We start from the raw sequence: 144,179 nt of genomic DNA, 5'->3' as shown, positions 1-144,179 counted from the left end.
AACTCTGTGACTTTGGATCAATTAACTGCTCTGGGCCTCAGTGTGCATGAGGAGAGAGTGATTTTCATCTTCTCTTCTCTCTCTTCTTTTTCTTATTCTAGCAATAGAGCATTTTGTTAAATGGAGTCTTACCACGGAACACCAATATATAAAACACATATATGCAGAACTGTTCTGTTCAGGTGGTGGGTGGGAAAACCTGGAGCCCTCTGCAGATTTGTTTATGCTATTTTTTGCTGTATAAAAGTTTCAAAAAAAGTTTGATGACTTTGCTTTTTCTTCTGGGTTGTACACAATCAGACTTCACAGCATAAACATTTGTAAACAATCATATCTTCCTTCTTTAAGGAAGACTTTGCATTTAAATCCTTGATCTACCTGGGGGCACCTGGGTGGCTCAGTCAGTTGAGCGTCTGACTCTTGGTTTTGGTGCAGTTTGTGATCTCATGGGTCTTGAGATCAAGCCCCACGTCAGGTTCCACACTCAGTGGGGAGTCTGCTTGAAGATTCTCTCCCTCTACCCCTCTTGTGCTCTCTCTCTCTCAAATAAATAAATAAAATAAATAAGTAAATAAACAAACAAATCCTTGATCTATCTGGATTTTCTTTTTCTTTTTAAGATTTTATTTATTTATTTATTTATTTGACAGAGAGAGACACAGTGAGAGAGGGAACACAAGCAGGGGAAGCGGGAGATGGAGAAGCAGGCTTCCCACTGAGCAGGGAGCCTGATGCGGGGCTCAATCCCAGGACTCTGGGATCATGAAGTGAGCTGAAAGCAGATGCTCAACGACTGAGCCACCCAGGCGCCCCTGGATTTTATTTTTCTGTAAGGAGTAAGGTAAGTCTCCAAAATCATATCTCTCAAGATTACTATCTAATTGTTCCTATGTTTATTAAGTAATTTATCTTTATCTTACTGATTTGCAATGTCACCCTCTCCTGTAATAAATTCTCACATTTATCCTCACATTGAATTCATTTCTAGTTACTGGTACTTTAGTTTTAGGGATGCTTCTATCTCTTCTCATCCTTCACTGATTGCCAAGAAGAAATATTATATTCCAGTCCTGCCATTTTTTTTAAGTTATGAAGACTCGGTCTTCATAATGCTAACAGCATTTTGTATATATTTTCATACCACATTTATTATTGTTGTGTAAAAAATATTGACATCTATTGCAATTGTGATCAAACTAAGATATATAAAAACATTAGCAGAGTGGCTAAGAGCATGAATTCTGGAGCCAGAATAGGGATAATTATGCTACTTACTTCAATAAGATTGTTGTGAGGATTAAATGACTTAATATTTATAAAGCACTTAGTAGATGTTATGTGTTATTTATTATAATTATTGCATATAAGCTAGAAATCAATTGATTTAGTTTGTATATTATACATTTCATCTTTTAAAAAATTGCTACCCTGATATTTACATGAATATTAACTTACCAATGTCTAAATTTAGTCAATATCTCATTTCTCTCAAACCACAGATCTTATGATGCTTGAACGCCAGTAAATTCCTCTTCTGTCTACCATGTTATTTATTGTTCAGTTCCATCTTGCTTTTGGAATTCCCACAATTAATCATTATACTTATTTTTTTTTCAATTCAATGTTAGGTTCACCCATGTGGTTATTAATTACTTTTGCTTGTGGGTTTATTGCCTTCTTATGGGAATACATCTTTTAATACTTTTTTATTATTTCTTTCAGTAAAAGTCTGAGCAATAAACACTCTGACTTTGAAAGTATATTTTGCTCTCACTCTTGAATAACAATTTAGCTAGTTATTATATTGTGTATTATCAGTTATTTTTCCTCAGAATATTAAAAAGTATTCTATGATCTGGTTGTTTATTTTTGCTGTCTTTTCTGGGTTCTGTGTATTTTGGTTGTTACTATTTTGGTTTGGGTTGGCTTGGTTTTGCTTTCACTTTTAAGATTCTCTCCGTGAGCTTAGTCTTTGGAATTACATTTTGCTATCTCTACTAATGGATTCATTTTTATCTTCAGGTCTCAGTGCCCTTCTTCAATATGAAGGCTCAAGGTATAATTCTTAGCCCTTTTCTTTTCCTTGCCTTTCCCCCACTTCTCTCCAATCCTTTCATCTTGGAACTTCTATTGGTTGTGTGCTGTATTTCTCATTTATTCTCAAATCTCTTAATCTATTTTTTATGTTTTCCATGTTTTTATCCCTCTGTGCTGGATTCTAGCTCATTTTCTCATACCTATATTTCAGTACACTAATTTACTCTTCAGAGTCTAATCTTTTTTTCTTAAGATTTCATTTATTACTTATTTGAGAGAGAGAGTGCGTGTGGGAGGAGGGGCAAGGGTAGAGAGAGAATCTCAAACAGACTTCCCGCTGAGTGTGGAGCCCCACACGGGGCTCCATCTCATTACCCTGAGATCAGGACCTGAGCCGAAATCAAGAGGGGGTCGCTCAACTGATTGAGCCACCAAGATGCCTTCAGAGTCTGTTAGTTTTTTTCTTCACAGTAACTGGCACTATTCCAGCTGCATGCATTTGAGCTCTATGACTGTGCATGGTTCGGGGGCAGACAGCAATTCTGGTTCGCTGCTGCAAATCATGGTTTCAGTTCTTGCTCTTCTCTTAACGGGAGCTCAGGACCAAGTCTCTCATTCCCACCTGGGAGTGAGATTCCTATTTCCTGTCCAATTTGATCCATATCCATGTCTGATAACCTCCTCGGTTGCCTTGGCACCTGTATTAGTCTCCCATTGCTACTGTGACAAATTACCCCAAATCCAGTGGTTTGAAACACACATTAATTCTCTTACAGTTCTGGAGGTGAGCTTTATGGGCTAAAATTAAGGGCAGTTTCCTCCTGGAGGCTCCAAGAGAAAATCTGTTCCTTGCTTCTTCTAGCTTCTAGAGGTGGCCAGCATTCACTAGCTGTGGTGAATCTCTCCAATCTCCTTCTTCATCTCATCACTTTCTGCTCTCTGTCTGACCTTCCTCTCTCTTACAAGAACCATGTGATTACATTGGGCCTACCCAGATAATCCAGCATCATCTCCTCATCTCCAGATCCTGAATGTAATCACATCTGCCAAATCCCTTCTACGATGTAAGGTAACATATTCACAGATTCTGGAGAATAGGGCTCAGACATCTTTGGGGGCCCATTATTCAGCCAAACCACAGCGTTTGTTCATAGGCTTACTGCTATGGCTGGGAGTTCTCTCTTTATTTCTAGTACCTCTGGATCCTCCCTTTTTTCTTTCAAGCACGGTTATGTATTCAAAAAACATTTTCCTTATATTTAATTAGAAATTTTTTTTAAATTATTTTTAAAGATTTTTATTTATTTATTTGACAGAGAGAGACACAGCGAGAGAGGGAACACAAGCAGGGGGAGTGGGAGAGGGAGAAGCTTCCCGCCTAACAGGGAGACTGATGCGGGGCTCGATCCCAGGACCCTGGGATCATGACCTGAGCTGAAGGCAGACGCTCAACTGACTGAGCCACCCAGGTGCCCCTAATTAGAAATTTCTATGTACTTATATTGTAGATGGTATGAGGAGTGAGGGACGGGTCTTTGTTAGCTAAAATAACATGTTGTCAGAATAAAGTATTATAAACAACCATAAATAAATAGCCATAAATAAAATTACCATTTTTAAATACAGGGATTTAAAATACCTCAGGGTTGTGAAAAGTAAATGAAATATATACAGGCTTTTAAATGCCAGAATAGTCCACTTATAAATCGAGAGAGACCAAAATACTTGTCCATCAGTGACTGCTTCCTTTCCCCACCTTTAGGTTTCAGTGCTACTTGCCCATTGGTGGTAATGGTTGTGCAACTTTAGGTCAATAATGTCTAATTTTATTTGTTTGTGACTATTCTAATTCTTTTTTTCTAATTCTAATTCTAATTCTAATTCTTCACCCCATTTCCAAACACTGTGCAAAATATTTCCAGGGGGCCCTGACCTTTGACTTTCTCATGTGCAGCTATCCTGCTGAAAAAAGAGAATCCTAAAAAGGCAGAGGGTTTAAGGATAGAGCCACATCATCTGTTCTTGGCAGGGTGCGAAACAGTGAGACACACACGAGATTACCTAGAACTCTTAATGGTGAAGTTTCATCAATGACATTATTCAGAATAAGCAGTTCTTTGTGGTTCTAGGGTTCTTTCCCTGACACCAAACGCATGGTGTCTTTTCCAACACCACTCTTCAACTCTATGATTCTCTCACACCATCTGGGTGTCCTACAATTCAATCTTATCATACTAACTACCCAGAGTGAGTGTCAGACTCCACAGGCTCACAGAAAACCACACTTCCCAGCCCTCAGGAGTTGGCCAGGGCCATATGATATTTCCAGTCAATAGACTGTGAGAGGAAATGATATGTGGCTGAGGCAGTAAAAAGCCACCATGCAATCTCCCAGGTTCCTTTTCCTCTACAGCAGCAAATGGGGATGTCTCATGGTAAGAAGTTGGAGGCGGAAGATCAAAGTAGACCTGATTGTTAAGTGACACCTGAGTGACAGCAGCCCTGGACAACCGCATCAATTATAGCAATTCTTGAGTGACAGAGGAATAATTTTTTATGTTTTAAACCACTAAGATTTCAGTGTTTTTTTTACTACATCATAAAACTAGCTAGCCTCTTCTGCCTATGTCTCTCCTGCTTGGTATATATATTTCTTTTCTACAATTTTCTTGCTGGAATTCTGACTAGAAGGCTTCTGTCAGTCAGAATCCCAGCAGGAAAGAGAAACACATTCAAAAGATGTCATCAAAAGACAGTTTAATGAGGACCTTCATTAAGACACATGGGCAACTTTAAAGGAATTCAACTGAAGCACCTGCCAACAGGAAGCCATTCCTATCCCTAGATTTTAAGGGGGGAGGGGAAGAAGTAGTTACCAGAACCTGAGATGAGATCTGTAGCTATGGGGGATGGGCCATCTGATGGAACTGTGGCCTTAGTGGAATTCAGACATTCTCAAACTGAGACTGGCTTCCAGATGACTCAGTCCTTAGGGGCTAGTCTCCCAGGGCAGAGAGCAGGGTAAAGAGCCAGCAAAGCCTCAAGTCCTGGCATATCCTACTCTAGAATAAGGACTCAAAAAATGATATCTAAGGAGAAATTTCATGGCCAAAGCACATCTCGACAATCACCTTGAAAGTGATAAGAAAATCAGGATAAATGCACTGGCATCAGGGGATCACCCTGGGATATTCAACCAAAAAAGCCACGTGCACTTTATTAGCCCATGATTAGTGCATGTGAATCTGAAAATTAAAACTTAAGAAATAAAAACATGAAATGGATATATTTACATATAAGTGAATAAAATTCCCCAAGAAAACAATCAATGTACTTCCTCGTAGAAATCACCTTCCTACTAACACCACAAGCTGTCATTTTGGATACCAAGCAAACTATTCACCCTAGTTATTTTGAGCTCCTTCAGTACAGGGGCCTAATCTTATCACTCTTTAGAACCTGAATGTTTAGCACATTTTTCAGGAAGTAGAATGAATGAATGAATAACTGCTAAGTACAAAACACTACGAAGGATGGATAGTGGAGGGGACTTGTTTCATGTATTGCTCGGACAGTTTATACCTGTGCTCAACAATGCCAGCTCTATCCTCAAGGGTGTAGATAATTCATGGGAATGGGAACAGAAGTTTATTCTAGCTCTTGCTTTGCTTTTAAGAATAATCTGTGAATTCATCCCATGTCCGTGAGGTGGGGGGCAGGAGGAGGTGGGAACCTCTGGGCACATGTGGGGTGAAAAAAAAGAGAATTATCTGTGAATTCAAGTGAGTGAGTTATGTCATTATAGAGATAAATATGAACGTGCTATAACTTTACAAAAGTAAATTATTTGTCAATTTTGCTGCTTTATTTTTTATCAGTAACACATATTACTTTTGGCAAATCTCACAATTCACTGTGGCACACAAACCAATGGACCTCAACATGGAGGTTAAGAAGCACACTCTGGATTAGGGTGCCTGGCTGGCCCAGTTGGTAGAGCATCTGACCCTTGATCTCAGGGTTGTGAGCGCAAGCCCTATTTTGGGAGTAGAGATTACTCAAAAACAAAACAAACAAACAAAAAACAACCATGCTCTGGGGCGCAAATAATTTTGCTAATTATTTATTTTGTTTGAAAAACTGAATTGTGCAGTTTGCAAACATAAGAATCCATGCACTGAGTTTACAAGAGGTAGGAAAAGATTATGGGTTATCCATTATGTCTATGTTCTGCTGAAGACAAACTATAATCTAACACTCCTTGACAAGATCTACAGTGGTTTATAATAATTAAGAATCAATTTATAAAACATTATCAAAAATAGCTTTTTTCTTATATTTATTTTTCTAAGACAAGTCACATTCAAGTAGAATGACTTTGAAGAATTTTAAGATGATAGGTATCATTTATATATATAAATTTTAATAGAGTTTAGAAAGGTATAGATGGATTCATGGTTTTGACAGCTTAGGAAGATTAGCATATTAGGTAAATTGTTTCCAGATATCGGAAATAAAGCTGAAGAAGTTCTTACTTTTTTCCCTAAGAGTTTCAACATAGCTGTTCATCAAAACTAAAATGTAATTATGCCTTGGATTTTTTTTACAATCAAGAAAAAAAGAAAGGAAGAAAGAAAGAAAGGAAAGGAACAAGGGAGGGAGGGAGAAAGAAGGAAGGAAAGAAAGGAAAAAGAAAGAGAAGGAAAATGTCATGATTGTATGTTGAGTACTATGGACACCTAGGGGGAAAAACGGTTCTAGAAAATTTTTAAAAGATTTTCCTTCAAGGTTTCTGACCATATCCAGACAGGTAAGTAACTGATCCTCTCACTTTTTTCCTTCCTTAGAAAGACTCACAAATAAATCACTGTGCATTTAGATTGAGTCAATTTAATAGTAAAATAAGGTGATAAGTCAGCTACTTGAATGATGTATTTCAGTATTTTGCAAGAAAATATCATGGCTCCCTATTGCCTAACATAAAATAATTCTTTAAACGATAATTCCTTGCATGACCCTCATCATTCTTGTGTTATGCCTTTTTACTTTCCATATTGACCTTTATATCAATACAGCATGTTAATTTCCATTTTTATGCTCCTAGCTTCTATGCCTTTTAGTTCCCTCTTTGTCATTGTTTTTCTAAGTAGGCTCCATACCCAGCACAGAGCCCAATGTGGGGCTTGAAATCAAGACCTGAGCTGAGATCAAGAGTCAGATGCTTAACTGACTGAGCCACCCACTTGTCCCCCAATTTTTTTAAGTAAGCTCCATGCACCCAGATGTCCCTCTTCTTTGTCATTTTATACCTATCACTCTGTTCTAGATCTGACTCAAAACATCTTAAATCCTTCCTTGTCTAATCATACCCCATATAAAATATTACCCTTCAGTACTTGCTCAGTTTTTCCTATCAATTAGACTTACTCATCTATATTAATGAAAGGGTCAGAAGATTAGGAACTAAATATCTACCATAGCCAGGCAATGTCACATATGGTTTCACATAACGGGCATTACTAATTCTTTATCGATGAGAATGTTGTGGCTCTGAGAGTTTGAATACTTTGCAAACAGTCTTAAAACTAAAAACTAGCAGAACTGGGATTCAAACCCAGGACCATGTATCTCCAAACCCTATCTACTCTCCATCCAAAGAGTGCCTCCTAATCCAAAATGGTGGCTGATTCAAAAAGAATTCCTATTTAACTTTGGAAAAAGTTGATTTTGTATTTACATTTGAATATAGCAGTGTCAGAAATTATAGAAAGAAACATGTCAAACCAAATTATGAGCACACACGATAAACTTTTAATAGAGATGCACAAAGCAGCAGGATAAGCAGAACACCCTTTCTTGAGCTTTGGATTGGGCAGTGGTCTTAGGTTTGGAATGACTTTTATTTTCCCTACTAAATATTTTCTCTTGTAAGTAATCTGTTGTCATATCAGCTGCATTTTGTTCGATTATAAACAGAAACTATGTATTTTTTCAATATTATTCATTCCCTTGAACTTGTTTAGTTATGAAGAGTACTTATTTAATAATTATTTGTTGGTAAACGATAATTAATCAGAAAACTCCCATTTCCTCACAACTGGCTAATGTTTGAATGTATAATAATGTTGCCTATAACTACCATCATCAGAGAAGAGAGAATTCCACCATACATTCATGTTTTTAAACAGGGCTCTGAATGTAAAAACAAAACAAAGCAAAACATTCCCCATAAAAATGTATATATATAGTAAATAATATATCTATGACCAACTTCAATAAAGTTTTTTCTTAAACCCTATTTGTATTGATTTTCCCTTTTATACTTCCCATATCTCTACTATTTATGTTGACACTACTTTCATCATCTTCAACTTCTGCCTCACTTTGTGATCTTCATTAGCCTTAGTTCTTTTGAAATTTAATGAATAATTTTCATTTTAGGGGCGCCTGGCTGGCTCAGTCAGTTAAATGTCTGCCTTCGGCTCAGGTCATGATCCCAGGGTCCTGGGATCGAGCCCCACATCGGGCTCCCTGCTCGGCGGGAAGCCTGCTTCTCCCTCTCCCACTCCCCCGGCTTGTGTTCCCTCTCTCGCTGTGTCTCTCTCTGTCAAATAAATAAATAAAACCTTTAAAAAATAATTTTCATTTTAATCTGTACAATTTAAAATAAACATTTTTAAAATGATTTTTAAAACATTTTAAACTAAACCTCTGGATGTAGCCAGTTCCATACTGTCCTAGTCCGGTGACTAAACAATTACCCTGAAACTATCACTTTTTGCCAGTAGATGGCGCCTATGCCTAAATAACACAATCTCTATTTTTTTTTTTTTTTTTTAAGTTAAACTATTTGGAAAAATCCTTGTCTTCCTTTGAGGTAAATCCCACTAGTGAATTTTCATGATAGGTACAATTCATCTCTAAGATTTAAAGAATTGCTAATTCTAAACAATCTGGATTAAAACCTTCTAAATGGGCTATATACATTTGTCTTCCTTAAGCTAGAGCATATAAGCCTGTTTCCTGATGATTGATAATCACCACCATATATATCAATTACAGTACTACATAAGCATATACACATTATTCTAGTGTTTGATCGTATGTTAAATGGCCCCAGATAACAATGCTTTTTGAATTTACCCTTTACAGTATTTTAGTTCAGTCTAGTATTTGGGGGCTTGTTTTTTAATAAGCATTTTTTCTCTTTTTTCCAGGTATTACTTCTTAAAAGTAAATGCTAACAGCAAATGTCTTCTTTCCCCAAACTTTGTTTCAAAATATTACTACCTCTAATGTATTATAATCAAATACACCAGATAAATGAAGTTATTAGAATTGGCTCAAATACAAATATCATTGTTGAATTACATAGATGTTAGTATGTTTTATGGCATCTGTTTTGAGTGCTGAGACACTTTGATAGTTCTATTTGCTTAATAAGTGATCTATTTTAATATATTGATTATAATTAATAATTGAGTTCTAGAACATTCAAAATGTGAATCCTATTTACTATACCTTTTTGATTTCCTTCTCTTTTTAATTTTAGTATTAATAATATTATTGATCCCATTAAGATGACTTCAGGTCTGAGAACTTATTTATTATGGGAAATTTCAGGGCTATTTTTTACACTTTGCAGAAATATTTTCATATGTCTACTGAAAAATATTTTTGTTTATAAAAGGAAATATCTGAAGAAATTTGTGACAAGCATGGATATTAATCAATAAAGTCATCTGAAACTTTAACATGTATCAGAATCAAGTAAAGATTTTGTTACAATTGCATACACATTCTAGGGCCTCACTTCCAGAGACTGTATTTCAATTGGTATGATGTAGAGACCAGGACTCTGTATTTTAAATAAACATCCCTAGTGATTCTTTTACCTCTTTGTACTTCTCAGAGTTCTTAGCTGACACTAAAGAAGAAATTCTCATTTGAATGAATGTAAAGTTGAATGCTTTATTTTGGATTCAAATGAAGGTGTGTAAAATTTTGAAAAGAAAAAGAAAGAGGGAAAGAAAGAAAGAAAGAAAGAAAGAAGAAAGAAAGAAAGAAAGAAAGAAAGAAAGAAAGAAAGAAAGAAAGAAAGAAAGAAAGAAAGAAAGAAAGAAAAGAAAAAGAGAAAAAGGGGTGCCTGTCTGGCTCAGTCAGTAGAACATGTGACTCTTGGTCTCTGGGTTGTAAGTTCCAACCCCATGTTGGGTGTAGAGATTACTAAAAAATAGAATTTTAAAACAAAACAAAACAAAAACCAACCCCGCCCCCCAAAATTAAGGTGTGTTACACAATTATAACTTACATGAAAGAAATTAGTTTTCATATCAAACCCTCTTCCAAAGTAAGGCAATACCAAACATTCCACTTCATACTTATTTTCTCGATAATATTTGCAGACATCTCTTCATAATCCAAGTCACATTTAAAGATGGTAAACTGAAATTCCTTCAGGTTATTATTTATTAGTAAGATTTTCCAATATGCAATTTTAAGAAATTAATTAAAATTAAGATAACCATCTCAGTTTTTAAAATACTGATCCTGACTTTAAAAAAAAAAATGCTCTTTCTAAAAATCAACTTTTGCCCTCCTTACCTTGTAGTAACAGTTTTCCACGCCTTTTAAGTGACCCTGTTTTGAGCAGTGTTAACACTTCAGAAAAATCTCCAGATATGTGTCATGTATCTTTTGGTCTACTTTAATAACAAAACACAGTCTCCTTGTTATCCTCACTTGCTCAACCAATGTATATTCTTGCCCCTGTGTTTATACAGTACATTCATTAGTGGTTTTTACTTGTCTAGTCTTTTGGGCCATAAAACTAGAGTTTATTATCCTCCAGGTGATGAATCTTATTTACAAATTAATTGCAGATCATGTGTGGGCAGCATGATTGCTGATCCTGCCTAACGAATACATTTAGTGTTTAATTTTTTTTTTCTGTTGCTATTTTCTAATTTGAAGTGGGTAGACCAAAACCAATTAATTCTATTCCAGTTTTTCAGTACTTTGCTGCATGCTTCTTCTGTCACTACAGATGCTTATGATTCTTAATGTATGGCTTTAAATAACATCGATATTAGAGATGTGCTGGTATTAAGCTACATGCTCCTGATAACTGCCGTTTTCAGGTAAACCAGAGCTGCTAATTACCTTAAGACATTTTAGGTCACATACTCATAATTTGAATTAACTTATCTTGAACAAAACTGTTTATATTCAGATCGCTTTAATAATAATCCTAACCATAGAACTAGACATCCTTAAAAACATTAAAAAAAATAGCTTAGAGACTATCATACCTAGTTGAATGTGATTTTTCCCAGAGGGAAGTTTTGTGGGTTTTTTTCTTAATATTTGAATATAAAATTAAGAACTAGACATGTGGGATATTTTAGATGTGGAAATTAGTAGGTTTTGTACTCCTCAGCATCTAGTCAATCAAGAGGTATGAATAAAGTGGAAGAGTGACTTAGCACACGTGAAGACAAGCATTTACTGAGGCTATCGTAAGATTCCAAAATTTCTGGTGATTTTTACAGTTTGTGGCCAAGATTTTAGCAATAGAGAGTGAGTAGAAACGTGCATTAAATGACAGGTTAATATTTATGTTAACTATATCATGACACAGGCAAAACCCTAAGACTACAAGAATCTAATTTATAATAGAAGTATCTTTATTTTTTCAAGTTAAAAAATTGTGAACTGGTTCTACTTCATAATATTAAACTAATGACACTCCAGCAACTCTTACCTTCACGTAATAACTGACAACAAGGTACCAAAAAACTGTGTGACGTTAACGAGCACTAGACACTTGAAACATAAGGAGTAATGAACATGATATAAATGGATTTAAATATAACTATTGTTTAGTAGGCATTATATTTCTAACACTGTGCTAGCCATGACTACATGGGTTATTTCATTGAGTCCTCAATTTTATAGATATTCTGCAGATGAATGGATAGTAATTTATTCCTGGTTTATTAGTTTTCCGGTTCTTAATTACATATGCTCCAGCAGAAGTAAGCATTACCATCACTAGAATTATTCACCTTAAGGCCGTGTGAGTACTTGAAGAGATCCAAGCAGCACATGGGTGCTTGAACTGGATGAAGTTAAAATTCATCCAACCCTAAGACTCCCTAAATTTATGTAACACTGCTCTGTTTTAGATTGTGGAGAAGCCTTAAAAACCATACGGCTAGGGCACAAACCCAGCAGGATAATATAGATATGAGGCAGAAACCATGTTCTGGTGCTCCTAGATAGGGCACATTCATGGCAATCTGTCCAAAAGAGTTTGGAGTTGGTTATATACAAGATTAATTGTTTGTCCTGAATTGTCCACATCATAGTAAAAATAATCACCTAATACATAAAACACACAAAAAAAAATTGGCTAAAAAGCACTCTCCCTCTCCAATTTTTTTAAGCAGTCAGCTTTATACTCTCACCTACAGAATGAGCAGAGGTTAGAACATTCTAATTCTATTTCTCTGTAGGACACCAAAAATAGAAGCAGCATTGAAATAGTGCTGTGACTAAGCCTAGCCTCACTGTTGCCTGTTACTAATTGCATGCACTTCAAGGTTTGAGTTTTTTTAGAAAGCTATTAAAAAGTAGGAAAGTAGGCCCTACAGTATGACTTAGAGTTTACTTTTCAAAAATTCAACTACTTAAAATTCATTAGTATTTAAGGCAGTGTTATTTTTCACTTCTTTTTACTTTATTCCTTTTCAATTTTATAAATAGTCACACAGACAAGTTATATGCTCATGTGCATGGGCTTTAAAAAAATAATAAACCAGAAAAAAAGATGGCCATTTGGAAAAAATATAGAGGAGAGACCAAAAAATATGTAATAAACTTTGTTTTCCTTTAATATTATCTTTCAACTATGTTAACATGATAATCTGTGTCTGAATAAATTCCAACAGCAAAGAATTCTTAAGTGTGTGCTCCAGAGAACTGGGAAGAAAGTTCGGTTTGCCTGCTTAATCTCTCACATGCCTTTGCATCCTTTCGGTTGTACAATTGCTTTTTTGTGGGGCAAGTAGGTTCTTGAAGTCAGTCCCTAATTTCTCACTCAAGTTCATCTTAACCTCTGTTTTTTTTTTTATTGTGGTAAAATTTACATAAAATTTACCATTTTCACCAGTGATAAGTGTACAGCTCCATGGCATTAAGCACATTCACACTGTACAATCACCCCACCGCCATTCATTTCTATCCATCTATTTTTTTTAACAAATAGTTGTTGTTGCTAGAAATGTAGAATGCGGCATTGTTGCAGCTTTTTGGAGCCCTGCTTAGCTGGTTTCCATAAGATAAATTTGCCAAAGACCTCCTAATCTAAAAGTCCACATTTGTTTATCTGTATTTGCTACCAACACATACTAACAGCATGAGGGAGATAAGAAGTGATGACATTAGAAAGTGGATGAGCCAAAGCAAATTATGGGAGTAATAAGGATGTGTGCAGGCTCAAAGTTGCTTTGAACTTTCTGTAAAATTACAGTCACATTTTTGAAATGAAGAGTTAAAAATAAAATCTCTAAAACTAAAAGTTAAAGCTTAAAGCTATGAAATACTGCAGCATGGAATTCTTTCCTTCAGAATATGAAATATGGCACACAAGATATGATTTTATATGATATTGGAGATAAAACTTGTGAAAATGTCAATTCTTTGTACGTTAATTATTTGTAGAACTGAACATATTACCATAGATATTGAATCTCCCAAAATAGCCTCATTCACTTTGTTCTCAAAATGTGTGTATAAGATAAGGCCAAACTCACTCTTCCAGTAAATACGCATTCCATAATTAGTTTTCAATGGAGCCTGAACATATATCAGGTGAAAATAAGATGATCCAGATCTGTCGGTATTGACGTACATGTAGGTGGTTCTTTTATTACAATTTGTGAAATGCTAGCAAGCTGCCTTGGTGAGGGATCTCACATGGAGAGAGATAATCGAGGTACAAGATGGCAAAAGTAAGTTAAGTTGTGCAGTTTCGTGAAGTGACCAAATATAATATATTTTAAATAAACAAGGCAACTTGTTGGCTTATTCAAAGGCGAGGTGCAAGAACACAGCATTTTAGTGCAAATTATTTGATATCTTAAAAGCTATTTCTTATTATTTCTTTTCAGTCTAAAGTGACTGGCAACACTTCTGAAATCACTTGCTCCCATTTGAGTGGCATTTCATTAAAAAATCCCAAGCTAGGACCCCTCCTATTCCATTATTAAGTACTGCAGTCTACATCAAAACTGTCTACAGCCATGAGTTGTTGGTGTTCATGTCTTTACATTAACTGCTTTCCAATTGTATTGAGAAAATTTACTTTTGGTTTTCAATTACTTATTGGATTCTAAGAGAAACAGTTGTCAGAAATAAGTTTACAGTGGAGAATGGCTGCCTCAGTAGGTGTAAAATCAATTTGTAATTTTTATTTAAGAAAAGGGATATGCCAACTACCCACTGTTCCTTTAGTTACTGACTTTTGGTAGTGCTGGTATACCTAATTCCAAAGAGAAAATCTTGTTTTTAAAAAAAACAAGACCATGTACTTTATAATGAAGTCAAGCATATCATGAGTTATGCTGACATTTTTTAGGCAAGAATTTTTTTTCAACCTTCCCGCTTTATATGTCTTAAGTTTCTTCCTCAAATGATAGGATCATTTCTTCATTCTACAAGTAAATCTTTATCAGAATCAAAGTTCACAGTGGAGAACCAACGAATGAGCGTATTTAGCGTTACAATGGAAAAATAACAAAGACTGCAGAGAAAACTGAAGGACCAACCCTGAAAGTAGACGTTATGCTAAAATAGAGGTGATAATTTTAGTTTTTTTACCCTTTACATTTCTCTTGAGGTCAATTTCTGTGCTTCAAAATCAATGAGTAAAATAGCACAAGCAAGAACAGTAGGTAGGTATGTTGTCTAATACGGTTATATTGATGCCAATCCTCATTTGAGGTAAAGGAACTAGTGCTAATTTGCAAACACTAAAACAAGGCCACATAAGGCAGTTAGGTTCCTGCTTAAACACATCAAACGTTGCAATGAATTTGCCACGTGACGATTTTGATTCAACTAACTGGAAAAGTATAGTGCTTGCAAATACTGAAAAATATTTTAATTTTTACCAAAGGCACAGTATTAACGGCCTGCATTTGAAAACAAAACTGTTGGGTTGAAGTGTAGCCAACTAAGCAAAAACAAATGGTTGCGGGGGACGCCCGTCAAGAGGGTAAGTTATTCTGGGTCTACCTGAGGAGGGACAAAGATGAGAGAAGCCGTTTAAGAGCAGTTCTGCTTTCTGCCTCTTTTGTTCTTGCCAGGGTGCCCATTTTTAAAGTATTCAAACAAAGAACCACAGACCGCCAGTCACACCATAATACCAGCTTGTGTTTACATTTTCAGCTCTCCGGATCGTGATCCTATTCAGTGCACACAGAGCGAGTGCTCGTGTACACGCGCCCGTCCGCCATCAGGAGGACTGAAACTGTAAACACAAGCTGGTATTTTGGTGTGATCACGCTAATATGGCGGTTTGTGAGGTCGAGGGGTGGAAGGTGAATTATGGATCCAGAATTTCCTTGCTTTTGTCAGTTTAAGTCAGGCTGCTTACGCAGTAGCTGCTTTTCAAACTTGAATAACTCAGCTATTTTAAAGAAATGAAGACCTACCTTAAATAATTAGAGGGACTACACTGGAGAATTGTCTTCCCGGGAAAGTAGGGGAAGTTCCGTTTTTCGGAACCTACAAAGTTAGACCACGAAAGGCATGTTAACAGTCGAGTTTAGAACATAACCACGTGTTGATGTCAACAAGTAGGGGCGCCTGGGTGGCTCAGTCCTTAAGCATCTGCCTTTGGCTCAGGTCATGATCCCAGGGTCCTGGGATAGAGCCCCTCATCGGCTCCCTGCTCGGCGGGGAAGCCTGCTTCTCCTTCTCTCACTCCACCTGCTTGTGTTCCCTCTCTCACTGTGTCTCTCTCTGTTAAATAAATAAATAAATAGATAGATAGATATCTTTAAAAAAAAAAAAAGTGTTGGGTAAAATAACCCAATGCCTCTACAGGACTTCTCCTTTCAAAGGAAAACCATTTAGGTGGCTTATTTTACTATTAAAAGTCCATTTAACCAAGAAAATCGGGAAAAAATTGTTTCATTGTACAGTGCACTATAAAGAGAAATGCACCGAGTTTGAGAAGTAACTCAGAATACTTTCCCCGTTTTGTTGTTGAAGTTGTGCTAGATGAGAGCTTCAAGATTATCTGGATTTTGAGGTACTATAAAGTATCCTCAGCACAAAAAATATCAGAAATGGTAACCCAACTCTCCCCAAGGACAAGAAAAAGCTCATTAGAAGCAGACTTATTAGAGCTCAATTCCTATTGAAACATAGGCCAGCAAATAAATAGATAAAATTAGTTTTATAGTCTCATTTATACATTCATGCAGATATAGGTAAATATAATCCTTTTAGTCTGTTAATTTAAATAATAAGTATAATCTTACTAAAATTATCAACGTTAGAAAAATAAATGGTGATTTCAGTATATGGGATACACTTACCTTGCTCTTGGCTCTTTTGAGTGAAAGTTACATGAGGGCTGGTATGTTTCTAGTCAAGTAATTTAAATTTTCCATTTTGCTGACAACACGGACATTTCTTTCAATGTGTATTCTTTAAATTTGTGTGAAAAATAGTCCTAAATAAAAACTGGTTTTCAAACTATGTTTGTTGTGTTTGTTGTTCTGTGTACAGAGATGGAAAACAAAAAGGAAATTTTCTTCATATATTGTTATTTTCAGTTCATCAGAATTCAGTTTGAAACAAAGCTCAAAGAAAGTAGGTTTTTCATTTTGAGGCAGACAGGCCAATAATAGTTGTTCATAATAATATAAATATGTCTGTATATTTAGTTATCCCATAGACAACAATTTTTCCTGTGACAACACTACAATTTTTAGAGTAAAAAGTTCAGGTAAGTCCTTTGGTCCATTATCATCTTCAAGCTGACTCCAAGCATGGAATTATCAGCCATCCATATGGTGAGATATGTGGAGTCCCCTTCTCTCAGAAGTCTTCTTTCATTAATACAGAGCAATCGACCACTTTGTCCCCTATATGTGCATGTGTTCACATGCAAGAATATATTCAATGAATGCATATAAATATCTATATAATAGTCAAACCTACAAATACATAACAAGAGTAAATAACCCATATTAGCTTATTTTCAGTGAATTCATTTCAGGCTAATCTTGTCTCTCCTATTAGACCATCAGCTATTTAAAAATGTGAACTATATTTAAATGAAAGTTTGAGTTCCCGCTACATCATTTATTCTGCTTGTCTTAGTAATTAATGATGGCAGTAATGATTAAAAATCGAGGTGAGAAAATGGAACGTGAGGAGAGGCCAAAAGCCTGAACAACTGTTACGACCTCAGTAGGATTTTCCACATTTTGACCAAGCATTAACACATCTTCCCTTACCTGGCCTGCAACAATGTCATTTTCCATTGACTTTAGAAATACAACTCTTTTAGAAGGAAGAGGAAGTATATTTAAAGAATAAAGAAAATAATATGAATGATTAAAAACAAACAAAAAAACCCCACATTATTTCTTGCTATATTTTCCTGCTTTAAGGTCTTACCTGCCTCTTTTTTTTTCCCTTGGAATGCTATAATAGAAAAATATATGAAAGTAGCTTTATTTTCTACTTGTTTAGTTAAAAATTTTCCTCTCTTGGGAAAATGGGTGGCTACTTCCGAATTTGAAAAGAGCAGAAGGGGTTGGCTATCATTAGATTTTGTTTCATCTTATTAGCTTAATGCTTTTTCATTTAGAAAGTAGCAATATGTTTTATGAGATGATTATTTGGTTAGTAGTTCTACTGACCAGATCAGATTCTGTGAAGGACCATGGGACAGGTGATGTCTCAATTTTCTTCTTAATAGTCTTATACGTTAGCTCAAAATGGCATTAAATGAGAAAACCTCGGGCCTCAATCTTAAAAAGTTTTCCTCTTTTCAAGAACAAAATCTGTTCAGATTAAGTTAGTCTTCAGAGAAAATAATGAAAGGCGTGGTTTAGATATTCAGAGTTTTGAAAAGTGGAGATCAAGATCTGTAGCTGACATCTAAGTGAGAGTTTACAGAGAGCAAGTAAGTTGAAGTAGTTGTAACATTTAAAACATTTCTCTTTTTTGGAAGCAACTTCTCATTCTATGTAAGCATTTTTCCTCCCTATTCATTATTTAAAATATTTCTCGTAGGATAACATAAAAACAAAAAATAATTTTGTAACCATGTGTTAGATTGTATATAAGTGTATGTAAAAGTAGAGAGTAAGAAGGGACAAGAGCTAAGTACTGCTTTGGTACTTCTTTTTTTTTAAATTTATTTTTATTTTTTAAAGTAAACTCTACCCCCAACATAGGGCTCAAACTCAGGACCCCAAGATCGAAAGTCACATACTCTACCGACTGAGCCAGCCAGGCACCCCTCTTTAGTACTTCTTATATTTCGTTTACAAAGGCATGGACAAGACTTAGTCTCATCAATAAATGGTGTCATGTGTGAGGTAGACAAATGAATAGGAAATAATATATCACAACAGAGCATACGTTAATAAATATTAATACCTAGTGAGATGAAAGCAATGTAACATGTACTTAAAAACATTAACCCCAGTCTGATATTGTTCAATATAAGACAAGCAGATAAAATGCTAACATAGGCTGTATCTACTCATTCAAAGGCATTTAAGAACTGTTCTGTCTTTGACTTCTGGTAGAAATGATCAGGTGCATCTCCCTGGAAGTTTACCAAGAGGGACCAACACGCCAGGGTCTCTGGTGCTCTCAATACTGTGGGTATGAACGGTATCCACTGGATTAAATAGAAACTTGGTTTTTTGCCACTAAACAAAGAGAGGGACATAATCTAAATGAGGCATTTTCTAGGCATACCTTTATTTCCCTTTTCCTGTTTTTAAAGATGTTTTGGTTTTTTGTAGCTTTGTATGGGTGGGATGTGTGAAGAGAGGAATGGCAGAAAAGATGGAGATGTGGAGAATAATTATAAATGTTATACCTTATACTTTAACAATTGTTTTACCAGGGAAAACCTTCTCTGCCTAAAAAAGTATTGTTTAAAAAACTCTCAGGCTTATTTAATTATCTAATTCATAAATGCATGCTTGTTCTTAAAAATTAAAATAGAACCAATACAGTAGAGTAAAAAATGAAAGCCCGTATCAGAACCTTAAAACATCTGATTTTATCAATATACCTCTGTATCCCAGAGGTAAATAATACTAAAAGTGTGTGCCTATCATTTCAGAACATATGCTTATTCATTGACATCACATAAATTATTTGGAGAACTTTGCATTTTTTTTCAACTCTCAACAATACATCTCGGAGATCTTTCCATGTGTTAATGCATAGACCTACCTCCTTCTTTTAAAACTGCTGTGCAGTGTAGATGTACCTCAATTTATTTAACTATCTGCCAATGATAAGCATTTAGTCCATCACGTATTTCTGTTGAAACAATGATGCCGTGAGTAGCCTTATAGACCAAGCTTCGTGAGTATGTTTGGGCCTTTTATAGGATAGGTTCAAAAAACTGGAATCACTGGGTCAAATGTGTGTGTATTAAATTTTGATGAACACTGCCAAATTGCCAACTACAATGAATGAAAATGCCATCTAAACATTTTAAATTGTAGCTTTAAAAGCAGCAAAGTTGTGTCTAATTTCCAAGAACCCACAAAGGGCAAGTTTTGGTACCATTATATTATACTGTCAAGTTCACCCAACTGATGAGTAGTATCGAGTGCTGCCATGCCTCAGGTGTTGTTTAGTGGTAGGACAGTCAGTTCCAAGTCAGAATAAACACTATCCTCATCCTTAAGATCAGAATCAGTCCTCACGGCAGAGGCCTAGGATGCAATTTTCCTTTTGTTTTATAAAAAAGGAGCAAATGTTAAAAAAAAAAACACAAAATGATATAAAACTCAATTGAGTTTTGAAATTGAAGTAGACATCCTATCTACCTTATTTCCAACTTGTGCATATCTGTGCCTGCATTGCTGATTCTACGACCAAGAGAGCAAGGCTGTCACTTTTGATCACACTCTTCTCCAAATGGGTTGATCTGTCTAGATCCAATGCAAAGAAAACCTTAAGGGATTTTCAAAACTAACACAGACATCAGTACACTTTGACAGCCTATTAATAATGCAAATAGGAAGTTATCAATAGTTGGAATAATGCAATTTTAAAAGTAGAACCAACCGGAAAGCTAAAAGCAGTGAAGGCTATTTAATCTTGTAAAGATGAGTATGCCGTCAAAAAGTGAAAATAGGCCTTCACTTGGGCCAAAATGCAATCAGGGCTAATAATATCAGTTGTCTGAAAAGAATATTTATAAAAAATTGGGCAATACTAACTGATCCATTTATAATATGCAAATGCATTGCCTCCTTACACAAAGGTTACTCCACTGAGCTGAGATTTGGGAAAAAACTGATGTGTTTTCCACATACACACACACATTTCTTAGAACTACTGGCAGGGGATTAAATAAAAACAAAACCACCCTACTTCATTCTTGATTCTACCAAAACACATTTCTTGTGACTGGGTCTAAATTAATTGACAGGTTTGCGTTATATTTTTGAAAACTGACATTTACTCATTCTTAAAATTTCTCATCTCACATACACACACACAGACACATACACACAAGGAACAGCCCGTGCCTCATCGGACTGAAAGCAAAGGATATCTCAGCTCCTCCCAATTGCCCTTTTACTGAGAGTTTCTTCGTTTTTGTGTTACAGACCCCTTTTTTAAATGCATTGAAGATGCCCCCTTTGAAAAATCAGTTTTACAGCGCTAACAAATAACATTTAAAAGGGCACGTTAGTTCTAAAACCTGGGTCTTTGGAAGACAACTTAAAATATATGATTCTAAAGTTAAGCCTTAAAGGAATGCTTAAAAATACAGTTAAAACTCTGAATTTCTATGTTATAATCAAGAATAAGTGGGCATAGTGTTGGCAACATTTTGTTGGATGTTTGTAAATAATAGCCTAAAATGATCCACAGAACATAACTAACCAAATGTATTTCTAATATATCTATTGCTATTTATTAAGAAGTAAGAGTAGGGGCGCCTGGGTGGCTCAGTCGTTAAGCGTCTGCCTTTGGCTCAGGTCATGATCCCAGGGTCCTGGGATCGAGCCCCGCATCGGGCTCCCTGCTCCGCAGGAGGCCTGCTTCTCCCTCTCCCTCTCCCCCTGCTTGTGTTCCCTCTCTCGCTGTGTCTGTCTCTATCAAATAAATAAATAAAAAATCTTTAAAAAAAAAAAAGAAGAGTAAATTAGGCAACTATGCTATTTTGTTTCATGTTCAAAATGTGCATAAATATGTCAATATATTGCTATGATTAAACTACATAATAAATATTTGAGTTAATTTATTAATGAATAATACAGATTAATGTATTAGGCAACTTGAGACAAATTCAGAGGCTCACACTGGTTGGAAGGGCTCATCTAGTCTGTCACTTACCTTCAAATGACAGTTTTAGCCAAACGGATAATTGTCTTACTTAAAAATAAAATATTTCTCTTTCTAGAAATAGAAATTTAAAAATCTTTCTTGGTATCTATCTTTAGTGTTTCCTTGACCTAACAAACAATCACTGCTACCTTATAAAAGTCATATCGGGGAGTCTGGCTGGCTCAGTCAGTGATCTTGGGGTGGTGAGTTTGAGCCCCTTGTTGGGTGCAGAGATTACTTAGAAATAAAATCTTTTAAAAAAAAGTCACATTAAACTGTTTTAATAAAAATTGTTTGTTCTTATTTAGACCTAGAGGACTCCTGTTCAGCATCTTTTTTCTGAAAATAAATTCTGCCTTTGAATACTAATCAAGTCACACTTTCGCCTTTTACAATGAAATAATGCCAATTCCTTTAGCTTTCCTCAGGGACTTAAATCTCTTTAGCTATTTTTCTGTCCTTTGAATTCTCATCAGTTTCCTCACCTCCTTTAAAAATGTGATCCCAGGGGAGCCTGGGTGGCTCATTCGATTGACTTTCCTCTTGATTTTGGCTCAGGTCATCATCTCAGGGCCATTAGATTGAGCCCCGCCTCTGGCTCCCCCAACAGCAGGGACTCTGCTTGAGATTCTCTCTCCCTCTCCCTCTCGCCCCGCCCCGCACGTGCACGTGCTCTGTTTCTCTCAAATAAATACATAAATCTTAAAAAAAAATGTTATCCCAAACAGGAAATGATTTTCAAACAAAAATGTAACTAATATATGATACAGAGCAGAAATTTTCCCTTGCCTGTTTAAGAATATTTAGGAAATCGTAAAAATTATATTTTCTCCCACACTGAATATTTGTACTTTGTAGATAAATCTTAAAGTCTTTTTCTTCTATCCTTTTGCCCTGACACTCTTTACATTCCTATATTGTACTGAATGATTATGAGTGCACCTTGCACTTACTTCTTTTGAGCATCATTTAAAAAAAAATATGGTCATTGGGGCACCTGGGTGGCTCAGTCGGTTAAGCGTCTGCCTTTGGTTCAGGTCATGATCCCAGGGTCCTGTGATCAAGCCCGCATTGGACTCCCTGCTCAGCGGGAAGCTTGCTTCTCCCTCTGCCTCTGCTGCTCCCCCTGCTCGTGCTCTCTCTCCGTGTCAAATAAATAAATAAAATCTCTAAACTAAAAAAAATATATGATCATTATCCTACATTGAATTATAGTTTATTTTTTTCAGGATACCAAGTACCTTAATTAATTTAATATCATTTGAAAATCTGTGCAGTATTGTTTTGATTTTTTTGAATAAACAGAAAATATGTTGATTATCATGGGTCTTAAGAGTAATCTCTCAATCCCTTCTCGGTAAGACCTTGAAACAACCTGTTCATCATTCTAAAAGTAGTATGATTGAGATTTTTTTTTTCAGTTGTTAATGAAATGAACACATGTGATGGAATAAAAAATTTGTTTATTCACCTGGAAAAAATGGTATAGTTAGAAAAATGCTGTTAAGACAGAGTGATGGGGTAGGAGCTAATCTGCCCTTTCACATATTAAAGTATATTGTAAAGTTATAGTATATGGTGAGGAAGCAGATACACATTTATTGAATTACTAGATGTCAGTAATTTATTATTTATATTATTGAATCTTCACCATTATCACATTTAACAGTGAAACACCTGGGGCTTTAAAAATAAAACTGGCTCAGTGAGGTAGATAGTATTATTTGTTTATACGTTTTCATTTTCTCCAAGTCCTTAACATGCCTTTCTTGGGAAGGCAATATATTTTCCTTTGTCATTCACCTAGAGCTTGGCCAAAGCAATGGAGTGTGGATAGAAGAGAGAATGTGCTGAGTTGAGAAATAAGTATAGGCAAAACTTTGCCAGCCCTCCTGAACTCCTGCCAAAAGAATATGCTCTAACAAAAGACGCATGTGAAACAGTCATAAGCCTGACCTGGACCCTGGAGCAAAGTCCATTTGCATCTAGCCGAACCTTGCAATGTCATAGCTGACCCAGCGACCCATGAGAAAGAAAGAAATGTTTGTTGTTGTAAGCCATTGAGATTTGGGGGAGTATTTTTACACAGCACTATTGCTGCAAAACCCAAACAATATTCTCAGAATCTCATTAATATAGATCATGTTAATACAGATAAATGAAACAGAAGATAAAAATAAAATCTGGAACTAGATTACAATATATTTAAGAACTTAATGGGAAAAATTTCGGTTACTCAAAAATGGTATGATAACATTAACCATTTGGAAAAAAATATGGTTAGATCTCTGTGTCAAAGAAAAATTTTTAAAAAGTTAGAGATTTAACTACAAAATATGAAAACATAAATACAGTTAGAATAAAACATGAGAATCTTTTCTCACTAATCTTGTCATAGGGAATGTTTAAGAATGATACCAAAGATATTAAATTAAGTGATAACTTGCAAATTTGATCACATAAAGACTTTGTATGGCAAAAATGACACAAATAAGGTAAAAAGACTAAAGATATATTGAAATATACGGATATAACAAACAAAGGATTAATATTCTTAATCTTTAAGGAGTCATTTACAAGTCAATAACAATAATATATACATTCCAGAAGAAAACCCAGAAAGGATGGAATAGCTAACTCACAAATAAATATGTAAATAACAATAGACCATAAACAGGCAAAAACACAATAAATCTCCTTTGTAATCAAGTTCTGGAAATTAAAAGAACAATGAAATACCATTTTTCACCTATCAGATTATAAAAGATTAAAAAAATAATGTCAACACTCAATACTGGAAAGGTTTGAGAGAAAAGTCACTATGACGTTTTTGCAGGCCAGTTTGGCAGTATGTATCCAAAGTCTTAAAATTAAGCAGACTTGTTGATCTAGCATTCCCATTTCTTAAGGAAATTATGTGTCAAATGTGAAAAGATGTTTTAGGATATTCGTTGTAAAATATTGGAAAGTGCCTAAATGTTAATTAGTGGAAGACTGATCAGATTATGGAACACCGTGAAATAAAATATACATTTTAATGGCAGCCATTAAGAATTATGAAGATCTGCATTTATAGACATTTAAGGACAGCAGTAATTATACATTAAAAGAAAAAGGAAGCTGGGGCACTTGGGTGGCTCAGTCGGTTAAGTGACTGCCTTTGGCTCAGGTCATGATCCCAGGGTCCTGGGATGGAGCCCCACGTTGGGCTCCCTGCTCTGCGGGAAACCTGCTTCTCCCTCTCCTTCTGTCAGCTCCTCCTCCTGCTTGTTCTCTCTCTCTCTCTCTCTCTCTCCCTGTGTCAAGTGAATAAATAAAATCTTTAAAAAAAAAGAAAAGAAAAGAAAAAGGAAGCTATTAAACAATATGCACAGTATGGTCGCATTTTATAAATATATGAAATATATATGAATAGAATTAATTCTTGAAGAATAAGCAAAATTCTATTAATAGTATTTCTTTCTGGATGATAGGGTTGTGGCTGAACTTCACATAAGGAAGTCCTTTTTTTCTATAATATTTGAATGTTTTTTACAATGAGAATATTATATATTTATAGTCAGGAATAAGCAATAAAACACCTTCCTTTTTGAAAAGAAAAAAATATTTAAAATGGCAGTATCTTCTACTACAAATACAGAAAAAAGTCTACAGGATTCAAAATAGGTCATATCTATTATTTCTTCCTTGTCTAGGTCCTCATAAATTATTCATAGAAATCTTATCTATACTAATAATTATTTTTGTTCATTACTCCTTTGCATTTCATTTCAAAAAATGACAGGTATTGTATTCTGCAGTCATTTATATTTTAGAATATTCCTCATAATTGCTATTTTCTTAAGCCATGTTTACATGATTCCAAAATAAGTATATAAATAAAAACAATTACATTGAGTAAAATCAGAGGATTTCTACATAAACCAATCATTTTAGCCTGAACTTAAATGGACCAACTTGAGATGACCAATTATTTTAGGATTATTTTTACAAAAATTCAAGTTCAGAAACTAAAAAATCAATTATTTAAAGAAAAAAAGCAATTAGCAAATAGTCTTCAATGAGGCAAATTAACTTTACAATCACAGTTGTAAATATTATAGATATTGTATATCTTTAGAATTCTGTATATTAATCTATAAATATAGATATATAATTTAGATATTTGTAGATACATAAAATCGAGGTATAATAAACTGCAGAGCTTGTGTAGGACCCATCTGAGAACAATTAAAAAAGTATAATGAGAAACACAAAAATTTTTACAAATTGTTCCTATATGGGAAAATGACAATATTATATAAAGGTGTCCCAATTCATTTATGAATTGAATGTAATTCTGTTTAGAATTTCAGGTGAGTTTTTAAATCCAGACTGCCTAAAAGGACTACCTCATAGTAAAAAGGAAAATTTCCTCTTCCCCACAATGTCCACTCCTACACCCCAAAGGTAACCATTGGTAAGAATTTTTTTTGTTTATTCTTTCAGAAATTTTTTATGTGTCTATAAGGCACATATTCACATACACACTGGCATGCACACACACTTCTTACGCTTTTGCTGACTTTTTTAATTATAGGAGGGATAATATCATCCATACTGTTCTACGACTTGCTTTTTCCACTTAATATATCTTGGGCATTTTTCCATAGCAAAACATATGCTCTCAAGTGAATTTTTTAACTTAATAAAGTAATTCTGAAATGTATAAGGAATAAGTAAGCTAGAATAACAAAGAGGACTTTGGAAAAAAACTACTGAAGAGAGACTTGCAATATCAGATGTAAGAATGTATAATTAAAATATTATGATAAAGGTAGAGGAAGAGAGAAATCAGAGGAGCAGAAATCAATCTCAGAAGAGGACTCTGGAACATAAATTCAGCTTGATTCAAAAGTCTTTTTAAATCAATAGGAAAGAAGTATGTCATTCATACATAATGAATACTTATTCAGGGACAATTCCTGAACAACTGGAAAGAAATGATCAAATCTTCACCTCACGTGACAAGCCAAAATAAATTGCAGATTGCTTAAAGCATTAAATGCATGAAATGAAAACAAAAAACAAAAACAAACCAGAGTCATTAAATATGCAGCAGGAAATGTAAGTGAATATCTAGTCTTCATAAGGAGTATTTTCTAAATGTACAAGCACAGGTAGAAATTTTAATGAAAACATTTGTGAAACTGATAATTTAAAAATGCAAAAGTCGGGGTGCCTGCCTGGCTCAGTCTGTAGGGCATGTGACTCTTGATCTCGGGGTGGTGAGTTCAAGCCCCATGTTGGGAGTAGAGTTCACTTAAAAACTACTTTTTAAAAATGAAAAAGTCAATGACAACATATGATACTACCTTGGAACAATATAATATATGGCACAGTGTTACTATCCTTATTATATAAAAAACTCTCAAAAATTAAAAAATAAAAACATGTCAATAGAAAAAAATGGATGAAGTAGAGAAAGAAGCAAGTCACTATGAAACAATATAAATGGCAAACATATGAAATATATTAAAAATTTCGAGTCAAAGTAACAAAAACTAGAACAGAACTCTTTTTTAAACATCACAGTGGATTAAAAAACTGGTAACATTTAGTGTTGGTGAAGAGATGGATAAGTGGACACCTTCATACCCTTCCAATCTGGAAGACACTTTGGCTTTATGTATTAAAGCTTGTAAAAAAACTGTTTGATCCTCAAATTCCCATCTTGGGAATTTGTATGGAGGATATAATTGTAGATGTATGCAAGTATTGTCTACAGAGATGTCCATCATAGCATTGCTTATAATGTAGGAAAGCTAGAAACCACCGAATATAGTGCCAAAGAACTTGTTAGGTAAACTATTGTGTACCATACAGGCATTCAAAATAATTCTGGGGGGCGGCTGGGTGGCTCAGTCATTGAGCGTCTGCCTTCGGCTCAGGTCATGATCCCAGGGTCCTGGGATCGAGCCCCGCATCGGGCTCCCTGCTCTGCAGGAGGCCTGCTTCTCCCTCTCCCACTCCCCCTGCTTGTGTTCCCTCTCTCGCTGTGTCTCTCTCTGTCAAATAAATAAAATCTTTAAAAAAAAAATAATTCTGGGCACAAACATTTAATGACATGGGAAAATATTTGTGATGTATTTTAAATGAAAAGTGTAGCTCACAAATAAGGTGCCCTGTATTCTAATTATTTTTAATACATATTATTGCACAGAAAAACACACTGTAACGATATCCTTTAAAATATTGACAGTGACTATCTCTAACTAGTTGGGCTATGGGTGATTTTTATTATATTATTTCCATAATTTTTACAATAAACACTTATTAATTTTATAATCAGCAATAATGTTATAAAAATAAAATCCTGGGGCACCTGGCTGGCTCAGTCAGTAGAGTGTGTGACTCTTGATCTCGGCAATGGAGGTTCAAGTCCCACATTGGGTGTAGAGATTACTTAAAAAAAAAAAACTTTAAACAAATGTTTATGATGCAGACATTGAAATTTGTGTTTTTTCTCAAGTGACTGGTTGCTTTGGGTCGCTTTGTTTAGGTGTAAGCTCAGGTTAGCTTGTCAGCATTTCATTGAAAAAATATACCAAGTAAATCATGAAATAAAATTATATGTTGATTTTGTAAAATATCATGATCTTTTGTTAGACAAAATCACAGAGCTAAAATACATAGTATTTTCATTTTTTAAAAAGAAAGAAATTACTATAATAATTAGAAGAATTCAATCAGCATTATACTCCTTTAAGTAAAGATTAAATGGCTCCTCCCTAAATTTTATTATGTAATCCCCCTTCATTTTTTAATTAATGGGAACACAAATAAGTATAATTATAAAATTTAATACTCAGCAACAGATCATTTTTTTAATAAAAAATTTCTAAATATTTTTCCATATACTTTCCCAGGGAACAAATCATACCACAGAATAGGGCAAATAAACTCTAGGGAACATTCTTAATTTGTTCTTTCTAGAAAATGCTAACTTGTTGATTTGGTGACAAACATATGTATACATATTGTATTAAAAATAAAATTAATGTAAACCTAATGAAATGTTAAAATTGTGAAGCACAAAGCAGCTAGTTAAAACAACCCATTCTTGCTCATGTATTCTTTCATTTGCTATTTAAATTAGTAGAACAAACTTTGCACAATGCTCACATGGTTCGTTCACATAAAACTTTAAAAGACTCCCAAGTAGCAAATAATGTACGTGATATTATTTTAGGATCTGATTTTAGGTCTGCCTGATTTGACTGGCAGTGTGATAAGCAGCATGTGAACAGGAGGGGTCAGTTCCAAGCAGAGCCTGAATGAGAAGAGCAACTCATTTTCCATGAGCGAGATGCTTTTTTAATTTATCAGCACATCCTCCATCTGAAACCAGGTGCTATTCCCACAGGAGAAAACACTGCCCTCCAGTGGTCTTCACTGGAGAAATGGAAATAGTTTCAGGTACCATGATTGCAGCACTTAGAGAAAACATTGTGTGTATAGCTAGTCTTGTTTCTGGCTGTATTTCTTAAGCTGAAAACTACGTCTACAACCGAGCATAAGGACAAAACCTCCAAAGTAAATTCTAGTATATAAGTAGTTACTCCAGTTAAATAGTCATATTAGCTACGAGAAACGATTATGGCTTTCCGACCCCCAAAGCTGACCATTTATTTGGCAGTCACAATTGGATTATGTTACCCATCTATAGCTTGTCACTTCCCAGATAAGGAAAAAGAGATTTCATCTCTATGTTTCCCTTGTTGGCCAATTTTTTTAGCTAAAAGACATTTAAAATTGTACAGCAGGCAGAACCCCAGGGGACTGAACAGTGTTCCAACATCCTTAAAGGCTTCCCATCACTTGAAAAACCAAATTCTTCCTCCTGTTTCTTAAACTAACCAAAGTAGGCAAAAGCAATTTTAAAAAGTCTTTGTGTCTAGCATTGGAAGTTTCTCATATTTCACACCATTATATAAATGTCACTCTAACCTATATGTATCACAAATGCTACGCTAAATTAGGGCCAAATTTGCAACCTAGTTTAACTGGGTTTCCTCTTTTTGCAAATGCAGTTTTTGTGTCTGCATTTAGCAATGCATACAAAACTGTCCGTGTAGCTAACTGCTTCGAATTGCTAAATTTGAGGATGGATGTGTAGATCGCCCGAGTCTTTATGCCTGTGCCAAAGCAATCCTGTTTCTAGGCATATAAAGACTTCCTAATCAAATGGACCTCGATTACACTGCTAAATTCTTGGACTACTTCATTGAGTCTTTTGGATTTAGTAAAGGAAAAATGGAATTTTAAGGGGGCAGAGATGGTTTCCTAACCTCCCATCCCTCTATCCTTCAGACACCAGAATGGACGTGCCTCACCGAAGAGCAAGGACTAGTCCCACAGCCGTAGGGGCTCATCCGTTACCAGCCATGTGACTTAAACTTGGCCACATTTTCCTCGTCAGTGGATAAAGATAATAATGACCATCACAATCACCATCACTGCTTAGACTATTAAAACAGTGGCCATGTAAATGTCCTAGAGGCATGATTTTCTAAAAATATTACTCTTTTACCATCTTAAGTCAAGGCTCTTCATTCAGTTTACTACATAGAAGATGTGCTGAGTCCTCCAGATAAATTCTCCAAAATAAATGCCCTGTGATATTAAATATTAAGTAAAATATTTTAACATCATACTGTTCAAATATAGCATCTTTAAGTATGAATCAAGATTTTTCTTCTTTTCAACTCCACAGAAGGTGGTATCTATTATATATTCACCTGGACTCACAAAACACTTCAGACTAAAAAAATGACAAACATAAAATTATAATTATCCTGAAAATGGTATAGAAATTAGACATGTTTGGCTATATTGGACCTAATTGTAAAGTCTTTGGTCTTGAAAGCATACAGTCCCACAGCCACACCTGTTCTGGTTGTTTATTCAATTTAGAAAATATACCCTTCAGAAAGGAACACTGCTTCCTTTAGAAGGTTAATGTGTTCTCCTTTCAGATGAAGAAAAACTTAACAAACACATTTTAATAAGACACATCGTTTCTCCCTGTCCCTAGCTGTGGTAATGAGTTTTTACTGAGCCATGGTCCCGATCTTCATCTCTTTCTGCTGTGTACACCTGCAGCATTATAAGACATAGTTTCCATCTGGATAAATTAATCCAGTGCTGTCTTCACTGCCTATGACATCTCATCAACCACCTCATTGTGATACTTTGTGTCCTATGACAGAGAATCTTTGATTAATCAAAATAGTTTTTATAATACTACAAACTTTATGATTCAAAACAGTAGGATACATTGAATTGACGCTATAACAATGATTTGATAAATATGCTATATCAGAAATTTTTGAGATGAAGTTCCATTTAAAGATGGAGCAAAATAATACAGCCCGATATTCTGATAGTGCATACGTGTTACCTTGAACCCTGTATAAACATTATCTGTGTATTAATAAATGCAAAGAAAATAAACTATGATTATAACAGTTATAGCTAATCTAAATTAATCTCAAAATTTGACAATGAAACATAGGAACTTGTGGCATTCTGAATTTTGAAAAATGCATCATATTTGTGACAGCATCAAAATAATCTAAAGTCAGGACACCTTCCCTGGATATAATTATATGATTATAATTCTCTACCTTGACAGATGACATTTTTAGAAAACTCTAAATACAACTTCTAGTATATGCACTAAAATAAAATGTTAACAGATAGACAACTCACCATAGTATAAGTAACACATTCAAATTTAGTAATTTATTTTCCAGGTGGAAACCAGGCTTCTTGGAAGACTTCAAATTATGCCAAATGGTCTGATTTTACCATAGAGGTAGGCACTAAAGGACTAAATTTACTTCTGCGTAATTTTTGTTAACTACATTTTACATGCAAATGTCTATACAACCATGTTAATGAAGTTATAGAGAAGGAAAGAAAGTTGGCATTCCCACTTTTCTGTTTTATTCAAAAGCAACTTTCCAGTTGACTTGCTATATCATTTTAAACCACTTTTCATTTAGTCAAAAGAAAATAGAAAAGCCTAACAATGCTTTCAAATTGGATCACAAGTCAAGAAAAATAATATCTTACTTATGAACAGAATACAGGCTTGACAATTTTTCTCCTGTACCTTAAATTTTCAGAACATACACTACTTCTATTGGAATCAGACAAAAAAAAGTTCTGTTAATCGCAAGTATTTAGAAAGTGCAATCTACTGACCCAGAGTTGGTCACTTAGTGGGAAAAAAAAATTTGTCCTTCTTATTAGAAGCTCAAAATTTTTTGCACCCAAAATGGGATTGTATGCTTAATTGACAGTTATCCAAAATCTTCTTTTCCAAGAAATATAAACAAATATATTTAAATTCTGCATGGGTGAATTTTCTATTAACATTTTGGTATTCACGCTTCAAAGCCCATAGTGGCATTGAAAAGTATTGCTTTCAAGGGGGATGTTAATCCCAAATTTGTCTCAGATTATAAAAGAAGTGTCCCTAGGGCCTAAGACAAAGAATGTTTTTAAAATAAAGGCACACTTGATTTGTAATAGAACTGAAAGTGGGACCTTCAGATGTGTAGAGGAGAAAAGGAGAAAAAGGCAGAGGTAATGGCCACAGCTCTGCGTTTACGGTCCACGTTACAGCCAGGACCAATACAATCTCACCCCTAGAACATCCAGAAAAACAGAGCAAAATAAAACCTCCTTCACTTTTGCATGTTGAAGGGAATCAGGATCCTCACCCAAATTCCAAACTCCTGGAACTTGGAAGTATCTGTAAAACCCCCAACACCAAGGTTTCTCAAACCTGCCACATCCCAGAAACAGGCAGATCTTCAACCATGGAACTATGACTATTAAGAATTCACAGATTATCTGAAACATTTACTAACCACCCCACCCCCAAGCTAGAGGGAGAGGAAGACTCCCAAGTATTGGGGAAAGCCCACTGTGAAAATGCCAGGCCCTTCTTAGGCCTTAGGTTGTCAACCTAATTCCAGCCACGACTATTACCTGACTCTACCAGGGAAAACAGTGTACTTGTGTGTGTGTGAATTGGGGTGGGGTGGGGGTGGGGCACCAGGATGTCAAGACATTTAACACATTCATATGATTTTTTTTTCTTTAAACATTTGAGACTGTTGTGTTTCTACATGCTGGGCAACATAAATCATAAATCTTGCTGGATTTCTGCTACTGCTGCGTGAAGCCTAGAAACGGCATTCCTGTCAACGGGAGGAAGAGACAGACAGAAATCAAGACAGAGACAGGCAGCACCCCCAGGACGTGAAGCTTGCTCCTCCTGCAAGCTGGAGTGGAAGGAGATGGTGACATCCAGAACAAAATGTCTTTGCCACGAGGACGCTAAAGCTCTTGCTCTGTGATCTCTGTGTATGAGAAAGCATGATCAATGGAAGGGACTTAATTTTCCCCCTTTTCTGGAATCAAAATATGAGGGCTTTTTAGTTATTTTTAAACTTCTTCCTGTAGAGTCCATTGCTGTGTTCAGCAAGACAACAAAGACTTGATCTGCAGGAGAGAAGGTAATAAAGAGCAAGTCCTCTCCAGAGGGTAATTAATCCTTAGTCATTCATCCTAGAAGTCTCAGTTACAGTGGAGGTTAATGTTCAGGTAGCTTCTTTCTATTTTCTTTAAAATTTTTTTAAACATTTTTTTTTTTTTTTTGCAGAATGTTATACTATTAATTGCCAATTTGCATATGTGTGCAGCTGCTGTTTTGGCTCTGAACTCAATCCGATAAGCTTGCTGGAGGTATCGCAGAGCACTTGGCAGCTTTCCTATTTGAAAAGAAAGCCTCTCCCCACTACAGAACAGCTGATCGTCTATCAGCGATAGACCCTGATGGCGTGAATTACAATTACACTACTTTTCACACTAAATCTGGGTGATAGCTACTTGGAAAGAAGTTTCATCATTTTTTACCACAAACTGGAAAAAGAATTACATGGTCATGCTGTGCTTTTAAAGGCAGTTTGGTTCACTTTTGTCTATTTAACACCTAATTCCAAGAAGTCCATAGGCATCCAGAGATCTGAATGGCGCGTAATGAATTCACTGTTTAGATTGAAGATTTTTAAAATCTACCTCAAATTACATTTATTAACAAGGCGACCAGGAAGTGTTAAAGTTGTTAGACGCTTCATTTATTAAATAATTTGTGGGTATTTTCAGTTGTCATATCTAGAGTCATGGGGTTTGCTTATTTTTTTTAATTAGCAATCCAAAACAATGCTACTGCAATTTAACAATTCATCACATAGTCTTGGGCTCTTCAGTTCAGCTGTTAATGTTAGATAATTCAGATTGTTATTTTGATCTGTTTATAAATGATTTAGGTTGCATTGTGCCGTGAGGAGAAGCGCAGCGGCAAGCAGAAGATCCTTCTCGTCTTTACTGCATGGCTCAGGAGAGCTGAGGGGACTTCCAAAAATGCATTTGGGGAGCTTAGCGTCTAGCTGGAGCGAACAAGCGATGGGGGCGAGGGCCCCTCGTAATGACTTGATTTATTATCAGTAGTTAGCTTCCTTCGTTATTAATTTACATTTCCTGTCTGCTTGGAACACTGAGGCAGGCCCTCCTCGCCAAAGTGCGTCTTCATAGAATCTTACATCTCTCGCATTTTTTTTTTTCCTGGGACAGGAGAAAGTACCTTCTTTCCTCTTCTTGCGAGAACCGACCAATCATCAGAAACTGTTAAGAGGCCCCTAAACATCCCTCTCCTCCTCACTCTCCGCTCAGATCGCCTCCCCTCCCACCCGGACATTTTAATCCATTTGTTTCAAACACCAAAACCAAACCAAACCAAACAAGAACAAGAGTTAAACCCACCTCAAGCAGCAAAAGTGGAACACACTCATCCTGACGTAGTTAACCTAAGAGAAAAATAGATTGTTTTCCTTTTTTAGTCGCTAGCTTTATTAGATTTCTCACTCTCACAGATTATCCGAAGACTACCCATTGATTGATCGCCCGTAGAGCTGCATTTGGTGTAAAGAAAAAACTCACAGCTTTATTGGCTCCCAGGAGACAAAACAAACAGAACAAGATATTCATATTAATGCAAACAATGCAACAAATGAGGGGAAGAACCGCCCGGCTGGAGCGAGGCGCAGAGCGGCGCGGCCGGGCGGGGAAGGGCCTGGGGGCCTCCCGCCCGGGAGCCGGAGCCGGGGCCGGCCTCCCGGGCCCTCGGGACCCCGGGCCCGGAGCGGTCGGCCCCCCGCGCCGCTCTCCGGCCTCCCCAGCCCCGGGCTCGGCTCCCGGCCTCCAGGCCTGGCGGGTCCTCGCAGCGCGCAGGCCTCCAGTGCAGGCCTCAAGGAAGGGCCTGCCTAGGCCCCTCCACCCTTCGCAGGGCTGGGCTGCAAGGGTCGAAAAGCCCTCCTCGCTTTCTCCTTTCCCTCTCGGTCCGCTCCAGGGGCCCAGTTCCCGAGCCTCAGTCTGCCCTCGGCTCCGGCTTCGGGTCAGAGGCGGGAGGGAAGCCCTCGGGGGCGCGCCTCCCCGCCCACCTGCCCCACCTGGAGGGAGAGGTGGAAAGGGGCCCGGCAACTCCGGAAGGGAGGAAGCCACGCGACACGGAGTCTCTCACTTGGAGAAGCTCACCGTAGCATGGAGGAGACTATATAAACACACATTTAAACACAAAACACTGTACGATCGAAAGCAAGGAGAGCAGTTTGTACAGCAAATGCTGAGAGAGATTTAAGAGGCACTGAGATCTCCCTTGAGGAATGAAAAAGGAAGAAAGACAATTCCAGGCACAAAAAGAGGTAATTACCTCACACCCAATCACCCTCACCCCAAAATCCACAAAGAGCAAAAAAAGAAAAAGAAAAAGAAAAAAAAAAAACCTAGAGGAAAATCTGTTAAGTAATTTCACAACGTTACAAGTCAATGATATATTAAAAATAGGGCTCCAAATACTGCATAGGGCATACTTACAGTAAAAATTGATTTGTTGTTTATCTGAAATTCAAATTTAACTGGGCATCCTGTATTTTTATTTGCCAAATCTGGCAATACTAACTAAAAAAAAAAGCAAGGCTTATGCTCTGATGTATATTAATAGAATAATCAGGATAGTAAGGACTTTTCAATGGGACTTTGACTTTGAAAGGAAATGAGTTGCCTTCACAGGATCCTTTTCCAAGCATATAGTAGGGTGGAGGAAGAAATGATGGAAACACATGGAAATGTCCTCATTTGTTGGAAGAAGTGGCGGTGTCATTGTTGACTAGGAAATGGGCCAGGGTTCCTTCCGGGAGGCCGGCTCCCTTCCAGGCTAGGACAGAGCACCCAGAGCCCGCCTGGAAGTAGAGTGTCAGTGACAGTGGGACTCCCATGTCAGGATTAGATGTTTTCCACCACTTAGTATGGAGCCACATTACTCGTTGGTATCTATTTTGTTTCCGAAAGAGACAAAGTTGGGACCTGAAAACTTTTAAAGGTGGAAGGGAAAAGGAAAATCTGCTTTGAAATTTCTCAAGGGCTCTCACCTATAAACAGATCTCATCCAGGTCTTACAGATGCTGAAAGAAAAGACTTTCAAAATGCCAGTGGTAGAAACCTCAAGAAAAACGAAACAGTGGGTCTTTGCATATTGGAATGTGTGTGTGTGTGTGTGTGTGTGTGTGTGTGTGTGTGTGTGTGTGTGTGTGAATCGAAAAGCAAAAGCTGAACGGTGGAAGCCTGCTGCTTGCATTTCTCCCTCAGTCCTGGTTAGTGAGAGCTTTTTCAAGGAAGCTTTATCACCCTTACTGATACTTTAGATTCCCAGTGAGTTTGCCTTCCTTTTAAGCCAACTGCTTGAAGTAGCATGAGTACACCCACACAGGCTGCCCCTTTAACAACTGCAAAGGGAGAGACTATTTGTCTAATGAGAGCTGTTTCCAGAGTTGATTCACCAACATGTAAGGGAAGATAATATAATGCTGAGACCTCCTCATGGGCCTCAGGGCCATCTTGAGACAAGTGATGGCCAACTCTTGAACCAATGAAACATTTGTTTGGTTTAGGGAATGTTTTAGTTCCAGTTGGATAGTTTCAGAAAATATATAGGCTCACTTCCAATTCCATACTGGTTTACTTTTTTTTCTTTACCTTACAAACATCCAACCTCGGTTTAGAGTTTAGACAAATTAAAGTTAGCGTTGTGGTTTGGGTGTTATGGTGAGGTTAACTCAAGCTTTTGAGATGCAAATCTCTTTTACTTTCTCTCCTCCCTTAGTTTGTGTCTTAAGCCTTCAAAATTACATTCCAACACTTGCTGCTTGGAGCAAGGAAAGAGAAATGCTTGACGTTCAGTGCACTAAGGTGCTTCTTCCTCCCAGCAGAAATGTTCTGAGGCCTGCCTTAGGGTGGTGATAAATGGATAATCCCTAAATGATACACCCCCACCCATGGTCAGGTCATGTCAGCCTCCCCACTGTCCCCTGTGGTTTGGTATAATGGTTAGTCCTCGGTGTACAAAAGACTTTTGATAGAATGATTTAAGCTTCCTATGAAAGCCAAGTACAAAGCCAGTGAAAAAGTATAGTTATTTTTAAGGTGAAGGATTATTATGGAAAAAATAGTGGATTGAAAGACAGGAGAGCTTGAGTTGGGTTTCTAACAATTTGAGTGGGTTTGAGGGCTCAGTCATTCTCTTCAAATGCAGTTATTTGGGGTTTATTGGTTTGTTGGGTTTTTTCATCCACACAAAAAGAAAGTTGGATTAGGCAGTCTTTAAGATTTTGTTATTTCAAAAACAACTATTCCTTGAATTAATTAGGTAAGTGATGACTTATCTTTTGTATTCTGCTTCCAAAAGATATAAGTAAGATATTTAAGGAATGTATTCATGATGCAGCTCTAAACAACAAAGGAATCACGGGCACACTTCAGGTTACCCAGGCGTTCCAGATTCCAAGGGGATATTCAAATGAAGGAGACCAGTTCAACATCAAGAGGTACATAAGCAGGTGCAAATACTCTGGAGAAGGGTGAGGCAAAGACTTAACCCTGAACAAACAGGACAAGGGGACAGATAACACGTTTGAGAACCTACCGTGGAGTCCTATTAGGGCAATGAGACCTGAGAAAGAAGACCACGATAAAAAGAAAGCTAAAGTTACTTAGTAAATATACGTGGTATCATCATTCTCAATATTCTAGTGTTTGCTGCATTTTAAGTATATGAATTCATCCATGAGGTGCTCTGAGGCTGGAGGAAATTAGCAATCTAGTTGTAACTGGTTCTAGAAAAGACCCAAGAAACTCACTTCCTTACATCCGATCAGGGTTTTATAAAGTGGTATGTCTTTTAATGTGAGGCCCTCCTTGTGCTGTGAGCTCCAACAAGCTTTCGCTAAACAGACTTCATTCACATTCTGAATCTGGTTTTTGTCTCACACATACTAAATTTTACAAAACAGTAAGAAACAATAGAGCTTATTAGGAAAAACTTGTTTTGAATAGTAAATTAAGCATAATGGAAATAGGCACATGTTTTAGCACGGTTTCCCCCCTTTTTTACCAATTGAACATTTACATCTTTTTCAAAGTGCTGTGATTTTCCCCTTAAGTCTTAAGCTGGCATCCCATACTTTCAATAAATGAGACTTACATCACTTGTATCTACTGAGAGGAGTCATTGTAATACTGTGTATTCCAAATGCGCAGCCTCCTTAAAAAGAGTTTTAAGCAGTCTCCCCTGAGCTGTATTCATCAAATCATTGTGGCATTCTAAGAATCCAAAGAACTACCTGATTTCAAAGACAGTGTAAAGCAACTGTCAGTTCTGACCGGTTTCAAATCATACCCTGTTCTTGGAGACTTGGAAGCCGGTACATTCAGAGGTCCACCTGACTAGATGGGTTGTTACCGAGAGATATGCCCCAGGTGGAGGCATCTTCAAAGCCAATATATTTGCTTTATAACTGGTGTCAAATTGATGTATATATTAAAAAATCTTGGAAAATGATCTCAAAAAGGAAGTAACAGCCCAATGAGCCATATGTTCAGGGAACCTAACAGGTTTCCATTGGGACCAAATTTCACTTCACCTTTTGTCCTTTATGTGCAAATAAAAACTTACTGTAAATACACATTAAACAACCATGCAAATCTGTGAAGTCTGTAGACTGAGAAGAAATTGCATTAAATGTGTAACAACAACCAAGACACTGGAAGGTAAAGAGTTTGATTAGATATTAGAAATATATACACAGCATGGAACTGAACTAAATGTATTTGACTATAGGTTCAAAACTATAGGGTTTACCACTTCAGAGAGAGATTTTGGTTCTATAGAATTGGTGTAATGAAGAAAAGTTCAATGAATAGTTAATGAGTTGGTTAATTTTGATGCTTGATGGAGCACCTGAATCTCCAAATTTACATTAGTAAATGTATAGTACAATTTTTTTTTTTCCTGTTAGGTAGGTTGCTATTTTAACGGATTCCCATGCCAGGGAGTTTTCCAAATGCCAGATAATACTCTAGCACCGAGAAGTCTGTGATGCAGTGAGGGTAGAGAGGCCTGCTTAGTGGTTTTCCAAGGAGTAGAAGCTAAAAAACAAAAAAACAAAAACACAAAAAAACCCCATTATTTATACAAAATTCTTGAGGTAACTCTTTTAAGAATTCTCAGTTTTAAAACTTTTAAACATTCTGTGTTATTCTGTTGTAGATCCCAACAATTTTGCATTCAGCTATTGTATTGGTAGGCCTTGGGCATCTTCTAAAAGGAAAACTGATTCATTCTGTGTGTTTGTGCAGGTTTTCATATGACTAGATCAGTGATGATGATCTAAAATACCAAAATTTACTCGTCATTTTTATTTTATTCTGTTGTGTTGTATTTTAACTATGACACATTACAAACAGGGAGGGGTAGAGAGAATACTATAAAATGAAACTCTCAGGTATAAATGACAGCTTTATCGAATCTTCACATTTTAAATTGATCTTTTTTAAACGAACATTTGTGTGTGTAAATTGATGCAATGGTAAAGGTCAGCAGAAAAAAAAATTATACTGGTTGGATTATCTTTCAGGGGCTTTCCTTTTCCACCTACATTTTTGGGGAAGGAAGTTTTATGATGTTAATTTAAACACCTGCTTAGCTAAATAGCACAGAACACGTTGGAAGGAACCGCATTCTTGTTCAGTCCAAATTCCTACCAGTCCTCTGAAGCTATGCTTCCTTTAACCCACTGAAGCCACAAAAACGGCAGTGTTTCAATGTTTTAATCTCTAAGGGTAGTTTATATAAGACGTAGAATAGTAAAAATGTAGGGTATAGGTAAAAGAGCATTTTAAGCAAAAGCTTGGAGCTCAACAATCAGCTTTTAAACCAAAAAGGTAGGAGGAAATTGTATCAAAACCTCAGGTCCTGGGCCTGCCTGCCTCAAGAGGTAGAGCAGAGACTCAGGTTCTGGATTCTCCTCTGGCGGGAGAGTAACTTCACTCAGGTCAGAGCACTGAGAGGAGCAACCAGGCAGAGCTGCGCTTCCAGAAATGCCCCGGCGGCGCCCTCTTGCCTCCAAGTCTAAGCGGCAGAGGGTGGGGTGGCCGTTTTCTTAAAGGCTTTCTCTCACCAGCAACAGTTTAATGGGGGTGTCTCTGGAGGTCCAGTCTAGTCTTGGGTCAGGAGGTCAAGCCTTGGAGGCACAACTACTGCGACGGCCCTTTGTCTTCCTCTCTCTGATTTCTAAGTCGTGCGCGCTATTCTGGCTTGGTGGACCGAGGAAGGTTCTGGGGGTGCCTGCGGGGCTCAACGAGGGAGCCTTTGCTAGGGGCTGACCTCGCCCGCTGCCCGGCTGCCCCGGAGCGGGCTGCGGGCCGCGGGAGGCCTGTGAGGCGGCAGCCGTCCTAGGGCCGGGCGTCGGAGCTGCAGTCTCTCCAGGGGCCTTCCTTGCCTTTCTGGTCTCCACTCTCTTCCCACTCCTGCCTGTCCCCCCTGTCCCTTCGCCCCTCGTGAATTCGCTTGGGTTCTCACTCGCTGCCCAGCTCGTTCAGTCCACCAGCAGAGAGCAAGTGGGCACGAGAATGCAGGCTCCTGGGCCTCTTCCGCACGAGGTGGAAGCGAGAGCGCGGGCCCTCGCCCCACCCCCAGGAGGCGCCCAGGGGTGGGCACCCGGAGCAGGCCGGCCCTCGGCGCGTGGCGCAGCAGCGCGGGGCGGCCCCGGCCCGCCGCGCGCTTACGGCCGGGCCCAATGGAGGATGCCCGCGGCGGGCTGCGCGGGGGCTCCCGACCTGCGAGGAACGCGATAGCGGTGGCTGGGTTCCACTTGCCAGCGGCGGGAAGGACGCGCGGGAAAGCGAGGGAGCAGGAAGCGGGCGGCGGCGGGCCCGCTGGAAAGGAGGGAGCGCCGCAGGCGGGAGGAGGGAGCGCGGAGGAGGGAGGCCGGGGGGGAAGGAGGGAGCGCGGCAGGCAGGCGGAGGGAGGGCTGATTAGCATGCAGCAGCGCTCGCGCGCCCGGCTCCATTGTTTTAACACCTCCCCTCTCCTCCGCGCCAATCTGTCACCGTTCAGCAGGCGAACGCTGCTGCCTCAAATGCTGCTCTTCTCAAATGAGACGGATAATTAGTTGCCCCGCACGAATGCCGCACTCTTCTCACCCCTGATTGCTATCACCTTCTTGCTCCTGGCAGTTTTGACACCTCGTAATCAGCCTGCTGCTTTTCTCTTTTCTTCCCGACTTCTGCTTCCCTCCCCCCCACCCCCCAGTTTATTTATTTATTTATTTACTTACTTACTTATTTATTATTATTATTTTAAATGCAAGCCTGGTTCCTATTTGGACGAGGCCTCCGCGGAGTTAACCGCGCGTATACAAGTGCGCGTATATGCGTCTATGTAAAATAGGGTGTATGCGCGTGAGTAGGGGGCGGCCTGGCAGTTTTGCGGGAAACACTGCTTCCACGCGGAGAGAATTCTCTTCTCCTGAAGATATTTTTGGGAAGGGAGGAGTTGGGGAGAGGGGCGGGAGGGGAGAGTTGGGGAGACCTCAATTAATGCTTTAAAGATCTCTTAGAAATTAACAAACTGGGGAGTCTCGGAATCTGCTGTCAGAAGCGTGTTCTCCCCGCTCTCCTCTAACAAGCACTGACAGTCTAATTACTGTAGCTACAAGCAGCTGTCGAGGCAGCAGCCCGGGAGAGAAGGCGCCACAGGCGGAGCGCACCAGGCCGGCCCCTGCGCGCGGCCCAAGCGCCCGAACCGGCCCGACTCCGGGGACCATGGAGAGAAGGGCAAGGCCCCGCACCCGAGAGCCCCGCGAGCAGAAGGCGGGCCTGGGAGCCAGCGGACACGTTTATCGTTTCATATTTATAAAGTCTTTACCTTGAAGGTTAAAAGATGTGAAAAAAAAGGAGGGGACGTGGGGGATTGGGAAGAATATCTCCTGAGCTTCCAGCCACCCCTTTTCTACCTCCTCGAGCTCTCTCCCTCCCTCGGTGTTGGTAAAATAACCACGCAACCCGGGCTGAGGGGGCGGGGTGAGCCAGGCTGGAGTGTAAGAAAGCAGATGTCCCCGCTGGCAGCAGCCTCAGCCTCCGGGGAAAGCTGCACGGGGCGGGGGGGGGGGGGGGGGGGCCCTCCCGAGGACATTCACCTCCCACTTCTCAGGCATCCCGCTCACAACTGCCTCATCTCGGCGGGGGTGGTTTTTTCAGACTCAGCGTTTCGCGTGTGCAGCTTTTCTACCTGGGAGCGGTTCTTACCCGGCCACGCTTAGCACATGCCAAGATGCAGCCCCTGCACGACTCAGTAATAAGGGGCAGAGGGAGAGACCTGGCCCACTCCACCTTTTCAAGCTGCAGCCCTGCGCCACCTCTGCAGTGCGGGACTGGAGGCTGCTCTCCAGGCTGCATTTCCTGTGGCCTAAGAGGGCCTCTGTCCCTCGGAAGTTGGAGCCCTGGAACCCAAAAGGAAACAAGTTTCCCGCTCTTACTAACAGTGCTGGAAGTGGGAAAAGGGTGGACTGGAGAAGAGTCCCTGATAACACTTTAATTTGAGTCACTTTCTGGGCTATAATTTCCTCTGGTTGTCAGCAGGCTAGTAGATGGCAACTGTGTGAGAGGGACTCTTTCTCTTCTAGAAAAGGAGAAGGAAAAAGAATCTCCGTTCACGAGATAGGTACAGTGGTATATTCTGGCTGGTAGGGCAGAGAAGTTTTTATTTTTAATTTTGGGGGGGGGGGAAGGAGTAAGTGAGAGGGGAGGCTGGGTGGGCGGGAAGTAGGGAAGAGACTTGGAAAACTGTCTAGGTATTTCCATTCAGCCCCAGTGGCAGTGGAGGAAAGATGTACCTGTCTCAGAACCCTTCACAGTGAATGCCTAATAATCGCTATGTCACCTTGGTGAGGAAGATGTCAACGTGATGTGCTTGCCACCCTGAGAAGTCGAGGCACCATTCTCATTCTTCCACCAGTGAAGACTCTTTTGCTGTGGCACAGGGGCCTCTCAAATTCCCCCATCCTAAAACCCTCCAATTTTTAAAAACACTCCAAAGAAGGCTTAAATTCATGTTTTGAGAGTTGCAAATCAATGTTCACTTTCTAAAATGGAGCCATGCCTCAAACATTTTTAAAAATCAGAGGGCAAAGGGAAACCTAAAAAAACAAGCACCACAGGGAAGAAAAATGAAAGAGAAATCTCATTTTAAACAAAATTTTGCAGCCTTCTGGATTCGGTATCCTCGCTCTCAAATGTCTTCCAGTGGCCATCAATCAGGCTGCTGACAATGAATAACAAATTTCTGAACAACAATGTAAACGTGTATAATATAAATCAATAAATGTGGATGGTCCTTACAGGGCTTTAGATTTGCTCCCAGGAAATACATGTTTCTTTGGCAAGTTTAGTTTGAAAAATAATTTTTAAATTCAAAGTGATCTACTCGTAATTAAATATCACCAGATCTGATATCACCCTTCTATCATTACAAAACACGAATGTTACAAACTTCCCCAAAACGTGATTTACTCCTTTATTTTTTTCACTCAGGAACAAAGAACACATTTAATGATCACAACATAAGTAACTTTTTAAATATTTAACTCATTTCATCATGTAGCTATACACATAGTAAAATTTAAAACCATGTATATTATTTAACAAAACAATCTAAAGTGTTTAAATAATTCTACCAGTGATTTTATTACTCGGCAACAAATGTCTTAGGTTTGGTATTAAGACATTCATGTTGTCTGCTGTTCTGTGTTACAGGTTTACTTAAAAAAAAAAAATCACCTATAGCATAAATAATCTAATTTTTAGGTGAAAAACCCTATCAACATTTGACATCATCAAATTCAACAGATCTAACTAGAAATCCAAGCAATAAGCTTAGATATTTGAAACAAACATAAATTAAGGTAATAAACACTGTAAACATGAGTATAATGAATTACAGTTTTGTACAGAATGATCTTTTAAAAGATAATAAAAGAAAGTTACAATGCAAGTCTAGAAAAAAAACTCAAATAGCTGTGACATAGCTATTTTTCAATAGATGATCTTGAACTAAGTCTGCAATCAAGTATTTATAGTATTACAAACCCAAGATCATCACATAGAACTTGATGATCACATAGAATCATCACACAGAACTGTTTTCAAATGCATCTTAAGTCTCCCCATTAAAGTGTGAATTAAGATGCCGGAGGAAATCCCCCCTGGATGTAATGGATGGTGGGAAAAATGCTTGACAGAATTCACATACTCGAGGTATATGCAGTTCTGAGCCTGTGCCACTTAGTACCGATGATAAGTCACTGTCTTGATTAGGAAAGGGCTTCCAAATAGGCTGCAGGAAACAAACAAAAACATCTTCTGTTATTTGTATTTAAAAATCAACTTCCAATGAATTTCAAATTCAAATTTTTTGTGTGGGTTATGTGCATAAACACAAAATTCCCTTATATGAAAGCAAATTACCTTTCCATAGCATTAGCATGAAGACGTGACTCAATTCTCTTTTCATTAAGGGCACAGCTAAACTTTGATTAAGAGTCACTTAAAATACATACATGCACTTTATCTTCACATATTTAAAAATTTTCCAGTTTTACCACCAGCAAATTTTAATACCTGTTATCACAAAAGCAGTAGTTTTGGAACAACAGTCAATAATTAAGACTTTTTAAAAATTAAATTCTATCTTTTCTATTTTCCAACAGAAACCCTAAGTTATAGGGCTCTTTTTAATACCCAGTACACTAGACATGAGGTGTGTATACATGCATTTTGATCAAGAGCCATTTAAATTTTGCTATTTATAAGCAAATACACAATGAATAAAACATATAGGAATAAGTGTAGTTTTGGTTTTTGAAAAATTTTTAAAGTACTAAACAAATTCCACTGATCAGGTGTTTTTTGAAACCTCAAATATTTAATCATTCAACAAAATCTAACACGGGATGCATTCTTTTGACTTATTTTGCTCTTGTTATATAGTGCATCGTTTTGCCTTCTTTACCCTTTCTTGTGACTGATACAGTGAAACTTGTCAACAGCTGCTTAATTAAAGTAGGGAAAACCGTAATTCAACAGAACTATCTCCATTATAAGCAAGACATAAGTACTCTGAAAATACTGCATTTATTCTTTCTAAAAAAATTATCTAGCAGGGCAAGAAAAAGCATTTAGTTCAATAGTAGGTGCTCAATAAATGTTTATTGACTGGAATGTCTTACTTTCCTGAAATATTGTAAACCAAATTATTTTAAAAATTTGCTTTCTGGTATACCTTGACATAGGTAAATTACCTTGCCACAGCTAATTTCTGACACTTTGAGGAGAATCACCTCAAAAAATCAATGTAAAGAGATCCCTTTGGGCTCCCATTACTAGTATGTTTTTAAAGTAACAACCTAGTCCAACACCTGATACAGTGTTAGTTTTCATTCCCTTAACCAATCTCTTTCATTCTAGTTAACCAATCATTTACAATAAACAGTGTATTAGTAATTGAAGCATTTGAGTTTCACGACATCACTGTCTTATAAACATTTTACTGGACAGCTGCGTACAGTTGGTGTAAATATACAAAGTCTGTCTAGGCACCGAGATACATTCAAATATTACAGCAGAGGCTTATAATAACATTGACTCAATTCCCTTTCTAAGAAGTGACACTTTTATCACAAAAAATAGTAATATTAAAAATATTTATTTTAAAATTTGGGATAATTTTCTTTAGAAAATATGATTAAAAGCAGCAGTAATAACTGTGAGTATATAAGCAAAAGTAAGTTAGAGTTAACCAGATTTAAATTTTACTGTTTGCAGTTTAAACAAAAAGTCAAGTGATTAACGTGCATCACTTTAATGAGAAACTGATAGGGATATAAATAAAACATTGTTCTGTTACAGATAATTCTTATTAAGATCTATACAATAGCAAGCAATAAGCTTAGAAGCAATTTAGCTTCTAAATTTGGTGAGCCAATCTTCTACTGCCACTTTATCTTTAAAGTCCATGTTTATCCTTCTCTATTAGGAGTTACTAGTTCAGATTTGATCTTTTCATAGAATTCAGTTGGGACCCCACTCACTGACTCAGCAAAAGTAGGAAGAAAAGAAAATCACAATAGAGCAAAAACAAGCAGATATATTTTAGGCTTTGTTATGATACCTGAAGGTATAAAAAAGTGGTAGCAGTGACTGATATAAAATAAAAATCTGAAATATGTAACCCAAATATTTCATGTCTCTTTATCATTACCAACAATTCAAGAATTTTGTATTTATCATACTAGCTTTATTAATACAAATAAAATGGCAAAATGTTTTTAAAAATTAAGAAATATTCTTTCAATCCTAAACTGCAACATGGCCTTCAAAACAAACTAATTTCTTTGCCTTTTCTGCCAAAATATCAATTATCTAACCTTATGCCCCATGTCTTGTGACAGCTCAACACCAATTCTCCTGCATTTTTTAAGCTGAATACTTTTCCATCAAGTTGTAATCACATACCAGCTGTTTCCCTTGCTGTAGCATAGAAAGCAAATGCACAATGCAGGGTGCCATCTACTGAAACATGAATGCACAGACTAACTAGTAAAAGAACAAGCAAGAGATATAATGGGGAAAAAAGTAACAAGCATTAGAACTGATGCACTTCACAGCTCCACAGGAATTCTACTTGTAATAAAAGAAATTGTTTAATTTGTTTCATTTAGTAGTAACTATAACTGAGACTATGATGTGAAATAAGGCACAATGTAGAACATAAGTGAGTTTATAATTAAAGCTTACTGTCAGAGATGCCTAGTTTTCTCCAACTACTAAAATACCACAGCTTGACTATACTGCCTCCTTTGTACGCTGATTTAAAAGTCTATAACCTATGAGTACTTAGAAAGCCAAAGGTTATTCATCAAGTTGTTGGATTTCTAAAAATAAATATCTCAAGGCAAATAGAAATCAAACAAATGTGGGCAAATTATATAGATATACCATTCTGTATTTTCACCAGCTTCTGTATATTGTAACAATTAATATATTTTTCATTTGCCTTCAGGCATTAATTTTTGTTTTTGTTTTGTTTTTTTTAAACTAAGAGCATCATTCTGCAATAGAACCTGGATAAATGGGTGGATAGTAGTGGATTGGGGGGCTGTAAGTAGTCTGTGAGCTTTAGAAACATTGAAGTGTTTGATTAAAATCATACATATGCAGAGACTATTTAAAAAATCTATTAGGCTGCATGTTCATTGCCAGATTAGAAACCAAAACCAAACCCTACGGATCTACGTACTATATAATTGAGAATGTAATGGAAGTATTAGATGAAAGACAGTTCACTTAATTTGATAAATAGGAATACACGATGCAATTATTTACTTATGAAAAACATGCATTCTTGTAAAGAGTAATGACACACGCAAACTTTTTAATTAAAAAATGCCATTTGTTTCACAGTATGAAATTTAACATAGAATCCTATTGTAACACTGATGCTGAGTAAAAAGCTTTGAATAAGGGACTAAGAAAGAGATACACACTAGGTATGGATAAAGCTGACATGTATTTTAAAATGTGTCCTGTATTTTAAGGTACTTTATAATAGAGCTTTACCATATATATTCAGCTTTTAAAATTTCATGTCATTTATTATAGCACTTGGGTTTTTTTTAGTCAAAACCCTTAACTGTAGGTAGTCATTAGTTTAAGGGTGACTGATAACCTAAAAAAGATGCATATCTGTGCATGTATGGCAAAATGTGTGTTCACACATAATATATTTGTTAATGCAAAACGGTTACCTGCTGTGGTCCTCGGATAGCTTTTCCCGGGGAATCAAGTGAAGCAAAAGGTGCATCAGACGGGTCCTGAAGTGGTAATGTATTTACATATAATGCATTATGGTTTCCAGGTGGCAAACACGGAGCTCTATCCAGAGTTGTCCTGATACACGTGTTTACGTGATTGGAGGGTTTTGTTTTGTCAGTTGTTTTAAGGTTTTGTATAGCTGATGCTATGGGGTCAATTCCCTGAATTTCAAATAAAGTTTCTTCTGTTTTAACAAAGTTTCCCGGGTTGTCTCTGAACTCCATATTAAATTTATCCTGGCATGCTGCCTCAGATGTGACAGGACCAAGGATGTTGGGTGTTTCTGGAGTACTATGTAAGAAAGTAGAGTCATTGTCCGTAGGTGGAAACTTGACATTGAATTTAGAAAGTGATTCGAGAGAGGTATCTTCCTCATCCTGGCCCAGTCCTCTCGGTGTGACAGATGTGACGCATGGTGCACCTCTATTTATATCATCTTTAGCCTGAGGCTTACCAAGTGCTTCTTGTTTCTCTGTTTTATCCGTACACTGTATAGGGAGAGAGCATTGTGTTTCTGCAGGGAAAAGAACACAAAAGGAAAACAGTTGCACTCCAATCATTCTTAAAATTTTGAATGTTCAATTAGCTTTGGACAGATGAATATGATTTTTTCTATTAGTTTTTATAGCAACTGAAGACAACTGGGAGTTTTTACGTTTGCTTCTATCTTCACAAGAATATCAGCAGTCTCCAGTGCGTGAACTGGAACGGAGCTTATTAGTCACAGTTAAACTACTTTGTCTTTGCCTAGGTCTTTTGCTGTAAGCTTTGCCTCTCGTTCACAGTTACCCTGTTCTATGCTTAAAAAACATTTGCTTGTAGTGCATACATTTAAACATTTTGTCAGTAATGGAAGCTGCAACTGTGAGCTTGCTTAGACAAATAAGTTGTTAAAAAGGAAAACCCTTACTAGGCATACATAACATTATACAGGTTAAGAATCTGCATGAATTAGGCCACTTATTACCCCTGATGTCACTGTGTGACCAAGTGTTTCACCAATCAATTTAGCCATTGTGTACTCTCAATAATCCATGTGAGGAAGTAGCAGTGGTGGGGGTTGGGGAGAAAGAAGACAGTAGAGGTAAAAGAAGGATGAAATTTTGGGATGCATGTTCAGAAAACTGTATGTGAATATATAATTCTCTCATTTGATATACAGGCCTCCTGTTAGCTAGTAGGTAGATAGCAGGTAGATACCATGGCCTCTGCAGCGCATTTAACTAGAAGTTGCTTATCCAACAAATTCAGCTCTCTAGAACAAATTCAGCTCTCTAGGACACAGGCAAAAGCTAGAAAGTAAGTAAATAGAGCTTCTGAGGAGTCAGAATTAGAGCCAAAAGGCCCACAGATACATGCATTTTGTTCTTATTCTCTTTTTAGATTTATTCTAACAAGCTTGATGATATTTCCCTAGCTCAGAGCTGGTTAGAAGCAGCAAATTAAAAGGTAGGGATAGGAGTTGTTGAAGACAGATATAGATATCAACAAGAGCTGAAAGCATGAGAGGAGACAAGAAGAACAAAAAAGCAGATATAAGAACCCAGAAAACACTATCATCTGGTGTAGGGCCAATAAGGGCTACATTTCTCAATGCAAAAAAACAGTGATCAAAGCACTCTCCATGTTGATGATCCTGAGACATCAGAAAAAGCTAAATTGTGCTCCATATTCTTACCTAAGACGACAGTAAGGTTGGAGACTGGTAATGTGTGATTTTCATTAAATGGACAAAAGGTAGAAATTAAAAAAACAAAACAGCACTTTAAAAACGTAGTTATCAGAGAAGTTGGACCTTCACAAAAGGAGGCTTTCCCAAGGATGCAGACTGAAACAGAGAGCGCCCTGCACAATTCTGTCCAGGTTAGTAGGCACTCAACAAATGTCAGTTCCTTGTAGTCTCATGACACCTTTCCTCTTCTGCCACAGCACATTCCAACGCAAGATTTTCTGCTTGGACATGACAGTAGTACAGTGCAACCAACTTTTTTGGTTTACCTTCATATATACCACTACCTCTCTTCAGTACATACCATCTTATCTTACTGGATTACAACAGCCTTTGAACTGCTTCTTTGCCTCTAAACTTAGCTCATATCCAATCCATTCTCTACATTGCTCCCTATTTTTCTCTAAAGTACAAATCTGGTCATGTTACCTTCCTAATAAAATCTTTTCATGGCGCTCCAAAGCCTCATCCCTCAGAAAAGTCATATAAAACTGTTCATGACTGGCCCCTGGTTACCCCTCCATGCTCTCACCTTTCACCACAACTATAACAGTGGGGAACTTTTGTACAGTTCTCCAAAACAGGCACGCTTTCCTGTCTTTGGGCCTTTGTATATGCTGTGCAGACTGCCTGAAGTGTCCTTTCTGACTACTCTTTACCTAACTCTTATTTGTCCCTCATTTCTTGGTGTAGACATTAATTTCTCTGGATAGCTCTCTCTGGCTCCCCAAGACTGGTTTAGGCATGATTCTTGGGTGCCCTGAGGGTTAAACACTTTGCATTATGTCTCCAAGTATACTGTTCTTTCTCCCATTAAAGTAGGTTTCTTAAAATCTTCAACTATGTTTTGTTTCCCACTTAACCCCAGTACCCTGTCCAGTGCATGGCACATAGCATGCCCTCAATAAATGCATTCTAAATGAATTTGTATTCTGTTCCCAACAGAGCCTAGTATAATAATCTACATTCACTAGATAATCTGTGACTGGGAGTGGTACAGTAACTGAGACCAAGATCAATTGTTTGGCAGGATTTCTTTGTCCCTGGAGGTGTCTTAAGTCCATTAACTCTAGTCATTTTTCCTGATAGTAGCAGGAAATTCTAGGAAATAGTACTTTCTTTGTAGGTAACATTTGCTAACTGCAAAAAACAAATCAGGAAAATCAACTGCTGAGGTAACGAAATTCTCTAACATGTGAGGAGGAAATGCTTATCAAAATGATCTTCACAAGAACAGGGAGAATGATGATGAAGATGCTGGTGCTGATGATGACAACTATTAACATTAATAGCACTTCTATGTGCCATGCACTGTTATAATCATTGTATGTGCCTTAATTCATTTCATACTCAAAATAATCACATGGTAGGCACTACATTATCCCCACTTTACATGTGAAGAAACTGAGACATGAAGAGATTACTTCCAAGGCTACACAGCTAATGAATGAGTGGTAGATCTGGCACTGGAACCCAGGCAAGCTAATTCTAGAGCCTGTGTTCTGAACCATTATGCTAAATGAAACATGCTGCTTTCTATATACATAGAGGAGTCACCAAAATGATAGAAATGTGTTCTGAATTTCTTTTCTAGTAGTTGACCTATCCCCCTTGTGAACAAAACCTGAAAAACTCAAAAGAGCTATAATAAAGCAGGTATTTTCTTTTTGTAGAGCTAGCGGGCATACTTCAGCCACATTAAAATAATTTTCTGAATTAATCTGTTCAAGCAATGAGTTACTATAAAAAAAAATTTTAACGAGGTACATAAAAGTACTTGTCATCCTGACACTATACTGAGAAACATCATCAGGTGGAGCAAATTGCTTTTCTATTTTGTTTATTTCAAGAACACTTATTTTTGCAAGAAAAAAGAAAAACAAAATGAGAAACATTTTTAGATTTCCAAATTTTAAGTACAGGCTGTCCATTTAGACCACTTCTTAGTTTAATTACCTTATACACTGACAAAAGAAAAAGATCTGATGGTTGTTGGTAACCTGCAATCCTATATTCTAGTCTTGTGATCTCTCCTGAAATAGGACCCTCCTTTATGGACCAAATAATACTTTTCATGAAGCCACATTTGCTTTAACATACATTTTACCTTTATCCCTTCTCAAGGCTATTGCCATAAGTGAATGAGGAAAAAAAAAAAGAAAAAGGAAATGTACAATTTTATTAACTCAGCAATTTTTCATGAATTTGTTGATCTAAAAGTAAAAGTCAAATTTTCACAGGGGCAATAATGCTAATTTCCAGCTGTTTTATGCAAATCACATTTGAAATGGTTTCTTTATATTTTTATTCAATGTAGTGTTCATCCTTAAGAAGTCTGAAGTCATCTTTTTCCAAAATATTTTTCTTTCTTTCCCTTTTTGACCTACTACTACCAGAATAATACTTAATATTTTGGTTTTTGTTTGGACCCAGCAAAACTTCACTGCAGTCTGTGGCACACAGATCTAAAATATTTCAAGAATAATGTTGTATTTATTGTTTGTGACACATTTAATATAAAACATAAAAATAACATTAGGAAGCAGTTTTAGTGGGGAAGAAACTGAAGTTAAACACTCAGTGTTCTAGTTGACAGATAGATAACTCAGATTTAGACCTGTGCAATTTAAAAATGGTCAAAGTATTAAGCCACTGATAATGGGGTAGGTTCCCTGTGTAACAATGAATACATCACTATTACAATGTTTTGATAAGATGCTGATGTTAAAAAAAATCATGTTTATGAATTCTACATACTACATATCTATAGCTAGTACATTTTAAATAAAAATTCTTGTACTTCAGAAGTACTTAGTGCCTTTAGCCTACACAAAAGATCAGTTTCTCATGAAAATGACAAAGATTCAGGTGAAAGAATTAGAGTCCTTTTTTGGGAGGTGGGAGGGAGGGAGGGGAAAAAATAAATTACGTCTTTCTACACAGATTGTTTTGTTTCTCTACCACATTGTGTACCTTTTCTGAAAATAAAATGGTAGTGGTATGCAAAAAGTGAATTTACACAATAAAATGATTTCTAAATAGCCTAGATATAAGAGCTGTTAGAAATGGAAAGTGATCTTTAATTAAAGGGGTATTAGCACTGCTGCAACATCTTTCAGAGTGAAAACTGTAAATCACATCTCTTGGGAACTGTATGCAGAATATCTCAAATCACAAAGGTAAAGGAGAATTTATCATTTTAAATGATCAGTCTACCTTCCTTTTGTTTACAGAAGTGCTTGGTAGCCAGATTCAATCCCTGGTATTTTGCTATTCATATGAACGACTGAAGCAAACACCAGTCTGGGGTTTTAGGAAAGGGTAAAGGTTTTAAAAAACACACTGTAACACATGTGTAAAACAGATGTTCCTTTTAAGTCATATTTCATACTAAATTTGTACTTTCTATCTCCAACAGAACTGGCCTCACGAAATGTGAAATGTTTATTTCTTGAACCAAATTATAAAAATCCATAGCGCTCAATCAACTTTCAAGCAGAAGTTAAAAACAAACCTGATGTTACAATTTTCCTTAGCTCATATATGGTAGTACAGCTTCAAGGCTGCTTACTACCTATAAATTAATGTTTAATTAAACCCCCAAATAGCAACTGAAAACTTTGAGAGAGATTTCCTATACTTGTTTTGTACTTTTTCCCAGGTGGAACTTCTCATTAAGATGATCAGTAATTACATCACTCAATTCACTCTATATAGTCCCACACACAATAAAGAGAGAAAAAAGCCAATCATTAGATAATGTAATACAGTTCAGAACTTAGACAGCACTTACCCATTAAAAGTGGTGGGAGGCACAAATTGCAGATCCTTAGCACTTAATAAGCATTTAGAAATATTTTCACAATCAAAAAAGAAATAAATTTAAATCAATCAAATTAATATTACTGTGTGTTAAATCAGACCTTACCAGTTGCAGGGGCTGGTACATTAAGTTTGCTTAAGTGGTCTTTTTGTGCTTTTGCTAACATGCATATTCTATGAAATTCTTCTTTTAGATCCTGGAAAGTCTTCTCTATATAAGCCCTAAAAATAAATATTTTAAAATATAAGGCTTTATCTTTAAATATTTTTTATCATTATTAAACTTAAATAGCACCATTTTATATACCACAAAATAATTACTGAAAGGTTAAACTTAAAAAAATTATTTTAAAATCCTAGAAAATGTCCCAAAGAACTACTCTAATGTCTGGAGAGCTAGGCACAAAGGCACAGAGTAAGCGATAAATTAAAAGGTCTAATACATACATGTAGCACAGACTAGCATATCTACTTGTTCATAAATCACACTTTTGCTGGCTGTCTCATTCTCACGTTAGAAATTTCAATGTATCGATTTTGTAAACATCTTAAATAGAAGAAAATTAAATGTTCCTCACTTTACATTAAAATCTGTCATATAAAATAATGTGGCCATGATACTTTGTCTATTAAGTATTAGAGCTTTAATTTAGTTTTTAGATCCATCTCGGCTATTCACTGTATGACTTACATACGTCATTTTAACACGGAGGAGCCTTGGGTTGGTCTCTTCTAGTTCTAAGCTGCTATTTCGTTACAAGTGCAAAATTTTAAAATATGTAAATAAAAATATATTTCAGTATGTATGATTTTTAGAGTTGGCAAAAAAGGATACAGAACTACCTTTCATGGAATAAAGGAATGCCAAGACTCCCTGGTGAAGTTTCTTTTCTAGGAGAAGAAACCTCTTGTCTTCTTACCTTAAAGATACAAAATAATCACCACTTTAAATTGCTTCTAAACTCAAATGAGAATGGGTTAACAGAAAATACAATGGAAAATTCATCTTCCTCATGGAAAAATAAATTTAGGTAGCATACAGATATATACAGATTTTTTTTTTCCTTTAAATGAGATCAGGGAAAAAGGAAAATTAAGGTAGAAAAATAGGATGGAGACAAGAAGTATTTCTGGTAACTTCTGTAATTATTATTTCCAGTACTGACAATTCAAGAACTTTCCTCAAATTCAAGTACTGATTGAAATTGTTACTCTGATTATCAAGCACCTGGTATGACCAGCAACTAGGGAAAAAAAATACCTGTGTGTATGTGTATTTACTTCTTCCCCATATTGGCCTATATGTTTAAATCAATGTCTTTGTATTTCGTTATAGATTCTTTGCTGAGGAATGCAGCTATATTTAGAGGAAGAAAGAAAACCAAGCTACAGCACCTTAGCATTTAACAAGTATTTTAAAGATAGCACAATGATATATTTAAGCTACTTTCTGAAGCTAAGTTCTTTCACTCCCACCCTGTGGCTTATTCTGGTATTACACTGATTCTGACACTTAAAAGTCAACATTAAAGAACATGTAATAAATCCACTGTATGGTTTAGATTTTTAAAAAAATCTTTAATACACAGAGAAAACTCTGTGTATCTCCTAAAGGCACAAACTGACAAATTCAAAGATTTGGATATGTCTTAATATTATACAATCATAAATTATAATTCTACGAAAATTTTATAGGTCTTATTTAAGTTCAAATTGAAACTGTGGACATTTGTATTTAGCGACTTTTTAAGATTTAAGGTCATTGTAGCCATTATTAAAAAGGATGATTTTACCTCATTGTTTCTTATCGGAGTATAACCCCTTTTAATTTTGCTTTTCAAAAAGTTCTTTCAGTTTCTTAGGAGTTTCATTTGTTAAGAAAAAGCCTTGATTCCAGCTTTTTTCTTTAAATTAGTATCTTCTGCGATTTATTCAGTTTACTGCTCTACTTTTTTAGCTTTTTCTAAATAAGAGTGTTCGCTTAACATTTTTAAAATAGAGTATTCCTTTAATTAGTAAAATAAAATCTCAGCAACCCAAACAATTTGTGATTTTATGTATGTTGTCAGACTGAGGTAAAATAAATATCATTTGCTGCTGCACACTTTTTCTCTGGCAAACATTTAGGCCATGTCTTCTTCTGGATTAAAAGTGTTCTACTGAGCTTGCAAAGCAGTCACATCAGAAGACATTTTCACACTCAGTTTGTTTTTTAAAAGCAGTAGACAAGATTTTTCTTTAGTGTTATGTGCAATTAAAACACTCAATGGATTTTAGTGTGGACTAGGAAGAATGGCAACATTTCAAAGATAGCCAACCATTCAGGATGCCCCAAATATGAAAGCAAACTTTTATTTTATTTTTTTTAAGATTTTATTTATTTATCTGACAGAGAGACAGTGAGAGAGGGAACACAAGCAAGGAGGGGTGGGAGAGGGAAGAAGCAGGCTTCCCGCTGAGCAGGGAGCCCAACGTGGGACTCAATCCCAGGACCCTGGGATCATGACCCGAGCCAAAGGCAGACGCTTAACTGACTGAGCCACTCAGGCGCCCCGAAAGCAAACTTTTAAAAGATACTATATTAGGGGCGCCTGGGTGGCTCAGTGGTTAAGCGTCTGCCTTCGGCTCAGGTCATGGTCCCAGGGTCCTGGGATCGAGCCAGTATCTCTGCTCAGCGGGAAGCCTGCTTCTCCCCATCTCCCACTCCCCCTGCTTGTGTTCCTGCTCTCTCTCTGTGTCAAATAAATAAATAAATAAAATCTAAAAAAAAAAAAGATACTATATTAAGGGGTGCCTAGCTGGCTTAGTCAGTAGAGCATGTGACTCTTGATCTTGGGGGTCATGAGTTCAAGCCCCATGTTGGGTAGAGAGTTTACTTAAAAAAAAAATAAAGAAAAGATATTATATTAAATCTGTATCAACAAAATCAGAGAAGAGGTAGTATTAAGAAAACAGAAACATTTGACAACTTAGTGTTAAACAAATCATAAAATATATGATTAAATGATTTAATATCCTTTTAAAATTTACTACTAGAAATACTCAGTATGAAACAAAATTATTTTATTAGGAGCCAGAAAGAACCAAAAAGAAGTACAGTTGACCTTTGAACTATGTGGAGTTAGAAGAGCCAACCCCTGTGTATAAAATCCATGTATAATTTTTGACTCCCCAAAAACTTAATTACCAATAGCTTACTATTGACCAGAAGCCTTACAGATGACATGAACACTCTATTAACACATATTTTGTATATTATATACTGTACTCTTACAATAAAGTAAGCTAGAGAAAATGTTATTACAAAAATCATGAGGAAGAGAAAATACATTTACACTACTGTATTGCAAAAAATCCACATAAAAGTAGATCCACTCAGTTCAAAGCTGTGTTGTTCAAGGGTCAGCTGCGCTCTGTAATTTTAATCTAAAAATGAAGCTATTTACAGAAAGTTTAGTAAAGACTATTACAGTTTCCAAAGTATTGATTTGGGAATCAGTACCTGGAATGATTGCTTCTGATGTTAAAAGAACCCTTAAAAACAAAAGGGGTGGGGGTGGAGATGAGATAAAAGTGAAGGAAAAGGAAGGAAAAGAATGATAGACTTTTTATGGTTTGGCAAATAAGCTGTGTCAACCTACTTCTCTGACATTTAGATTTTTTTTTTAAAGATTTTATTTATTTGACAGAAAGAGTGAAAGAGCACAAGCAGGGGGAGCAACAGAGGAAGAGGAAGAAGCAGGCCCCCTTCCAAGCAGGGAGCCCGATGCGGGACCTGATCCCAGGACCCCGGGATCATGACCTGAGCCGAAGGCAGATGCTTAACCATCTGAGCCACCAAAAAAAAAAAAATAATAATAATTTTTTTTTACAAGATTTTATTTATGTATTTATTTGAGACAGAGAGGCGGAAGGGTGGGGAGCAGCAGGGAGAGGAAGAAGCAGACTCCCTGCCGAGCAGGGAGCCCATTGCAGGGCTCAATCCCAGGACCCCGGGGTCAGGACCTGAGCCGAAGGCAGATGCTTAACAGGCTGAGCCACCCAGGCGCCCCTCTGACATTTAGATTTGATAACCGGTGTGGGTGAATTTATTCAGGAACGATTCCTCAGGTGTAATGGTAGGGGGTAAAGGGAGGACTCTCTTATTGAGAAATTTCCATGACGTATGTAAATTTAAGATCTTCAGCTTCTTTGGGATTAAGAACACAGCCCTGCTTACTATTATTTTTATTACTATTATTGAAGAAAAACATTTTAATTGTACTAAGCAATACACTGTATCTTCTATCATTTACACCAAATAAATCTCGATATAGTTTGAATGAAAATTTTAGGTCTCCAGCATCCAAGAAAAAATTTCAAAAGGGACCTTTTAACATGTTTGTTCAACAAATGACAAAAACGTTAAGCAGTTCTCTGACATTGGGAAGCAGGGTTTATCTAGAATGGGTATAGCATGTCAATGCTATTTTCCATTGTAGCTATCTGACACAACTTTCTGAAAACAAGCATTTATATTTCAAAGGATGTAGAATTAGTGTAGTCAATGGCAACTCCAACACCTTTCCCAGAAACTCAGGACTTGCTTTTCAATGCTAAATTACTTTACTTAATAAAGACTATGCAGTTCGTGGAACATCCCAGAGAGTAAGTAAACATTGAAAGAGATAACTTGTATTTTTCTTTCTATTCTCAACTATTATCCAAGCAGTCCCTGCACTGCAAGAAGCTGAAGTTACTGCAACTTCAAATAAGAAAGCAAGGGAACTTTGAACGTTGTATTTTAGGAGACTTTAAACGTTAAATCATTCAACAAATGAGTTTATTTTGAGGTACTAAAACTTAAAATACTTAACATTATAAACTGTTCCAAGTACTAGTTTGGAAATGCCGAACTTGTGGAATGAATACTGAAATAAGAGCTTTACACGTCGTACTTTTCATTTACACTTCACTATGGCGCTGGATAAGTCATTCAACTAAATCATTAAGATAAACCCATTTAAAACAGTTGAAAGATGTTGTGAAATGATTCCTTAAATTGCCTCTTATGTGAATTGGGAGAATTTTGTTTTAGTGTAAATCAGTTTAAGTTTCTCATAGATGGGTATCATATAAAAAATATATGTTCCAGGGCCAGTTGACTATGCAATGATATTTAAGGAGGGAAAAGAAAAAGTGGCTAATATTTTTGTTAGTCCCAAACCAGATTTATTTTTTATGCAAAGATAATGGAAATCTTTTTCTGTGTGTATGTTGGGAGTCCAGGATCTGTTAGATATCAACATCTTAAAGAAAGAAATGTAGGCTTTCCCCAATGTTTGCTTTTTTTTATATTTAGCACTAAAAATGAAAGTATTTTATTCCTTTTATAAACCAATTTGAAAAATCAACCTAAGTGTCCATGATTGGATGAATGCATATAGAAAATGTGGTGTATATAAATATACAATGGAATGTTGTACAGTTGACCCCTGAACAACATCGGTTTGAACTGTGCAGATCCATTTCTATGCAGATTTTTTTCAGTAAATACAGTACTGTAAATGTATTTTTCTTATCATTTTCTTAATATTTTATTTTCTATAGCTTATTTTACTATAAGAATACAGTATATAGTACATATAACATACAAAATATGTGTTAGTCGACTATGTTATCATAAGGCTTCTGATCAGTAGGCTACTAGTAGTTCTGTTTTGGGGGAGTCGAAAGTTCTATGTAGATTTTCAACTATGTGGGGAGTCGGTGTCCCTAACTATATATACACACACACACACACACGCACACATACACGATGAATATATCAACCTTAAAAAAAAGGAAAGCATGTCATTTAAGACAACATGGATGTGGAGGACATCATCCTAATGTGAAATAAGGCAGGCACAGAAAGACAAATATTGCATGATTTCACTTTTATGTGGACTCTAAAGAAGCCAAAATCATAGAAGTAGAGAGTAGAAGAGTAGAATGATGGTTGCCAGGGTTTGGGGATGGGGTGGGAAAAATGGGGGTGGATGTTGGTCAAAGAATACAAAGTTTCAGTTATGCAGGATGAGTAAGTTCTGAAGATCTCATGTATAGCATGGTGATTATAGTTAACACAACCACATTGTATACTTGAAATTTGCTAAAAGAGTAAATCCTAAATGTATTCATCACAATGAAAAAGAAAGATAAGTATGTAAAGTGATGGATATGTTAATCGGCTTGACTATGTTAATCATTTCTTAATGTATACATGTATCAAAACATCATGTTGGGGGTATCTGGGTGGCTCAGAAGGTTAAGTGTCTGACTCTTGACTTCGGCTCAGGTCATGATCTCAGGGTCATGAGACTGAGCCCCACCAGGGAGTCTGCTTGAAATTCTCTCTCTTCCTCTCCCTCTGCCCCTCCCAGCCCCTCAAATAAATCTTTAAAAAAAAGCACATATTGTACACTGAACATATATACATTTTCTATTTGTTAATTATACCTCCATAAAGCTGGGGGAAAATGCAATAAAATTTAAATTCTAAATGTTTTTTCTGAAAAATTTTAAGCAACTGAGGTTAGAAAATTAAACGTTATTATGAAACTTTTAAAGAACTACATTCATTAATACAATGTATACTCTTATATGGAATTTAAACTTTAAAAGGCTAACATTGTGAATAAAGGTGGTAAGTCTGCAATGACACATTATGAACTACAGCAATGACTATCATTCTATTCCAGTGTTCATATCAAAGATTCCCTCTAAAATTTAGGTGATGCAAAAGAATATTTATTTTTAGGTGACTCAGGCAACTGACCGTAACCAATATATGATTTTGTTTCTGGATGAGGCTTTGTAGAATTACGCCTTTTTTAAAAAAGTAGAATAACAATTTATTTTTTAAAGATTTTATTTGAGAGAGCGAGAGAGAGCCAGAATGTGGGGCAGGGGCAAAGAGAGAGGGAGAAGCCAACTCCCCGCTGAGCAGGGAGTCTCACTCAGGGCTCCATCCCAGGACCCCAAAATTATGACCTGAGCTGAAGGTAGACGCTTAACCGACTAAGCCACTCAGGCGCCCCTAGAATTATGCTTTTAAAACAGAAAAGAGAACTATGCTCTTATTTGGAACAATGTAATCCAAGAAATAAACCAAGGTGAGATAAGGACAGATTGGTAAAGGAAATAGGAACTGTGGAATAGTTATAAATACTAGCTTGATAAAATTTTCTCAGAAAAAGGAGAAATAGGAGTGCCTGGGTGGCTCAGCCAGTTAAGTGTCTGCCTTTGGCTCAGGTCATGATCCCAGGGTCCTGGGATGGAGCCCTGCATCAAACCTCCCTGCTCAGCAGGGTGTCTGCTTCTCCCTCTGCCCCTCCCACCGTTCATGCATGTGCTCACACACTTTCTCCCTGAAATAAAATCTCAAAAAAAGGAAAAAGGAGAAATAAATGAGCAGTGGAAAAACAATTTGAAAACAAGAATTCACTTATCACTTAGATTATTAAAACTAAGAATGAAATGTTAAAGGAGAAACTGAGGTTGAATATTTTCTTACCAGTTTTAGATATATTGAGATAAAGATGTTCCGGTAAAGTCAAGCACCAAATATGGTTAAAGTAGGGAGAAAGTGCGAATAGGGCTGAGACAAGGAAGAGATTAAGGTGGAAAGAGAAAAAAAAAAAGTTACAAAAAAGAGATTTGATGAAAAGTTTAAGGACAAAAGGCAAATTAAAAAATACAAGAAAACTGTATTTATAAGAATTTATGGCTGTGTGAAATCTACGGTTCTCTTACCCTCATTAATATTACTGAAAATCTAGCAAAGCAAGAGGAACACAAATCCTACAAGTCTTGTCTGTTTGGCATGACACAGTGTGCCAGGCAAACCCCACTGCCAGTGCAGCAACAATTTCAAGGCAAAATGGGATCCATTCCAGAGTTCTGAAGAAGTAGCAAGAAAATAAAAAATATACAGATAAAATTAAATACCCCAATTACTTCCAAATTCTTCACAGGGTTCTGGTTTACTGTAAATCCCAAAAAATCACTATCAATGCTACAATAAAACATTCTTTAAAAAAAAGTTAAAGGGGCGCCTGGGTGGCTCAGTCGTTAAGCTTCTGCCTTCAGCTCAGGTCATGATCCCAGGGTCCTGGGATCGAGCCCCACATTAGGCTCCCTGCTCCACTGGAAGCCTGCTTCTCCCTCTTCCACTCCCCCTGCTTGTGTTCCCTCTCTTGCTGTGTCTCTGTCAAATAAATGAAAATCTTAAAAAAAAAAAAATTAAAAAAGTTAAAATCCTTTACCAGTACTGTCACAATGACTGTAATTTCAATTCTATTAAGTTAATTTGAAGTAGAGCGAGATTAATACTTTCCGTCTGTCTTTTGAATCTTCACTGTGCATTAGGTTTCCTTTGCACATCTTTCTGAATTTTTCTTAAGAAGAAGAAATATCAAACTGTGGGGATGCCTCTTTATGCAAAACAGAAAATGGATACCTTAAATGACCAATTTAGAAAGGTAAGGTTTCCCATAACTCCCCCACCCCTTCTCCAAAGACTAGATTTAAAACGAACTGACTTGGGAAAATCCATTTCATTAACCACAAATTTTATGTTATACCATTACCGCATTAAACTGAAAATGTCTTCATGAAAATAGCTGTTATTTAAGCAATTTGCATATATTAATTAACTTAATCGACATAACCTTGTGAATTAGGGACTTTGATTTTTTTTTTTAATTTTATTTATTTAATTGGGAGAGAGAGCAAGAGAGAGCAGGAGCAGAGGGAGGGGCAGAGGGAGAGGGAGAAGCAGACTCCTTGCTGAGCAGGGAGCCTGATGTGGGGCTTGATCCCAGGACCCTGGGAACATGACCTGAGCCAAAGGCAGACGCTTAACAGACTGAGCCACCCAGGCACCCATAGGTACTTTGATTTTAAAGTCTGCTATAGTAAATAAGGCTCTGAAGAGGTCCAATAATTTGCCTACAGTCCAGTAGGTGGAGTAGCTGCAATTGGAACCCTGGCCTCATCAATCTAGGCTCTTAACTTTGCGAGTATAGGGCTTGGCTGCCAGGAGAGCTCAGTAGTAGTTATCTAGCATGGTGAGGTAGATACAGAACAGTAACATTTACACATCGCACCAATGCAAACTAATTTTAAGATTCTAAAACCTGTCATACAACAAATACATTTCTCACTGAGAAGCAGTGATAAGCTAAGTTTTGGTGTTTAAATTTTGCCTGGGAAGAAACCTTTGGTATGACCTTTTTCTGTGCTCAAGAATGTCCAAGTAGAAATTTACATTAGAAAATAACCTAGATAGATCTACTCAAGTTCTGCCAAACCATGGTTGTTCACTTGCTGAAAGAAGCAATCTGGCAACAGTTTCTTTTTTTTTAATTATGACTCCAAGTTTTTAATTCACGTACAGGATATATGCTTGAACAGTGACCATCTATACATTTACTTCTGTTTCTTAGAATCCATATGCAAACTGCCAAAGTGTACACAATCATACAACATATAGCATTTTAAGAAATTATTTGGACTAAAGAAAACACCTGTAAACACCTGTATTCCTGGCATTAAATTTTATACGCTATTTCTCCCTCCTTCACCACCACAATAGTTTCTTAACCAAAATTTCATAGTTTATTTCTCAAATTTATATTAGAAATTAACCCACTTGACAAAGCATGACAATGGAGAGTATCTTGTTACTTCCATCTTCTCAAAACCTCAATTCTCTTCCTGTCCCCCTATCTCCTAATAGAGGTCTGTGCATAGTTATGCTAGCTGATTTAAAACCCTTGTCTAACAACTTCACTATCTAGCTCCACTCAGGGTTGGTGTGTTCCCTTGAAACTGGGTCACAATTGACTCTCCATGTATTGAATAACTTTGGGCTGTACCCTGAACATTGTGAATATGTTGTGGAGACATTATATTATATAGTGCCAAGGGTGGTAATGTTTTTGTAGGCCATTGTGAGGCTCAGACTCCAAACTGTCACTCCTTTCCTTTGAAGGGCAGTTCATATTTTGGTTCAGTCCTATAAGCCTTAGCTGCAAACTGCTTCCTATTTGCCCCTGCACATCCATGGCCTCAGGGGACAGCCAGAGACTTAGGGCTCTCCTTCCTTCTCTGGCTCTCTCCTCTCTGGGGCTCCTTTCCTGTCTCTGGTGACCATGCTTATTCTGTGTTCATTCTCCTTCCTGATTCTTCCAGCCAGAATGATGGTGGGCTTTCTATTGGGAATTTCAGCCACCGCAACTATGACCACTCTCAGGACAAACCTACAGAAAACTGGGAATTTACTCTGAGCTGATTATTTGCTCCACACTTGACTCCTTTCTAAAATATGCAAAGTTCAATGTTCGGTTCCTCAGGGAGTTACTCTTGTGTATGTTGCCAGAGTTAATACTGTTACTTGTAGAGAACTGGTTAGGTACTCATTCTTCTATACAGAAGCTCAACTCCCAAACTCAGGGTTGGTTGGTTGGTTGGTTGTTTTAATCCCTTCATTCTTCTGAGCTTTCAACCATAATTTTCCAAAAAAGTCTTAATCACCAATCCACTGGCTTTTCCTAACGTTCTCATTCTGTTCACTGCTCATTTGACAGTATGTACACTACTGACCATATCCTCTTCCCTGAAACTGTTTTTTTTTTTTTGGCTACCAGTATAACGTATTTAGGTCTTCTTCTTAAGTTTTGGTATTTTCATTGCCCCCTGACCAGGGCCATACAAGTGGCCTTATTCTCTAAGGTTCAGACATGGGTACAGTGTTCTCTCATTATATACTTTTCTTATCATTCATTCTCATATCAAATCTATTGAGTTTTCATTTTCTAGTCCGTATTTTCAGGCCTCCCTTCTCTCTTGATAACCACTCTCATCTCTTTTGACCCAATACCTTTCACTTGTTCTGTTGTCTGCTGTCGACCAAGTTTTAAAACATAACCTAATTACCTTTTCTTCAAATATGGTTCATATTTCTAACCTTCATTTTCCTTTTTTAATATAAGGATGTTCTCTGTAGCATCAGAAAATCTTAGGGTAAGATAGAACCTTAAAAGAAAGTGAGATTAGGCTTTCCTGGAATAGTAAAATCCAAAACAAAAATATGGGTCTGACAAAGGGCAATAAAATGCCAAGATCTATTATCTTCTTCATGTCAAAAAGAAATAGAAAAAAAGTAGGAAGGAGAGAGTTTTAGATTCAGCTTTGGAAAAAAGTTATCACACTGTCCTCAGGACAAAAGGGGAAGAGAATGTGTAATCAGCTGCAGCAAGAAGGAAAGCAAGACGTATCGGGGCTTGGATGGCCATCCAGCAGAAGTAAATTCCAGATGACATATTCAGGGAATACGGACCAGTCAGTGAGCCCCTGCAACATTATGTGGATGCAATGTAGAGGGAGACATATTGTTCTTAATGTTAAATACTGAAGAGCAATTAGGGGTAGAAATAATGTGCGTAAAACCATCTGATATGGAATTGCTTATGTGAAAACTAAGTTGGAATACAAAAATCACAATAACACTGCTGGTAAGCAAAATGGGAGAGAGAAAACCAAAGATGTCCATCTTGGATAGAAAAAAAATCTTTCAGAGAAAAACTCAGGTTTCACAACATAGCAAGACTGCTCAAGTATAACATATTAGGTGCAAATGAAAAGTTAGGTGAGCCTTCCCTGCCTCTCCCCCACCAAATTCTAGAAATATCTTTAAGGAGACTGGTTAAATGAAGCTAAGTGGTTGTCTTACTGTTGGTTTCAGATCCCATAAATACATTCTTATGCCTTGAAAAATTCTAAGAGTATACAGTATGCAGCATTTTAGAGGTCTGCGGTACTGTGGATACCCCAGGAAATGTATCAGGTACCACACTATCTTTAACAGATTAGAAGTAAAATTCAGGTTGTTCTAGACTTAACATAGTAGGTATAGAGAAGTAACTGGGAGCAATATATAGGTATTATGATTTAAAGTATAAAGATGTAGCTCTCTGGGCTCAGATGTAGTTTGTGGTGACATGGCTTAAACACACCAAGAAGGTCGGAATCACTGGTAAATACAGGACCTGTTCTGGTGCCCTCTCGGGAAAATGGTGAAGATTGAAATAAGCCAGCATGCCAAGTATATCTGCTCCTTCTATGGCAAAACCAACATGAAAAGATGAGCTGTGGGGATCTAGCCTTGCAGTTCCTGCATGAAAACGGTGGCGCCTGCACCTTCAACACAGCTTCTGCCACCACAGTAAAGTCTGCGACGGAAGGAGTTGAAAGACCAGCAGGAGGCTCCACTATTTGAAACAGTTAGCCTATAATAAATGGGTTAATTTATATAACGACAACAAAATAAAGGATAAAGATGTAGATTAATTACTTAATAAATGCAAAAAGGACTGATGAACAAGCAATATGACTCATATGCATAAATAAAGGTTCCTGAGGAGATATTATTCTTAGAGCGTAACATTATTTCAATAGAAGGAAAAGTGACTTACTGAGAAAAAGGCGTTTTTCTAACAGAAAATTACAATCTGGTAAAAACTGGTTCTCAAAATACAGCTTAGCATCCCTGGGGTCTTGAGATCCTTTCAAGGGATGCACTTTTGGGAGAGAAATCTACATGGGCCCTGAGTGTCCCTGGACATTTTTGCTATGTATGACAGAATACAAGGCTCTGACTGTTCTTTACCTGGGATATTTCTCAGGATCGTGTTTACAGGGGGCAAACCTGAAAGATTTATGTCTCTCTTGGACAAGGAGCAGGCTGCTGACTGCTTGCTATAAAATGATAGATCTCCCAAGCTCAGTGTTTCTCACCTTTAATGCAACCCACTGCATATGCAGGCATCCATCTCAGGCTTACTGTGTTACCCTTCCCCAACCCCAGGAGGGACCAAAGCAAATGAAAATGCTCTTGCTTGCTGTGCTGTGTATAATAAAGATTTTTTTCTCTGATTCGAGTTTTGTTTCTTCTTACAGCATCCCTGAAGCAGTAACCAGCTAACTTACTAGCTTCTAAGTAGGGTAAGATCAAATCCCTGACCCTGAAATCCATGGGGTCCCCTATTATTACAATACTGTTAGATGTTATTTGCCTTTTTTACTCTGTTGGCATTTATACTGATGATGCAAAAACAATGGTGAGTGAAAACTGCTGGCATCTGAGTATGACCAAGGCCATGGTACCAAACTGGAGTCACTGTTAATGCTACACATTTAGTCAAAAAAGGATCCCTGGGGGTTCCTAACCTATCTCCTTGATGAGACAGTAAAAATTATTAATTTTATTAAATTTTGATCCCAAGTTAATAGCTTTTAAATATTGTGTGAGACAAAATAGGAAATACACAAAAAGACTTCTGTTTCATACCAAAGTACAAGGGTTGTCTTGGGGGAAAGCACTGGTTCAACTGTTTGAGTTGCAGGCTGAATTAGTCACTTTTTTCTTTTAAGATTTTACTTATTTATTTGACAGAAAGAGACACAGCGAGAGAGGGAACACAAGCAGGAGGAGTGGGAGAGGGAAAAGCAGGCTTGCCACGGAGCACGGAGCCCAATGCAGGGCTTGATCCCAGGACCATGGGATCAAGACCTGAGCCAAAGGCAGACACTTAACGACTGAGCCACCCAGGCACCCCGAGAACTAGTCACTTTTTTAATGGAACGCCATTTTCACTTGAAAGAATGACTGACATGCAAGCTATGGTTATTCAGATGTTCTCAAAAGCAAATGAAGTTAGCCTCTCAGTTTAATGAAAACAACCGAAAAGATTTGTTGTCCATGAAAAAAATTTAAGTTTTCAAGTGAAAATTAAAAGCTTAGGGAAGGGGCACTTGGGTGGCTCAGTGGTTAAGCATCTGCCTTCAGCTCAGGTCACGATCCCTGGGCCCTGGGATTGAGCCCCACACTGCATCGGGCTCCCTGCTCTGCAGGAAGCCTGCTTCTCCCTCTCCCACTCCTCCTGCTTGTGTTCCCTCTCTCGCTGTGTCTCCCTCTGTCGAATAAAGAAATAAAGTCTTTAAAAATGAATAAATAAAATAAAAGATTTAAAAAAAAAGTTCACTGGTTTCAGCTTTTATATTGCAATTAACACTCAAGAGACTACTACCTACTGAATTTTGGTATGGTATCAAAAGAGAAGAGCTACAATTTCTAAAAAGGTTATTAAAATATTCTTCCCTTTCCCAGCTACGTATCTGGATGAAACTAGATTCCATATAATTCAACCAAAAAACAACACAACAGATCACAGTAGACCAAATGTGGAAGCGTTTCATAACACTGAAAAACAAATGTCTTCAAAACAGATTTTGAGATTTTTAGGATGACAGATTATAAGAGAAACTAGATTGTTTTGGGAGGCTAGTCCTAACCTACTGAGGCTGAGAGAACAGACTTTCATGATTGGGTCAAGAGAAATTAGGGCTGAACAGAATATACTAACCCTGTTTTGTGACATCTGGAGAAGAGCAGAAAAAAGAAAAATGGGAAATGTGAGGAAGGGGTTTAAAAGGGGGAAGTAAGGGGAGAAAAGTCATCACTAGAAATAATCAAATTTGCTTAGAAGTCCAGGAAGAAAACTTAAAAAGTGATATGCCACTTCATTTTTTTTCTTCCCTCCAAAATTATTTCCAGTATTATAAAAACAAAAATCCTAAAATAATGTATTGAATTAAAAAAGAGGCCCAGAACAGGAAAGGGCTAGGCTGGATTAATAATTCAGATTTGGGAGGGCGCCTGGGTGGTTGAGTCAGTTAAGCATCCAACTCTTGATTTTGGCTTGGGTCATGATCTCAGGTTTGTGGGATGGAGCTCCATGCTCAGCAGGGAGTCTGCTTGAGATTCTCTCTTGCCTTCTCCCTCTGCCCCTCCTTGCTGTGCACTCTCTCTAAAATAATAAATGAATAAATCTTAAAAAAAATTCAGACTTGGAAACAATCAAAATTTCTGCAACAGAAATTTCAAAGTAAATATTAAAATGCTCTGGATATCAACTTTTTTTTTTTTGTTTCTTAAGTCTGTGATGTATTTATTATGACACTTTGGAAAAAACTCTGAACTTTAATGAACTGGTTGAAGATAATTTTTCTTCCTTCTAATTATTATTCTACCAGAGGATCTATAAACAAAGACCAGTCTCCAAAGAAGAGTAATACAGAAGTGTTATACATTAAAAGAAGGTATATTCAATCTAGTTTCTAGAAACAAAACTAGGGGGAATAGGACATTTGCTCTGACTGAGAAGACAGGGTAGGGTGCTCACACACATTTTCTCCAAGCCTACGTAAGCCCCAGCTTAGGCTGCCATGTGCCCTTGTATAAATGGTACAATCATTACTTTTATCTAATAAAAGATGAAAAGAGAGAATTGATCATTAAAAGAATACAGTAACTCTTTTTTTTTAACGAAGTTCAGTAATATAACATAAGCAAATTTATTTCAAGTTCCTCTCTTGGAAAAGGTACTATGTGTTTAGATGATGTAAACCAAATTTGACTTTGCCACAGAGATCATTTGATAGTTACATATCTTGACTAATGGTCTAATTTCTAACTTTCATTCAGATGATGAAAAACATATTTCATATACTTGTATATGACAATCTCTTTTTAAATAAGCATGTAGATTTATTTATTTTAAATCAGTTCAGTACATGATAGATTGGTCTTGCAGTTTTTAATTAAAATAGAAATTTCTAAATACAGCAGTGTCTGCTCAAGCAACAAGTATCTGTAAGGTAAAACAGGTGGTTTTGTTGTCATTGTTTTTAGGTAGGCTCCAAAACTAGCATGGACCCCAACACGGGGCTTGAACTCATGACCCTGAGATCAAGACCTGAGCTGAGATCAAGAGTCAGATGCTTAACCAACTGAGGCACCCAGGTGCCTCAAAATAAGGTATTTCGATAGAACTATATCCACATGAATAAGAGAAAAAGGAAATCTGGAAAGGTTTCTATATACCTTCTAGCTAAAAAAACAACCTGACCAAATTATTAATGGCTCCAGATACTAAACTGCTAAAGGAAGGGAGGAAAAGGCTGTGAGTTCTATTTTAAGAGTTCTTTCTGCAAAACCTAACTGGTTTCATATTATGGTTTGTTGTTAGAGCAGTATTTAAAATTACAGATGGGAGGCTTTATCAGCTACATTTTCACAAAAATTGCTATTATGTATTAACGTGTGTCAAGGTATTCATAATAACAATAGTCTACTATAAAGCTTTCATAATGCCTATGAAACCAGGTACTTGGACAATATACAGCAACTTGACAAATATAGTTTAAGAGACTTGCAGTAGAAAAAGTGAGAAGCTATAGGGGGCCTAAACTCAGAGAGAGAGATCCTTAAGTGGGAACTGCATCTGAAATCAGTGTATAGGACAAATGAACAGTTCAAGGATGGGGATGCCATCCAAGACACAGACTTGTGAGGCCAGGATTTTATAAGTTACAGAAGTCCAGAAAGTAAAGCAGGGTTAAAGTTCATACCCTGCCTGCTGAAACTGTCATACATAACAACTAGAGGAACACACCAATGCCTCTCATTGAAGGACCATCTATAGAGTAACAAAATGGTAGGGAGCATTCTGTCTTCTGAAGCCATGATTATGTCATTTTAAAAAGGTTATAGTAAATGAAATGCTCTTTCAAACTCCCCAGTTAGTAATTTATGTATGTATGTATGTATGGATGTATATACGGATGTATCTATGTATGTAATCTCTGCACCCAACGTGGGGCTTGAACTCATGACCCCCAAATCAAGGGTCACATGCTCTACTGAGTCAGCCAGGCACCCCAGCTTTCAGTTCATATAATGTTCTCCAAAGTGGCCTACAGTAATAATTTTGGTTCTTGCCTAGAAATTATTCTTTTTCCATTAAAATCTTGCAGAAAATTTACATATCTGTGCACATATTACCAAAATATAGGCATTTAAGAATATGTTTTCTTTTCTCTACTTGAAGTAAATGTTGAGCCCCTGGCTCAAGCCTACCTTCAGCTCACCACGAATTTTTTTTTTTTAAATTAAGGTCCTACATGTTTTATCTGTACCATAAAATTATGAGTGTTTCAGTGTATCATATAATTAAGACTTCACATTGTCTTATAATGTTTGCTAATTGCTTTGGGTCTCCAAATCCTTGTTTCTCCAACCAGATTATGTAGCTCCTTAAAGGAGATGGATCTTGTCGTCCTCCTTTTTTGTATTCCTGTCACTGACTAGCAAGAGAGAGCAAATAGAAGGGAGTTCAAATACTTCTTGTCTAAGTGACTGACAAGTGAATTTTTAGACATCAGCTTTCTTCAAACATGTCAGAGCCTCTGTATATACTAGAATTGCCAGGTACAGCACATCTTATTTCCTCAATATTAGCACTGATGGCAGCTCCACAGCTGCATCATTGTTTTACTCTTCTAAACCCACAAAATCTTTGCCGCGCCTCAAAGCTACCATATATCTGCTGATCTAATCATAATGATAGCTACATTAGAAATGTGCCAACTGTCTAACCGGCATCTTTCAGTAACAAGTGCATTCTTTGTACTTTTATACTTTTGCTTGACACATATAAATCAGATGAAAAAAGACGTGTGTAAAGAATAAACTAGAAATATATACAGAAAATCAGAAATAAAGCAAAAATCAGTTCTTTGGACAATAAACACATGAGCTCTATTTAAATAAATAGTTAGAAGTTCAAATAAACTCACACTATACTTTGTATCCTGAATCCTAGACTCTGAAATGACTTTACAACAGTCAATAATGTTGGTTTTGTTTATTAAATCAAGACCTTAAGCCAGAGGGCAGGGACAGTATTTCTTTGTTCTTCTAGGGCCTCGCCGTGTCAGGTACACACAGCAGTTCAGTTAATGAATGAGTGAAGACAATTTACCAATATCACCAAATTCTTCTATGTATTCTATATTATTGCTCTCTACATATCTTCTGGCATCCAAACACTCTAACTAGACTTTTCTGTAACTTCCACAAAAACAAAAAGTAGGATAGAAAGATGAGGGCAAACAATTTTTGTCAAACCCTAGGCAGCTAGAATAGTATTTAGTTTGGCAACTGAAGTGCTTCCCAGAAGCAGTATTATAAAAATCTATTTCCAAGATCTTAAAAATGACCAGTATATTACAATCTTGGCTTTTAAAAAAGTAAATTAAACAAAACCAATTTATATTTACATTAAGAAATACAATTTGTTATTTAAATAACTGCTCTCATAAGTTACTACGTCTGACAATGGTGTTCTACAAATAAGAGAGAGTAGTTTTGTGAAGAATAAGTAGGTCTATTTTTGTGTTATTTAATTTTGTAAATATTTTCAATTTTTAAAATTGGCTATAAGAAAAGAGTAACAACAAGCAATAGTTTCTTGGTTCTCTAAAACACTGCTCAGCTATTCTCTGGAAAGTCTACATCCATGTTAGAATTTCTGAAATTGTTCTTAAGAGGAGAAGCTATGATATTTTTTTCCTCTGAGATTAACAGTGATAGGATGCAGGAAGTTGAATTTACTATTAAATTCTGCCAAGGTCCTCTACTTTTCACTAGTATTTATCATATTTATATTATATATAATCATATTTATCATATATATTATATTTATCATATAAATTAAACATTACACCCCACACCCCTGATCTGTGGTACCTTCTGCTGTATACCAGTCTACAATTAAATTGTAGTCTACTATTAAATTCTGCCAAGGTCCTCTACTTTTCACTAGTATTTATCATATAACTAATCACATAAATTAAACATTACACCCCACACCCCTGATCTTTGGTACCTTCTACTGTATACCACAGTATCCCATGATACTTTAAAAATACATCTACAAAATCTCTGGTACTCTTCAAGAAGAGGAGCTTATTTCCTCGCCTCTGGGGCACCTCATAACTTATTTCTCATGAGCAGAATAAAGTGGAAGTGAAGGTATGTGATTTTTAGAGACTAGGTCATATAAAGCACTGTGGCTTCCTCCTTGCTCTCTCTCTTAGATCTCTTATGTTCTTACTTTGAGGAAGTAATTGGCCAGGTTGTGAGGAAAGGCCCACATGGAAGGCTCCTGCCAACAGTCATGTCAGTGAGCCATCCTGGAAGTGGGTCCTCCACCACACCAACCCTTTAGATGACTGAAGCCCTTGCCCATGTCCTGACTTTAATCACATGAGATCTTGAACCAGAACCATCTAGCTAAGTGACTCCCATATTTCTGACCCACAGGCACTGAGATAATAAATATTTGTTTTAAGCTGTTAAGTTTGGGGGTAAAATTTGGGGTACTTTATTGTATGATGGATGATGCAATGACCCCTCTGCCAAAATATCTCATCAAGAAAGACTGTGGAAACTATGGTGGTGTACAAGAAGTGCAACTCGGGGGAGTCTGGGTGGCTCAGTCGGATAAGCGTCCAACTCCTGATTTTGGCTAGGGTTGTGATCTCAGAGTGTGGGACTGAGCCCTGTGTCGGGCTCCGCACTGGGCACGGAGCCTGCTTGGGGTTCTCTCTCTCCCTCTGCTCACCCTCCCACCCCCCGCCAATAAAAATAAGAAGTGAAATTCAGGTTTTCCATTAAACTGAGTTACTTTTCCCCTAATACCTCTAAACTATAAGCAGAGTACTAAGGGTCATCCAATTATACAAGCTCTGCTGTCTTGACTTTTTTTTTTTTAAGATTTAGTTTTAGAGAGCGCATGCATGTTCGTGTGCACCGGGGTGGGGGGTGCACTGGGGAGGGGCATAGGGGGAGAGAGAGACAATCTCAAGCCAACTCCCCACTAAGCATAGTGCCCAATGCAGGGCTTGATCTCGACCCTGAGATCATGACCTGAGCCAAAATCAAGAGCCAGACACTTAACTGACTGAGCCACCCAGGCACCCCTTGACCTCTTTATGTCCTTTTAGAAGTCAAAGGACTCTTGCATGCTCTGTGTAGGAATACCATGAACAGAGGTTGAACTTTAAATTTCATGTTTCTCAAATAAAATTTTCTAAAAGCTTCTTTCCCCTCAATATTCCCTTTTCCTCTATTCTTTGTCTCATTTTCCAAGGCATTCAAAGTTGGCATTTGCCATGTCAATGGGTTTTTCGCCTGTCAAATATCCTAACCAAATCCTAAACAAAACAGTCTAAAGAAAACAAATCTTCAAACCACTCACCAAACTGAAGGAAAGGACTGGGGGTGATTAGTAGTTTCTTTGTGTTATTGGTTCAAAGCATTTCTATTAACTTAGTAATTCATTACAGAGGCTAGGCCAACTGATTGGGAATGTGATTTCTAGAAATCATTTAGTTTTTAAGAAGACTAATATAAAAGTATATTGAAAATAGAAAAAAAATGAACTGTACCATTTTCTTAGCCATTTCTGCATCATACCCTGCAGTTTTTATATGTAGATGTATACTTTTACAAAATTGCAACTGATAACCATGATACTTTTTCATTTTGGAAAAACCCTGATATATCCAAAATTGAAATACTTTCGGAACAGATTTCCCTTGTATTAACTAAATTTAATTATAACTCAGTTATGTATAGATCAACATATATGCCAATTGAAAAGATTTTAATTCCAATTACTTAATTAGGAAGAATTTTTCTAAATGAAGCCTAACTTTTTACAATATACAGCCAGCTCTCAAATATTCAATAAATCCAATTTATTCATTCTTTTAGAATATATTTACTCTTCTTTTTAATCTGTTATATATTTAGTGCTCATTAACACTTTGCCTCTGGATATATAAAGAAACATGAGAAAGCTGAAATACAAAAGAGTTAATTTTTATTTTTATTAAATGGTTACAGTATAAGAAGGCTGAGTTGATGAGCTATTCAAAGTATTAAATACGTGGCTGTCAGATAAACATTTCACCTACTAGTAAAGATCATTAAGAGAACTCATTGAATTTAGATTTATTTCTTACTTGGAGCTTTATTTTTTTCCCTTCTATTGTCTGTCTACAAATTAAGGTTACAATTGATGCAACATTATTCTTTTTTTTTGTATGTTCTTCCAGTTTTTTCTTTTTTTTAAATTTTTTATTGTTATGTTAATCACCATATATTACATCATTAGTTTTTGATGCAGACATTATTAATTCTTTAGAAATAAGCCATCTCTGACATAATTTCTGTTACTTACATTTAACGTTAGCCCAGGTATCCAGACATATATTTTACAAACAAAAGACATCTTATAAAAATAAAACAAATGTAATTTAAAAAACAATTCTGTTGAAGGTTCCCACTGAACACTTACTGACTGAAAAATAAACTCTAAAACTTCCATAAACAATGACAAATTACCCAAATATAAAATAAATGAAATTATTAACATATCTAAAAGCCTTTTATACCATCCCATTTGTTCTAACCAAGACTAATCTTTTCAAAAATACCTTCTTCTCTATATTTGGAACTGAGATGCCAGATAATAATCTTCAAAGAAATGTTATAACTGGAGTACAGGAATTTTGAATCAAAATTAATGGTAAATGGCAAATAATATTTAGAAGTCCCTGAAACAGGAAAGTGGAATGTATAGTTTACTTAAGCACTAAATTTATAAGTCACCATTTTACAGTTCAATTATTTTATAATATACTATAATAGACCCAATCATAAAATTGTATTTCAGAAGTCAGAATCACTGTTTCTGAATTTTGTCTTTTGCAAAATAAACCTAAACATATTCCAGTGCCAGGGTGTCTTGTGTTTATCAGCATTTTCAGATAAATGGAAATTGCAGTGGGGGTGAAGAGATGATGATCCAAATAAAAAAGAATGATTTAAAAAAAAATGAAACGGGAGATACTTTAGAGAACTTCCCATTTAAAAATTTTTATATATAGAAATGTATCTAAATTGGATTTCTCATATTTGATGTTAAATGCAAACAAGTTAAGATAGTCTTTAGTTATGGGAGGGGTGCCTGGGTGGCTCGGTCGTTAAGCGTCTGCCTTTGGCTCAGGTCATGATCCCAGAGTCCTGGGATCGAGCCCCGCTCCGCGGGGAGCCTGCTTCTCCCTCTCCCACTCCCACTGCTGGTGTTCCCTCTCTTGCTGTGTTGTGTTTCTATCAAATAAATAAATCTTAAAAAAAAAAAAAAAAAAGATAGTATTTAGTTATGGGATTGGTAACTGAATAACCCTGGCACACAAAGCTAAAATCTTCTACCTTATCTAGAAGAAAAGAAATAAACATAGCATTCTTGACTTAAATGGTCTTATGGATGTTAAAAGTCCTCATTTACTGGGAGATCTTACTTTACTCAAAAGCTGTTTCATCCTACTAAAACCTAACTCATTAAAAAAATTCCTTTTTAAACATTTCAATGATTCATAAAAACATGGAGAACAATATGCATCTATATATCCACTACCTTGATTTAACAAGTGTTAGCATTTTGCTTAAGCTCTTTTCTTTAAAAAAAAAAAAAAGTTGTAGATACAAGTGAAGCCCTCTTTTTTCCCTTCCCAGAATCAGACTCTTCTTTCTCCAATTGTAGAGGTGATCATTTTTCTAAAGAAGTTGTGTAACTTTCCTGTCCATGTTCTTATACTTTTACTATATACTTGTGTTTTAATAAACAGTCATATTTTATATTTTAAAAAGTTTACATAAATTATTCCCATTTTATCATTTTGTAATTTCCACTTTTTATTCAACACTGTTTCTGAAATCTAAGCATCTAATATATAAATATTTAGATAATTTTAATTTTTCTAAAGTGTTTCATGTAAAGGTGTACCATTCTGCTACTGATGGATGTTTAAGCTGTTTCTAAACAATGTAGCTTGAACATCCTCGTATATGTCTCCTTGCAGATACAGAATCTTCCTTTTTATGTTGTTTCAGTGAAGCTTGAACATCCTCGTATTTATCTCCTTGCAGATACAGAATGTTCCTTTTATATTGTTTCCTTTTGCTTAAACTGGTTAGGTAGATTTTTTAAAAAATTAAGCACAGGCAATTGAAGAAAAAAACCAGAGTGTTGTTTTCTAATCCAGAATCATCTGTGCCTTACTATCTACTTTAGTTAAATGTTTTATTTCTTTGTTAAATGCCTGTGGTATAGAAAAGAGAATAACAGGAAACATGAAACAAACCTAAGCCTTTATTTTACTTGGAAATAGTGCTTCTATTTAGAAACATGTCATTTGTTTGTGTATAAACAGAATTTCTGTTTAAATTCCAATGGTGGATCTACCTCAGGAAAATAAAACAAGGAAGATGTGTTATGTAACCGCATTTGAATGCTGCTTTTTGCAGAAGCAATGGTAGGATTGAGAAGAATCTTGACCACGTTCTCCCCTGTTCCTGCCCACCCAAATTTGATAGAATACTGACTGAATAATTCAGGAAGTCTGTGGAACCTGACTTCTCATTTCTTATTTCCTTTAGGGAATAAACCAGCAGTGCAGTCTACCTTTAATTCTTTTTCTCTCGGTATTCCTGATTTTACTTTATCATGTGGCTGATCAAGAGTCAAATTATTCTTCCTTGCTTCACTGTCTTCAAGCAGGGGAACATAGCCAAAACTGTTATCTGCAAGACAAAAACCCCTTGCATGTAAGCAGAGAACCCTTTTTTTTGGTACCACATGGAAAAAATAAGAACAAACCAGGAACCCTAATTTTAAAGAGATTTTAAACTTCAAAAACTCTTTAGATAATAATTATTTTAACAATTAAAATTTTTCCCATTTTGATTTTTTTCATTCCCACTAAATACACAAAACTCCTACTCCCAAAATAAGTGGTGTAAAAAATACGTAGAATTTAGAAAACTAGAAACTCTTTGCAACTTAGTATCAACAATAGCAATTAAACTTTTAATAAGCCGTATTTCCAGGTATGCATCCTTTGTTTAAGATAATTATTTGCATAACTACTCCATACTTATTCTAGGAAAAGGAGAAAATGCAGACATGCCAAAAATAAATAAATAAAAGCTGCCCACAACTTTTATGACCTGTGAATTATTCCTGTTAACATTTTGGTTTATATTTTATCACAGTTTTTCTTTTTCTATACATATAAATTCAAACAAGAATTTTTTGCACACATAAAATTATATTTTTTTATCCTGCTTTGTTCATTTTTCTATATATTATGAATATGTCTCATGTTAGTAAGTTAACATCTGTTATCATCACTTTTTCTTGGCTACATAGCTATTTGTGATACAAAGGACTAACTTAACTGTTGAACACTTCTTTATTTCTAATTTTTCATTATTAGAAGTTATATTGTGATAAGCATCCTTGCATACACGTCTTTGAGTTCTTGAACAAATATTTTCTTATGACGTATTTTTAGGATTTGAATTTTTCATTTAAAAGGCACAGACATTTAAGAAAGTTTTTGCTATTTACTGATAAATCGTCTTCTAGGAAGTTTCATCAACTGAGAATTCTACAGTATAGTATATGTGGATGTTCATTTCCCCATACCCTACAAGTATCCATTTCTTAAATAAAAATATGTAACTGCACCACAGTTATTAAGATATCAGAACTACTGAGAAACAATGGAGAAATACAAAAGAAAAACCCGATTTCCACCTTTCTTTTCCCCAAGAGGTTCAAGGAATACATAGAAAATTAGTATAAACATACCTTGACTGGAATTCACAAGAAGTAACTGCGATTTTAGCTTATCAATAATAGTTTGTTGAAGTGACAGCTGTTCCTGTTGCTCACGTATTCTCTGCTCATAGTTCTCAGTCTGCTGACATAAAAACCAGTTAGCCTGATATTTACTGACACACATGTACATATATTTACTGTCCACTAATAATTAATTACATATAGATATGAGCTGCTCTACTGCCATTTCCCAGGTATTGAGCATGTTATTTGTGAACTAAAAACTGGCTCCAACAGTGTATTAGTAATCATTATAAACATCACTGGTTTAAAACACGTAAAACACTGTAAAATTTAAAAAAATCATCTTAATTAAAGAAATTTCAGTTAATAGTTCAACGTATGGTTTCTTGGTCCTTCAGTTAGGATAAAAATTGTAATTTAGAATTCAGTCCCTAATGACAACAACAAAAAAGCATGAATGACAAAATGGATGCTATATTATCCTATAAAAATACCCTACTAAGAAATGTTAAGATTTCATATCTTTTAAATAAACAGTTTTGAATTTGTAGAGTATAAAACCACAAAGAAAGCATAAATAAGACCCTATGAAAATCAAAGGAACAAGTACAAATTATAAAATTATATTGATTAGAAATTTCTTTTCTCAGATTACATTTTAAGAAGTCGAGAATATGTGGTTAATCCTTACTGGGTATCTTAAATATAATAATTTCCCTTATATTTTTAATCCACTCATCTTGCTATTTTATTGCAATGGCTGTGAGAATTAAGCAATGAAAGAAGATAGCAGTTTGCATTAGAGAAGAACAGATGTTAACAAACCTTTAAGCAAATATGAAAATGCTGCATTACAACTACCAAATTAGTACAAAGTCTTAAAAATATATTACCAACAAATAACAGAGAATTCTTTATCAATTTTTATCACTGGTGCAACAATGACTAAATCGTAAATTCCTTGAATGAAAAATAGGGTCCTAATAAGCTCAGAATGTCCTTCAGTAGATACTAAATTTTTGATTTTGAGGGGCACCTGGGTGGCTGTCGGTTAAGTATCTGCCTTCAGCTCAGGTCATGATCCCGGGGTCCTGGGATCAAGCCCCATGTTGGGCTCCCTGCTCAGCAGGGAGCCTGCTTCTCCCTCTCCCTCCGCTGCTCCCCATGCTTGTGCTCTCACTCTCTCTCTGTCAAATAAATAAATAAAATCTTAAAAAATATTTGATTTTGAATTGAATTTTTATCAAAGTTCAAAATTAGTGAAATTATTCTTTTCAGAGACCAATATGCTTAAAGTTCTTTATAAATTATACAGCTGTTTCTAGATTCCCAAAATAAATTAGCTTAGGAAATTAAAGCAAAATACCACATTTTCCCAAATAAAGGGTGAAATTTTGTAAGTAATACACTTCAACCAAGAATAACTGACAGAGCTGATAAATAACTCAAGTGGTTTGTTATCTTTGCATGTTGCCTGAGAGTAGTGTTATATAACTTGATACTCCCATAGAGTTCTGCAAAGTAATTTATACATAGGAGATATTTAGTACATCCTTGATGGGAAAAAAAAAAAAGGAAATAAAGAATCCAAGTTAAAAAAAAAAGCTAAATTTTATTATTATAAATAGAAGAATGTATGTTGTGAGTCCATCTGGACCATATGACCTATAATTATGAGTCTTGGAACTAAACTTTAAACACTAGGGCCAGGCCTCTCAGGACAAGACATCTTACTCCTACATAAATTTATATCCAAACCCCTAGAGTGAGTAGGAGGATTTTTAAAGGTCAATAGCAAATTTTGTAATAGCTTAAATTTACCTGGGCTGAAAAAAAAAAAAATTTACCTGGGCTACAAAGAACTACCAGGCTAAGCAATCAGCAAACATGTGGATGTTATTTCTTCACTATCTACTTCTGTGTATTTACAACTTTCTCCAAAGAACTCAAAGCTCTTCATAAACACTGACCAATAAATGCCCATTCTTTCACTACATTTCGACAGGTAAAAGTATTCTACTATCCAGACATTAAGTAACCAGTACAAAAAACTTAGCAATTAGAGACAGGCCCAGAATAAGTGTGTAAGTTACTCAAACCTCAGCCCACTCTCCTTCTACTATATATTTTTTTCCCACCTTCATGGAAAACCAAAGGACTTATATTTTCTTTCAGAACCAACTCAGAAGGCTCTGATAGGTAATATTCATCTTTTAGTCTCCGGGTTAAAAACATACTTTAGCACACCTCCATATAAAATATTATAGTAAATGAATAATGCTGCAAATGTATTCACTGGCTGGGAAAAATTTCAAGTTGAAGTTCGAAACTATTTCTTAAACTACTTAATAAAGTACTTTATAAACTCTAGCAAACTCTGTAATAACTTAAAAACTGGTATTCTGGAAGTATAGTAGGGGAAAAAGAATAGCAATGGTCCTTGTTTTCTTACTGCTTTTTCCACATACTTACATTATAGCAATTATAGTATTCTAGTCTAATTATATTTCTGATTTCGCTTTAGACTATGACCTCTTCAAGGGCAGAGGCTATTTTCTTCTGGTATCTCTAGAGTATATAGCAGAGTGACTGGCAAATTTTGAGATGCTCAGTAAATATTAGTGGAATAAATAGACTTTAAGTTGTTAATTAAGTTGTTAAGTATCAGAGAAATAGACATGACTTCAGAAGGTACCTGAAAGAATGGAGAAAAGGCTTTGCTTATATTCTATAAGGGAAACAGGAAAAATGGAGACAGGTCAGTAGGTAAGACAAAAGGACATTAAGTTTGAGAAAATGGGTACAAAAGATAGGCAATTAGCTAAAGATCTTTTTTTTTCTTTGAAAAAAGGGAAGCTTATACCATCGGCAAAAAAGGTACTAATTCCAGAAAAGAAAATACATATTCAAAAAATAGTATAAAGATTTTGACCACAAGGCTATGAGAGGGAAAGTCCAGAAGAAGATATTGTATCAAATTGGGAAATAACCAGTAGAATTAAATTTATTTGTTATATTTGGAAACTGAAACAGTAAGTTTTTTTTCTTTTCATTACATGCTTTTGTTCACTAAACAGCTGAATAAATGTACAACCTGAAAAGTCCTTTTAAAAGGTGAGATAATTGTTGTACTGTCAAAGTATTTTTTTAAAAAATACAATTACAAACCAAGTACATTCCAGCCCTATCAAAGACCCCACAAAACAGAAAAATCACTAACAACCACATTGAAAATGTACAACAGCAATGTCTTGTCAACACTTCTGTACAGAGCACAGACATGACAGCTAAAACAGACAGAAGAGAAGATGCTTTTGACAGCCAGTGTGTGTGAACGATTCTCCGAGTCAGATGGCAGCAACAAGTTACCAACTAGGAGGTCTGCATGACAACTAACCATCCATCTGTATCAAACACCATCTGGCCAAGACGACTCTGGCTTCTGTGTATTTGACACTCCTTCCAGCTCCAAAGACTAGTAAAACAAGTGGTCTACCAGCATCTAAAGAGGTAAACAGGTACTTAGGTACTTGTGCCGTAACGTACTCTGTACTCTTTCTTAGTGTTCAAAAGCAAAACTTAAAACAATGTCCATCAATATAGTACACATTTTAAGTTTATTAAAGATGGTCGTTCATACATGTCCTTCCCTGCTCATAAACAAAGCAGAAAGCTTATCTTTAGAACTGTCCCTTTATCCAGGGAAAATTTCAATTCATCTTCAAAACTAAGGCAGCATATTCTCTATAATTTTGGGTATACAGCTGCTCAAGTTTTCATGGGTTTCATAAATATTAAAACAGTTCTATAAATTGAATTTTTTTTCCCTAGACACTGAAAACTGTCATTTTCATATTTTCCAAAGCACTTATTTCCCAGATGGGGGAACAAAAGTTCAAGTGCCCTTTGTCATCAATGATACTTGCAAAAGGTCAAACATTGTCTCTTTTCATCCTCAAGAACTAACCTCAATGTTCTGAAAAATACCACTGTTTTCCTCCAGGTATAAAGACAATAGGAATTAAATAAACTGAACGGGTTAAAAAAAGAATCTCAATTTAAAAACCTTTCAGACTGTTCCAAGATTAACAAAGAGAACAAAAGCTTTATAGAAGGCTACCACAAATGCTCTCAATAAGGAAACTCCAGTTCATGAAGTAAGACAAATAATAACTGTCCCAATATATAACACTTTGATCACAAACTACCTTATCTTGAAACTCTGGGTAAACTAAATTATCAACTTCAATTTTAAGTTAAAAAAAGACATTGTATAGGATTAGCAACTCAGAGATCTTGGTTTACACAGCTTAGTCTTCAACCATTCTCTGCTGTATTTTCTTATAACTAGGTTACAAGTCCTGCTATACAATCCTCCCACCCCCCAGCCCGATCAAGACTTAACCTAGACCTGTAATTTGACAGATCAGATTATCAATCTGATTATCTACTATTTAGTGACAGTGCTGCCACCAATTTCTCAGCATGCCAAATGGTAAAGAATGACAAACTATTTTTATTTTACGATCTTGTGTTTTGGTTCTGATTAATTTACTTATTAGTCTCTTTGAGCTTTGGTTTCTTTCTTTCTGAAATGAAAATGATATTTGCTGGAAGGACTGAAGGAAATAGTGTGTATAAATTATCTGGTATATAATAAGCTTTTTGCAAATATTAGTTCCTTTCCTTTAATAATGAGCAAGGTATCTATATAATATGTTACCATAGCATGTAGCGTATGCATCCATTAACTAAAGCCCTGATTACCACTGAACATGGACAACATGTCATCAGACTTCCAACACAACTTTCCCATGCTCTAAGCCAGTTTTCTCAGTCTTTTTCTAGTTCATTGTAACCCAGGACTCAGAAGTTTCTTTTTGAGCTCTCTCAAAGCTCAAAAAAAAAAACAAAAAAAAAAACGCTCAAAGCTCAGTGGTACCTCCACTGAATCAAAAACATTCTGTCAAGCAAAAAAACTAAAAACCTGGTTGTCCAAAGTTTACAAAAAGAAAAAATAGTCAAAAATGATTAAGGAACAATTAATGGCTGTTAAAAATTACAAAAGTAGCACAATTGTTGAGAAAATGCAAAAACAACAAAAATGTCTACCATCACTACCATTACAAAACCCCACATATGTACAAGGTAAAAAGTGAGTCTTTTCCTTTACTGTGACTTCCATTCCTCCTGAGTTAACTACTGACACTTTAGTATGTACCCTTTCAGAACTTCTGTGCACATACAGATATGTAAGTAACAGAAGTTACTTACAAAAGAAAGATACATTTTTAAAAAACTGTGAACTATTCTGTAGCCAAAATTTTCAACAATACATTATCATCATATGATCATTTCACTGAATACTTAACTATGCACCAAAATCACAGAGCTCTATTTTATTTCATTTTAGTTCTTTAATCTTCTGAAGTAGATTATTTCCCGTATTTTACAGGTGAGAAAACTGCGGCACAAAGAGGTACAAAATAACCTGCCCCAAGTTTCTCAGTAGGCAGTGGAGCTGGGATTTGAGTTCAGGTTTGCCTGACCACCAAAGCCCAAGCCCCTAAATAACCACTATGGCATAACATGTAAGTACATGCAGTTCTACCAAGACCCTCTTTTTGCTATATACTCTCTCCTTAAACAATCTCAACTGAAGTGGCAGGTTATATACCAGACGCTCAAATTTCTCCTTCTAACCCAGACCTCTCCTCTGAGCTTTCTAGGTCTCTCCACCTGATCTTTGTGGCCAAGTGCTGTTGGGAAAGCATTTCAACTTTTACATATTCAGAACGGATGATCTCTTCCCTCCAACTTCTCTTTCTCCCTCCTCTCACCTAGCTCCCTGCAAAATCAGGTCCTTTGCACTCCTTCTTTGTATATGGCACCACTATCTATCTATCCAGAAAGCCAAAACAATCCTTGACAACTACTTGTTCTATAGTCAATCCATTACAAAGCGTCAATTTTAATCTTGAATCTCTCAAATCTATCCACTTTTTTATCTCCAATGTAGCCATCACCACTCAAGCCATCACAACCTTACTTAACTACTGCAATAACCTCACTGCTCTCCCTAAATGTATCAGCCAATCCATTCTCTCAAATGTAGCCATTATGTTTTACAAAACGCATATGTAATCATAACACCCATTCAGTCCTCCCACTCTTTCCCCATAAATATCTTAAATGGTTTATTACTGATTCAAAATACAGAACCCCAAATCCTCAATATGGTGGTCTCTAAAGACCCTATACAGTCTCGCCCCTGATTCTTCTCATTACACATTTCCCTTATACTTTCAATTCTTTTAGGCCAATGAGTCTTTATAACATAGGTCCTTACACCTGGAAAGCACCCCCACCCTGCCCTTCATAAAAGACTATCTTCTCTGACCTCCTAGATTAGGTCAAGTCCCTAACAGATGTTCTAATTTCTTCCTAATACTTATGAGAGTTTGAAAATTTACATTTATGAGACTGACTAGTCTCTGCTTTGCTGGATGTACCACCATTCCATGAACCCAGTACTTGGAACAGTTCCTGATACAATATACTGAGTAGGTGCTCACAGTATCTTTGAATGAAATCATAATTTAAACATTCCCAATTATTAACGGATCTTCTTGAATTTGTATCTTAGCATACTTGTCTAAAAGTTTTGATAGGATGTATTTCTGGAAACAAAGATCTGGAACAAATAATACAAATATTTTAAATTTTGATAGGTAGAAAATGAGCCTATGGCAAAGTACTGACAATGTACAATAGAAGAAATAAAATTTCGATCAGAAATGGCCAGAAGCACTTTTATTCCAATACCAGTAGCTTCAGTAGAAAAAAACAAGCATCAACTGCTCCAATCCCACAGACACTTTACAGATTTGGGGGATGAAAGGAAAAAAAGAAGGGTGGTAAAGAATGAAGCCATGCACATCTTAAGTGAAAGTAAAGGCATTATTAAATAAAGTAGTACCTATAATAAAGGCATTTTATACCTTCATACAATCCTAGAAAACATATTCTACAAGCTTTTAGAGGTAACATAAGCCTGACACTTTACATTTCAGATGGGTCAAGACTAACTCTAGGATAAAGCAGTCTGACAACACAATCCTTAATGGCTTAATGTTTGTTGTCAGAAAAATGTTTGGATCTGGGGCACCTGGGTGGCTCAGCTGGTTAAGCATCTGCCTTCGGCTCAGGTAATGATCCCAGAGTCCTGGGATTAAGCCCTGCATTGGGCTCCCTGCTCAGCGAGGAGTCTGCTTCTCCCCTTCCCTCTGCCCCTACCCCAGCTCGTGTTTTCTCTCTCTCTCTTGCTTACTCTCAAATAAATAAAATCTAAAAAAAAAAGTTTGGATCTGTAATTTATGACAAAAAGACAGTGCATGGTTAAATTTAGTTTTGAGGGTTTCATCTTAGACTCACTGATTAGTCAGTAAGGCTCTTAGCAAATGGGATGGCTCTAAATATTCTGTATCCTTCCCTTTTCTTTGCAGTATAAAGAAAGGGAATTTTCTTTGTAATCACCTGAATTATCTTATAATTAAGAGATTTCTACCTTTGTATACAAGACATTGTTGATTTTTCACTTTTAACCAAGAACGGCAAGAAAACACAAATATGTTTTAAAATTTAAAAAAAATTTTTTTTAAAAAGGTTTATTTTGAGAGACAGAAAGAGCATGAGCAGAGGGAGGAGCGGAGGGAGAGTGAGAGTGAATCTCCAGCAGACTCCACACTGAGTGCAGAGCCTGATGCAGGGCTGGATCCCAGGATATCATGACCTGAGCCGAAATCAAGAGTCAACTGCTTAACTGACTGAGCCACCCACGCATCCCTCCACATTTCTCTTTTTAACGAATGAGATTTATATTTTCTTTTTACATAATGCAAAGATCTTGGGAAAAGCAAGAGATCAGCTGTAGGAAGTTTTCTGAAACAATTCATTTATGAATATGGTAATCTGATTTTAAATGGCAATTTTAAAATTTCAAAATGTTTTAATTATTTTATTACTGATTCTTCTTTTGAAAAGATGGTCTAAGAACCAAGAGAGGATACTTAAGTCTTTATTAAATATATTTTGTTTCTTCCACAGAACAGTGGCAGAAATGGATGAGAAACAACTTGGTATAAGTAATAAAACTGATTAAATATTTTAAGTCCACATTATAGACTCTTGTGATATTTGATACTCTCCAGCAACGTTAGCCTAGTCAGTCAAAAGATGTGGCAAAGACTGCTAATTATTCCCCCATATACATTTTTGTTTTTTCTTTCAGTAATACAGACTTTTACCTGGACACATGGTCATCTAGTTGAGAATATATTTACAGCCATATGACCATATGTCTAAGTTCTGTTAATAGGATGTGAACAGAAGTGACCTGTACAAATTTTGGACTGCATAATTAAAAGAAAGCTATCTGCTCTTCCATGCTTCTCTTTTCTCACTGGCAGGGAAATGTTAACAAGTTGAACGGCCACTGTGATTCCAGAGAGGGAGACCTTAGTTTAAGGAATGGTAGAGCTGCCTCACTATCCCTGGCTATTCACCTTTGGACTGTTGCATGAGGATAAACTTCTATCTTATTTAAGCACAGTACTTCTTGGTCTCTTGTTAACAATAGTTTATCCTGTACAGTAACTAATTCAAGGACCAAACCAACTCTACCACTGCCCTGTGTAAGAGTTTCTTCTCTTATTCTGTAAGCATATTAAAAGCTGTCCATGTCAGGGGCTACTGTGATTAAAACATCCCTCTACTTTGGAGCAATCAGAAGACCTCTCAGCATGGGTACATATGAATGCTTACACAAGGCAACAAACAGAATAAGCAATATCAGATTATGAACCTTTTAAGTGCATGCTCTATGTTTTATTTATCTTTGAATCCCCAGCATTTATTATGTACCTGGGACATCATAAATTGTAGAATGAATGAAAGAACAATCAGTAACAAGCATTATACTCCAACCTCTTTTCATACGAGACATATAAATCACAAAGTAAGGATTCACCCAAGAAAAGAAGAACCCAAAATAGGTTATTCATAGTAATAGGAAGAACAGTTTGAATACCTGGAATGGGCTGTGATTTAGCTAGGTTAGTAAAATAAATCTGGATTCAGATAAACCTAGTTTCAGTATACATTCTGCCACATTGGCTGAAAAAAATTAACTTATTTCCGAGTCTCAGTTTCTTCATTTGAGAATGGGCTAACTATATCTACTTTGCCAGGCTAGGAGGATTTACATAAAAAGTACGTGAAACTTGTAAAATGTATTCATTCAACGAATGATAATTTTCCTTTCTGTTTTAGAATGTAATGAGAAAGAGGATGCAACTGGTTCAGCATTATCTGGGAATAGGTGACATTTTAGTATGGAGTAGAATAAAGGCTATATTGGAAGGAAAAGCTAAAAATAGTTATGTGTTCTTAAAATGAGAGATTCTAATACAATTTAATGGCATGGTGGCAAGAGTGCCTAGGCATAACAATGGAAAATTTGGTATTGAACTAAAAGAGAAAAACTACTTAGCGGCCAGGGAAAGTAAATATACTTGATGATCAACAGCAGGATGCTAGTAATAGAATGAGGCATCATCCTTTGAAATTTAAGTGAGGTAATTTAGGATAAATGAAAGGCAGTATAATTCTCCACAGCAGTTTGTAAAACTCATTACTCCTTTGAAATGATACAGATGAGGAAAAATTAGTGGAGGTCTGGGCATTCAGTTTAATATCCTTCCAAGTAGCAATGAGATAGAGCTCAGAGGGCAGATCTGGAGTAGGGAGATAAATTTAGGAGTCATTGTCATAGGTATCTGAAATTACAGAAGATGAGATAGCTCATGTAAGAACATAAAATAAGAAGTGAAGAAAGTCTTGAAAAACTAAAATGTGCTGGGGCCTGGTGGTAGAGAATAAACCTACAAAAAGAGATTAAGGAAATGGGACTCAAGAAGAAATGAGGAAAATCGAACATGCTATCTGGAATGTTAAAAAAGGAAGAGGTAATACAAGAGATACGGTCAGCCCTTAAATGGAATGAGGTAGCCCTATTATGTATGAGTCTGAAAGACTATTGATGATTTTAGGCAAAGAAGTTATAGACATGATATTTACAGTCAGGTAGAATTTTTCAAATCACAGTTCTACTAGCTTTAGTACTTATTAGATACATGGTTGTGGGCAAGCTATTTCACCTCTCTGCACTTCCTTTTCCTCATCTAAAAAATGAAAATACTTCCTCACAAGATTTGTATAATGATTAAATTAGGTGACTGTATAAAGCACTTTGGTAAATTTTTGTTTAATAAATTTTGATTAATTTGATAAATTAATAGTGATAGCTTTGATAGCTTTGATAGCTTTGATAAATTTTAGTGATGATGATGGTAAAGATAAAGACATTTTTAAAAAAGATATTTGAGAGAAAGACAGAGCGCGTGTGCACACGTGTGCATTCCTGCACAGTGGGGAGGGGCAGAGGGAGAGGGAGAGTCTTAAGCAGATTCCCTGCTGAGCGCAGAGCCCGACATGGGGCTTGATCTCATGATCCTGAGATGATGACCTGAGCTAAAACTAAGAGTAGGATGCCTAACTGTGCCACCCAGGTGCTCCAAAGTTAAAGACATTTTTGAAAAATTTTAATCTTTTTCAGATTAGCACCATTCTATTTTTCGAAAAATATGGTCCATAAATTACTAACAATGCTTACCCCTGGAGAGTAAGGGAGAAGACAATCATTTTATATTCTGTATATTTTGAATTATTTGCATTTTTTTCAATATGCATGTGCTGCTTTTGTAATTTCAGCCAGTAGTATTTTAAAAATCACTTACCTGCCTTTATTTGGCTTTGTTTCCCTCATTAATTTGTAATACTCGGATGCCTTTGCTTGACAGAATGCTCTTAAATGGATGTAGCACATTGACTTCTTAAATAGGAGTCTTAAATTGTACTTTTTCACAGAAACACGAAGAGAAGAACTGGCTTGGAGTATGGACAACTAAGTGGTAAAAGGCTAGTGAGTTTGTACGAACAGATGAACAGCAATAAAACATAGCTAGTAAGAGAATCCAGGTTACACCCATTCTTTTCCTTTTTTGCAACAGATTTTTTAAAAGTTGTGGTAAAATACATAAATAAAATTTGCCATTTCAACCAATCTTAAGCGTCCAGTTCTGTGGCATTAAGTATACTCACAATGTTGTGTAATCATCACCACAAACTATCCTCAGGACTTTTTCATCTTCCTCAACCGAAACTCTGTACCTTTTAAATACTAACTCTCCATTCACTTCCCTCAGCCTCTAGGAACCACCCTACTACTTTCTGTCTCTATGATCTGACTACTCTAGGTACCTCATAAGCAGAATCATACATCTATATGTCCTTTTGTGACTAGCTTATTTCACTTAGCATAAAATCTTCAAAGTTCATCCATGTTGTACGATGTGTCAGAATTTCCTTCTTTTAAAGGCTGAATAAATTCCATTGTTATGTATATACTGCATTTTGTTTATCCATTTATCCATCCATGGACATTTAGGTTGCTTCCATCTTCTATTATAAGTAAGGTTGCTATGAACATGGATATACAAATATTTCTTCAAGTCCCTGCTTTCAATTCTTTGGGGTATATACCCAGAAGTGGAATTGCTGAGTCATATGGTAATCCTATGTTTATTTTTTTGAGGAAATACCATACATTTCCCACAGTAGCTATACCATTTTACAGTTCCATCAGCAATGTACAAGAATTCTAACTTCTCCGTATCTTTGCCAATATGATCGGTATGAACTTGCATCTCATTGTGGTTTTGATTTGCATTTTCCCAATGGCTAATAATGCTGAGGATCACTTCATGTGCTTACAGGCCATTTGCATAACTTCTTTGGAGAATGTCTATTCACACCCTTTGCCTATTTTTAACTCAGGTTTTGTTGCTGAGCTGTAGCAGTTTCTTTATATAGTCTAGATATCTATCCCTTATCAGATATATAATTTGCAAATATTTTCTCACATTCCTTGGGCTGCCTTAATTTTGATGAAGTCCAAGTTATCTAATTTTTCTTTTGTTGCCTAATCTTTTGGTGTCCTACCCAAGAAATCACTGCTAAATCCAATGTAAAGAAATTTTCTCCCTATGATTTCTTCTAAGAGTTTTATAGTATTAGCTCTTATATTTAGGTTCTGGTTTGAGTTAATTTTTGTATATGGTGAAAGGTAAATCCAATCCATGAACACAGAATTTTCTACCATTCGCTGATGTCTTATTTTTTTCAGCAGTGTTTTTGTAATTTTTAGTGTATAAGTCTGTCAGCTACTTGGGTAAGTTTATTCCTAAGTATATTATTTATTTTAATGATATTGCAAATGGAATTTTCTTAATTTCTTTTTCAGATTGTTTAATGTTAATGTATAGGAATGCTACTAATTTTTGTGCATTGATTTTGTATCCTACAACTCTGCTGAATTTATTAGTTTTTTTTTTTTTTAAAGATTTTATTTATTTATTTGACAGAGACACAGCGAGAGAGGGAACACAAGCAGGGGGAGAGGGAGAGGGAGAAGCAGGCTTCCCGCGGAGCAGGGAGCCCGATGCGGGGCTTGATCCCAGGACCCTGGGATCATGCCCTGAGCCGAAGGCAGATGCTTAATGACTGAGCCACCCAGGCGCCCCTGAATTTATTAGTTCTAACAGGGTTTTTTTTGGTGGAATCTCTAAGAGGTTTTCTCCATGTAAGATTATCTGCAAACAGAGATAATTTTACTTCCTCCTTTCCAATTTGGATACTGTTTTTCTTGCCTAATTGCTCTGGGTACGATTTCCAGTACTATGTTGAACAAAAGTGGTATCAGTGGGCATCCTTGTCTTACTCCTATCCTACAAGAAAAGCCTCCAGCCTTTCACTATGGAGTATTATGTTACTTGTGGGGTTTTCATAAATGGCCTTTATTACGTTGAAATATTTCCTTCTACTCCTGGTTTGTTGAGTGTTTTTAAAAGGTTTTAAAGGGGTTTGAATTTTGTCAACTGCTTCTTCTGTATCAGTTGAAATGATCATGTAGTTTTCCCCCTCTTCATTCTGTTAAAGTGATGTATTCCATTGACTGATTTTGTATGCTGAACCACTTTTGCATCGCAAGAATAAATCTCACTTGGTCAAGGTGTATAATCCTTTTAATATGCTGTTGAATTTGGTTTCCTAGTATTTTGTTGAGGATTTTTGCATAAAAAATATTAGTCTGCAGTTTTCTTGCAATGTCTGTGTATGGCTTTGGTATAAGGGTAATGATGGGCTCATAGAGTGTATTAAGAAATGTTCCATCCTGTTCGATTTCTGGAAGAGTATGAGAAGGACTGGTGGTAATTCCTCTTTGAATGTTTGGCAGAATTCACCATGAAGCCACTGGGTACTAGGCATTCTTTGAACTTTTTAATGACTGTTAATCTCCATTTCCTTCTTTCTGCTAGCTTAGGTTTAGTCTGTGCTTCCTTGTCTAGTTTCCTAAGGTAAACTCAGGTTATTGATTTGAGATCTTTCTTTTTATTTTTTTATTTTTTTAAGATTTTATTTATTTATTTGAGAGAGAGAGAATGAGAGATAGAGAGCACGAGAGGGAAGAGGGTCAGAGGGAGAAGCAGACTCCCTGCTGAGCAGGGAGCCCAATGTGGGACTTGATCCCGGGACTCCAGGATCATGACCTGAGCCGAAGGCAGTCGTTTAACCAACTGAGCCACCCAGGCGCCCGAGATCTTTCTTCTTTTTAATCTAAGTATTTACTCTCCCTCTTGGCAGAGTTTTCACTGCATCCCGTAAGTTTTGGTATTCTGTGTTTTCATTTTTATGGTTTTAAGATATTTTTTAATTTCCCTTGTGATTTCTTCTTTAAACTAGCTGTTTAAGACTGTGTTAATTTCTACATATTTTTTAGTTTCCTTGTTTTCCTTCTGTTGTTGATTTCTAGTTTCATTGTATTGTGATTAGAAAAGATACTCTGCATGATTCCAATCTTTTAACACTTATTAAGTCATTTTTAATGGCCTAACATATGGGCGATCCTGGATACTGTTCCACATGAACTTGAGAAAAATGTGAATTCTGCTGTTATTGAGTGGAGTATTCTATATACGTCTGTCAGTTCCAACTGGTCTACAATGTTGTTCAAGATCTCATTTTCCTTACTGATCTTCTAATCTCGTTGCTCTGTCCCTTTTCGAAAGTGCTGAAAGTAGGGTACTGAAGTCTTTTTTTTTTTTTAAGTAGGCTCCATGCCCAGCGTGGAGCCCAATGCAAAGCTTGAACTTACAACCATGAAATCAAGACCTGAGCCAGGACCAAGAGTCAGACGATCAACTGACTGAGCCACCCAGGTGCCCCAGGGTTGCTGTAGAGCTATCATTTCTTCTTTGAATACTGTCAATGTTTGCATCATATATTTTGGAGTTCTGATGTTCAGTGCATATATAATTACTATATCTTTTTGACAACTGATAATTTTTTCATTATATAATGCCCCTCTTTATCTTCTATAAAAAACTTTGATACAAAGTCTGTTTCGTCCGATATCAATATAGACACCCTTGCTCTCTTTTGGTTACTATTTGCATTGAATCTTTTCCCATCCTTTCATTTTCAACCTATGCATGTGCTTAAATCTAAAGTGAGGCTTGTAGATAACACATAGTGGGATTCTGTTTTTTATCCATTCTCCTAACCTATGTCTTTTGATTAGAGTATTTGATCCATTTACACTTCAAAGTAAATACCAGCAGGGAAGTACTTACTTTTGCCATTTTGTTGTTTTCTGTATATCCTACAGCTTTTTGTTCTTCGTTTCCTCCATTACTGCCTTCCTCTGTGTTTAGTTGATTTTTTTGTGGTGACACATTTACACATTTTGATTCTCTTCCCCTTTCCTTTTGTGTATATTCTGTAGATATTTTCTTTGAGGTTACAACTGAGACTACATACAACATCCTGAAGTTATGACAATATCTTAACTTGATACCAAACTAACCTGAATTGCATATAAAACTCTCCAACTTTATAGCTCTACCTCCCTACTTTGTTACTGATGTCACAAATTACATCTTTATATATTGTGGACCCATTAATATAGATTTAAAGTAATTTTTCTGGATGCCTGAGTGGCTCAGCTGGTTGAGTGACTGCCTTTAGCTCAGGTCATGATCCCGGAGTCCCAGGATCGAGCCCCGCATTGGGCTCCCTGCTCAGCATGGGGAGTCTGCTTCTCCCTTTGGCCCTCCCGTCTTGTGCTCTTTCTCTCTCAAATAAATAAATAAAATCTTTTAAAGTAGTTATTCTATATATCTGTCTTTTAAATCCTGTAGAAAATAAAAAGTGGAGTTACAAATCAAAATTACAACAATACCAGTTTTTTAATAATTTGTCTACATATTTACCTTTACAGAGAACTTTATATTTTCATATGGCTTCAAGTTACTATCTAGCACCCTTTCATTTCAACTTGAAGGACACTCTTCAGCATTTCTTCTAGGTCAAGTCTAGTGGTAATGAACTCTCCACTTTTGTTTGTCTGGGAAAATCTGAATTTCTCCCTCATTTCAAGGACAGTTTGACCAGATGTACAGTATACTCGGTTAACAGGTTTCTTTCTTATAGCCCTTAATAATATCATCCCGTTGCCTTCTAGCCTGCAAGGTTTCTGCTGAGAAATTCACTGACCGTCTTATTGGGGCCTCCCTTCTACGTGATGAGTCCCTTTTCTGTTGATGCTTTCCAGATTCTTTTTTTGTTTTTGTTGACAGTTTGATTATAATGTAGTTTGACAGAGGGCTCTTTGGATTTATCCTACATAGAATTTGTTGAGCTTCTTGGACTTGTATATCTGTGTTGTTCCCCAAATTTGGGAAGTTATCATTTATTATTTCTTCAAACAATCTATTTTTTTTCTATTTCTTTAATTTCTCTCTCTTTACCTTCTCCTATAATGTGTATATTGCTCCACTTGATAGTGTCCCATAAATCTCTTAGGCTCTGCTCACTTTTCTTTTTGCTCCTCAGACTCCATTATTTCAAACAACCTATTTTTGAGTTCATGGATTTTTTTCTTCTGCCTGTTCAAGTCTGCCCCTGAACCCCTCTAATGCAATTTTCAATTCATATGTTCTATTTTTTAATTCCAGAATGTCTCACTTAAAAAAAAAAAAAATACTTGGTCTCATTGTTAATATTCTCATTTTGTTTATATTATTGCTTTCCTCATTTCATTTTGTTTTCCTTTAGCTCTTGGAGCATATTTATGACAGTGTTTTGAAGTCTTTGTCTAGTAAGTCTGAAGCATGTTTATCAAGGGCTATTTCTGGAAATTTATGATATTCTTTAAAAAGGGCTACATTTCCCTGTTTCTTTGTAGGCCTTGTAATTTGTTGAAAACTGGGGTATGTGAATAAACTCTCCTAGTCTTTGCCCCCAGGTGTGAAAGATCTTCACTAATTAGCAGGCCCGTTAGCCTTCTGATTAGCTCAGGGTAAAGCTTTATGGTCTTCCTGGTATTTTCTGAGTGTGTATCTTGTTTGGGCTAGTGTGTATTTGTTTCTGATTTTCCCTGGCTGGTTGGAAATGTTAACTTCTCAAAAAGTCTTACCCCACCTTCTTAGGACCTTAGATGTTTATTATATTCCTCTTCCTTCAATCTCTTACACTTAGATGTTCACTGCAGCCTCTTTCCACATGCTATGCCACCCAATACTGCCTTCCACAGCTTCCAGCCTGAGACCTAAACTATGCTACCATTCCCAACTCTGAGCTCCAAGTCAAGTGAGACAGAAAACAGTCCCTTGGATAGTCCACAGACAGGTCAGGATGTTTCAAACAAGTTCTACCTTGCTCCTTCCTTTCTGAGGGAGGGAACCAAGAATTTGGGTTACTTCCTCCCAACTTCACCACACCACCATGGGCAGGGAGTGGGTCCAGGGCAAGTAGAAATGCCAGGAAATTTCCTACAGTTTTGAATATGGCTTTTTCTCGACTAGGGCCTGCTTGGTTGCTGAAGATCACTGATTTCCAGAGCTCCTCTAAAATTATTTCAATCAATCTGAACAAGGGCCTGCCACTTCCTAGTTTGCCATCTTGCTGATGTCACTAAGACCAATTCTTTACGCATAATGTTAGGAAGGGCAGGTAGACTCACTGATAGCACAGCCCTTGGGGCCTTTTTGCCATCAGAATGCCAGGCAACTTCTCCAAGGTTGCCCTCTTGCTTTTCTTCTTCTCTTGCTCTGTTCTCTTTCCCATTGGTACTTCCTCCTCCCATCACTCCAAGTATCTCTGTGAAGATGATTCCCAAATTGGTATTTCCAACTGGTAGCTTACTTTAAAGATCCACACTTCAACTGCCTGCTGATCATCTTTCCCTGACTAATCTTACATTTGAACTCAAAATATCCAAATAAAATAAAATCAAGTAATAATTTCCTTTACCAAAATCACCAGAGCCTTTGCTCTAATTTTCATACTATAAGAGAGCTTGTATTTGTCACTTTATTACTAAAGATTTTAAATGAGGAATATCTTTCTTGTTTTTTTTTTTAAAGATTTATTTATTTATTTGAGAGAGAGAATGAGAGAGAGAGAGAGAACATGAGAGGGGGGAGGGTCAGAAGGAGAAGCAGACTCCCTGCCGAGCAGGGAGCCCAATGCGGGACTCGATCCCGGGACTCCAGGATCATGACCTGAGCCGAAGGCAGTCACTTAACCAACTGAGCCACCCAGGCGCCCTATCTAGCTTGTTTTACTTCAAAGTTCAATTTCATTTCTGGGAGTAGATTGGAAAAAATTAGTGATTTACACTTGGCACCTCTGATGCTGTAATTCAAAAAAAAAAAAAAAATGTTCCATAAAACAAAATCCCAAGAAATATCAAAAGTATACAGGTCTTTTCACAATAACATTTTAGAAAAAAGTTAATAAAAAAACATAATGAGATCAAAGTATAAAATTTTATGTCAGAACTCCTATTTCATTATACTATAGAGAATGTAATGCCAATAAGTCTGACTTTCAAAAAGACTGGTAACTTGCTTTAAAATGGGAATTATTACATTGTCTTCTGAGGATAAAGATGCCTCTGCCGTCTCCTCATATGAAACTGTCTACATCAAACCACAGGGGTTGGGCAATGGATGGAATAGGAAATGGAGGAACAAAAAGATATGCACTATCTTGCCTCATCATTGCTACTTCTGAACCATTAGTCCTTTAAATTTAAGCAAAAGGCCATCCACAAGGCATTCAATTATACCAGTCTCCCATCGAAACTGTTTATCTTACAACATACCCAGTCATTCTCTCACATTCAAGATTTTTGGCTCTTCCTTTAAAAAAAAAAGTTTATTTATTTATTTGAGAGCATGCATGCACAAGCAGGGAGGAGGGTCATAGGGAGAGGGAGAAGCAGACTCTCCACTGAGCAGGGAGCCTGATGTGGGGCTCGATCCCAGGACCCTGAGATCATGACCTGAGCCGAAGGCAAACGCTTAACCATCTGAGCCACCCAGTGCCCCTTGGCTCTTCCTTTCACACAGTCTCTCCAAATGCTCCTGATCTTATCACTTTAGGAGAAGTGCTCTAATAGATCTGTTTCTTGAATTTCTCAATCCCACTCCGGCTACCCACTTTCATGACACATTATGAAAACAGAAGATCCTAATCAATTCAAAAACTCATTAGTAATAATCTATTACTAATAGACCTCTCACATTCTTCTACTCCTTCTGTATCTGTTCTCTCACTTCATGGAGACCTCAGACATAAACCCTCTTTTTGTTCTTAGTCTATTAGACTCCTAGATTAACTTCTTTCTGATGTTAGTTTGTATTTCAAAGCACACAATTTCAATTGTTTTTGTGCCCACTTTCTAGCCACCTAACCATTTTTCTATTCTTAACTCTGCAATCTCCTAATCCTGGATTTGGCCATCTGCTCATTCCACTTCTATACCAAGAAAGCCACTGAAAAAAATGACCACAAACATGGATTATCACCAAAAATTCAGTAAATGTTGGATGTAACATTTTTCTTCTCTCATTTCTTAACTGAAGCTGTTTCAATTCTTTACTACTGCTCTCAGAATATCCTAAAATCACTTTACTCAGATGACCTCACCTTGTATTTCACAGAAAAAAAAGAGACTCTTACATTATAACTATTTTTTTACTGAATAAATTTGACATGGAACATTATGTAAATTCAAGGTATACAGTGTGCTACTTCGATATATTTACATATTGTAATATGATTCCTCTTATAGCAATATTTATCACATTATATAATTATAGTACAATATTATTGCCTATATTCATTATACTGTGCATTAGATCTTTATGGCTTATTCACAACTCATTATAAGTTTATACATTTATAAGTTTATATCCTTAAACAGCATCAGTCTTATCCCCACCTCCTAACCCCTGGTAACCATTTGACTTCTTTAGATTCCACATATAAATGATGGATGATAACCCTGCTAACTTCCTGCCACCACCATTTCTGATCTGCAAACTTATCTTTGTGTACACCTATTTTTTTTTCTTGTTCCTTCCACTTCTTAGAGGAATAGGTGTTTCTCCTTTTGTTTCATAGTCAATCCTTTAACCTAGTTTTGAATCTCTAATGACCAACTGGTTGGCCTTATTTCCTTCCTCTCACACTCTTATCTTTCAAATACTCCTTTGCCCTACACGTGAACCTGGAAATACTATTTTACTCAAGGCTATAATAAAGGCTTCTAGTTCCATATTTGCAACTATCCATTGGACAATTTAACCTGCATGTCCCGCAGGTAACTAAACCTGGCAACTAAAACCTAATTACGTATTTTATTTCCCCATCTATAAATCTGTATCTTCTTCTCTACTGATCCTTTTAGTCATCAGCACCACCATCATCCAGTTTTCTATTCCAGATACCTGGGTATCATCCTAGAAATCTATGTTATCACACTCAGAAGTGGCCTGCATTCAGGTGCCACCTGCTTTCCATTCTATTTCCTAAATAAATCTTAGATCTCTTCCTTAATTCATCCTTAATGCTTAAGTTCTCATATTGACTGCTTGAAATGAGTGCCATTGATTTATCTTTTTTACATTGAAGTATAATATATGTACAGTTGACCCTTCAACAGTAATGGGTCCACTTATATGTGGATTTTTTTCCAATAAATATAGTACATTACTATATATAAGTATATTTTTTCTTCCTTATGATTTTCTTAATATTTTCTTTTCTCTAGCTTACTTTATTGTAAGAATACAGTATATAATACATATAACATACCAAATATGTGTTAATCAATTGTTTATTGGTTATTGGTAAGGCTTCCAGTCAACAGTAGACTATTAGCAGTTATGTTTTTAGAGAATCAAAAGTTACATGCAGATCTCTGACTACATGGGGGGTCAGCACCCCAACCCCTCTGCACTGTTCAAGGGCTAACTATATAACATATGCTTATTAATAGATGTTTATATATAATTATACATATATTATATATATTATACACACACACATATATAAAAATTCATAAAGTGCAACTTGATGACTACCACTTATTTTTATATTCCTGGCTCTTAGACCATTGTTTATCATCTCCATGCTTATTGAGCCTGAATTCCACATTGCCCTCTATCCTATATCCCAATGTCAGGAAGACTTTTTTAAAGCATATATATTAATCCCTCAGTAAGTTTGTATTGAATAAGAATACAGTATGAACTACTTAGTCATATTCCTCATGATAGGGCCCTAATCTACCTTCACAGGTTCTTTTCCTGTACTTCTTTATTGTTCTTGTTGGAGCCACAGAATCACCTTATTGTATATGGAATGTACCACACATTCCCTCACTTTTGTGTTTTCCCCCCCCGCCCCCTTAACTTACCCAACCCCTAATCTTAGCCCAAGCGTTGGGCTTGAGAGTGGGCTTATGACCTGATCCTCCCAGACTGATTTGGGTGATTCTTCTTTGTATTTATTTGTTAGCCCCCACAGATCTCCACTGTAGCACTTAGTACACTGTGGTAATAACTATTAATAGTCCTTTTTACCTTCTTATTGGAAAGTTCCTTAAGGGCATAAACTATGTCTTGTTTCAGCATTCCTAGAACCTCATCAAAGGTCCAGCATACAGCAGACATTCATTGATTTTTCTTAAATAAATCAGGATATTTTAATTTAGTATGTAAGAATAGAGAGTATACATGTTTTCTTTTATTCTTGAATACTTGACAAATACTAAAAAAAATATATATATATGTGTATATATATATATACATATATCCCTTTACTGTCCTTTGGATAATTGCTGATGTGAGCAAAGGCTTTTTCCATGGTAGTTAAAAGGTTAAATCACAAGTTTCTGGTTGCTTACCATTGGCAGTGAAGGCAGAGGAGCAGTTAGAGAAATTTCTGTTTCTGCCTCAACCTAAGAATATCTCAATACTCTTCCCTAATTCTGTTTCCTAACTTTCCTAGAACAAGTATAAGATTGTTGAAGTTTCTTAACGAACCTAATGGGAAAATAAGAAGAATAAAAGTTGGGATTTTGTTGTTCTTGTTTTTTAAAACGTGATTATGCTTTATACCTGAACTGGAAAGGCAAAGAAATCCAAATTCTAAACTTCAATAATTTGGAAAACTCCCTGTCATTGTTATGCCCCTGTTTCTCCTGTGTGCCCCTAAGGAAGACCTAGTCCACAAGTCTACCCATATAACTGGAAGTAATCTTTTGTAAACAAACAGGAGAATCACAAATAATGATTTCTGAGAAATACAGGGAAGTACTTATAACATCTAGTTTTATAGATGTGTCAAGTAGAAAGGATGAAGAGAATTGTGTAGTTCCTATATTTATGGAAGAGACTAAGAATTGCATGGCTAGCATATTACAGACTTCAGAATTTTAAGGCTAATAAAATTGTTTCTTAAATGAGGTAACCAATTTAAGATCTCCTACTTTCAACTGCCTGTTGAAACTACTGCAAGGCTGGCCCTTGGTTGGCATCCGGGAACTTGTGATAAAGTCGATAAATAAAGTTGACTGTTGTGCTAGCTTAATTAGACTGTACCATGAGATTTATGGTGAAGACCTACTTTCCTTCCAAGAGTCTGAAATTTTGATTGACATAGGCTATCTATGTGACCAGCTCTTAATAAAAACCCCGAATTCTTGAGTTTCAAATGGAGTTCCCTATGTAGAAGGACTGCACATGAGTGACTAAGTTTTTGAAGCTGGAGGCAGGGTGCACTCTGTGCGACCCCTCACTGGAGGGAAAGAGCACAGGAGGCCTACATGTGGATCCCTCCAGAGTCTGCCTGATGTTTTACATTAATGATCTGACTGTATATCTTTATCATGTCACTGTAATAAATCTTAGCTGTGAGTGTTACTGGATGCTAAATCCTGTGAGTCCCTCTAGACAACACAGAATGTGTTTTTTGGTATTGGGGACCTCCAAAACACTCCTAAATAGTGATATTAAATAAGCAAACAAAAACTCTATCATTAACATCTCACAAAAGTGTGTGTTAATAAAATCCTGCCCTAAAATCTGATAGTATGGAAACACAGTATGAGAATAAAGGACAGAATTTTGAATTGGATAAATTTAGCATTATGAGAAGTTCATTACATTCTTACTTTTCTCCTTTTGCTGCAGATCAGTGAAGACCTAATCATGGACCAATAACAGACATGTGCCTGGGAACTACTAAGTTTATGCCTAGGAAATATACCTTTCTTCTAATTACCGTCTTTTGAAACTAAAAATTAAAAATTATTTATGGAGGATGATGCTCTTTATGAACTACTCCTTCAGGTCACAATGTTTTTTTTTTTTTTAATAAAAAACAACAAATAAGAATCTTAAATTTCATCTATTAATATTTATCTCAGTGTTTTAGTTATTACAGTTCTTCAAGAAAGTTTGTCACAATACAATATTTTTCACTTGCAAAAGATTCTCAAATTTCCATTTGCCAGATTAAATAAGAACTTTCAAAACCAAAACCATATACCTTTTGCTGTAGTTCTTTTACTGCAGAATCTCTATCCATACATGCCTGTCGAAAGGCTTCATAAGCTTTATTGAGTTGCTCGCCAATATTTTTATCCATTCCTCTCTGTTCTGTAGCATCACTATAAAGGATGGAGTATATGACAGGTCTGGAAAATAATCAGAACAGTTTAGATAGCTATGAAATTATACAAATCTCATCTCTAAATGTATCTTATAGACAGTTCCATACAGTTTATCATGAACATTATAGCACCAAGTACTATAGAAGTTTATAAAGGCATATAAGTCTCATCTAAAATCCTGATTAGAAATTTTAAGAAACATTAACTTCTTCAATTTTAAAATTCTTTACTAATGTTCAAGGAGCAAGTGGGGTTCCAGTTCAAAAAGATGCTGCTTTGAAAATAGTAATCTAAAAACCCAACCTTAAAATGGAGAAATATAAAAGGCCATTTGTTATTAATACTTTATTATAGAAATGCACAATAGGATTAGCAACGTGGGAAGGGATTTCTTTTTATTAAACGGACAGTTATTCCCACTTACAAGGTGAATTCTTGCTACACTGAAATTAGAGCAAAATTAAGTAGATAATAAATGTTTGTGGATGGAGTTCACACTGTTGTTATCGCAGAGCAATTAAAATGTGTGAAAATGCTCTTATTTTAGCACAAAATCTAGGGAGAGTTGCTGTTGGATTGTACATTAAAAAAGAAAAATCACATCCCTTCAGTCCTACCCACACTCCCTATTAGTTTTCCAACCTCCCTGCTGTTTCTGAACTACAGGTGATTTACTGAGTGGAGGTAATTTGGTTTTATCATCTCAATTTGCATAATAACATTTCTAACCACATTCCTTGCCTCTGAGCAGAGGGCCATGTAATGATTCTGATTCTTCCTTTCCAGCTGTAAAAGCCAAACCACAGAACCTTTCTTAAACTTCTGAAGCCACATAATAGATAAAGTTCTCTATCAGTCATGGGGGGGTTGGGGGTACCAAATTATTTCACTTTATGATTGGAAATCCTTCATAATCTCAGTCTCTAATCTTTCATTTGTCCTTTTATTTTGGGTACACAACACTTTTTAAAAAATTGTATTTTACATTAGAATACAATTCATATAACATAAAATTCACCATTTTAAAGTGTACATTTCAGGGGCGCCTGGGAGGCTCAGTCGTTAAGCATCTGCCTTCGGCTCAGGTCATGATCCCAGGGTCCTGGGATTGAGCCCCACATGGGGCTCCCTGCTCAGCGGGGAGCCTGCTTCTCCCTCTCCCACTCCCCCTGCTTGTGTTCTCTCTCTCACTGTTTCTCTCTGTGTCAAATAAATAAATAAAATCTTAAAAAAAAAAGTGTACATTTCTGTGGCTTTTTGTATATTCATTATGTTGTACAATCATCACCATTATCTAATTCCAGAACATTTTTATCACTACGAAAATAAACTACTTTTTAGCAGTTAGTCCCAATTCCCCTCTCCCATCAATCCCCCAGCAATTACTAATCTGCTTTCTGACTCTATGGATTTGTCTATTTTGGACATTTCATATAAATGGGACCATATAATATATGGCCTTTGTGTCTGACTTCTTTCACATGGCATAAAATTTCTGAGGTTTATCCATGTTGTAGCATATAACAGTACTTCATTGCTTTTTATGTCTGAGTAATACTCCATTGTGTGAATATACCACATTTTGTTTATCCATTCCTCAGTTAATGGACATTTGAGTTCTTTCCATATTTTGATTATTCTGAAGAAAGCTATACTATTTATGTATGCATACTTGTGTGAACAGGTTTTCAATTCTCTTGGATATATACCTAGGAGCAGAATTGCTGGGTTAGATGATAATCTTATTTAACTTTTTAAGGAACTGCCAAAGCTGCTTCCATAGGATGTGTACCATGTTATACTTCACTAGTAATGAGTAAGAGTCCCAATTTCTCTACATCTTCACAAACATTTATCATCCATTTTTAAATCATATGCATCCCAGTGGGTATGAAGTGGTACCTCATCACAGTTTTGATTTGTACTTCCCTAAAGATGTTGAATCTTTCCAGTGCTTATTGGTTATCTGTATATCTTCTTTAGAGTAATGTCTATCTAGTCAACTCCTTTGTCCACTTTTTAATTGGGTTATTTGTCCTCATATTGATTTGTAAGACTTCTTTATATATTCTGGAAATTTGAACTTTATCAGATATATGTAATTTGCAAACTTCCCTTCCAATCTACAGATATTTCCTTGATAGTGTTTTTAATTTTGATGTCTGATTTTATCTATTTATTTTTTCTTTTGTTGCTTGCTTTTCTCATGTCCTATCTAAAAAATTGCTGCCTAATACAAATCATGCAAATTTTCATCTATGTTTCCTTTAAAGAATTTTATACTTTTAAGCTTTTACATTTGGATCTTTGATCCATATTCAGTTACTCTATGTATGGTATGAGGTGGGGTCCAAACTCTTTCTTTGGCATGCAGCTATCCTACAGCCCTAGCACTAAAGGATATTCTTTTCCCACTGAATGGCCTTGGCACTCTTACTGAAATCAGCTGACCATAAACTGCAATGCTTTTTAAAATATCTGGTAATATTTCAATCCTATCAGTCAGTCTTTCATTTTAAGTACTAAATACACCAAGTCATTTTCAGGCTTCTAAAAACAATTTCAAGGTTTTTATTTTGAGGATCAGAGTGTTACTGCTTTCTGAGGAAATAAAAGAATGGTAATTTTTTTAGGCATTCCACTTAGGAAGTTTGTTTCTACTGCTACCTCTGATAGATAAAAAAGATGAAATGCTCTTAGGATAACTAACATTGCCAGGATCTCTGACATGCCATAGATACTATGGAAAAATAAATAATCAGCATTAACACAAAGTATTACTTTGAGTACTTTATTCATTTGGACACTGTATCATTCAAAGAAGGATTTAAGGCAGCTTATAAAAATACAAGCAAGATTCAAAATAGGTATACAAGCAAAGAAAATAAGGATAGGCAGCTATCAGGACTATAATATAGTGTAAAATGCTAATGCAGAAATGAGAGGTTTAAGTAACTATGTGGCTAAGTTACCTATCACTGTCTTAAAAAGCTGTGCATAATGACAAATTGTCAACATAAAACACACCTATATTTTAAAATCTGAGACAAACAAGAACTTTGAATTGGAAACCCATCTAGTTTCTTATTTTGTTCTATCACTGAATGACTCTGTGACCTTGATTCAGGGCCACTAAATGTTTCTGAACCCAAGTTTCTTTCTCTCCAATACAAAAAAGATGTTTGGACTTGATTTCGAAGAAACTTCTTTGTTCTACAGTTCTTGAGTCTGCTGAGTCTAAAAATGCATGTCTGTTCCATCAAGAAGGTGCATTCTTGTTTTTAAAAATGTAAATGCAATACTAAAAATAGCTGCATCATATGCAAGTAAATCATGTGAAGGCTTCACTTCAGGTCCTTGAATTAGATCACACAAATGTTACTAAGAAGAGTTACTGAGTAAATTCCACATGGATGCATCCTATTTCCTGAAATAAGAATGTATGCTGGAGAGATACGATTCAGGTCAATACAACTAAATAAATGATACATTTAATTTCTATCTCACAACAAGAAGAGAATTGGGTGTTAGATCAGTGACACTGACCAGAGAAAAAGGAAACAGTCACCAGGACCCAACTAATTAAATTGGACAGATTTCAAATATTAACACCCTGAACTTTAACGCCACTTGTTCCTCTATTTTTTTTAAAGCATTTGTTAAGTGTAAAATTAATTTCACAATTTAAGAGGCAGTCACATTTCAATTACATTTTGGTATGCCTGCTGCAAAACTTGCCAGGCTCCAGGGAAATGGTTTTATTTATAGTAAACATGCTCAAACCCAAATCTCATTGCTTAAACCCAGGAGATCCAAGCTAAAGCAACCTCTGCCTTGGAAGCACTCTTCTAGTTATGGTTTCACTCTTTTAAGTGTATTTTTAGGAAAGCCTTCCATGGTAATTTCTTTATTCTGGGTCTGATTTGCTGGTTTCCTTCCACTACAGGAGGAAAAGATTAACTGATACCCCAGAAGGTACCTGGCAAGCGGAATGCAAAGTACCCCCACCCACCCAGGGCAATCCCCCTGAACCCAGGAGAGTCCCTACCCACCCACATCTGTCCCTCTGGCAGTAGTTCCTTTTTTTCCCCCCCTGGGTGGTTCCTGTGAGAAGGAAAATGAAGGACAGCAAGTTCCTGTTCTGCCTCCCAGGTCCAGTGTGTGCCCACCCAGGAGGAAGCACCAAGAAAATCCCTGGGCAGCAGGATGCTTCCTCTTTCATTAATCCCTTTCATTAATCCCTTGGTTCAATAACGAAACTGTCCTAGGGTAGGAGAGGCAGCCTACGCAAGGAAGATAATTTTATCTTCCCTTGGTAAAGTTGTCCAGCTTCAACAAAGGTTTGCCAACTGCTAGGACCAAACTTAAATATTAATAAACGGATCCCATTACTATTCAATTCAATTAGGAAAAATAAAGTTTATGTTTACTTGTTACATGTTAGGCACTTTTGTGGAGTGTGGCAAGGGGCTTCAGAGAGTACCACCTTAGAGCTGTGTTCCTTTTACAAAGTTTTTTCACCAATTCTTTATTTCCTATTATTCACATTCCCATCTGACTGATAAGGGCTCAGAGGCATTAAATTACTTGCCTAGAGCTACAAAGTGATAACCATGGGAACTGGGACTACAGCTTTGAAATTCTTCATTCAAGGACTGATTATTAAAGGCAACTGCAGGGGCGCCTGGGTGGCTCAGTTGTCAAGCATCTGCCTTCTGCTCAGGTCAAGATCCCAGGACCCTGGGATCCGAGCCCCGCATCAGGCTCCCTGCTCAGTGGGAAGCCCGCTTCTCCCTCTCCCACCCCCACCCCAGCTTGTGTTCCCTTTCTTGCTGTCTCTCTGTCAAATAAATAAATAAATCTTAAAATAAAACAAAACAAAAAAAATGAAGGCAACTGCAAAGTATTCTCCCAGGGTGCAACCATGGTGGATATGTTCATTCGATAAAACACTGCCAAGTAAAAGCAAAGCCTGTACTGGGCACCACTGACACTGAGAACAAAAGAAACATGAAACCTATCTTCCCAAAGGCACCATTAGCTATAATTTGAAATGTATATATATGTACCCTGAGGTATCCAAAGGCTATAGAATTGGGAGAGGAAAGTGGTCACATCTATTTTTGAGGTTTAGGAAAGGCTTTGAGAGGTAGATAACATTTGCACTAGGTTTTGAATTATGGATAGGAATGATCTCACCCATTCCTTTAGTTTGATTATCAAACAGTCATCCTTTCTAGAACAGGTTCCCAAGGGCTATAAAGATGTTTTTAGCGTCAGATAATATCCATTCTTCACTAAAAAAGGCTAGGATAATAAGCATTTCTTTATGAATTGTTCAGCTTGATTTTTCTCTTTCTTTTTTTAACATTTATTCGGGAAAGAGAAAGAGTGTGCACACGCAAGGGGAGGGGAGAAGGAGAAAGAGAGAAAGAGAGAGAGAGAGAGAGAGAGAGAGAATCTCAAGCAGACTCCCTGCTGAGCGAGAAGCCCCACCTGAGGCTTGATCTAAGGATCCTGAGATCATGACCTGAGCTGAAATCAAGAGTCAGGTGCTTCACCAACTGAGCCACCCAGGCGCCCCTTGATTTTTCTGATCATACAACTCTGCAAACCTGAGACAATTCTTCGGTATAACAATGATGGTTACTTACAGAAATGACTGATTAGGCTAGTGCTCTTCCCATGATGCTTGAAAAGCAGCAGCAATGAGAATGAAATAAAGGCTAAGTCTGGTATCTTCAATGAACCTCAATTTTCCTTTCTTTTAAAATGAAGGGGCTAGGGATGCCTGGGTGGCTCAGTCGGTTAAGCATCTGCCTTTGGCTCAGGTCATGATCCCAGTGTCCTGGGATGGAGTCCCATGTCGGGCTCCTTGCTCAGTGGGGAGCCTGCTTCTCCCTCTGCCCCTCCCCCTGTGGGTGGTCTCTCTCTCTCTCTCTCACCCTCTCTCTCAAATAAAAATCTTTAGAAAAAAATAAAACAAAGGGGCTAAATAATATAATCTCCTTCAACTTTATGATTATATAGCATTTCCAAATAAATACAGAGTATTGAAGCTATTGGGAAATACAGTGATATACTTTTCTTCATATGGTATCAAAGCTTTAAAAGTAGTCATTTTGTCTTAAATTGTACTATAAACTAGGCCTTGGTTACAAACCAGCTGATATGGCATTTAATTTCAAGATGGTGAGAAGCATGGAGTAAAGTTATACAGGGTGTCCTGGAATTAAAGAGATATGATACTGTGAAAATATGTGATATAAAAATATGTGAAATAACACTGTAAAGATGACTTTACTTACTTAATAACATTTACGTATGTCCTCCTAACACTTAACTACGTAGAATGAAAAAAGTAAAGGCTTTGGATTCAGATCTCATATCTGCAATTTTCTAGCCATTTACTTGGCTTCTCTGAGTATTAGTTTTCTTATGCTACATAGTTTGCAGTGTTATTATGAAGATTAAATGAAACCATATATGAAGTATATATGTTATCTGTTCCTCAGTATCTATTCTCTTCTCTAATATTTCTGACTTTTAACTGGTATGGTCAGGTGACTATGTTCTGGTCATTGGCAAGTAAGTGCAACTTCCAAGAGGAGCTCTTCACTTTTTCCCCTTCCCCAGCTGGATGGGATGTTGTGGTGAGTCACCTAGAACACTATGGTGAAAACACTTCAGGGATGGTGGAAGGACAAGGGGATGCAGGAACAAGAATGAAGATGTCTAGGTCCTTGACACCGTGGAGCTGCCAGATCAGCACTGGACATCTTATACTTTAAATTGTAATATGTGAGGGACGCCTGGGTGGCTCAGTTGGTTAAGCAACTGCTTTCGGCTCAGGTCATCATCCTGGAGTCCTGGGATCGAGTCCCGCGTCGGGCTCCCTGCTGAGCAGGGAGTCTGCTTCTCCCTTGGACCCTCCCCCCTCTCATGTTCTATCTCATTCTCTCTCTCAAATAAATAAATAAAATCTTAAAAAAAAATAAATACTTTAAATTGTAATATGTGAAAGAAATAAAATTTCTGTCTTACTTAAACCACTGTCTTTGAGAATCTCTTAAGAGAGGAGCAGAGTTGTTTACTAATACTAACTGGTACAACAGTCAACACTGGTTCAGTGCTGAATACATTGTATGTGCTCCTTTTTTCCGAGGGAAAGAGACAAAGTCATAGTCTTTGCTTTTTTTCTCTAATTAGAGCTTATAATTTAGTAAGGCAGACAAGCATGAAAATGATTAACCATACTAGCAGGCCAATTATAAATGTGTAAAAAGGTATGATCATATCTTGATAGGGGTCTGGGAAGCACAGGTGGAAGCATTTGCAGGAATTCGCCCAATGGTTCACTGAAGATTTACTGCATATAAGTTTTATCTCAAAAGAGAAAGAAAAAAGAACTGTTAAATAAAAGGTATAAGCAGGATAACAGCTCAATAGGAAGAACAATTAAAATGAGAGGGATTGTAGAAGGCTTCATAGAGGATCTGACACTTAAACTAGGCCCTGAAACATGAGGATTTCAACAAGCAGAGAATGAGAGGGAGGAAAGAATATTCACTCTGAAAGAGCAGAGGCATTGAGAAGTCACTAGTATAGTGCATTTTGGGACTGGAGGTATTCTATTTATGTAAGTCTAAGATGTGTACAGAAGATGGAGAGGTGAGGGTATTAAGACAGAATGGTCAGGGCTACCATGTATGATTGTGCTGCACTACAAAAACCCTAGGGGCACCACTCAGGCAGATGGTAATTGGAATGGAACCCCCTAGAGTTAGAGAGTACTAAGTGCATAAACTATATGCAGCAGACTCAATTATGGCCAGATTGTAGTGGACCCTGAATGTTACTCTAATAAATTTAGACTTTAACCTGACATTAAGAAGTAATGCAGGATTTTTGGGATGCCTGGGTGGCTCAGTCAGTTAAGCATCTTGCTCTTGACTGTGGTGGGGAGTCTGCTTCAGGATTTCCCCCCTCCATCTGCCCTTCCCCCTGCTCATGCGCACGCACATTCTCTCTTTAAAATAAATAATCTTAAAAAAAAAAGTAATGGAGGATTTTCAAGCAGGAGATAAACATGTTTTAGAAAGGTAAACTGGATACCCATTGTGGAATACAAACTAATGAGGGAGACAAGGTGAGGATATCCATAGGAAACTATTGCTGTAGTCTGGGTAAAAGATGGGCTTGAACAAGAGCAGGGGAAGTGAAAGATGAATACATTAAAGAGACATTTCTAAGTCAGAATCAATGGGATTTGTTGGCCAATTGGATCTAGACAGGAAGGCAGCATTCAGGTCCCTGCAATTCTGAATCAGGTGGCCTGGGATGGGGTCCTGGAATCTGCATTTTAATAAGTAACCCAGGTGACTTTGTTGAAGATGGTTCACCAGCCATATTTTTCAAAATACTAGGCAGACAGTGATGATAGCCAGATAGAGAAACAGGAAGAAAAATGTTTTGGAAAGAAAGATATTGAATACAATTTTGGAGAGAAGTGCTATAGAAGACATATAATTAACAATAGGTAGGAAAAATGTACCAACTGAGCGATAACGAAATCTAGAGGAACAAATAAATATTAAGAATGGCTTCCCTCCTGCTTATATCCCTATTCATAAAGTCCTGTTTTGAATGTCCTCTGATACTAGTAAGTCCATGGACAGTCAATGAAGCCCAAATCTTTTTAGCAAAAAAACACAAATTTTTGAAAAGAAAATAGTGGAGAAAGAAATAATATTATTGTGTCACTTCATGTCACAAGATGTACACTCTTTTCCTCTCAAATATAAAGCAAAGAGGGTAGGGCCACTTATTATCTGGACAGTGTACGAAGGTACATAATAAACTAGGGAATGCATAAAACACTAAGGCATTTTAGCAGAAGTCTGTTACCTTATGTAAAAAGACTATTAGGCAAAAAGGTAGGAATGTTATCGAATGCTCTGTTCTGTTAATGCTTACATGAAAAATAGCTCTCTGGTAAAGTGTCTGAATGCATTCTTTTTGAAATCTCCTCCCTTCTACTCTGCCAAATTTATGACAAGAAAGTAGAATTACTAATGATCTTTCACAGGAGTAGGATGGTTGGTACCTATCTTCTGGTCTTAACCAGAAGAGTCTGAAAAAAAAAATTCTTCAGTAATCCTAAAAAAGTCCCCCTAAACAGAACACAATAATGTATGAGATGTCACAGGCTGCACACGATTCATAAAAGGAAAAGTTGCTTTTGAAGAAGTCGTTAAAATCTCATGAGTTGGGGCACCTGGGTGGCTCAGTTGGTTAAGCATCTGCCTTCAGTTCAGGTCATGATCCTGGCGTCCCAGGATCAGTCCCGCGTTAAGGCTGAGCTGGCAGCCTGCTTCTTCCTCTCCCTCTGCCACTCCACCCTGCTTGTGCACTCTGCTTGTGCGCTGTCCCTCTCGTGTTTTTTCTCCTTCTCAAATAAATAGAATCTTAAAAAAAAATAAAATCTCACAAGTTAATAGATTAGGGACCCCTCCAGCATCTCTGTGTCATTTACTGTATCAGAACAAAACAAAACCACTATGAGAGTTCTTCTATGAAGATATAAAACTTTAGGAGACAGATAGGGGATCTTTACATAAAAAGGCCTATTTTCTCTTAAATCACAGTTTAAATTGCTGAGCGGTCCTTTAGTCTTGAGAATATTACCAATGATAAATGGGAACAGGCAAAAGCTTATAGAATTATAAAGCTGTACTCTGTGCTCTTAACCACTGGCACGGGACTCCCCAGCTCTTCATACCCCTGCTTTTAATTTCCCTGAGGACACCTCGAGGCTGTTGGGCAAATGTTTGCAAGTCACAACTTGTTTTATTAGAAGTAACTGTGAGAACTCCAATGAGAAAATAAATAAGGTTTCAGAGATTTCCAGATCTCTATTTCCAGTCATCCCCAAGATGTTTAGGGTGTGACTTTAAATGTTTAGTATGATAAAAGTTTAAAACCAGGTATAATACCATGTAACACACTCTTATTCCAGTTGTTGAATACCCCTGAAGACAGGGTACTGTCTTCTAAATCCCTGGGTACTCTGACAAACCAACCTCTCAAACCTGCATCTGTGCCCAAATTGACCGAGTTTCCACTCTTTTCAAAGCCAGTTTTTCTTAAATGTGAATATTCAGACCTAGTAAATCTTAACATTTGCTGTGCTATCCTACTGTGGGAAACTAGAGTTTATTAAAAATTTTCACTTTTTTCACTCTTTCACTTCTTTTTGTATCTGGAAAAAATAAAAAGATGCTATAAAATAAAGATCCCAAACGTAATTTTTGAGACCACATCCTGTATAAAATATATTAGTTTCTTATTTATTAAGACAATTTGAACATTAGAAAGAAAAATTAAAAAGCCTAGTCAACCAAAGATAAAATCAGATTTGGGAGTATAGAATACATGCTTGTTGATAGGTGAGGGTGAACAAGTCATTTAACCTTCCTGTGGACCTCAGCTCCCTCATCTGCCCCAGTTTAGGATGTTTAGGGTAGAACATACTGTATGACATGCGTCAATAGAATCATCCAGGGTGGTTTAAAAAAAACAGATCAGCAAACCTGTCCAAGACTTCTTGGATAATTTTTTGTGGGGGGTAAAGGGGAGAAGAGGGAAGAGCAGTTGTCAGACAAATTTAGAATCACTGCCATAGGGGGTCAATTCATAATTGGAAAAGCAGTGTACTCTGTATAACACTATACAAATATGTACCAAGGCAGGGAAACAGACTTTTTATAAAGTGTCTTTTTTGTTCCACAGTGATCTGCTTTTTGAACTGTTCCAGAAGAAGTATATAGAATTTGGAAACAAAAATAGCAGTTGCTAAGGTAGAAGATGTTCTTAAAAAAAGAAAAAAAAAAGGTATTTTGATACTTTGGCAGATGGCCCAGAGCAATACCACTCTAAAGATCTTGGTTCCCTGAAATTTCCGCAACTCATCAGTCTATATGACAAGTGTTTCCCCTATTAATGGAAGCGACTCCATTAATGGCGTTTGCACCAAAGTTCATGTTGAGAAAGAAATTTGAGCGTGACCATAGCTCTTCTCCTACCAAGTAGCAATGGCCCTTTTCACTTGATGCTCCACCCACCAATACTCTAATCATCTCAATTCTATCTAAATTCTCAAACTACCTATAAATAGTTGAGAAAGGGCATAGAACTCAATGACATGCCTTCAATCCAGAAAGGCACACAACCCTAGACCATAAGGACAATTTCAGTTTTGTGTCTGAATGACAAGCATTCCAACAATGAAAGAGGCATTTCCCTATTTCCTCATGGGAAACATTAGGGATGGAGGAGGGATTGATACGTATTGAGGTAGTATTACTTGCCAGGTGCTTTATATAAACTACCTTATTTTAATTTTTCTTCTGCAGGAGCATAGATTATCTTCCCTTTCTTTCTACATAAAGAAAACGAGCTTCAAAAGTTTATATAAATTGACTAAGGTCAAAGAATTAGACAATCAAAGACCCAGATAAATCCAGGTCTCTGATATGAAAGTCCAATCTCTAGCTCTTTTCACTAATTTACTTTTTATTTTATTTTTAACCAAAGTTATACATATCTATATTTTAAGGAGTCAAGGAGTTTCACAAGGCTTAAGAAAAACTGTAAATCTCTTGCTCTCTTCTTTCCCCTCCTCATTTCCTGCTTCACCTTGGCAACAATTTTTAGCTCCTTTGGTTCTTTCTGGGATTTATCTTGGTATCTCTAAATAACATACTAATATTGCCTTACTGATTTTTCAGTTTTACTTGTCTTTCCACTATGCAAAGTAGGGATTCAGGTCATAGATTGCTATGCTGTCTTCTAGCTTCCATTTGTTTTTGTGGAAGTCTAGAGCCATTCTGATTCCTGATCTTGTACTTAACTCACCTGGTTCACCCCTCACTTCTAGGAAATTTTCTTCAATTATTTTTTGGGCAATTTCTTTCCTTCTGTATTCCTTTGTGGGACTCCTCTATCTGGATGTTGAATCTTCTGAAATGATACTCTAATTCTTCCCAGCCTTCTTCTTCTTAAATGAACTTCTTTTTATTTCATATATAAAATATCTTAAGCCTGCTGTCTTTGGTAACCAGTATTATTCTGCCAAGTGATTGTTAACCAATCCTGAATAAATAAAATAATAAAAGTAAGTAGCGGTGCTTCCAGAGAGCTCTACTGAGGCTAGGGGTGTGTGAACCAAAACAATGTTCCACCAATTGCCCAGCTCAATCAAAACAACTCAACTTTGATTAGTTGTGTATTTTGGGATTTCAAATTTGAAAAGAATCCCAGGCTTGGGCACCTGGGTGGCTCAGTTGGTTAAGCCACTGCTTCAACTCAGGTCATGATCCCAGGGTCCTGGGATCAAGTCCCACATCAGGCTCCCCCTGCTCTGCGGGGAGCCTGCTTCTCCCTCTGCCTCTGCCTGCCATTCCCCCTGCTTGTGCTCTGTCAAATAAATAAATAAAATTAAAAAAAAAAAAAGGAATCACAGGCTTAAAGGTATCAGATTCTCACCACCTCCACCCTGAATGATTTATAAGGCTTTAGTAAGGTCTATTTTTTGTGGGGTAGAGACAAGTATGGGTGATTTGGGAGGTGGGAAAGGCCCCTCTGTTGGGTTTCCCCCACTGCTGAGATTATAATTGTGTCTAGGTAAGTGGTCTGCCAGGTTCACACTTGTGGTAAGAGGCCACTTTAAATCTAAAGCAGTTTCAGGATGGGGGGAGGAAATCACCTGGAGCTACCTCTTCCACTCCACCCTAGAAAAGAAAGTCATCTCCTTTTCCAACCCCTTAGGGTATGAATAATAATAATCATTCACATTCTATTTCAGAAAAGTTGCCACCTTAGCAAAAGAGGTAAATAAGTTAGTGGAAGATACACCCTTTTTTGTATTTTAGCTCTGTGTTCACTTTTTCACCCATGAAAATCATCAGAAGCAAAAAGCACAAGTCAATAACATAGTAAATACACTTAAATAAAAGGACATCCTCTGTCTTAGGGTAAATTTTTAAAGACACTCAAAAGTCTGTGGGATGCCTGGGTGGCTCAGCCAGTTAAGCGTCGGCTTTCAGCTCAGGTCATGATCCCAGGGTCCTGGGATTGAGTTCCACAACAGGGTCCCTGCTCAGCGGAGAGCCTGCTTCTCCATCTCCCTCTGCTGCTCCCCCTGCTTGTGCTAAATCTCTGATAAATAAATAAAATATATATATATAAAAAAAGTCTGTGTGTTTTCCCCACTTAAAGAAAGGAAATGGAAAAGAACTGTCACGCCTAACACTTAGTTATAATCATTTCCCACTCTTAAGAGAGTTCCCTAACATAAGCAGCCAATTCTCCAAAATAACAGTTTGCATTTCTGGTCTCACTTTCTGATATACCCATAGCACACTGCACTACAACTGTGACGGTGTTGCAGTCAGGCAGCTGAAAGAATAGAAACTTAAATACCATTGATCCAGGAGTGTCAGAATTTAGATTTTATATTTTTTCCATAAGCTGGTAGAATGCTAAATGTATCAGGATAAACAAGGTAAGATGAATCCCCCAAAGACCAACCCAAAACCTCCCCAGACCAGGCTCCCCATTTTATTGGATGTTCGGACTTGGTGAAACTTTTTGTGTTATCTTCTAAGTGTTCAAAGATTTCACAAAGACCACACCCATGTGTCTCAGCTTTGCCTTACTTCCTTTTTTTTGGGTCCAGTAGTACTTCTTTCTCTCAAACTGTTTATCAAATTCTAAGAGTTGAAGTGCACAACCAAACAGTATAACACCAAAAGAGAAATTGGGCATAGCACGATGTTCAACCCCAAGGTATAGAGAAACATGGCATTGTTCAGTTAGCTTCCTCAGCTTCCTAAGGAGTATCCTCTCCTGAGTAAGGATCATGTTAAAATCTGGAGATGGGGGGTAGAATGGGGCTTATGCAGTTTAAAATGGCTATTTAATATTAAAAATCTGTTTTCATAAATCATATAAAGTAGTGCTCTGCAGAATATTCTTAGATGGGGGAACTACAAGAGCAAGTTTATATTCAGTATGAGGAGGTGTAAGAGAAGACTGTGGGAAGGAGGAGCAAATATTAAATCTCCTTGGATGTGTGAGATTTTAACATTTATGAAAAAGGAGAGAAGGATTTTAAAAAGCCAAGAACCATCAATATCAAAGGAAAGGCATTTCTAATTTAGTGATAGGAAATACATGAAATTCTATTATAGGAAATGCTACATAACAAGTGGCTATGAATAATACAAGCATTTAAATATCCCATAAGAGCAGGTGATTTTATTCAAGTAATTTGAAATAACATATTATTTTGAAGAGACCTAAGTCCCTGATTTCTGTCCTTTTAGCAAGTCACTCTCCCTAGCAAAATTACCTGGTTGTGTGCTCCAGAGAACAATTCTCTATACCTCACTCTATGCAAGTATTTCAAAGATTCTTAAAACTTCAACTTCTTGAGTAACCATCAAAATAGAACTCATGTTATTTTTCTTTATCCGCTCAATTCCCAATAATTCCTTACTGAAATGACTTGAAAGACAAACCTTGTTTTCACAACCTATTTTTTATAGACACTTTATTTTTCAAAGCAAAAGTATTGGTAGTAAGTGAAAGCTAATGCAGATCATTAGTGCTCAGTTTACTCTCATAATTTAGTATTGATAATTACTATCATAGAGAGTATATCTCTGGATAAAAGGAAAAAAACTCAGGTTACTATACAGGACATTTCCCTTTGAGATAAGTATTATTTCTCAGACTCTTTTTCTTTAAAACAAAAAACAAACAAAGTCCCTTAAGGTCCCTTAAGAATTCTTGTTTGCACAACAATTGTAAATACATTCAACACCACAAAACTGTACATTTAAAAATGGTTACGATGGTAAATTTCACGTTTTATGTATTTCACCATAATTTTATTTTACTTTATTTTTAAATTTTATTTATTTATTTGAGAGAGAGAGAATGAGAGATAGAGAGCACGAGAGGGAAGAGGGTCAGAGGGAGAAGCAGACTCCCTGCTGAGCAGGGAGACCGATGTGGGATTCGATCCCGGGACTCCAGGATCATGACCTGAGCCGAAGGCAGTCGCTTAACCAACTGAGCTACCCAGGCACCCTTCACCATAATTTTAAAAAGTTTTTATAGACTAAGGATTGAAAAACTACGACATATGTATTACATGGGTCCCAAAGGTTTGTTTTCAGTTGCAAAGGACCTGGTACTGCTGTCTCTTTTGGTCCTCCTCAACTTTTCTGAACAATGTCAAATACCGCATCTAGTTCAAAAGACTTTGTACACTAATTAGCCATCTACCCACAAGGTAGTTCATTTAATATTCTCTGCTATTCTTTTTTGAAGATGACTCAGAATCTTGGTCCCAAACTATAAAGAGATTTTTGTTACCTATTCTAGATAATAGCCTCCTCTTTCCCTCTACCCATGAATGAAAACTACAGCAGCAAGGAGATGGGGGGAAGGGGAATGGCGGCCACAACATAAATCCTACAGAAACTAGAAATCAAAATTTGGCCTGACAAAACGAAACTCAAACTGGTGAAATTAAACTAATATACATGCTTATAAGGTGTCAGAAAACACACAAAATACCAAACAGTAGTACAGCTAATCAGTTAATGCATCATGTCAGAATAGTTAGAATAGTGAAGTTTTACATCACAGGGTACTTATTTTTATTTACCGTTTACTTTTGGATAATGAGTATGGTTTTAAAAAACATGCAAAGTCTTTCGTTGTTACACGGCACACTCCTAAATCATGTCAATAATTATTTTATCTAGACTGATACACGATCGATTAAAACACTCAAATATGCAAGCATTCACATAATGCCTGCATCTCTCTGTAAATAACACCTGTGAGTGTCTTGAAGTAGTCCACAGTTCACAGATGTATACTGATAAATTACATTACCTGCTTAAGGTCATATTCTTGAGTGATCAAAAAGCATCTGAAATAATCATTTATAAAAGGTAATAATTCTATCAAAGAGTACACAATACACATGTCACACACATATCTGGACCATGCTAATGTTAATAATTTTCACTTCATATTAAGTAAGTACCATCATGCTGAGCTTGTATATTTTTTTCACCTACTCATTCTGAAACTCTCCTAAGGGATTTGGCTACGGTAGACTGTTAGCTTGGTTAGTACCTCTAAAGAAAGAAATTTCCCAACAAAATTGGGAAGTTAATGACAACAAAGTGAAACTGATGCTTTCCCAGTTCAGTGTCATTCCTGGTTTCCTTCAGGGCAGAGAAGAACTTGCCTGTGAGATGTAACACCCTTTACTTTATAGTATAACTGGAGTAGAGGAAAGAAAGAACAGCAATATATTTTATTATTAGCCTCAGCCTACCTATCTAGCATTTCCTCTATGAAAAAAAAGAGGTGGGGGAGGGGAGAAAAATGACCAGGATCAACACAGAAGTTGTTTTCAATATATTGGTATCTTAAACTCTTCCCTTTATTTGGATTTACTCTGCGGAGTTTTTGTTTGCTTTTTTTAAGTTCTGAGGCTTTTTGCTGTATATTGTTGCTATTTTAAGAACAATGTACTTTCAGGTCAACATGGTTTCACGAGTGAATTCTTTCAAACCTTCTAAGAACAGAGAGCTCTTATGCTGTTTAAACTAACTTCAGTTCAGAGAAAGCAGGAATTCTTCTCAGTTTTTTTTTAGGAAACTGTCATAACCCTAATATCAAACTCTGGCAAAGAACACAGAAAATGATGACTACAGATGATACCCAATTACCGATTTTAAGTAAAAATGTTACCAAAAAGAAACCTATATGCTTAATTACACCATGACCAAACATAAGGTGGGTTCACCAACTGGAATTCAACTAAAATAACCCATCATCCTAAGAGGTCAAAGAAAAGCACATAATAGGTCATGACAGATGCCAAAAGCCATTTGACAAAATTCAACTTCTACTTCTAATAAAAATGTTTAGTGAAGTTGTAATGAAAAAACATCATCTTAACAACCAGAAATATACAGACAAAATGAACACTCAACATCCATTATTCAAAATTGCACTCAATGTGCTAGTCAATGTAAACACACACACAAACACACACACAACTTTGGCCTAAAATCCATTCTCTGTGGGGCGTGTGGGTGGCTCAGTAGGTTAAGCATCTGACTCCTGATTTCAGCTCAGGTCATGATCTCAGAGTCGTGAGAGCCAGCCCCATTTCTGGCTCTGAGCTGAGCATGAAGCCTGCTTGAGATTCCCCCCCCCCCCCCCGGTCTCTCTCTAAAATAAAATAAAAAACAAAATAAAATCCATTCTCTGCAAAAATCCTAGTAAGCTAGAAATATTAAAGACACTTCCTTGATAAACAAAATTTATTGGAAATTAATAGTAAACCCCTTATTTAATGACATAGTATAAACATCCACAAACTAAGAAATAACATATGGATGGCCAGAATCACTGTTACTACATATCACTGCACTGGAGAGGCCAGCAATTCACTAAATCAAAAAAAGAAAAGAAGTATAAAGATAAGATTATATTTAGATGATTTTTCCTAGAAAATTCAAGGGAAACAATTTATTAAAACAAATAAGTTTAGAAAGTTGGCCAGATATAGAATCACTCATCTAGGTACCAGCCACAAAATATTAGTGAATATAATAGCTAAAACTTCCAAAAGGATTATTTTAATAGTTTTTTTTTTTTTTAAGATCTCATTTATTTAACAGAGAGATACACAGCGAGAGAGGGAACACAAGCAGGAGCAGGAAGCCTGACGCAGGGCTTGATCCCAGGACCCTGGGACCATGACCTGAGCGGAAGGCAGATGCTTAATGACTGAGCCAACCAGGCGCCCCCAAAAGGATTATTTTAGTGAAACATGAACAATTTATACTTTACCTCAAAAAGAATGTAATATTCAAGAAAATTTTGAAAAAGATAAACGAAGCACTTGCTTTATGAACTACTAAAACATGCTATAATCAGCAGATTGGTATTTGTATAGGAATAGACAAATAGAATAAAGCAACAGAATAATGATAAAAGACCCATGTATACATGGAAATTTATTATAATACAGTAGTATTCTAGTCAGGAAGAAATGATTTCAACAAATGATTTCAGGAAAAATGGCTAAATCCCTACCTTATATAATATACAAAAATAATTTTCAGATATTTTAATGAATAAAGCATAAAAAACTATAAAAGAATAGACAATACAGGAAAATAATTTTTTGAGTGGAAACTGCCTTAAGTAATAAAAAGCCTGGGTATTTCAAACCAAAAGACTGACAGTTCTTGAAAATATCTGCCATATATTTCACAAAGAATTAATATATCTGCACCCTAATAGAATATAGATAAATAATTCTGAAGAATAATGGGCAAAATATATGGGCAGATCACGTTAAGAGATGGTTAACTACATTATGGTACATCCCGACAAAGAATACCATGCTGACGTTAGGATAACGTAGAGCTATGGCAAGATTTCCACCATATATTTTTTTTTATCCGAAAACGCAGGTAACAGAATGGGATGCATATATACTCTCACTTTCACAAGGAAACGAAATAACATGTTTATACACATGTAAGAGTGATGTGGAAGGCCTTGTGAAGTATTACGACTGGGGAGAGAACTGAGAAAAGTTTCATTTTCTCTATAAATTGCTGGCTTTATACATGGTCGTATCATTTTAGGGTTTCCCTCTCCTCCCAAACGACGAAAAAATAATTTTTCAACACAATACAGTGCTTACTCTCTGCTACCCCCTCGTTTGAAATGTGTATTCCACTATGGTAAGGAGGCAGATCACTTTATTTTCCTTCATTTTCATGTCCACTTCACTTCCGTTACTACCATTTATTCTCCCTTTGGACAACTTGTCAAAAGCATCAGAGAAATAAAGGGACACTTGACATAGCAAGGCTGTTCAATTTTTGATTGCTACAGTATAACAAGGGAGATACAACTACTCTTTGGTTTGAATATCTTCCCCCTACTTTCTTCACTTCTTGACAAGAAGAGCTTTTTACACCTGTAACTCGTTGCTACTCAGTTTACACCGGAGTTGAGACCCTACCTAACGCCTGGTTTCTCCGGGGGTTTGCTTTTGCTTTTCCGCCTCCTCCACCCATTCTCTCCGTGACCCTCGGGAAGTTACCCCACTTCTCATTGACACGGCTATGATGACACCCCACAGGAAAGCAGTACAATTGTGCAACAACCTTGGGAAGAACAACAGAAAGACCTACTTAAAAGTTTTTGAAAGAATAACCACGATAGTACTGCTTGCGGAAGACAACCCTTTTCCCGAAGGGCGTCTGGGACTCGGGACGGGGCCCACGTCTCACCCTGACATCGCAAGCCCTGCCTCCCCTCTTTCCCCGCAAAGAAGTCAAGTCACCGCGAGCGGTGGACGCGCAGTTGGGCTGGATCCCTCCCCAGAGACCGTCGCGGCGGGCAGAGCGTTGCTCCGCTGACGTCGTGGGCTCGGAAAGCCCCTCCCGGATCCGCTCGGGGACGCACACCCGGGTGGTTTTTCTCGCACTACGTCCCTCTCCACTTTGAGAAGCGGTCGTCTCCGCAGCTCCTCGGCTTCTTTCCCTGCGGCACCCGTACTGCCAGCGCACCGCCCTCGCTCACACACACATGTTCCCCGCCGTTGTGCTCGACGGGTTCCGACAGACCAACTCGTTCGCGAAGTTTCTTACTCACAGTTCAGGGATTCCGCGCCTGTCTCTCACGACCCGGATCCGCGGCGCCAGGCCGAGTGAGTCGACCGGAAGTTGTTTTCCGTTCCAGTTCAGAGGGCAGCGCCTGCGCGCGGAGCTTTTAACCCTTTACCCTCCACCCGGCCAGGGCAGGCCGGACCCCAACGGTCCCACCCATCCTCGCTCCGCCTATTCAAGGCCCGCCCATCCAAGCCCCGCCCCGCCGCGCCTCGTAGGGTAAAGTACAGGCGCCGAAAGTCAACAATGTCCAGGTTAAAGGTCACCTGAGGGCCTTGGCGAGATTTTTACTGAACAGAAACTATACTGAACAGAAACTAGCCAGGTTTAACATCACCCTGTATGTGAGTTAGCGTACACAAGAATCATCTGAGATGCTTGTTAAAGATGTAGATTTACCAGTTCACCCCTAGAGATCTTAGAGTTCAGAGCAATTGGGGTGAAGCCTGGAACCTGCATTTTTGTCTCATCCTCATGTGAATGTGATTAAGGTGATTAAAGTCCACACTGAGAAACAAAAACACTACACACACACTCTCTCTCTCACACTCACACACAAGCACACCCATTTGGGTTTTTCCCTAGTTGTAATAACCTTTCCCTAAATGTTACTTGCTAAAGTTGAATGGTTGCTAGATACAAGGTAGACCTTCACAAAAAAATCTCATGGATTAAGACTTCTCCATTATTCCATTTCCTAGCCATGCTTGAATATTCAAGACAGAAAGTTTAGACAGATACCTCTAGAAGTGTTTGAACTCTCAGTTTTAGCTCTGATACCTCCTGGCTCAGGCAAGTTGCTTAACCTAACAAACCTTACTTTTTATCTGACAAATGGAGACAGTGATAACCTACTTCACTGGATGGATGGTTGTGAGGATCAATCCAATGATGTAAGCAAAAGCACCTGGTAAATTTTAGAATGCTCTTCCAACGAAAGATATTGTCCAGAGTCACTCGTATCAGGCTGGCTCCTTGCCACCACGAAGGTTTTCCCTCCGATTCCTTGCACGAAAATAGCAGTCAAATCCATGGCACAGGTTCAAGCTTCCTGAGAGGACTGAGGGTAGGACTTAACCACATTGAGTGCGTCTGGCTGAATGCATGTAGCACTCTCAGAAGCTTCCATAGTAATAGGAAACTTCCCATTTTATTTATTTAACTTAAGAATATTTTTTAAAATCTCACCACTTTTGCACATATCTGACATGGGTTGATAATGTTTGAAAAAGACCTCCTCACCAAGCACAAGCATACTAAGGACATCGAAGTAATAGTTTGATAGACTGGATTAAAAGGACCACAAATACTATATGTTGTTATCAGGCACAGCCTGCTCTAGAACATAGTTTATATCCATAGACTTGACAAAATTTCTGAAGTTGAGAACTTTCTTGTCCTGGTGATCTTGGCTAATCCATGCCTGATTAAATCTTCAGCCAGTGATTCTTTATTCATCCTGAAAGATTCAAGCCTAGGTCTGGAATTCTTGAGCTCCCTTTTTTCTGGTCATATGGTCCCATATATCTTAGAAGCTGCTATCTTCTTAGGGGAGCCCAGCATCTTGCTCTTCCTGGGATTGTATTTTTTCTCTGTTAGAGCAGGAGGCTCAGGTTCTGGTTGCCACACTTCCTCCTTACACTTCTGAGCCATGGATGTTTGTACTTCTTTCCTTAGGCCTGTAAATCCAAGATTTAAAAACCTACGAAGTTACGGTGCACTTTTTAATATTGGTTTACTTTTAAAAGTCAAAGCCAAAACATACTGCAAAAAAATGTTTAAACAAACAGAAACTTCTCATATATAACATTGTGATCAGTTGAACAGTTTCTTATAATAAGTAATTGAGTTGAATATGACAGTAAAGCACTGTTTTTTTTTAAAGAGATGTTCTCTTTTTTTTTAAATTTTTTTAAAGATTTTATTTATTTGCGAGAGACAGAATGAGACAGAGAGCATGAGAGGGAGGAGGGTCAGAGGGAGAAGGGGACTCCCTGCTGAGCAGGGAGCCTGATGTGGGACTCGATCCCGGGACTCCAGGATCATGACCTGAGCCGAAGGCAGTTGCTTAACCAACTGAGCCACCCAAGTGCCGTAAAGCACTGTTTTTTTAAAGAATTTTTTTTTTATAGCAGTTTTAGGTTTATAGCAAAATTGAATGGGAGGTACAGAGATTTCCCATATACTCGCTATCCCAACATGCAGAAATCTCTTCCATTATTAACATCTCCCACCAGAGTGGTATATTTGTCACAACTGATGAATCTACATCAACATAACATCGTCTTCCAAAGTCCATAGTTTCCTTTAGGGTTCATCCTGGACAGATATATAATAACATGTATCCATCATTGTAGTATCATACTATACTAGAGTAGTTTCACTGCCGCAAAAATCCTCTGTGCTCCACTTATTCATCCCTCCCACCCCCAATCTCTGTCAACCATTCATCTTTTTACTGTCTCCATAGTTTTGCCTTTTCCAGAAAGTCCTATGGTTGGTATCAAAAAGTATGTAGCTTTTTCAGATTAACTACTTTCACTTAGTAATGTACATTTCAGTTTCCTCCATGTCTTTTCATGACTTGGTAGCTTGTTTCTTTTTTAGCACTGAATAACAGTCTATTGTCTGGATGTACCACAGTTTATTTATCCATTAACCTACTAAGGGATGTCTTGGTTGCTTCCAGGTTTTGGCGATTATAAATTGAGCTGCTATAACATTAGTGTGCAGGTTTTTGTGTGGACATAAGTTTTCAACTCCTTTGGGTAAATACCAAGGGGTAGGATTGTTGGAGCATATATATATTTAGTATGTTTAGCTTGGAAAGAAGCTGTCAAACTGTCTTCCAAAGTGACTGGACCATTTTGTATGCCCACTAGCAATGAATGAGAGCTTCCTGTTGCTCCACATCCCTGCCAGCATTTGGTGTTGTCAGTGTTCTAGATCTTGGCCATTATAACAGGCATGTAGTATATCTCATTGTTTTAATTTTCACTTCCCTGATGACATATGATGTGGAGCATCTTCTCATATGGTTATTTGCCATCTATCTGTACATCTTCTCTGGTGAGATATCTGTTAAGATCTTTGGCCCATTTAAATTTGTGTTCTTTGATTTCTTCTTGTTGAATTTTAAGAGTTCTTTGTGTATTTTGGCTAACAGTCCTTTATCAGATGTATCTTTTGCAAATATTTTTCTTCCAGTATGTGGCTGGTCTTTTCATTCTCTTGACAGGGTCTTTTGCAGAGCAGAAATTTTTTTATTTTAATGAAGTCTAACTCACCCAACTTTTGAGCAAATTGAAAGAGCTGCTTTGATGATTTCTAATTGAAATAGTGTTTAATAATACACCCAGAATCTAAAACTAAATGCATAAGCATTTTGAATGTGGAGGTGTTAAGAGCTTTGAATAAGGTATAAAAAAATTAAACATACACATTACTTAAATATATATTTTTCTCTCCTTTCAATTCCATGATGTTGTAATCATAAAGAGAAATGGCTGCATATTTCTCCAGTGTGTGAAACATGCATGAATGCTGGGGTAAATAGATGAATTTTAGGCTAAGATAAGGTCAAACATTTTCCTTTTTCTATAATGATGATGAATTTTTTAGAACTGACATACAGTATATTTTATTAAGGTTAGGAACTGAGTTGAGACATTTATTTGAGGATTAGTCCTTTAAAAGAATGACATAGTTCACTTCAATTTTCCTTTACTCATAAATATTAATATACATTAGGTTAGCAAGCAGTACTATGGGGTAGAATGGGATGAAAATGAGAACTGCGGGCTCATTAAAAATATTTTAGGTTCTATTTTCAAAACTGCTTAATATTTTATTGAGCATTCTGAATATAAATCTAGGGACAAGGAATGCTGCCAGTATAAACACTTACTACAACTTGGAATGTCAGGTATGCATCAATGATCTCCATCAAATCTTTGATGTGAAGTATCACTATTAATAGAATCTGGTTGACTTCCGATTTAGGATGACATCTGGACTAGCTGTTTGTGTTTCAGACTCTAAATTCAGACGTAATAAAAAAATCAGAAAAATGTGAGAACTCATAATAACACTGAAAGGAAGAATTGATGACCAGATCCAGCACGTATGGCTGAGCAGGCTCTGCCCTACACAGAGCACCTAGCTGACAGGGGTGGTCACTTGCCAAGATTTGCCCTCTTGGGCTTGAGTCTTCCCCGAAGGAATGACTTTTTCTAAGTCAGAAAAAAAGCATCAAAAGAGTAGCTGTAACCCTGCCAACAAGCATCCTAGTGACAAAATTTGACAGGATTTCCAATCATTTCCAAGAACTGTGGGGCTGAAATGGACATAACCTTTGTTGCTTGAGAATGAGGAAATCTGCTGGCCTGAAGAACAGTAATAAAATGATCTGCCTCATGGCACCTGCTAGTGAATTGGGCAGTAACCCCACTACTATGTGTGACCTGTACATAGTATTTGACACCTCCTTGCCCCAATGTTCCCCATTAGTACTTCTCTCTATTATTTTTTGAGCTGTGGTTTGGAGTATACCAATACGATCCCAATGGAAGTATATAAATGTGATGCTCTATATTTAAGGATATGTGAAGCCAATAATTAAAGGGGATGAGCAGACAGAGCTGTGGGTTTGACTATTTCTGAGACTTTGATTTTTCATATATGGTTCCCATCAAGGAAAAGACCAATGATTATTTCTGATTAACCAGGAATTCTCTTCTTCATCCTAAAATAACTAGGCAATAAAGGTAAGGGATCTCACCTCAGGTCAATACCTATAGTGACAAAATTAATAAATGTCAGGGCGCCTGGGTGGCTCAGTTGGTTAAGCGACTGCCTTCGGCTCAGGTCATGATCCTGGAGTCCCGAGATCGAGTCCTGTATCAGGCTTCCTGCTCAGCAGGGAGTCTGCTTCTCCCTCTGACCCTCTTCCCTCTCGTGCTTTCTATCTCTCATTCTCTCTCTCTCTCAAATAAATAAATAAAATCTTTAAAAAAATTAATAAATGTCAGCTTCAGGCCAAAAATGTCCCTGTGATCTGTTAATGTCTACTTGCCCCTCAGCTCCATATCTGTGCTGAGGAACTAATAGAAATCAGGTAGATAATGAGAAGAACCAAGGAAAATCCATACATCTGGTTAGTAAGGGCTACAGAATGATTGGAATGAGAAAATACAAGACAAAGCATCCCTTTGAAAAGATTATACTGCATAAAGGAAGAAAACAGAGTTCTCAAAATGCAGAGACAATGGAACTTTGGAAAATGGTTTACCAGAAGCATAAGTAGATGGGAAAAATCTGCTTTGCATTTTCTGTGAAAAAAGAGATGTCATATTAGACAAGATATTAGACTAAGAAAAGGAAGGACCTAGTTAAGAGGCAGGGAGAAATAAAAATAAAGTTGGATAAGTTAAGGCTGTAAGGACATAAAACACGCAATGGCAAAATTAAAATATGATTTGAACATAATCAAGGATGGAATCAATACTGCAGAATATTAAATCAGTGATTAGAGTAAAAGCCTGAAAAACTCTCTCAAATGTCAATGGAAAGGACAAATAGACGAAGACCATGAAATGGGTAGTGGAAAGAAACTGCTCTAACTTCTTCCTGAAGAAGAGATCAGAGTAAATAGAACAGAAATAGCAACCAAAGATATATCAGAAGATATATCCAAAGCAATTGGAGATGAAAAGGACTCAATAAGTTTTGAAACGTATTAGTGAAAAGAGACCAAAAACTTTGACATATCTTGATAAAAATTTTGATATGAAATGATTTATCAATTTATTTATTTATTCAGCAAATATTTTTTGAGTGCTTGCTATGTGCTAAAAGTTAGAGATGCAAAGATGACCAAGACACAGTCCTACTTTAAAAGAACTTAGTGTCTGTTGTGGCTAACATACATAGGAGAAACAGACAATTACTGCACAATGTAGTATTATAATATTACAATAGTGGTCAGTATAGGGTACTTGGAAAACACACTGGAGTCCAGGCTTGAGAGGATAAGGGAAGTTTTCTTAAATCTAAAGTATGGAAAGAATTCAATAAGAATTATTGGAAGGAAGAAAAGAATTAATTACTTGCAAAGAAAGAAAAATAGACTTCAACATTAAACTTCAGAAGCTGATTAGAATAACATCTACAGATGCATGGGAGAGTTTTAACTTACAAAGTCTATAACCACCCAAGTTATCATTCACATAGGAAATGAAAACAAAGATATTCTTTGATACCTCAAGGTTCAGAAATATACTACCCATTTCCTGAAATAGTTGAAGATACACTTCAGTTAGTCAAGAAGGGAATCAATTTTTTTTAAAAAAGGAAAAGAAAAATTCTGAGATAAAACAAATATTTGTAAATATTGGAAATAACTATTGGATTAAGTGAAAATTTGTAGCAAATATAATGAGGCTATTAAAAATAATTTTGAAGATATAAGGTACACGTATAAATAAATAATTTAATAATAATGTATTCTAAAATTCCTGTTTATAGCAATAAAAACTCAAGTGGGTGGAAGAGAGGTGGCAGGAAGTGAAAAGTTCTAATTTACTATTTTTCTTATCTTCTACTTGTAGAAATAAGGAGATGATAGACAGGATGTCATTCTAACTATGATAATTAGACATATATTATTTTAGGGTTTTTTTTAATGTGAAGGTAAGTAACTACAAGTAGAATTCAAAATTGTATGTTTATTTTCACATTAATAGAGGAAGAAAGAAAAGAAAACATTGCCCCATATAACAAAAATATAAAACTCTTACTTCCTGACATTTAATCAGTCACTCAATAAGGTAATTCACATGAGTACTCCTCTGCAACATGTCTTGCATGCATATACTTTCTGTCCTCGTTGTTACACACTGTCTTCATTGCCATTCTCTGTCCCTATTGCCACCCCTTGTTCAAGCCACCATCAATTCTTATGTACCATACTAGCCTCCTAATGGTTCTCCTCATTTTCTCTCTTGTCAAATTCCAAATGTTATACTCAGTGAACTCCAGTAAGATAAACTCAAAGAGATCTATACCAAAGCACATTATAACCAAATTGTTGAGAGCCACAGATGAAAGAATCTTGAAAGTAGTAAGAGCAAGGTGACTCATTATGTACAAGGGATCCTCAGTGAGATTAACAGCCACTTTCACTTTGAAATCATTGAGTCTAGGAGGCAGTGGGATGACATATTTAAAATGCTAAAAAAATAGATGTCAACCAAGAATTCTCTATCTGGCAAAATTATTCTTCAAAAATGAAGGAAAAATTAAGATGCTCTGAGATAATCAAAACCTGAAGGAGTTCAGTGTTAGTAGACTTATTTACCCTATGAGAAATGATAAAGGGAGTCCTTTAGGCTTAGATAAAAGTCTACTAGACAATAATTGAAAGGATTACAAAGAAAAAAATTTGGCAAAGACAATTACATTGATGAATATGAAAGCAAGCATAATTGTATTTTTGGTTTATAGGAACTAAGCTATATAGGAATAAAGCTTTTGCATATTATTGAAGCTAAGTTGGTATTAATTCAAATTGGATAGTTATAAATTTAAATTGCTAATTGTAATTACCACAGTAAGCACTAAAACAATATCTAAAATATATATATATATAAAATAAAAGGAGAAGGGAATAAAATAGTACAAAGCGAAGGATCAATTAAACACAGAAGAAGGCACTAATGTGAGAAGTGAGGAACAGAAAAATGGTATAAAGCATACAGAAATCAAATAGCAAAATGGCAGATGTAAGTCCTTCCTTATCAGTAATTTCTTTAAATATAAATGAATTAACCTCACTAATCAAAAGGCAAAACTTAGCAGAATGGATAATATAACATGATCAAACTATATGCTTACTACAAGAGACTTACTTTAGATCCAAAGACACAACTAATTTGAAAGTAAAATGTTGGAAAAAAGATTTTCCATGCAGACAGTAACCAAAAGAAACATGGGGTAATTATATTAACACAAAATACCTTTCAAGTCAAAAACTGTTACAAGGGACAAAAAAGGACATTATATATTGAAAAGGGTCACTAATCAAAAAGATATAACAATTATACACATTTACACATCAAACAATAGATCCTCTAAATATATGAAGCAAATATTGATAGAATTGAAGGGAGAAATAGACAGTACTACAATAACAGTTGGAGAATTTACTACACCACTTTTAATATGGGTAGAAAAATAGAAGATCAAGAAAGAGAGAGGACTTCAATAATAGTGTAAATCAACTAGACCTAATATACATATATAGACCATTTCACCCAACAACAGCAGAATACACGTTCTTCTCAAGTAGATATGGAACCTTCTCCAGGATAAACAAATGGTAGGCCACAAAAAAGTCCCAATATATTTAAAAAGAATGAAGTCATACAAAGTGTCTTTTCCAACCAAAATGAATGAAGCTAGACAGCAATAACAGAAAGAAAACTGGAAAATTCAAATATGTGCAAATTAAGCAACACATTCTTAAACTACTGATCAATCTTTTGATTACAGATTAATGAAAACAAAATTGTACCATACCAAGCCTTACAGGATGAGTGAAAACAGTGCTCAGAGAGAAATTAATAGTAGTTAACATCTACATTAGAAAAGAAGAAAGCTCTGAAATCAATAACCTAACTTTACACTTCAAGGAACTAGAAAAAGGAGAGCAAGCTAAACCCAAAGCTAGCAGAAGGAAGGAAATAGTAGAGATTAGAGCAGAGATAAATGAAATAGGAAAAAAAAGCAATAGAATCAATGAAGTCTAAGTTGGTTCTTTGAGAAGATCTGCAAAATTGACAAAATTTTTCTATACTTATAAGAAAAAAAGGAAGAGAATAATAAATAACTAAAACCAGAAATGAAAGTGGGGACATTGCCACCACCAAATAGAAATAACATGGATTATAAGAGACTACTATGAATTATAGGCCAACAAATAAGATAATGTAGTTGAGATGTAGAAATTCCTAGAAAAACACAATGAAAACTCAAACAGAAGAAACAGAAAATCTGAACAGACCTATAACAAATAAAGAGATTGAATCAGTAATCAGAAACCTCCCAACAAAGAAAAGTCCAGAACCAGATGGTTTCACTGGAGAATTCTATCAGACACTTAAAAAAGATTTAGCACAACCCTCCTCAAACTCAAAAAAATAGAGGTGGAGGGAATAGTTCCTAACTCATTTTATGAAGCCAGCATTACTGTGATATCAAAGCCAGACAAAAACACCAGAAAAAAAGAAAATTAAAAACCAATATTCTGGGGTGCCTGGGTGGCTCAGTCATTAAGTGTCTGCCTTTGGCTCAGGTCACGGTCCCAGGGTCCAGGGATTGAGCCCTGCAACGGGCTCCCTGCTTGGTGAGCTTGCTTCTCCCTCTCCCTCTGCCTGTTGCTCTCCCTGCTTGTGCTCTCCCTCTCTGTCAAATAAATAAATAAATAAATAAATAAATCTTAAAAAAAACACAAAAAAACCCCCAATATTCTTTATGAATAAAGATTTAAAATTCCGCAAAATGCTAGCAAACAGAATCCAACAGCATATTAAATAGATTATGCATCATGACCAAGTGTGATTTATCCCTGGACTGCAAGGGTGGTTAAAGAAAAAAAAAAAAATCAGTGTAATGCACCACATTATGGAATAAAATAAAAACACCTCACATGATGATCTCCATTAGTGCAAAAAAGGCATTTCACAAAATCTAACACCCTTTCATGATTAAAAAAAAAAAAGACTTAGAAACCTGGAATAGAAGGGAACTTCCTCAACGTGAAAAAGAGTATTTATGAAAAACCTCCAGCTAACAACTAACTCAATAGTGAAAGACTGGAACATTTCCCCCTAAGAACAGGAACAGACAAGGATGCATCCTTTCATCACTACTATGCAACACTGTCCTGAAAGTTTTAGCCAGAGTGATTAAACAAGAAAATGAAATAAAAGGCATATAAATTAGAGAGAAGTAAAAATAAAGGGGCATGAGTGGCGCTGTTGGTGGAGCATCAGACTCCTGGTTTCAGTTCAGGTCGTGATCTCAGGGTCGTGAGATCAAGCCCTGTGTGGGGCTCCACACTCAGCACAGAGTCTGCCTGAATTCTCTCTCCCTCTCCCTCTGCCTCTTTCCCCTGTGCTCACTCTCTCTCAAATAAATAAATAAATAAGTCTTAAGAAAAAGAAAAAGAAAAAAAGAAAAAAAAAACATTATTTTTTTTCAAGATTTTATTTTTAAGTAAATGTACACCCAACATGGGTCCCAAACTCACAACCACAAGTTGCATGCTCTACAATTGAGCCAGTCAGGCATACCAAGAGTAAAATATTTCTATTTGCAGATGACATTATCTTATATATAGAAAATCCCAAAGAATCTACAAGAAGTTAGTAGAGCTAATAAATGAGTTTAGCAAAATTGCAGGATACAAGGGCAATGCTCAAAAATCAGTTGTGTTTCTATACATCATTAATGAAAAATCCAAAAAAGAAATTAAGAAAATAATTCCATTTATAATAGCATCCCCAAAATAAGATATCTAGGAATAAATATAACCAAAGAGGTAAAACACTTGTACATTGAAAACTACAAAACATTGCTGAAAGAAATGAAGAAATATCTAAATAAATGGAAAGACGTTCTGTGTTCTTGGATTAAAAGAACTAATATTGTTAAGATGACAAGGCTTCTCAAAGTGATCTACAGATTTAATGTAATCTATGTCAAAATTCCAATGGTATTTTTTTTTTTGTCAGAAATGTAAAAAGTTGATCCTTAATTCAGATGGAATTACAAGGGGCCCTGAGTAGCCAGAGAATACTGAAAAATAAAAATTGGAGGACTCATACTTTCCAATTTAACAACTTACTACAAAGCTCCTGTAACTAAACAGTGTGGTATTAGCATATGGGTAGTCATATGATTAATGGAACTATAATTGAGAGTGAAGAATAAACCCATATGTATTTGGTGAATTGATATTTGACATGGGCACCAAGGCTATTCAATGGAGAAAGAATAGTCTCTTTAACAAATGATGTTAGGACAACTCGCAGCCATAATCAAAAGAAGGAGGTGGACTCTTTTCCTCACATATATATAAAAATTAACTCAAAATGGATCAAATAAACAGCGAAAACTATGAAACTTTTAGATCAAAACATAGAGGTAAATCATTATGACCTTAAAGTTGGCAATAGATTCTTAGATATGATACCAAAATCATCAACAAGAAAATAAAAAATAAATTTGACTTCATAAAATTAACAAAAAATGGGCATTGAAAGATGTTATCAAAGAATGATCAAAAGATAATTTACAGAATGGGAGAGAATATTTGCAAATCATATATTTGATAAGACTCTAAGAATCCAGAATATATAAGGAACTCTTAAAGCTCAACAGCAAAAATGACAAACAACCCAATTTAAAAATGGCTAAAGGACTTACAGACAGTTCTCAAGGAGACTATACACATCTCCAACACGCACATGAAAAGATGCTTGACATCGTTAGTCATTAGGGAAATGTAAATCAAAACCACAACGAGGTACCACTTCACATACACTAAGATAGCAATAATAATAATAACAACAACAACAACAATGGAAAATAACAAGAGTTGGCAAGAATGTGGAGAAATCAGAGCTCTTACACATTTCTGGTGGGCATGTAAAATGGTTTGACAACTTTGGAAAACTATTTGGTTCTTCCTTAAGAAGTCAAACAGAATTACCATATTACCCACTATTCTACCGCTTGGTATATTCCCAAGAAGAATTGAAAACAGGTATTCAAATAAATACATATAAATACATGGTCATAGCAAAACTATTTACAATAGCCATAAAGTGAAAATAGCCCAACTATTCTACTCAACAATAGATGAATGGAATAAACAAATTGTGGTTATACATACAATCGAATATTGCTTGGCCATAAAAGGAATAAAGTATGGATATATCCTACAACGTGGATGAATCTTGAAAACATTATGTTAAGTAAAAGAAACCAGTCAGAAAAAGTCACATATTCTATGATTTAACTTACATACAATAGCCAGAACAGATACATCCATAAAGACAAAAGACAGATTGGTGGTTGCCAGGGGTTGAGGGGAGCAAGAAAGGCAGAGCACCTGCTTAATGGGCCCAGGGTTTCTTTTTGGGGTGATAAAAGTGTTTTGACACTGGATAGAGGCTGTGGTTGCATGACACTGTGAATGCAATTAAACGCTACTGAATTGTTCATTTTATCATGTTCAATTTTATGTTACATGAATTTTTACCTAAATTTTTTAAAAGGCAAAGAAATAAGAAAATTTGAATAAACTCTGGATTGAGTTAATAAAAACATATCAATACGTTCCTTAATTGTAACACATGTACCATTCTAATGTAAGATGTTAGAAATAAGGGAAACTATGTGATGAGGTGAGGCAGGGTGATAATATGGAAACTCTCTGTTGTGTTTGCTCAATTTTTCTCTAAATCTAAAACTGTTGTAAACAAAGGCTATTAACTGAAAAAAACTTGGTTGTTCTAAATAACTCTTGGATCAAAGAGGAAATAAAGCTACAATTAAAACCATAAAATAATGATGATGTGAAAGTAACCTATAAAAAGTTGTAAGATGTAGTTAAAATGGTGCTCAGGAAATTCTTAGCCTTAATACTTGCATTAAAAACAGGAAAGAAAAAATCAATGAACTAAGCATTTAACTCAAAAATTGAAAAGAAAAAGTAAAATACTGTAGTCTAATAAGAGACATTAAGAAAATACTAATGAAGATGGGGCGCCTGGGTGGCTCAGTTGGTTCAGCTTCCAACTCTTAATTTTAGCTCAGGTCATGATCTCAGGCTCAAGCCCCACATCAGGCTCCCTGCTCAGTGGGGAGTCTGCTTGAGATTCTCTCTCTCCCTCTCCCTCTGCCACTCCCCTTAAATAAATAAATAAATCTCAAAAAAGAGAAAATACTGATAGAGATAAAAGCAAAAACTATTTTAAAAAAGAGCTAATCATAATAGTTAAATCCAAGAGACAAATTCTTTGACATGTCAATCAGGAAAAAAAAAAAAAAAGAAGAGAGAAAACATTAATGAACAAAATTAGTAGTGAAAAAGATTATTCTACATAGTTAGGAGATGATGAAAAAATTACAAGAGAATGCTGTGTATGCTAATACCTTTGAAAAATTTGATGAAAAGGATCATTTATAAACCATCAGAGTTTACTCTGTGGAAAAAATAACATTCAACCAAACTAGATCAAAACAGAATATTAGAAATATTAGAAAGCTTTTAAAGAATTACTTCCAAAAGTGGGTGCCGAGGACAAACAGTGTGAAGATTTGCTCTTTAAACTTTTCAAGGAGCAGATAACTCTCATTAAACTTTTTTAGGACATGGAAAACTTTGGTGTTTTTATCAAAAAATAAAAATATAAATTAATATCACTTGTGAAAATGAAAGCAAAAGTTCTCAACAAATTACAGATTTCTTTTAGCATATATTTTCTTAATATAAATTGGTGTAAGATTAATTAATTTGGACACACATTTTGCATATCGCTGTTGGTTATAACATAATTGTGGCTTGCAACTAGCACAGTCATCATTGGGAGAAAGGTTTTTTGCACAAAGTGTAGGAACAGCTGCTTTGTTTGAGTATCTGGTTGCTCTGCCTGGATAGGGTTCCTTGGCTACGCCACATTGTTTTCATTCTTTTCTGTTAATTTGAGTTGTGAACTGAATTGTGAAGCCAAAATAATAGAGAAGAGGCATCTCTGCATGTGGATTAAAGAGAGAATGAGGAAATGTGTAGGTTTGGTTTGGTTCATTTTGATCAACTAATTTATTATTTTAACTAGAGCAATAACTAAATATACTTTATAATTACAAACCTACCTTTATTATGGAAGCATGATTTTTGATAACATAGAATTTTTAAATAAGGCAATAACTGCATTGTGTAACAGCAGAGCACTACCTCCCTTAAGTAGAAAAACCTTACAGTTATCTCTAATAATACCAAAAAGACATTGAATATAGGTTAACATGAAGTCTTGATATACCTTTTGTAAAATAGAGTGAGAAGTAGATTTGGTAGTTATTTGGTTTTTATGATAAATGTATTTATCTCAAACCAACAGCCATCATCATTCTTAATGTGAACCACTAGGGAAATTCCCACTGAGATCAGAACAAGACAAGGTCAGCTGCTATCTCCTCTGTTATTAAACACTGTTCTAAAAGTTTTGGTGAGAAGAAAAAAAAAGAGGAGAAAAAATTATATTTTTCTTAACTAGGCATCCCATGTGAATTACCTAAAGCAATTTGGAACAAATAGAGGATCAATATAATAGCCGGGTACAAGATAAAAATATGAAACCAAGAACTTTTCTAAATGCTAGCAGTAATTAGTTAGAAAATACAGTAGAAAGAACGTCCTTATCCAAACAGCATCCCCAACCCTATACACAAAGAAGATAAAATATATTGGAATACATTTTATAATAAATACATTATTAATAAAATACATTAAATAAAATACATTTTATAATAAATGAAGAACCTATGGTGTTTTCCGAGGCCTTAATACATGGAGAGAAAAAAATGTGTGCAGAAAGGAAGGTTCTCTACTGTAAGGATGATCATAATTAATGTGTAAGTTCCATGAAATTCCAACTAGGACTTTTGGGGCAGAATTTAACAAATTGATTTTAAATTTTCCAGTGGCCATCTCTTTCATTGTCACAAGTGTTTAAGAGAAATAACTGGATGTTGCTTTGGGGCCCTAACTACCTGCTTGCAGGAACCTCGGTCGGGTTGGACGCAGTATACAGAACCATGTCCCCCGCTGCATGGCAGTAAACTAATGTGTACACTTGTGCATGGGTAGAAGTGCATCCTGGAAAGAATGAGGAGAATGGGGTGGGAGAGTGAGCAGAAGGGAGACCTTGAAATGACTTCCAAGCTTCTATGAATGACTTGGCTGCTCTGTGACCCTGGCCAAGTCATCTTCCTTCCCCCTTGCCATCACTCTGCACTTTGGAAAAGACATCTCAAAATATGATTTCAATATTGTAAGAGGGCAGAGCAGTGGTAACAGAGAGTCATAAGAAAAAGAAGCAATATGAATTCAGGTTTGAGCTCTGCTCTGCCACTTACTAACTGGAAGATCCTGTGACTGTTTTTCTCCAGCAGACATTCAATAAACGGCAGCTATTGGTGTTGATAATGATTTTCGCTGTTTAATCTTTCCAAACTATCAACTTTTCTTAGGATTATTCTTAAGAAAATACTACATAATCTTTAATATTCATTTTTGATTGTGAAAATAAAGGCCAATTGGTACCAATAAGACTGGATTACTACCATGGTGAAAGTTTAAATGTTCTAAGATAGGAAATGCAATGTTGTCTGTAAGGAAATATGTTTTAAGCCATCTAAAATGATGAATAAGCGTGTAATGAAAAACATTCCATTTACTAATCTAACATACAGTGTAGTATTAATTTCTTTCAGCACTTGTGTTTTACAACTATCTTACTGATAGCAAACATTAAACTTCCTTGTATGCAATGGAAAAATAAAACCTATCTAATATTGTAAATATAGCAAAGGTTAAGGTTTTTGTAAGGTTAATATTTTGCTGTAAAAAAATATTCATTTACACGTGTTTCTTAGGAGATGAAAAAATAGTAACCTTGAGTTAATTTTTGAATGGACACCCTGGATCAGGCCAGAATTGATTTTTTAAAAATTCAGTCCCCCAAAAGTACAAATATTTACAGTATTAGTTTACTGTTCAACCTAGTAAGCTATATACAACTTAATTATGCCAAACGCATATCTTTTAAGTCTTACATTATGTTATAAAAACCACTCATTGGAGAAGGCTTATATATTCCAGATATAAACTTAAAAAAAACATTTCAAGTAGAGACAAATTTGATCTTAAAAGTTGAGAAGAGTGTAAAAAGATCACAGTATTTAAAAATTATCTTGAGTCTTGGTTAGGGACCCCATCTTTTAAGGGCCAAGTTTCCAATTATGACAATGAATACAAAGACATTATTGAATCATGTCGTAAATTACTCACTTTGCAGAAGCAAGAGTAGAACAAATCTGCAACACTTCAGTCTGCGACATGCAGGCTACCTTGCTAGGCTGAGAATTGGTAGGAAACAACTAAAATTTTGGTTACCTCTTCTCCAGGTTATCAGTCTTCCTTCACAGACTAGTGCTCTTGAAAGACGTGGTCAGTTACAGAGTCTGGAAGCTTTATCTGCAGGCTCTAGCAATGCTGCCCAAACTGACCTGAGCTCTCCCTTGTGTTGAACTGGGAACTTCCACTGAAAAATCCCCTAAATTGAAGACTTCCTTATTTGTAGCTCTCAACAACCAATCGTGGCAAGATATTGAAATGAAGCAAAGACTACCAGCAAATGTTCTGTAAACCACCCGTGACTATAGCTCTGACTTCCTTTTGAATCAAAGATACTTTTCTTGATGAGTTAGGGCATTTTAACAAAAGTCCAGAAATTGTAAACACAAAAATATTTTTGGATTAAGCACATTTTCATGTAAGAAAATGTTGTCTGTTTGAAAAATGGCTTTTTTTTAGCTTTTAAGAAGGCACTTTTCTTTTTTTTTAACTTAAGCAGTATACTTAAAAACAGCAGGCAAAGACTAGATTTGAGTGTGGTTGTCTTTGCTTCAAGGCCTACAGAGGTCATGAGGATGAAGCCTAGTAATAATGAAGTTTGTGCTGGATTCCAGAGAATGGTCTTGGAGACGGAGAAGAAAGATGAAGCGAAAAAGGCTCTTAAGACAGCTTTCTCCTTGGGAGCTAAAGGTGCCCTGTTCATGTGGATGAGTGCATGCATGTTCCAGCACACAGGGGAAATGCTTCATAAATTTTTTTATGAAGCATTTTATTATTTTTCTCAGGCTACTTGGAGCAAAACATGAAGTTTTACATGCAAAAGGAAGGCAGCATATGCACTGTAGACATTTTTCTTTGTTATAAAATTTTAGAGCTGGGAATGTCCTGAGACACCATATGTTCCATTACCTTTTTATTACAGATGAGGAAACAGGAGAGGGTAAATGCTCAAAGTCATAAAGAAAGTTAGAGGTAGCTGAGTCTTTTGAATCCAAGTGCATTTCCTTTTTTTTACTGGACCACACTCTTAGCACATCAAGTTACTGAACGGAAAAATGTGACAACAGCGACAAAAGATGGAGAGTCTCTGTTCAATTACTGCATCCTGCAGATGAGGAGTTTGAGACTTCATCTGAAGTTCCACTGTTAGAAGGGCTAGAATTTAGAGCTTCTGATTCTGTCTTGTTTCTTTTCTACTTTAACACACTGCCCTCTCTTAAATTAGATGTTAAGTAATCCTGAGATATTTCTACTCATGATGAAATTATTCTGTGAAAAGGAAATATGTTTTAAGCCATCTAAAATGATGAATAAGCATGTAATGAAAAACATTCCATTTACTAATCTAACATATAGTGTAGTATTAATTTCTCTCAGCACTTGTGTTTTACAACTATCTTACTGATAGCAAACATTAACCTTTCTTGTATGCAATGGAAAAATAAAACCTATCTAATATTGCAAATATAGCAAAATAAAACAAAAAATGGAAGGAAAATTTTCTTCTCAAGAATTTATATTTTTGCCTGAGCAGAATTTTAAAAACACAGCTTTTTTTTTTTTTTTTTTTTTTTAAAGCAGTGCTGATGTCTTAGCTGGGAAATGCCCCTTTGGTCTTTCCATTCTGTGCCCTTTCCCTCTTCTATTTGCTTTGGCACGTGAGCTTGGCTGATGCCCAAGCTCCAGCAGAACTGGCTAGTCCTGGGAATTTGGTCTCAACCTGGTGGGCACTGGTGGCAAGAGGGTCTTGAGGCAAGACGGAGAAGCTGCAGTTAAGAGATGTTTTTGAGGAAATTCTGTCTGAGTGCGTGGAATTTAAAACCTGTGCCACTGAGCAGTTCTGGCTCTAGGCAAAACAAGTGAGACAGATGGAAGTTTTTATCTTTGTTGTCTCTGGCAGTTCCTTTTCCTATTCCCTCCCCCTCCTTTTTTCCTCTCAGAGTCATACACCACGTGACCAGGCAGATAGAAATTCGGAGACTACCGTGGGGGAGGAAGGAGCAAACTGGCACCAAGCCAGGATGACAAAGGTTAGAGTACAGTGACCAGGGCAGGAGGAGATGTGAGGGTGCTCCAAGGCCAAATTTGAGAATGACAGGCCAAAGTCAGGTTCCTGTTTAGGCAGAGGTGAATGGCCAAGGAGTTCCTAATCAAATAATGAAGATATCACCACCTTGGGGCCCCAGGGTTCTCAGGGCAGATTTGGGTGAAAGGCCTCCCTAAGAAGAATCCTGGGAAAGCAGCGTCTTCCCTCAGGACAGTAGTGGGCAAAAAGGCCAGGGTTCTTCATTGCTGGCTGGGATTCAGGGATAGGCTCTCTCTTCCATGAGGGGACGCAGATATCTGCAGCTCTGAAGCTAGAAGCTAATTCAGCAGCTGGGCTTCCTAGGATAGGTGTTCCATTGAGGAATTTGGTTCAGATGATCACATGGGAAACTTCAGGGTGGATCCTTGCTCCAGGCATGGTATTTGTGGAAGCAGCAGAATTTTCTAGCCTCTATTTGCTGGCAGGCTGATGCTCTAGGATTTTTATTGGCCCATGGCCAAAGCAGGGCTGGAACCTGCAGGGATAATAGATATTCTTTTTCTGCTAACGCCCCTATCTCTGTAAACTGCACTGGAGGGAGTAGTTAGTATCACTAATTTGCAACTTAATATAAATTTATGTCAAAGAACTGCTTCTCTGGTGGGAATATTTGCATTTTATATCTTAGAGAGTTGTAGAGTTAAAGGTGTCCCCATTTAATGGAATTTCTGGCCATAATGAATGGGGAAAGGAGATGTGGTTGAAGTAGGAAGAGATAGGGAAAGGGAAATAGCCTTACTCTTTATAGTTCTTATACTTAGCTGTAATCTCCATTAATGACTGGCCTTATATGAGTAAGGATGTGTAGTTAGCATGCTTGCTCAATTATTTATTCAATAAACATTTATTATCTATTATGTGTTGGTTCTGTGCTGGGTATAGGGATTATTAAAAGGCTTTTTCTTGCCCTTCAGGAGCTCATGACCTTAAGGAAGAGACAGGTAGGCAAACAACATTTTCCTGTGTCCACTACCAAAAGCAAGAGCAGAGATACAAGGTGCTTGTGGGCAGAGAGGCAGTCCCCAGAGCTTGAGCAACTCAGGAAGAGATGCCTAGATATCCAGGGACTGAACAAGCAAAAGGACCAGGTGTTAAAGATGTATTTTATGCCTTTCCACTTTGATTTCTTTTGGGCTAAACTTGTGACTTTTTGCTTATTTCCAAAGCTTTATAAGTAAAATTTCTCAAAAAAATCTTAATTTGCTTTTTTTAACATTGAAGAGGATTATTTATAGTCTTGATGATAGACACTATTTTAGTGTTCCTGGTATTTTTCCTTAAAAAATAAATGTGTGAGGTACACAGATAGACTGAGCAGTTAAGAAGTACCTCAGACCTGTTATTTTTGAGAACAGGAATTAAAGTAGGGCTGTGGCTTCCTGGTACTCTGTCCTCTTCATCTTATGATAGCTACATATTTTGGATTATCAAAATAAAGAGGACACTCAGTGATGTATGATAAAAAGAAGATTGACAGAACTAAAATCCAAAAATATCTTGACAAACTCAAGTTATAGGCCAACGCCAACATGAACTTTAATAGTAGTTATAAAGTTGCCTAATTACTAATGCCATTCTACCACCATCCTAGAAACAAACAAACAGGAAAAAGTGGCCTAAGCCCAGAAAGGGGATGATGAGATGTAACTTAGTAGAAGTCATACAAACACAACTTAAGAGTTTCATTTGAGGTAATAATCTGGGGATGCTAAAAAGCTCCAAAATGAATAGGACTTTAGAATGTCCCCTAGAATAAGGAAAATGCCAGTCTTGCTTTCAGATCTAATTTTCTGGGTACCACTCTTTAAGATGACCTAGACGAACTAGTTGTAAAATACTCATCCATATTACATGTATATGACTGCAGGAACGGAGGATGTTTAGCTTAAAGAAAATAAGAAGGAAATGACAGTGTTCAAATATCAATTAAATTCTTCTATATAGCTCCAACATAGACCTCAGACTAGTTAAGTAGGAACTACAAGAAAAACAAATTTTGGCTCACTATAGAAAGATCAACATTCCAATAGTAAGAAGATGAGATAGATCACCTTGAGAGGTAATGAGTTTCCAATTACTGGGAAAAATCAAGCAAAAGATGAATGACCACTGCTTGGGAATCTTGCAAGGGCATTAAAATCTCAGATTAGATAATAATGGCTAATACCTACGTAGCATTTACTAGGGGTCTGGCACAATTCTAAGTACTTTACATGTATTATTTCATTTAATTCTTATAAGTACCCTATGAAAAGGGTGCTCTCCTATAGATACAAAGACCGAGGCTTAAAGAAGTTAACTAATTTAACCGAATACACATAGCTTAGTTAATGGAAATGCAGGCATCTGTCTCCAAAGTCCATACTTTTAACAGCTTCACTATACTGCAGCCAGGATGCCCATTATAGGGCACTTTATTTAATACAGATCCTCTCATTTGCTGATAATATGGAATTTTAGAGGTGGTAAAAAGAAGTTCAGATGTTTTCCCTACCAATTTTTATTTCTTCTTATGCCCAATTTTGCAAGCTTCCAGACTGACAAGAAGTTAATGAACTGAGAATATACCACCTCCAATCCCTGCTCAACACGCATTAACTTGGCTTTAGGACAGGATTGTAGGTACGGTTGTAATCAGAGACAACAAGACGATGGAAAAGGAAGGGGGGGATGCAGAAGGGGGCTCTTGCTGAGCAGTGGAGGAGCGATTTAGACTTGATGCCTTTTTTAAGTGCCAATTTAGGAAAATACGGCAGACTTGGAGAATATCGAACGTCATTAGTTAAGGAAGATGACAGTACACATTTTGTTTGTGAAGATTTACTTATCCTTCAATTTTTTTCCTTTCTAATCTGTTATGTATAGTTTAGTGAGTTGCACACACACACAAACCCCATGGTACTTTCTATAGGGCATAAGGTGAACTATCTAATTCTCTAATAAAAATCTCGGTAAGTTGACAAAATTTCATCAGGGAATAAAGGCACCTCACCATAGAAAGTTTGTTCCAGGTGTTATGTTTTCAACTTTCTCTTTTAGTGGCCAAGGTAGCAATACATTTAGTTTATTGCCAAATGGCCCTTTTACTTTGATCTATGTACTGGGACTCCTCCTGTCCAAGGTTAATGAGAACCACCAACCAAAAGAATGAATCTCACAGGCCTTTTCTTTCTTTAAACTGAGAAACCCAGAAAAATGGTTTAGATATTAGAATAAAGAAAATAAAAATTACTTGGCTCCTTCACAGAGATCCACAATTTATAAATGGTAGAAAACAAATGTGCACTACCGGAAACATATTTCTTCTGGATTTATGAATTCATGAAATTGAAATTGCTGTGAGATGCTTAAGGTCATCAATAATTTTCTATGCAAACACACACAGTGTAGTAATTTAGTCCTGATACACTTTCTAATATTAGCAAGATTAATAGTTCATACTCGTAATTCTCTTGAGGAGATTAAAAAACCACGTTAGCCCATCTATAAACTCTAAAACGCAGTGACAATGAGGTAGAAATTAGAGAGAAAAGAAGGAGACACAAAAAGGATAATCCATAAACTCTGAGTTTTTCTGTAGATTTAATAAAATAAGTCAGACTTTCAAAGATATTTGCCCTTTGGAAACTGTTTAGCTTGACTCCAGGGGGACGCTGAGAGGCTTAACTAGTTGAAGCTCACAGAAAGATTTCAAGGTTCCTTGTGTGTTATTTATTCTTCAGTTTACCAATTATCTTTTAATTTATCATATTTGGAGGGATGCCAGAGCCGTGATGAAAGAGTCAATAAACATGGTTCCAAGTAAAACCACAAGCTATTGTTTGAGGGGGAAAGACTGAAGTAGTGCTAGCAGGGTAGAAGTAATTGTGTGTGTGTGTGTGTGTGTGTGTGTGTGTACATGCTATTCTTTAGATAACCTGGTTGAATCCCTTCACTTCAAAGAGGAAGAAACTGAGACTCAAAGAGGTTGATGTTCTCAATATCAAGCAGCTGATTGATGGTGTTGACAGATTTCCACTGGCATTAGAGAACTTAACTCAAAAGTACTTCATCATCTCTGACTATAATTCGAGGATGCTATAAAGGTTTGAAAGCAGAGTGAGGTGTGATGAGACAACATTTTCTAATCACTCTATTGGTGTGTGCTTTGTCTCTTTTGTTATTTGGGATTTGGGTTTTAAAATATTGTTTGAATGGGGAGAAAAGCTTCTCAGGACACCTTTTTTCCATGTCACTCATTTATTCATTAGTCCTTCATTCATCCATTGCTCTATGCTGATCACCTCTTGGGAGAGGATACTACAGAACTAAGCTCTTTGTTTAGCACACCAGAGGAATTGCAAACCACCTCTTTGTTGAGAGGTAATGTGGCAGAAGGGTTAAGCATATAGGTACCTGAGCCATATTGCCTAGGTTCCAAATCCTGATTCCATTCTTGGATAGCTCCTTGTCTTAATTTTATGGTAGTTTTGAGGATCCAATGGGTGAGTATATGTAAAACATTTAAAACACTGAGCACATGGTAAGGCTATATAAGAGTTTTTTGTTATGTTCTTTATTCCTTGCCATATTTTTATTCACTGTCTCTGTAAAATCTTAATGTGAATATATATAAGGATTGTAGGAAAATTTAACAGAGGGAAATTAAATTATTTAAGCAAG

General features: G+C 36.5%; 1 protein-coding gene across 5 annotated transcripts; it reads right to left on the bottom strand.

The window, feature by feature from the left end:
- Positions 1-43,654: 43,654 nt before the first annotated feature.
- Positions 43,655-137,605, bottom strand: TANK (TRAF family member associated NFKB activator). 5 transcript variants are annotated; one of them, XM_027590372.1, is made up of 8 exons: positions 137,471-137,605; positions 101,314-101,461; positions 78,238-78,349; positions 77,047-77,165; positions 54,428-54,504; positions 53,691-53,806; positions 47,967-48,547; positions 43,655-44,497 (listed from the first exon to the last, which is right to left on the bottom strand). In XM_027590372.1, the coding sequence occupies exons 2-8, from the start codon at positions 101,410-101,412 to the stop codon at positions 44,318-44,320; spliced, it is 1,284 nt and encodes a 427-aa protein (XP_027446173.1). In that variant the 5' UTR covers positions 101,413-101,461; positions 137,471-137,605; the 3' UTR covers positions 43,655-44,317. The 5 variants fall into 5 exon arrangements, with proteins under 5 accessions (XP_027446173.1, XP_027446170.1, XP_027446171.1 ...); XM_027590369.1 differs by having other exon boundaries at positions 137,366-137,509; XM_027590370.1 differs by having other exon boundaries at positions 78,238-78,346; positions 137,366-137,508.
- Positions 137,606-144,179: the final 6,574 nt, after the last annotated feature.

This window comes from Zalophus californianus, chromosome 3, assembly GCF_009762305.2.
Source record: "Zalophus californianus isolate mZalCal1 chromosome 3, mZalCal1.pri.v2, whole genome shotgun sequence".
Classification (NCBI taxonomy): domain Eukaryota; kingdom Metazoa; phylum Chordata; class Mammalia; order Carnivora; family Otariidae; genus Zalophus; species Zalophus californianus.
The sequence above is the reverse complement of the archived record's forward strand: the minus strand, read 5'-3'. Positions and strand labels throughout refer to the sequence as shown.

Excerpts from the sequence above, each read along its gene's own strand:
- TANK (XM_027590369.1), bottom strand. The coding sequence starts at position 137,415 with ATGTCGCAGACTGAAGTGTTGCAGATTTGTTCTACTCTTGCTTCTGCA. Across the intron at positions 54,505-77,046 it reads CGAGAGAAAAAGAATTAAAG|GTAAGAAGACAAGAGGTTTC; the intron begins GTAGACTGCACT and ends TGTATCTTTAAG. Across the intron at positions 53,807-54,427 it reads ATTCCTTTATTCCATGAAAG|GGCTTATATAGAGAAGACTT; the intron begins GTAGTTCTGTAT and ends ATTTATTTTTAG.